A 123,413-nucleotide genomic window follows, 5' to 3' on the forward strand; every position below is an offset into this window, starting at 1 on the left:
AGGTGATATTACAGTGTTAATAGGTACAGGGTTACAGATGTTATTACAGTGTTAATAGGTACATGAACAGGGTTACAGGTAATATTACAGTGTTAATAGGTACATGAACAGGGTTACAGGTGATATTACAGTGTTAATAGTTACAGGGTTACAGGTGATATTACAGTGTTAATAGTCACATGAACAGGGTTACAGGTGTTATTACAGTGTTAATAGGTACATGAACAGGGTTACAGGTGATATTACAGTGTTAATAGTCAAATGTACAGGGTTACAGGTGATATTACAGTGTTCATAGGTACATGAACAGGGTTACAGGTGTTATTACAGTGTTAATAGGTACAGGGTTACAGGTGTTATTACATTGTTAATAGTTACAGGGTTACAGGTGTTATTACAGTGTTAATAGGTACAGGGTTACAGGTGATATTACAGTGTTAATAGTCACATGTACAGGGTTACAGGTGTTATTACAGTGTTAATAGGTACATGAACAGAGTTACAGGTGTTATTACAGTGTTAATAGGTACATGAACAGGGTTACAGGTGATATTACAGTGTTAATAGGTACATGAACAGGGTTACAGGTGATATTACAGTGTTCATAGGTACAGGGTTACAGGTATTATTACAGTGTTAATAGGTACAGGGTTACAGGTGTTATTACAGTGTTAATAGGTACATGAACAGGGTTACAGGTGTTATTACAGTGTTAATAGGTACATGAACAGGGTTACAGGTGTTATTACAGTGTTAATAGTTACAGGGTTACAGGTGTTATTACAGTGTTAATAGGTACATGAACAGGGTTACAGGTGATATTACAGTGTTAATAGGTACATGAACAGGGTTAGAGGTGATATTACAGTGTTAATAGGTACAGGGTTACAGGTGTTATTACAGTGTTAATAGGTACAGGGTTACAGGTGTTATTACAGTGTTAATAGGTACATGAACAGGGTTACAGGTAATATTACAGTGTTAATAGGTACATGAACAGGGTTACAGGTGATATTACAGTGTTAATAGTTACAGGGTTACAGGTGATATTACAGTGTTAATAGTCACATGTACAGGGTTACAGGTGATATTACAGTGTTCATAGGTACATGTACAGGGTTACAGGTGATATTACAGTGTTCATAGGTACAGGGTTACAGGTATTATTACAGTGTTAATAGGTACAGGGTTACAGGTGTTATTACAGTGTTAATAGGTACATGAACAGGGTTACAGGTGTTATTACAGTGTTAATAGGTACATGAACAGGGTTACAGGTGATATTACAGTGTTAATAGGTACATGAACAGGGTTAGAGGTGATATTACAGTGTTAATAGGTACAGGGTTACAGGTGTTATTACAGTGTTAATAGGTACAGGGTTACAGGTGTTATTACAGTGTTAATAGGTACAGGGTTACAGGTGTTATTACAGTGTTAATAGGTATAGGGTTACAGGTGTTATTACAGTGTTAATAGGTACATGAACAGGGTTACAGGTGTTATTACAGTGTTAATAGGTACATGAACAGGGTTACAGGTGTTATTACAGTGTTAATAGTTACAGGGTTACAGGTGTTATTACAGTGTTAATAGGTACATGAACAGGGTTACAGGTGATATTACAGTGTTAATAGGTACATGAACAGGGTTAGAGGTGATATTACAGTGTTAATAGGTACAGGGTTACAGGTGTTATTACAGTGTTAATAGGTACAGGGTTACAGGTGTTATTACAGTGTTAATAGGTACAGGGTTACAGGTGTTATTACAGTGTTAATAGGTACAGGGTTACAGGTGTTATTACAGTGTTAATAGGTACATGAACAGGGTTACAGGTAATATTACAGTGTTAATAGGTACATGAACAGGGTTACAGGTGATATTACAGTGTTAATAGTTACAGGGTTACAGGTGATATTACAGTGTTAATAGGTACAGGGTTACAGGTGATATTACAGTGTTAATAGTCACATGTACAGGGTTACAGGTGTTATTACAGTGTTAATAGGTACATGAACAGGGTTACAGGTGATATTACAGTGTTAATAGTTACAGGGTTACAGGTGATATTACAGTGTTAATAGGTACAGGGTTACAGGTGATATTACAGTGTTAATAGTCACATGAACAGGGTTACAGGTGTTATTACAGTGTTAATAGGTACAGGGTTACAGGTGTTATTACAGTGTTAATAGGTACATGAACAGGGTTACAGGTAATATTACAGTGTTAATAGGTACATGAACAGGGTTACAGGTGATATTACAGTGTTAATAGTTACAGGGTTACAGGTGATATTAGTGTTAATAGTCACATGTACAGGGTTACAGGTTATATTACAGTGTTCATAGGTACATGAACAGGGTTACAGGTGTTATTACAGTGTTAATAGGTACAGGGTTACAGGTTTTATTACAGTGTTAATAGGTACAGGGTTACAGGTGTTATTACAGTGTTAATAGGTACAGGGTTACAGGTGTTATTACAGTGTTAATAGGTACAGGGTTACAGGTGTTATTAAAGTGTTAATAGGTACATGAACAGGGTTACAGGTGATATTACAGTGTTAATAGGTACATGAACAGGGTTACAGGTGATATTACAGTGTTAATAGGTACAGGGTTACAGGTGTTATTACAGTGTTAATAGGTACAGGGTTACAGTGTTAATAGTCACATGAACAGGGTTACAGGTGTTATTACAGTGTTAATAGGTACATGAACAGGGTTACAGGTGACTTTACAGTGTTAATAGTTACAGGGTTACAGGTGTTATTACAGTGTTAATAGGTACAGGGTTACAGATGTTATTACAGTGTTAATAGGTACATGAACAGGGTTACAGGTAATATTACAGTGTTAATAGGTACATGAACAGGGTTACAGGTGATATTACAGTGTTAATAGTTACAGGGTTACAGGTGATATTACAGTGTTAATAGTCACATGAACAGGGTTACAGGTGTTATTACAGTGTTAATAGGTACAGGGTTACAGGTGTTATTACAGTGTTAATAGGTACAGGGTTACAGGTGTTATTAAAGTGTTAATAGGTACATGAACAGGGTTACAGGTGATATTACAGTGTTAATAGGTACATGAACAGGGTTACAGGTGATATTACAGTGTTAATAGGTACAGGGTTACAGGTGTTATTACAGTGTTAATAGGTACAGGGTTACAGTGTTAATAGTCACATGAACAGGGTTACAGGTGTTATTACAGTGTTAATAGGTACATGAACAGGGTTACAGGTGACTTTACAGTGTTAATAGTTACAGGGTTACAGGTGTTATTACAGTGTTAATAGGTACAGGGTTACAGATGTTATTACAGTGTTAATAGGTACATGAACAGGGTTACAGGTAATATTACAGTGTTAATAGGTACATGAACAGGGTTACAGGTGATATTACAGTGTTAATAGTTACAGGGTTACAGGTGATATTACAGTGTTAATAGTCACATGAACAGGGTTACAGGTGTTATTACAGTGTTAATAGGTACATGAACAGGGTTACAGGTGATATTACAGTGTTAATAGTCAAATGTACAGGGTTACAGGTGATATTACAGTGTTCATAGGTACATGAACAGGGTTACAGGTGTTATTACAGTGTTAATAGGTACAGGGTTACAGGTGTTATTACATTGTTAATAGTTACAGGGTTACAGGTGTTATTACAGTGTTAATAGGTACAGGGTTACAGGTGATATTACAGTGTTAATAGTCACATGTACAGGGTTACAGGTGTTATTACAGTGTTAATAGGTACATGAACAGGGTTACAGGTGATATTACAGTGTTAATAGGTACATGAACAGGGTTAGAGGTGATATTACAGTGTTAATAGGTACAGGGTTACAGGTGATATTACAGTGTTAATAGTCACATGTACAGGGTTACAGGTGATATTACAGTGTTCATAGGTACATGTACAGGGTTACAGGTGATATTACAGTGTTCATAGGTACAGGGTTACAGGTATTATTACAGTGTTAATAGGTACAGGGTTACAGGTGTTATTACAGTGTTAATAGGTACATGAACAGGGTTACAGGTGTTATTACAGTGTTAATAGGTACATGAACAGGGTTACAGGTGTTATTACAGTGTTAATAGTTACAGGGTTACAGGTGTTATTACAGTGTTAATAGGTACATGAACAGGGTTACAGGTGATATTACAGTGTTAATAGGTACATGAACAGGGTTAGAGGTGATATTACAGTGTTAATAGGTACAGGGTTACAGGTGTTATTACAGTGTTAATAGGTACAGGGTTACAGGTGTTATTACAGTGTTAATAGGTACAGGGTTACAGGTGTTATTACAGTGTTAATAGGTACAGGGTTACAGGTGTTATTACAGTGTTAATAGGTACATGAACAGGGTTACAGGTGTTATTACAGTGTTAATAGGTACATGAACAGGGTTACAGGTGTTATTACAGTGTTAATAGTTACAGGGTTACAGGTGTTATTACAGTGTTAATAGGTACATGAACAGGGTTACAGGTGATATTACAGTGTTAATAGGTACATGAACAGGGTTAGAGGTGATATTACAGTGTTAATAGGTACAGGGTTACAGGTGTTATTACAGTGTTAATAGGTACAGGGTTACAGGTGTTATTACAGTGTTAATAGGTACAGGGTTACAGGTGTTATTACAGTGTTAATAGGTACAGGGTTACAGGTGTTATTACAGTGTTAATAGGTACATGAACAGGGTTACAGGTAATATTACAGTGTTAATAGGTACATGAACATGGTTACAGGTGATATTACAGTGTTAATAGTTACAGGGTTACAGGTGATATTACAGTGTTAATAGGTACAGGGTTACAGGTGATATTACAGTGTTAATAGTCACATGTACAGGGTTACAGGTGTTATTACAGTGTTAATAGGTACATGAACAGGGTTACAGGTGATATTACAGTGTTAATAGTTACAGGGTTACAGGTGATATTACAGTGTTAATAGGTACAGGGTTACAGGTGATATTACAGTGTTAATAGTCACATGAACAGGGTTACAGGTGTTATTACAGTGTTAATAGGTACAGGGTTACAGGTGTTATTACAGTGTTAATAGGTACATGAACAGGGTTACAGGTAATATTACAGTGTTAATAGGTACATGAACAGGGTTACAGGTGATATTACAGTGTTAATAGTTACAGGGTTACAGGTGATATTAGTGTTAATAGTCACATGTACAGGGTTACAGGTTATATTACAGTGTTCATAGGTACATGAACAGGGTTACAGGTGTTATTACAGTGTTAATAGGTACAGGGTTACAGGTTTTATTACAGTGTTAATAGGTACAGGGTTACAGGTGTTATTACAGTGTTAATAGGTACAGGGTTACAGGTATATTACAGTGTTAATAGTCACATGTACAGGGTTACAGGTGTTATTACAGTGTTAATAGGTACATGAACAGGGTTACAGGTGATATTACAGTGTTAATAGTCACATGAACAGGGTTACAGGTGTTATTACAGTGTTAATAGGTACAGGGTTACAGGTGTTATTACAGTGTTAATAGGTACAGGGTTACAGGTGTTATTAAAGTGTTAATAGGTACATGAACAGGGTTACAGGTGATATTACAGTGTTAATAGGTACATGAACAGGGTTACAGGTGATATTACAGTGTTAATAGGTACAGGGTTACAGGTGTTATTACAGTGTTAATAGGTACAGGGTTACAGTGTTAATAGTCACATGAACAGGGTTACAGGTGTTATTACAGTGTTAATAGGTACATGAACAGGGTTACAGGTGACTTTACAGTGTTAATAGTTACAGGGTTACAGGTGTTATTACAGTGTTAATAGGTACAGGGTTACAGATGTTATTACAGTGTTAATAGGTACATGAACAGGGTTACAGGTAATATTACAGTGTTAATAGGTACATGAACAGGGTTACAGGTGATATTACAGTGTTAATAGTTACAGGGTTACAGGTGATATTACAGTGTTAATAGTCACATGAACAGGGTTACAGGTGTTATTACAGTGTTAATAGGTACATGAACAGGGTTACAGGTGATATTACAGTGTTAATAGTCAAATGTACAGGGTTACAGGTGATATTACAGTGTTCATAGGTACATGAACAGGGTTACAGGTGTTATTACAGTGTTAATAGGTACAGGGTTACAGGTGTTATTACATTGTTAATAGTTACAGGGTTACAGGTGTTATTACAGTGTTAATAGGTACAGGGTTACAGGTGATATTACAGTGTTAATAGTCACATGTACAGGGTTACAGGTGTTATTACAGTGTTAATAGGTACATGAACAGGGTTACAGGTGATATTACAGTGTTAATAGGTACATGAACAGGGTTAGAGGTGATATTACAGTGTTAATAGGTACAGGGTTACAGGTGATATTACAGTGTTAATAGTCACATGTACAGGGTTACAGGTGATATTACAGTGTTCATAGGTACATGTACAGGGTTACAGGTGATATTACAGTGTTCATAGGTACAGGGTTACAGGTATTATTACAGTGTTAATAGGTACAGGGTTACAGGTGTTATTACAGTGTTAATAGGTACATGAACAGGGTTACAGGTGTTATTACAGTGTTAATAGGTACATGAACAGGGTTACAGGTGTTATTACAGTGTTAATAGTTACAGGGTTACAGGTGTTATTACAGTGTTAATAGGTACATGAACAGGGTTACAGGTGATATTACAGTGTTAATAGGTACATGAACAGGGTTAGAGGTGATATTACAGTGTTAATAGGTACAGGGTTACAGGTGTTATTACAGTGTTAATAGGTACAGGGTTACAGGTGTTATTACAGTGTTAATAGGTACAGGGTTACAGGTGTTATTACAGTGTTAATAGGTACAGGGTTACAGGTGTTATTACAGTGTTAATAGGTACATGAACAGGGTTACAGGTGTTATTACAGTGTTAATAGGTACATGAACAGGGTTACAGGTGTTATTACAGTGTTAATAGTTACAGGGTTACAGGTGTTATTACAGTGTTAATAGGTACATGAACAGGGTTACAGGTGATATTACAGTGTTAATAGGTACATGAACAGGGTTAGAGGTGATATTACAGTGTTAATAGGTACAGGGTTACAGGTGTTATTACAGTGTTAATAGGTACAGGGTTACAGGTGTTATTACAGTGTTAATAGGTACAGGGTTACAGGTGTTATTACAGTGTTAATAGGTACAGGGTTACAGGTGTTATTACAGTGTTAATAGGTACATGAACAGGGTTACAGGTGATATTACAGTGTTAATAGTTACAGGGTTACAGGTGATATTACAGTGTTAATAGGTACAGGGTTACAGGTGATATTACAGTGTTAATAGTCACATGAACAGGGTTACAGGTGTTATTACAGTGTTAATAGGTACAGGGTTACAGGTGTTATTACAGTGTTAATAGGTACATGAACAGGGTTACAGGTAATATTACAGTGTTAATAGGTACATGAACAGGGTTACAGGTGATATTACAGTGTTAATAGTTACAGGGTTACAGGTGATATTAGTGTTAATAGTCACATGTACAGGGTTACAGGTTATATTACAGTGTTCATAGGTACATGAACAGGGTTACAGGTGTTATTACAGTGTTAATAGGTACAGGGTTACAGGTTTTATTACAGTGTTAATAGGTACAGGGTTACAGGTGTTATTACAGTGTTAATAGGTACAGGGTTACAGGTATATTACAGTGTTAATAGTCACATGTACAGGGTTACAGGTGTTATTACAGTGTTAATAGGTACATGAACAGGGTTACAGGTGATATTACAGTGTTAATAGTCACATGAACAGGGTTACAGGTGTTATTACAGTGTTAATAGGTACAGGGTTACAGGTGTTATTACAGTGTTAATAGGTACAGGGTTACAGGTGTTATTAAAGTGTTAATAGGTACATGAACAGGGTTACAGGTGATATTACAGTGTTAATAGGTACATGAACAGGGTTACAGGTGATATTACAGTGTTAATAGGTACAGGGTTACAGGTGTTATTACAGTGTTAATAGGTACAGGGTTACAGTGTTAATAGTCACATGAACAGGGTTACAGGTGTTATTACAGTGTTAATAGGTACATGAACAGGGTTACAGGTGACTTTACAGTGTTAATAGTTACAGGGTTACAGGTGTTATTACAGTGTTAATAGGTACAGGGTTACAGATGTTATTACAGTGTTAATAGGTACATGAACAGGGTTACAGGTAATATTACAGTGTTAATAGGTACATGAACAGGGTTACAGGTGATATTACAGTGTTAATAGTTACAGGGTTACAGGTGATATTACAGTGTTAATAGTCACATGAACAGGGTTACAGGTGTTATTACAGTGTTAATAGGTACATGAACAGGGTTACAGGTGATATTACAGTGTTAATAGTCAAATGTACAGGGTTACAGGTGATATTACAGTGTTCATAGGTACATGAACAGGGTTACAGGTGTTATTACAGTGTTAATAGGTACAGGGTTACAGGTGTTATTACATTGTTAATAGTTACAGGGTTACAGGTGTTATTACAGTGTTAATAGGTACAGGGTTACAGGTGATATTACAGTGTTAATAGTCACATGTACAGGGTTACAGGTGTTATTACAGTGTTAATAGGTACATGAACAGGGTTACAGGTGATATTACAGTGTTAATAGGTACATGAACAGGGTTAGAGGTGATATTACAGTGTTAATAGGTACAGGGTTACAGGTGATATTACAGTGTTAATAGTCACATGTACAGGGTTACAGGTGATATTACAGTGTTCATAGGTACATGTACAGGGTTACAGGTGATATTACAGTGTTCATAGGTACAGGGTTACAGGTATTATTACAGTGTTAATAGGTACAGGGTTACAGGTGTTATTACAGTGTTAATAGGTACATGAACAGGGTTACAGGTGTTATTACAGTGTTAATAGGTACATGAACAGGGTTACAGGTGTTATTACAGTGTTAATAGTTACAGGGTTACAGGTGTTATTACAGTGTTAATAGGTACATGAACAGGGTTACAGGTGATATTACAGTGTTAATAGGTACATGAACAGGGTTAGAGGTGATATTACAGTGTTAATAGGTACAGGGTTACAGGTGTTATTACAGTGTTAATAGGTACAGGGTTACAGGTGTTATTACAGTGTTAATAGGTACAGGGTTACAGGTGTTATTACAGTGTTAATAGGTACAGGGTTACAGGTGTTATTACAGTGTTAATAGGTACATGAACAGGGTTACAGGTGTTATTACAGTGTTAATAGGTACATGAACAGGGTTACAGGTGTTATTACAGTGTTAATAGTTACAGGGTTACAGGTGTTATTACAGTGTTAATAGGTACATGAACAGGGTTACAGGTGATATTACAGTGTTAATAGGTACATGAACAGGGTTAGAGGTGATATTACAGTGTTAATAGGTACAGGGTTACAGGTGTTATTACAGTGTTAATAGGTACAGGGTTACAGGTGTTATTACAGTGTTAATAGGTACAGGGTTACAGGTGTTATTACAGTGTTAATAGGTACAGGGTTACAGGTGTTATTACAGTGTTAATAGGTACATGAACAGGGTTACAGGTAATATTACAGTGTTAATAGGTACATGAACATGGTTACAGGTGATATTACAGTGTTAATAGTTACAGGGTTACAGGTGATATTACAGTGTTAATAGGTACAGGGTTACAGGTGATATTACAGTGTTAATAGTCACATGTACAGGGTTACAGGTGTTATTACAGTGTTAATAGGTACATGAACAGGGTTACAGGTGATATTACAGTGTTAATAGTTACAGGGTTACAGGTGATATTACAGTGTTAATAGGTACAGGGTTACAGGTGATATTACAGTGTTAATAGTCACATGAACAGGGTTACAGGTGTTATTACAGTGTTAATAGGTACAGGGTTACAGGTGTTATTACAGTGTTAATAGGTACATGAACAGGGTTACAGGTAATATTACAGTGTTAATAGGTACATGAACAGGGTTACAGGTGATATTACAGTGTTAATAGTTACAGGGTTACAGGTGATATTAGTGTTAATAGTCACATGTACAGGGTTACAGGTTATATTACAGTGTTCATAGGTACATGAACAGGGTTACAGGTGTTATTACAGTGTTAATAGGTACAGGGTTACAGGTTTTATTACAGTGTTAATAGGTACAGGGTTACAGGTGTTATTACAGTGTTAATAGGTACATGAACAGGGTTACAGGTAATATTACAGTGTTAATAGGTACATGAACAGGGTTACAGGTGATATTTAAGTCATTTAGCAGACGCTCTTATCCAGAGCGACTTACAAATTGTTGCATTCACCTTATAATATCCAGTGGAACAACCACTTTACAAAAGTGCATCTAAATCTTTTAAGGGGGGGGGGGTTAGAAGGATTACTTTATCCTATCCCAGATATTCCCCACCTCTTCAAGGAATACCTGGGATAGGATAAAGTAATCCTTCTAACCCCCCCCCCTTAAAAGATTTAGATGCACTTTTGTAAAGTGGTTGTTCCACTGGATATTATAAGGTGAATGCACCAATTTGTAAGTCGCTCTGGATAAGAGCGTCTGCTAAATGACTTAAATGTAAATGTAAATATTACAGTGTTAATAGTCACATGAACAGGGTTACAGGTGTTATTACAGTGTTAATAGGTACAGGGTTACAGGTGTTATTACAGTGTTAATAGGTACATGAACAGGGTTACAGGTGTTATTACAGTGTTAATAGGTACATGAACAGGGTTACAGGTGATATTACAGTGTTAATAGTTACAGGGTTACAGGTGTTATTACAGTGTTAATAGGTACATGAACAGGGTTACAGGTAATATTACAGTGTTAATAGGTACATGAACAGGGTTACAGGTGATATTACAGTGTTAATAGTTACAGGGTTACAGGTGATATTACAGTGTTAATAGGTACATGAACAGGGTTACAGGTGTTATTACAGTGTTAATAGGTACATGAACAGGGTTACAGGTGATATTACAGTGTTAATAGTCAAATGAACAGGGTTACAGGTGATATTACAGTGTTAATAGTCACATGTACAGGGTTACAGGTGATATATTACATTGTTCATAGGTACATGAACAGGGTTACAGGTGTTATTACAGTGTTAATAGGTACAGGGTTACAGGTGTTATTACAGTGTTAATAGGTACAGGGTTACAGGTGATATTACAGTGTTAATAGTCACATGTACAGGGTTACAGGTGATATTACAGTGTTAATAGTCACATGAACAGGGTTACAGGTGTTATTACAGTGTTAATAGGTACATGAACAGGGTTACAGGGGATATTACAGTGTTAATAGTCACATGAACAGGGTTACAGGTGTTATTACAGTGTTAATAGGTACAGGGTTACAGGTGTTATTACAGTGTTAATAGGTACAGGGTTACAGTGTTAATAGTCACATGAACAGGGTTACAGGTGTTATTACAGTGTTAATAGGTACAGGGTTACAGGTGTTATTACAGTGTTAATAGGTACAGGGTTACAGGTGTTATTACATTGTTAATAGTTACAGGGTTACAGGTGTTATTACAGTGTTAATAGGTACAGGGTTACAGGTGATATTACAGTGTTAATAGTCACATGTACAGGGTTACAGGTGATATTACAGTGTTAATAGTCACATGAACAGGGTTACAGGTGTTATTACAGTGTTAATAGGTACATGAACAGGGTTACAGGTGATATTAGTGTTAATAGTCACATGTACAGGGTTACAGGTGATATATTACAGTGTTCATAGGTACATGAACAGGGTTACAGGTGTTATTACAGTGTTAATAGGTACAGGGTTACAGGTGATATTACAGTGTTAATAGTCACATGTACAGGGTTACAGGTGTTATTACAGTGTTAATAGGTACATGAACAGAGTTACAGGTGTTATTACAGTGTTAATAGGTACATGAACAGGGTTACAGGTGATATTACAGTGTTAATAGGTACATGAACAGGGTTACAGGTGATATTACAGTGTTCATAGGTACAGGGTTACAGGTATTATTACAGTGTTAATAGGTACAGGGTTACAGGTGTTATTACAGTGTTAATAGGTACATGAACAGGGTTACAGGTGTTATTACAGTGTTAATAGGTACATGAACAGGGTTACAGGTGATATTACAGTGTTAATAGGTACATGAACAGGGTTACAGGTGTTATTACAGTGTTAATAGTTACAGGGTTACAGGTGTTATTACAGTGTTAATAGGTACATGAACAGGGTTACAGGTGATATTACAGTGTTAATAGGTACATGAACAGGGTTAGAGGTGATATTACAGTGTTAATAGGTACAGGGTTACAGGTGTTATTACAGTGTTAATAGGTACAGGGTTACAGGTGTTATTACAGTGTTAATAGGTACATGAACAGGGTTACAGGTGATATTACAGTGTTAATAGTTACAGGGTTACAGGTGATATTACAGTGTTAATAGTCACATGTACAGGGTTACAGGTGATATTACAGTGTTCATAGGTACATGTACAGGGTTACAGGTGATATTACAGTGTTCATAGGTACAGGGTTACAGGTATTATTACAGTGTTAATAGGTACAGGGTTACAGGTGTTATTACAGTGTTAATAGGTACATGAACAGGGTTACAGGTGTTATTACAGTGTTAATAGGTACATGAACAGGGTTACAGGTGTTATTACAGTGTTAATAGTTACAGGGTTACAGGTGTTATTACAGTGTTAATAGGTACATGAACAGGGTTACAGGTGATATTACAGTGTTAATAGGTACATGAACAGGGTTAGAGGTGATATTACAGTGTTAATAGGTACAGGGTTACAGGTGTTATTACAGTGTTAATAGGTACAGGGTTACAGGTCTTATTACAGTGTTAATAGGTACAGGGTTACAGGTGTTATTACAGTGTTAATAGGTACAGGGTTACAGGTGTTATTACAGTGTTAATAGGTACATGAACAGGGTTACAGGTGTTATTACAGTGTTAATAGGTACATGAACAGGGTTACAGGTGTTATTACAGTGTTAATAGTTACAGGGTTACAGGTGTTATTACAGTGTTAATAGGTACATGAACAGGGTTACAGGTGATATTACAGTGTTAATAGGTACATGAACAGGGTTAGAGGTGATATTACAGTGTTAATAGGTACAGGGTTACAGGTGTTATTACAGTGTTAATAGGTACAGGGTTACAGGTGTTATTACAGTGTTAATAGGTACAGGGTTACAGGTGTTATTACAGTGTTAATAGGTACAGGGTTACAGGTGTTATTACAGTGTTAATAGGTACATGAACAGGGTTACAGGTAATATTACAGTGTTAATAGGTACATGAACAGGGTTACAGGTGATATTACAGTGTTAATAGTTACAGGGTTACAGGTGATATTACAGTGTTAATAGGTACAGGGTTACAGGTGATATTACAGTGTTAATAGTCACATGTACAGGGTTACAGGTGTTATTACAGTGTTAATAGGTACATGAACAGGGTTACAGGTGATATTACAGTGTTAATAGTTACAGGGTTACAGGTGATATTACAGTGTTAATAGGTACAGGGTTACAGGTGATATTACAGTGTTAATAGTCACATGAACAGGGTTACAGGTGTTATTACAGTGTTAATAGGTACAGGGTTACAGGTGTTATTACAGTGTTAATAGGTACATGAACAGGGTTACAGGTAATATTACAGTGTTAATAGGTACATGAACAGGGTTACAGGTGATATTACAGTGTTAATAGTTACAGGGTTACAGGTGATATTAGTGTTAATAGTCACATGTACAGGGTTACAGGTTATATTACAGTGTTCATAGGTACATGAACAGGGTTACAGGTGTTATTACAGTGTTAATAGGTACAGGGTTACAGGTTTTATTACAGTGTTAATAGGTACAGGGTTACAGGTGTTATTACAGTGTTAATAGGTACATGAACAGGGTTACAGGTAATATTACAGTGTTAATAGGTACATGAACAGGGTTACAGGTGATATTTAAGTCATTTAGCAGACGCTCTTATCCAGAGCGACTTACAAATTGTTGCATTCACCTTATAATATCCAGTGGAACAACCACTTTACAAAAGTGCATCTAAATCTTTTAAGGGGGGGGGGGGGTTAGAAGGATTACTTTATCCTATCCCAGATATTCCCCACCTCTTCAAGGAATACCTGGGATAGGATAAAGTAATCCTTCTAACCCCCCCCCTTAAAAGATTTAGATGCACTTTTGTAAAGTGGTTGTTCCACTGGATATTATAATGTGAATGCACCAATTTGTAAGTCGCTCTGGATAAGAGCGTCTGCTAAATGACTTAAATGTAAATGTAAATATTACAGTGTTAATAGTCACATGAACAGGGTTACAGGTGTTATTACAGTGTTAATAGGTACAGGGTTACAGGTGTTATTACAGTGTTAATAGGTACAGGGTTACAGGTGATATTACAGTGTTAATAGTCACATGAACAGGGTTACAGGTGTTATTACAGTGTTAATAGGTACATGAACAGGGTTACAGGTGATATTACAGTGTTAATAGTTACAGGGTTACAGGTGTTATTACAGTGTTAATAGGTACATGAACAGGGTTACAGGTAATATTACAGTGTTAATAGGTACATGAACAGGGTTTCAGGTGATATTACAGTGTTAATAGTTACAGGGTTACAGGTGATATTACAGTGTTAATAGGTACATGAACAGGGTTACAGGTGTTATTACAGTGTTAATAGGTACATGAACAGGGTTACAGGTGATATTACAGTGTTAATAGTCAAATGAACAGGGTTACAGGTGATATTACAGTGTTAATAGTCACATGTACAGGGTTACAGGTGATATATTACATTGTTCATAGGTACATGAACAGGGTTACAGGTGTTATTACAGTGTTAATAGGTACAGGGTTACAGGTGTTATTACAGTGTTAATAGGTACAGGGTTACAGGTGATATTACAGTGTTAATAGTCACATGTACAGGGTTACAGGTGATATTACAGTGTTAATAGTCACATGAACAGGGTTACAGGTGTTATTACAGTGTTAATAGGTACATGAACAGGGTTACAGGTGATATTACAGTGTTAATAGTCACATGAACAGGGTTACAGGTGTTATTACAGTGTTAATAGGTACAGGGTTACAGGTGTTATTACAGTGTTAATAGGTACAGGGTTACAGTGTTAATAGTCACATGAACAGGGTTACAGGTGTTATTACAGTGTTAATAGGTACATGAACAGGGTTACAGGTGATATTACAGTGTTAATAGTTACAGGGTTACAGGTGATATTACAGTGTTAATAGGTACAGGGTTACAGGTGTTATTACAGTGTTAATAGGTACATGAACAGGGTTACAGGTAATATTACAGTGTTAATAGGTACATGAACAGGGTTACAGGTGATATTACAGTGTTAATATTTACAGGGTTACAGGTGGTATTACAGTTTTAATAGGTACAGGGTTACAGGTGATATTACAGTGTTAATAGTCACATGAACAGGGTTACAGGTGTTATTACAGTGTTAATAGGTACAGGGTTACAGGTGTTATTACAGTGTTAATAGGTACAGGGTTACAGGTGTTATTACATTGTTAATAGTTACAGGGTTACAGGTGTTATTACAGTGTTAATAGGTACAGGGTTACAGGTGATATTACAGTGTTAATAGTCACATGTACAGGGTTACAGGTGATATTACAGTGTTAATAGTCACATGAACAGGGTTACAGGTGTTATTACAGTGTTAATAGGTACATGAACAGGGTTACAGGTGATATTACAGTGTTAATAGTTACAGGGTTACAGGTGATATTACAGTGTTAATAGGTACATGAACAGGGTTACAGGTGTTATTACAGTGTTAATAGGTACATGAACAGGGTTACAGGTGATATTACAGTGTTAATAGTCAAATGAACAGGGTTACAGGTGATATTACAGTGTTAATAGTCACATGTACAGGGTTACAGGTGATATATTACATTGTTCATAGGTACATGAACAGGGTTACAGGTGTTATTACAGTGTTAATAGGTACAGGGTTACAGGTGTTATTACAGTGTTAATAGGTACAGGGTTACAGGTGATATTACAGTGTTAATAGTCACATGTACAGGGTTACAGGTGATATTACAGTGTTAATAGTCACATGAACAGGGTTACAGGTGTTATTACAGTGTTAATAGGTACATGAACAGGGTTACAGGTGATATTACAGTGTTAATAGTCACATGAACAGGGTTACAGGTGTTATTACAGTGTTAATAGGTACAGGGTTACAGGTGTTATTACAGTGTTAATAGGTACAGGGTTACAGTGTTAATAGTCACATGAACAGGGTTACAGGTGTTATTACAGTGTTAATAGGTACATGAACAGGGTTACAGGTGATATTACAGTGTTAATAGTTACAGGGTTACAGGTGATATTACAGTGTTAATAGGTACAGGGTTACAGGTGTTATTACAGTGTTAATAGGTACATGAACAGGGTTACAGGTAATATTACAGTGTTAATAGGTACATGAACAGGGTTACAGGTGATATTACAGTGTTAATATTTACAGGGTTACAGGTGGTATTACAGTTTTAATAGGTACAGGGTTACAGGTGATATTACAGTGTTAATAGTCACATGAACAGGGTTACAGGTGTTATTACAGTGTTAATAGGTACAGGGTTACAGGTGTTATTACAGTGTTAATAGGTACAGGGTTACAGGTGTTATTACATTGTTAATAGTTACAGGGTTACAGGTGTTATTACAGTGTTAATAGGTACAGGGTTACAGGTGATATTACAGTGTTAATAGGTACATGAACAGGGTTACAGGTGATATTACAGTGTTAATAGTCACATGTACAGGGTTACAGGTGATATTACAGTGTTAATAGTCACATGAACAGGGTTACAGGTGTTATTACAGTGTTAATAGGTACATGAACAGGGTTACAGGTGATATTAGTGTTAATAGTCACATGTACAGGGTTACAGGTGATATATTACAGTGTTCATAGGTACATGAACAGGGTTACAGGTGTTATTACAGTGTTAATAGGTACAGGGTTACAGGTGTTATTACAGTGTTAATAGGTACAGGGTTACAGGTGATATTACAGTGTTAATAGTCACATGTACAGGGTTACAGGTGTTATTACAGTGTTAATAGGTACATGAACAGGGTTACAGGTGATATTACAGTGTTAATAGTCACATGAACAGGGTTACAGGTGTTATTACAGTGTTAATAGGTACAGGGTTACAGGTGTTATTACAGTGTTAATAGGTACAGGGTTACAGGTGTTATTAAAGTGTTAATAGGTACATGAACAGGGTTACAGGTGATATTACAGTGTTAATAGGTACATGAACAGGGTTACAGGTGATATTACAGTGTTAATAGGTACATGAACAGGGTTACAGGTGACTTTACAGTGTTAATAGTTACAGGGTTACAGGTGTTATTACAGTGTTAATAGGTACAGGGTTACAGTGTTAATAGTCACATGAACAGGGTTACAGGTGTTATTACAGTGTTAATAGGTACAGGGTTACAGATGTTATTACAGTGTTAATAGGTACATGAACAGGGTTACAGGTCATATTACAGTGTTAATAGGTACATGAACAGGGTTACAGGTGATATTACAGTGTTAATAGTTACAGGCTTACAGGTGATATTACAGTGTTAATAGTCACATGAACAGGGTTACAGGTGTTATTACAGTGTTAATAGGTACATGAACAGGGTTACAGGTGATATTACAGTGTTAATAGTCAAATGTACAGGGTTACAGGTGATATTACAGTGTTAATAGGTACAGGGTTACAGGTGTTATTACAGTGTTAATAGGTACAGGGTTACAGGTGTTATTACATTGTTAATAGTTACAGGGTTACAGGTGTTATTACAGTGTTAATAGGTACAGGGTTACAGGTGATATTACAGTGTTAATAGTCACATGTACAGGGTTACAGGTGTTATTACAGTGTTAATAGGTACATGAACAGAGTTACAGGTGTTATTACAGTGTTAATAGGTACATGAACAGGGTTACAGGTGATATTACAGTGTTAATAGGTACATGAACAGGGTTACAGGTGATATTACAGTGTTCATAGGTACAGGGTTACAGGTATTATTACAGTGTTAATAGGTACAGGGTTACAGGTGTTATTACAGTGTTAATAGGTACATGAACAGGGTTACAGGTGTTATTACAGTGTTAATAGGTACATGAACAGGGTTACAGGTGTTATTACAGTGTTAATAGTTACAGGGTTACAGGTGTTATTACAGTGTTAATAGGTACATGAACAGGGTTACAGGTGATATTACAGTGTTAATAGGTACATGAACAGGGTTAGAGGTGATATTACAGTGTTAATAGGTACAGGGTTACAGGTGTTATTACAGTGTTAATAGGTACAGGGTTACAGGTGTTATTACAGTGTTAATAGGTACATGAACAGGGTTACAGGTAATATTACAGTGTTAATAGGTACATGAACAGGGTTACAGGTGATATTACAGTGTTAATAGTTACAGGGTTACAGGTGATATTACAGTGTTAATAGTCACATGTACAGGGTTACAGGTGATATTACAGTGTTCATAGGTACATGTACAGGGTTACAGGTGATATTACAGTGTTCATAGGTACAGGGTTACAGGTATTATTACAGTGTTAATAGGTACAGGGTTACAGGTGTTATTACAGTGTTAATAGGTACATGAACAGGGTTACAGGTGTTATTACAGTGTTAATAGGTACATGAACAGGGTTACAGGTGTTATTACAGTGTTAATAGTTACAGGGTTACAGGTGTTATTACAGTGTTAATAGGTACATGAACAGGGTTACAGGTGATATTACAGTGTTAATAGGTACATGAACAGGGTTAGAGGTGATATTACAGTGTTAATAGGTACAGGGTTACAGGTGTTATTACAGTGTTAATAGGTACAGGGTTACAGGTGTTATTACAGTGTTAATAGGTACAGGGTTACAGGTGTTATTACAGTGTTAATAGGTACAGGGTTACAGGTGTTATTACAGTGTTAATAGGTACATGAACAGGGTTACAGGTGTTATTACAGTGTTAATAGGTACATGAACAGGGTTACAGGTGTTATTACAGTGTTAATAGTTACAGGGTTACAGGTGTTATTACAGTGTTAATAGGTACATGAACAGGGTTACAGGTGATATTACAGTGTTAATAGGTACATGAACAGGGTTAGAGGTGATATTACAGTGTTAATAGGTACAGGGTTACAGGTGTTATTACAGTGTTAATAGGTACAGGGTTACAGGTGTTATTACAGTGTTAATAGGTACAGGGTTACAGGTGTTATTACAGTGTTAATAGGTACAGGGTTACAGGTGTTATTACAGTGTTAATAGGTACATGAACAGGGTTACAGGTAATATTACAGTGTTAATAGGTACATGAACAGGGTTACAGGTGATATTACAGTGTTAATAGTTACAGGGTTACAGGTGATATTACAGTGTTAATAGGTACAGGGTTACAGGTGATATTACAGTGTTAATAGTCACATGTACAGGGTTACAGGTGTTATTACAGTGTTAATAGGTACATGAACAGGGTTACAGGTGATATTACAGTGTTAATAGTTACAGGGTTACAGGTGATATTACAGTGTTAATAGGTACAGGGTTACAGGTGATATTACAGTGTTAATAGTCACATGAACAGGGTTACAGGTGTTATTACAGTGTTAATAGGTACAGGGTTACAGGTGTTATTACAGTGTTAATAGGTACAGGGTTACAGGTGTTATTACAGTGTTAATAGGTACATGAACAGGGTTACAGGTAATATTACAGTGTTAATAGGTACATGAACAGGGTTACAGGTGATATTACAGTGTTAATAGTTACAGGGTTACAGGTGATATTAGTGTTAATAGTCACATGTACAGGGTTACAGGTTATATTACAGTGTTCATAGGTACATGAACAGGGTTACAGGTGTTATTACAGTGTTAATAGGTACAGGGTTACAGGTTTTATTACAGTGTTAATAGGTACAGGGTTACAGGTGTTATTACAGTGTTAATAGGTACATGAACAGGGTTACAGGTAATATTACAGTGTTAATAGGTACATGAACAGGGTTACAGGTGATATTTAAGTCATTTAGCAGACGCTCTTATCCAGAGCGACTTACAAATTGTTGCATTCACCTTATAATATCCAGTGGAACAACCACTTTACAAAAGTGCATCTAAATCTTTTAAGGGGGGGGGGGTTAGAAGGATTACTTTATCCTATCCCAGATATTCCCCACCTCTTCAAGGAATACCTGGGATAGGATAAAGTAATCCTTCTAACCCCCCCCCCATTAAAAGATTTAGATGCACTTTTGTAAAGTGGTTGTTCCACTGGATATTATAAGGTGAATGCACCAATTTGTAAGTCGCTCTGGATAAGAGCGTCTGCTAAATGACTTAAATGTAAATGTAAATATTACAGTGTTAATAGTCACATGAACAGGGTTACAGGTGTTATTACAGTGTTAATAGGTACAGGGTTACAGGTGTTATTACAGTGTTAATAGGTACATGAACAGGGTTACAGGTGTTATTACAGTGTTAATAGGTACATGAACAGGGTTACAGGTGATATTACAGTGTTAATAGTTACAGGGTTACAGGTGTTATTACAGTGTTAATAGGTACATGAACAGGGTTACAGGTAATATTACAGTGTTAATAGGTACATGAACAGGGTTACAGGTGATATTACAGTGTTAATAGTTACAGGGTTACAGGTGATATTACAGTGTTAATAGGTACATGAACAGGGTTACAGGTGTTATTACAGTGTTAATAGGTACATGAACAGGGTTACAGGTGATATTACAGTGTTAATAGTCAAATGAACAGGGTTACAGGTGATATTACAGTGTTAATAGTCACATGTACAGGGTTACAGGTGATATATTACATTGTTCATAGGTACATGAACAGGGTTACAGGTGTTATTAGTGTTAATAGGTACAGGGTTACAGGTGTTATTACAGTGTTAATAGGTACAGGGTTACAGGTGATATTACAGTGTTAATAGTCACATGTACAGGGTTACAGGTGATATTACAGTGTTAATAGTCACATGAACAGGGTTACAGGTGTTATTACAGTGTTAATAGGTACATGAACAGGGTTACAGGTGATATTACAGTGTTAATAGTCACATGAACAGGGTTACAGGTGTTATTACAGTGTTAATAGGTACAGGGTTACAGGTGTTATTACAGTGTTAATAGGTACAGGGTTACAGTGTTAATAGTCACATGAACAGGGTTACAGGTGTTATTACAGTGTTAATAGGTACATGAACAGGGTTACAGGTGATATTACAGTGTTAATAGTTACAGGGTTACAGGTGATATTACAGTGTTAATAGGTACAGGGTTACAGGTGTTATTACAGTGTTAATAGGTACATGAACAGGGTTACAGGTAATATTACAGTGTTAATAGGTACATGAACAGGGTTACAGGTGATATTACAGTGTTAATATTTACAGGGTTACAGGTGGTATTACAGTTTTAATAGGTACAGGGTTACAGGTGATATTACAGTGTTAATAGTCACATGAACAGGGTTACAGGTGTTATTACAGTGTTAATAGGTACAGGGTTACAGGTGTTATTACATTGTTAATAGTTACAGGGTTACAGGTGTTATTACAGTGTTAATAGGTACAGGGTTACAGGTGATATTACAGTGTTAATAGTCACATGTACAGGGTTACAGGTGATATTAGTGTTAATAGTCACATGAACAGGGTTACAGGTGTTATTACAGTGTTAATAGGTACATGAACAGGGTTACAGGTGATATTAGTGTTAATAGTCACATGTACAGGGTTACAGGTGATATATTACAGTGTTCATAGGTACATGAACAGGGTTACAGGTGTTATTACAGTGTTAATAGGTACAGGGTTACAGGTGTTATTACAGTGTTAATAGGTACAGGGTTACAGGTGATATTACAGTGTTAATAGTCACATGTACAGGGTTACAGGTGTTATTACAGTGTTAATAGGTACATGAACAGGGTTACAGGTGATATTACAGTGTTAATAGTCACATGAACAGGGTTACAGGTGTTATTACAGTGTTAATAGGTACAGGGTTACAGGTGTTATTACAGTGTTAATAGGTACAGGGTTACAGGTGTTATTAAAGTGTTAATAGGTACATGAACAGGGTTACAGGTGATATTACAGTGTTAATAGGTACATGAACAGGGTTACAGGTGATATTACAGTGTTAATAGGTACAGGGTTACAGGTGTTATTACAGTGTTAATAGGTACAGGGTTACAGTGTTAATAGTCACATGAACAGGGTTACAGGTGTTATTACAGTGTTAATAGGTACATGAACAGGGTTACAGGTGACTTTACAGTGTTAATAGTTACAGGGTTACAGGTGTTATTACAGTGTTAATAGGTACAGGGTTACAGATGTTATTACAGTGTTAATAGGTACATGAACAGGGTTACAGGTAATATTACAGTGTTAATAGGTACATGAACAGGGTTACAGGTGATATTACAGTGTTAATAGTTACAGGGTTACAGGTGATATTACAGTTTTAATAGGTACAGGGTTACAGGTGATATTACAGTGTTAATAGTCACATGAACAGGGTTACAGGTGTTATTACAGTGTTAATAGGTACATGAACAGGGTTACAGGTGATATTACAGTGTTAATAGTCAAATGTACAGGGTTACAGGTGACTTTACAGTGTTAATAGTTACAGGGTTACAGGTGTTATTACAGTGTTAATAGGTACAGGGTTACAGGTGATATTACAGTGTTAATAGTCACATGTACAGGGTTACAGGTGTTATTACAGTGTTAATAGGTACATGAACAGGGTTACAGGTGTTATTACAGTGTTAATAGGTACATGAACAGGGTTACAGGTGATATTACAGTGTTAATAGGTACATGAACAGGGTTACAGGTGATATTACAGTGTTCATAGGTACAGGGTTACAGGTGATATTACAGTGTTAATAGTCACATGAACAGGGTTACAGGTGTTATTACAGTGTTAATAGGTACAGGGTTACAGGTGTTATTACATTGTTAATAGTTACAGGGTTACAGGTGTTATTACAGTGTTAATAGGTACAGGGTTACAGGTGATATTACAGTGTTAATAGTCACATGTACAGGGTTACAGGTGATATTAGTGTTAATAGTCACATGAACAGGGTTACAGGTGTTATTACAGTGTTAATAGGTACATGAACAGGGTTACAGGTGATATTAGTGTTAATAGTCACATGTACAGGGTTACAGGTGATATATTACAGTGTTCATAGGTACATGAACAGGGTTACAGGTGTTATTACAGTGTTAATAGGTACAGGGTTACAGGTGTTATTACAGTGTTAATAGGTACAGGGTTACAGGTGATATTACAGTGTTAATAGTCACATGTACAGGGTTACAGGTGTTATTACAGTGTTAATAGGTACATGAACAGGGTTACAGGTGATATTACAGTGTTAATAGTCACATGAACAGGGTTACAGGTGTTATTACAGTGTTAATAGGTACAGGGTTACAGGTGTTATTACAGTGTTAATAGGTACAGGGTTACAGGTGTTATTAAAGTGTTAATAGGTACATGAACAGGGTTACAGGTGATATTACAGTGTTAATAGGTACATGAACAGGGTTACAGGTGATATTACAGTGTTAATAGGTACAGGGTTACAGGTGTTATTACAGTGTTAATAGGTACAGGGTTACAGTGTTAATAGTCACATGAACAGGGTTACAGGTGTTATTACAGTGTTAATAGGTACATGAACAGGGTTACAGGTGACTTTACAGTGTTAATAGTTACAGGGTTACAGGTGTTATTACAGTGTTAATAGGTACAGGGTTACAGATGTTATTACAGTGTTAATAGGTACATGAACAGGGTTACAGGTAATATTACAGTGTTAATAGGTACATGAACAGGGTTACAGGTGATATTACAGTGTTAATAGTTACAGGGTTACAGGTGATATTACAGTTTTAATAGGTACAGGGTTACAGGTGATATTACAGTGTTAATAGTCACATGAACAGGGTTACAGGTGTTATTACAGTGTTAATAGGTACATGAACAGGGTTACAGGTGATATTACAGTGTTAATAGTCAAATGTACAGGGTTACAGGTGACTTTACAGTGTTAATAGTTACAGGGTTACAGGTGTTATTACAGTGTTAATAGGTACAGGGTTACAGGTGATATTACAGTGTTAATAGTCACATGTACAGGGTTACAGGTGTTATTACAGTGTTAATAGGTACATGAACAGGGTTACAGGTGTTATTACAGTGTTAATAGGTACATGAACAGGGTTACAGGTGATATTACAGTGTTAATAGGTACATGAACAGGGTTACAGGTGATATTACAGTGTTCATAGGTACATGGTTACAGGTATTATTACAGTGTTAATAGGTACAGGGTTACAGGTGTTATTACAGTGTTAATAGGTACATGAACAGGGTTACAGGTGTTATTACAGTGTTAATGGGTACATGAACAGGGTTACAGGTGTTATTACAGTGTTAATAGTTACAGGGTTACAGGTGTTATTACAGTGTTAATAGGTACATGAACAGGGTTACAGGTGATATTACAGTGTTAATAGGTACATGAACAGGGTTAGAGGTGATATTACAGTGTTAATAGGTACAGGGTTACAGGTGTTATTACAGTGTTAATAGGTACAGGGTTACAGGTGTTATTACAGTGTTAATAGGTACAGGGTTACAGGTGTTATTACAGTGTTAATAGGTACATGAACAGGGTTACAGGTAATATTACAGTGTTAATAGGTACATGAACAGGGTTACAGGTGATATTACAGTGTTAATAGTTACAGGGTTACAGGTGATATTACAGTGTTAATAGTCACATGTACAGGGTTACAGGTGATATTACAGTGTTCATAGGTACATGTACAGGGTTACAGGTGATATTACAGTGTTCATAGGTACAGGGTTACAGGTATTATTACAGTGTTAATAGGTACAGGGTTACAGGTGTTATTACAGTGTTAATAGGTACATGAACAGGGTTACAGGTGTTATTACAGTGTTAATAGGTACTTGAACAGGGTTACAGGTGTTATTACAGTGTTAATAGTTACAGGGTTACAGGTGATATTACAGTGTTAATAGTCACATGTAAAGGGTTACAGGTGATATTACAGTGTTCATAGGTACAGGGTTACAGGTATTATTACAGTGTTAATAGGTACAGGGTTACAGGTGTTATTACAGTGTTAATAGGTACATGAACAGGGTTACAGGTGTTATTACAGTGTTAATAGGTACATGAACAGGGTTACAGGTGTTATTACAGTGTTAATAGTTACAGGGTTACAGGTGTTATTACAGTGTTAATAGGTACATGAACAGGGTTACAGGTGATATTACAGTGTTAATAGGTACATGAACAGGGTTAGAGGTGATATTACAGTGTTAATAGGTACAGGGTTACAGGTGTTATTACAGTGTTAATAGGTACAGGGTTACAGGTGTTATTACAGTGTTAATAGGTACATGAACAGGGTTACAGGTAATATTACAGTGGTAATAGGTACATGAACAGGGTTACAGGTGATATTACAGTGTTAATAGTTACAGGGTTACAGGTGATATTACAGTGTTAATAGGTACAGGGTTACAGGTGATATTACAGTGTTAATAGTCACATGTACAGGGTTACAGGTGTTATTACAGTGTTAATAGGTACATGAACAGGGTTACAGGTGATATTACAGTGTTAATAGTTACAGGGTTACAGGTGATATTACAGTGTTAATAGGTACAGGGTTACAGGTGATATTACAGTGTTAATAGTCACATGAACAGGGTTACAGGTGTTATTACAGTGTTAATAGGTACATGAACAGGGTTACAGGTGATATTTCAGTGTTAATAGGTACATGAACAGGGTTACAGGTGTTATTACAGTGTTAATAGGTACATGAACAGGGTTACAGGTGATATTACAGTGTTAATAGGTATAGGGTTACAGGTGTTATTACAGTGTTAATAGGTACAGGGTTACAGTGTTAATAGTCACATGAACAGGGTTACAGGTGTTATTACAGTGTTAATAGGTACATGAACAGGGTTACAGGTGATATTACAGTGTTAATAGTTACAGGGTTACAGGTGATATTACAGTGTTAATAGGTACAGGGTTACAGGTGTTATTACAGTGTTAATAGGTACATGAACAGGGTTACAGGTAATATTACAGTGTTAATAGGTACATGAACAGGGTTACAGGTGATATTACAGTGTTAATAGTTACAGGGTTACAGGTGATATTACAGTTTTAATAGGTACAGGGTTACAGGTGATATTACAGTGTTAATAGTCACATGAACAGGGTTACAGGTGTTATTACAGTGTTAATAGGTACATGAACAGGGTTACAGGTGATATTACAGTGTTAATAGTCACATGTACAGGGTTACAGGTGATATTACAGTGTTCATAGGTACATGAACAGGGTTACAGGTGTTATTACAGTGTTAATAGGTACAGGGTTACAGGTGTTATTACAGTGTTAATAGGTACAGGGTTACAGGTGTTATTACATTGTTAATAGTTACAGGGTTACAGGTGTTATTACAGTGTTAATAGGTACAGGGTTACAGGTGATATTACAGTGTTAATAGTCACATGTACAGGGTTACAGGTGATATTACAGTTTTAATAGGTACAGGGTTACAGGTGATATTACAGTGTTAATAGTCACATGAACAGGGTTACAGGTGTTATTACAGTCTTAATAGGTACATGAACAGGGTTACAGGTGTTATTACAGTGTTAATAGGTACATGAACAGGGTTACAGGTGATATTACAGTGTTAATAGGTACATGAACAGGGTTACAGGTGATATTACAGTTTTCATAGGTACCAGGTTACAGGTATTATTACAGTGTTAATAGATACAGGGTTACAGGTGTTATTACAGTGTTAATAGGTACATGAACAGGGTTACAGGTGTTATTACAGTGTTAATAGGTACATGAACAGGGTTACAGGTGTTATTACAGTGTTAATAGTTACAGGGTTACAGGTGTTATTACAGTGTTAATAGGTACATGAACAGGGTTACAGGTGATATTACAGTGTTAATAGGTACATGAACAGGGTTAGAGGTGATATTACAGTGTTAATAGGTACAGGGTTACAGGTGTTATTACAGTGTTAATAGGTACAGGGTTACAGGTGTTATTACAGTGTTAATAGGTACAGGGTTACAGGTGTTATTACAGTGTTAATAGGTACATGAACAGGGTTACAGGTAATATTACAGTGTTAATAGGTACATGAAAAGGGTTACAGGTGATATTACAGTGTTAATAGTTACAGGGTTACAGGTGATATTACAGTGTTAATAGTCACATGTACAGGGTTACAGGTGATATTACAGTGTTCATAGGTACATGAACAGGGTTACAGGTGTTATTACAGTGTTAATAGGTACAGGGTTACAGGTGTTATTACAGGGTTAATAGGTACAGGGTTACAGGTGTTATTACAGTGTTAATAGGTACATGAACAGGGTTACAGGTAATATTACAGTGTTAATAGGTACATGAACAGGGTTACAGGTGATATTACAGTGTTAATAGTTACAGGGTTACAGGTGATATTACAGTGTTAATAGGTACAGGGTTACAGGTGATATTACAGTGTTAATAGTCACATGTACAGGGTTACAGGTGTTATTACAGTGTTAATAGGTACATGAACAGGGTTACAGGTGATATTACAGTGTTAATAGTTACAGGGTTACAGGTGATATTACAGTGTTAATAGGTACAGGGTTACAGGTGATATTACAGTGTTAATAGTCACATGAACAGGGTTACAGGTGTTATTACAGTGTTAATAGGTACATGAACAGGGTTACAGGTGATATTTCAGTGTTAATAGGTACATGAACAGGGTTACAGGTGTTATTACAGTGTTAATAGGTACATGAACAGGGTTACAGGTGATATTACAGTGTTAATAGGTACAGGGTTACAGGTGTTATTACAGTGTTAATAGGTACAGGGTTACAGTGTTAATAGTCACATGAACAGGGTTACAGGTGTTATTACAGTGTTAATAGGTACATGAACAGGGTTACAGGTGATATTACAGTGTTAATAGTTACAGGGTTACAGGTGATATTACAGTGTTAATAGGTACAGGGTTACAGGTGTTATTACAGTGTTAATAGGTACATGAACAGGGTTACAGGTAATATTACAGTGTTAATAGGTACATGAACAGGGTTACAGGTGATATTACAGTGTTAATAGTTACAGGGTTACAGGTGATATTACAGTTTTAATAGGTACAGGGTTACAGGTGATATTACAGTGTTAATAGTCACATGAACAGGGTTACAGGTGTTATTACAGTGTTAATAGGTACATGAACAGGGTTACAGGTGATATTACAGTGTTAATAGTCACATGTACAGGGTTACAGGTGATATTACAGTGTTCATAGGTACATGAACAGGGTTACAGGTGTTATTACAGTGTTAATAGGTACAGGGTTACAGGTGTTATTACAGTGTTAATAGTTACAGGGTTACAGGTGTTATTACAGTGTTAATAGGTACAGGGTTACAGGTGATATTACAGTGTTAATAGTCACATGAACAGGGTTACAGGTGTTATTACAGTCTTAATAGGTACATGAACAGGGTTACAGGTGTTATTACAGTGTTAATAGGTACATGAACAGGGTTACAGGTGATATTACAGTGTTAATAGGTACATGAACAGGGTTACAGGTGATATTACAGTTTTCATAGGTACAGGGTTACAGGTATTATTACAGTGTTAATAGGTACAGGGTTACAGGTGTTATTACAGTGTTAATAGGTACAGGGTTACAGGTGTTATTACAGTGTTAATAGGTACATGAACAGGGTTACAGGTAATATTACAGTGTTAATAGGTACATGAACAGGGTTACAGGTGATATTACAGTGTTAATAGTTACAGGGTTACAGGTGATATTACAGTGTTAATAGTTACAGGGTTACAGGTGTTATTACAGTGTTAATAGGTACATGAACAGGGTTACAGGTGATATTTCAGTGTTAATAGGTACATGAACAGGGTTACAGGTGTTATTACAGTGTTAATAGGTACAGGGTTACAGGTGTTATTACAGTGTTAATAGGTACAGGGTTACAGGTGTTATTACATTGTTAATAGTTACAGGGTTACAGGTGTTATTACAGTGTTAATAGGTACAGGGTTACAGGTGATATTACAGTGTTAATAGTCACATGAACAGGGTTACAGGTGTTATTACAGTGTTAATAGGTACATGAACAGGGTTACAGTTGATATTACAGTGTTAATAGTCACATGAACAGGGTTACAGGTGTTATTACAGTGTTAATAGGTACATGAACAGGGTTACAGGTGTTATTACAGTGTTAATAGGTACAGGGTTACAGGTGATATTACAGTGTTCATAGGTACAGGGTTACAGGTATTATTACAGTGTTAATAGGTACAGGGTTACAGGTGTTATTACAGTGTTAATAGGTACATGAACAGGGTTACAGGTGTTATTACAGTGTTAATAGGTACATGAACAGGGTTACAGGTGTTATTACAGTGTTAATAGTTACAGGGTTACAGGTGTTATTACAGTGTTAATAGTTACAGGGTTACAGGTGTTATTACAGTGTTAATAGGTACATGAACAGGGTTACAGGTGATATTACAGTGTTAATAGGTACATGAACAGGGTTAGAGGTGATATTACAGTGTTAATAGGTACAGGGTTACAGGTGTTATTACAGTGTTAATAGGTACAGGGTTACAGGTGTTATTACAGTGTTAATAGGTACAGGGTTACAGGTGTTATTACAGTGTTAATAGGTACATGAACAGGGTTACAGGTAATATTACAGTGTTAATAGGTACATGAACAGGGTTACAGGTGATATTACAGTGTTAATAGTTACAGGGTTACAGGTGATATTACAGTGTTAATAGTCACATGTACAGGGTTACAGGTGATATTACAGTGTTCATAGGTACATGAACAGGGTTACAGGTGTTATTACAGTGTTAATAGGTACAGGGTTACAGGTGTTAATAGGTACAGGGTTACAGGTGATATTACAGTGTTAATAGGTACAGGGTTACAGGAGATATTACAGTGTTAAGTCACATGTACAGGGTTACAGGTGTTATTACAGTGTTAATAGGTACATGAACAGGGTTACAGGTGTTATTACAGTGTTAATAGGTACAGGGTTACAGGTGTTATTACAGTGTTAATAGTCACATGTACAGGGTTACAGGTGATATTACAGTGTTAATAGGTACATGAACAGGGTTACAGGTGATATTACAGTGTTAATAGTTACAGGGTTACAGGTGATATTACAGTGTTAATAGTCACATGTACAGGGTTACAGGTGATATTACAGTGTTCATAGGTACATGTACAGGGTTACAGGTGATATTACAGTGTTCATAGGTACAGGGTTACAGGTATTATTACAGTGTTAATAGGTACAGGGTTACAGGTGTTATTACAGTGTTAATAGGTACATGAACAGGGTTACAGGTGTTATTACAGTGTTAATAGGTACTTGAACAGGGTTACAGGTGTTATTACAGTGTTAATAGTTACAGGGTTACAGGTGATATTACAGTGTTAATAGTCACATGTAAAGGGTTACAGGTGATATTACAGTGTTCATAGGTACAGGGTTACAGGTATTATTACAGTGTTAATAGGTACAGGGTTACAGGTGTTATTACAGTGTTAATAGGTACATGAACAGGGTTACAGGTGTTATTACAGTGTTAATAGGTACATGAACAGGGTTACAGGTGTTATTACAGTGTTAATAGTTACAGGGTTACAGGTGTTATTACAGTGTTAATAGGTACATGAACAGGGTTACAGGTGATATTACAGTGTTAATAGGTACATGAACAGGGTTAGAGGTGATATTACAGTGTTAATAGGTACAGGGTTACAGGTGTTATTACAGTGTTAATAGGTACAGGGTTACAGGTGTTATTACAGTGTTAATAGGTACATGAACAGGGTTACAGGTAATATTACAGTGGTAATAGGTACATGAACAGGGTTACAGGTGATATTACAGTGTTAATAGTTACAGGGTTACAGGTGATATTACAGTGTTAATAGGTACAGGGTTACAGGTGATATTACAGTGTTAATAGTCACATGTACAGGGTTACAGGTGTTATTACAGTGTTAATAGGTACATGAACAGGGTTACAGGTGATATTACAGTGTTAATAGTTACAGGGTTACAGGTGATATTACAGTGTTAATAGGTACAGGGTTACAGGTGATATTACAGTGTTAATAGTCACATGAACAGGGTTACAGGTGTTATTACAGTGTTAATAGGTACATGAACAGGGTTACAGGTGATATTTCAGTGTTAATAGGTACATGAACAGGGTTACAGGTGTTATTACAGTGTTAATAGGTACATGAACAGGGTTACAGGTGATATTACAGTGTTAATAGGTATAGGGTTACAGGTGTTATTACAGTGTTAATAGGTACAGGGTTACAGTGTTAATAGTCACATGAACAGGGTTACAGGTGTTATTACAGTGTTAATAGGTACATGAACAGGGTTACAGGTGATATTACAGTGTTAATAGTTACAGGGTTACAGGTGATATTACAGTGTTAATAGGTACAGGGTTACAGGTGTTATTACAGTGTTAATAGGTACATGAACAGGGTTACAGGTAATATTACAGTGTTAATAGGTACATGAACAGGGTTACAGGTGATATTACAGTGTTAATAGTTACAGGGTTACAGGTGATATTACAGTTTTAATAGGTACAGGGTTACAGGTGATATTACAGTGTTAATAGTCACATGAACAGGGTTACAGGTGTTATTACAGTGTTAATAGGTACATGAACAGGGTTACAGGTGATATTACAGTGTTAATAGTCACATGTACAGGGTTACAGGTGATATTACAGTGTTCATAGGTACATGAACAGGGTTACAGGTGTTATTACAGTGTTAATAGGTACAGGGTTACAGGTGTTATTACAGTGTTAATAGGTACAGGGTTACAGGTGTTATTACATTGTTAATAGTTACAGGGTTACAGGTGTTATTACAGTGTTAATAGGTACAGGGTTACAGGTGATATTACAGTGTTAATAGTCACATGTACAGGGTTACAGGTGATATTACAGTTTTAATAGGTACAGGGTTACAGGTGATATTACAGTGTTAATAGTCACATGAACAGGGTTACAGGTGTTATTACAGTCTTAATAGGTACATGAACAGGGTTACAGGTGTTATTACAGTGTTAATAGGTACATGAACAGGGTTACAGGTGATATTACAGTGTTAATAGGTACATGAACAGGGTTACAGGTGATATTACAGTTTTCATAGGTACCAGGTTACAGGTATTATTACAGTGTTAATAGATACAGGGTTACAGGTGTTATTACAGTGTTAATAGGTACATGAACAGGGTTACAGGTGTTATTACAGTGTTAATAGGTACATGAACAGGGTTACAGGTGTTATTACAGTGTTAATAGTTACAGGGTTACAGGTGTTATTACAGTGTTAATAGGTACATGAACAGGGTTACAGGTGATATTACAGTGTTAATAGGTACATGAACAGGGTTAGAGGTGATATTACAGTGTTAATAGGTACAGGGTTACAGGTGTTATTACAGTGTTAATAGGTACAGGGTTACAGGTGTTATTACAGTGTTAATAGGTACAGGGTTACAGGTGTTATTACAGTGTTAATAGGTACATGAACAGGGTTACAGGTAATATTACAGTGTTAATAGGTACATGAAAAGGGTTACAGGTGATATTACAGTGTTAATAGTTACAGGGTTACAGGTGATATTACAGTGTTAATAGTCACATGTACAGGGTTACAGGTGATATTACAGTGTTCATAGGTACATGAACAGGGTTACAGGTGTTATTACAGTGTTAATAGGTACAGGGTTACAGGTGTTATTACAGGGTTAATAGGTACAGGGTTACAGGTGTTATTACAGTGTTAATAGGTACATGAACAGGGTTACAGGTAATATTACAGTGTTAATAGGTACATGAACAGGGTTACAGGTGATATTACAGTGTTAATAGTTACAGGGTTACAGGTGATATTACAGTGTTAATAGGTACAGGGTTACAGGTGATATTACAGTGTTAATAGTCACATGTACAGGGTTACAGGTGTTATTACAGTGTTAATAGGTACATGAACAGGGTTACAGGTGATATTACAGTGTTAATAGTTACAGGGTTACAGGTGATATTACAGTGTTAATAGGTACAGGGTTACAGGTGATATTACAGTGTTAATAGTCACATGAACAGGGTTACAGGTGTTATTACAGTGTTAATAGGTACATGAACAGGGTTACAGGTGATATTTCAGTGTTAATAGGTACATGAACAGGGTTACAGGTGTTATTACAGTGTTAATAGGTACATGAACAGGGTTACAGGTGATATTACAGTGTTAATAGGTACAGGGTTACAGGTGTTATTACAGTGTTAATAGGTACAGGGTTACAGTGTTAATAGTCACATGAACAGGGTTACAGGTGTTATTACAGTGTTAATAGGTACATGAACAGGGTTACAGGTGATATTACAGTGTTAATAGTTACAGGGTTACAGGTGATATTACAGTGTTAATAGGTACAGGGTTACAGGTGTTATTACAGTGTTAATAGGTACATGAACAGGGTTACAGGTAATATTACAGTGTTAATAGGTACATGAACAGGGTTACAGGTGATATTACAGTGTTAATAGTTACAGGGTTACAGGTGATATTACAGTTTTAATAGGTACAGGGTTACAGGTGATATTACAGTGTTAATAGTCACATGAACAGGGTTACAGGTGTTATTACAGTGTTAATAGGTACATGAACAGGGTTACAGGTGATATTACAGTGTTAATAGTCACATGTACAGGGTTACAGGTGATATTACAGTGTTCATAGGTACATGAACAGGGTTACAGGTGTTATTACAGTGTTAATAGGTACAGGGTTACAGGTGTTATTACAGTGTTAATAGTTACAGGGTTACAGGTGTTATTACAGTGTTAATAGGTACAGGGTTACAGGTGATATTACAGTGTTAATAGTCACATGAACAGGGTTACAGGTGTTATTACAGTCTTAATAGGTACATGAACAGGGTTACAGGTGTTATTACAGTGTTAATAGGTACATGAACAGGGTTACAGGTGATATTACAGTGTTAATAGGTACATGAACAGGGTTACAGGTGATATTACAGTTTTCATAGGTACAGGGTTACAGGTATTATTACAGTGTTAATAGGTACAGGGTTACAGGTGTTATTACAGTGTTAATAGGTACATGAACAGGGTTACAGGTGTTATTACAGTGTTAATAGGTACATGAACAGGGTTACAGGTGTTATTACAGTGTTAATAGTTACAGGGTTACAGGTGTTATTACAGTGTTAATAGGTACATGAACAGGGTTACAGGTGATATTACAGTGTTAATAGGTACATGAACAGGGTTAGAGGTGATATTACAGTGTTAATAGGTACAGGGTTACAGGTGTTATTACAGTGTTAATAGGTACAGGGTTACAGGTGTTAATAGGTACAGGGTTACAGGTGTTATTACAGTGTTAATAGGTACATGAACAGGGTTACAGGTAATATTACAGTGTTAATAGGTACATGAACAGGGTTACAGGTGATATTACAGTGTTAATAGTTACAGGGTTACAGGTGATATTACAGTGTTAATAGTCACATGTACAGGGTTACAGGTGATATTACAGTGTTCATAGGTACATGAACAGGGTTACAGGTGTTATTACAGTGTTAATAGGTACAGGGTTACAGGTGTTATTACAGTGTTAATAGGTACAGGGTTACAGGTGTTATTACAGTGTTAATAGGTACATGAACAGGGTTACAGGTAATATTACAGTGTTAATAGGTACATGAACAGGGTTACAGGTGATATTACAGTGTTAATAGTTACAGGGTTACAGGTGATATTACAGTGTTAATAGGTACAGGGTTACAGGTGATATTACAGTGTTAATAGTCACATGAACAGGGTTACAGGTGTTATTACAGTGTTAATAGGTACATGAACAGGGTTACAGGTGATATTTCAGTGTTAATAGGTACATGAACAGGGTTACAGGTGTTATTACAGTGTTAATAGGTACAGGGTTACAGGTGTTATTACAGTGTTAATAGGTACAGGGTTACAGGTGTTATTACATTGTTAATAGTTACAGGGTTACAGGTGTTATTACAGTGTTAATAGGTACAGGGTTACAGGTGATATTACAGTGTTAATAGTCACATGAACAGGGTTACAGGTGTTATTACAGTGTTAATAGGTACATGAACAGGGTTACAGTTGATATTACAGTGTTAATAGTCACATGAACAGGGTTACAGGTGTTATTACAGTGTTAATAGGTACATGAACAGGGTTACAGGTGTTATTACAGTGTTAATAGGTACAGGGTTACAGGTGATATTACAGTGTTCATAGGTACAGGGTTACAGGTATTATTACAGTGTTAATAGGTACAGGGTTACAGGTGTTATTACAGTGTTAATAGGTACATGAACAGGGTTACAGGTGTTATTACAGTGTTAATAGGTACATGAACAGGGTTACAGGTGTTATTACAGTGTTAATAGTTACAGGGTTACAGGTGTTATTACAGTGTTAATAGTTACAGGGTTACAGGTGTTATTACAGTGTTAATAGGTACATGAACAGGGTTACAGGTGATATTACAGTGTTAATAGGTACATGAACAGGGTTAGAGGTGATATTACAGTGTTAATAGGTACAGGGTTACAGGTGTTATTACAGTGTTAATAGGTACAGGGTTACAGGTGTTATTACAGTGTTAATAGGTACAGGGTTACAGGTGTTATTACAGTGTTAATAGGTACATGAACAGGGTTACAGGTAATATTACAGTGTTAATAGGTACATGAACAGGGTTACAGGTGATATTACAGTGTTAATAGTTACAGGGTTACAGGTGATATTACAGTGTTAATAGTCACATGTACAGGGTTACAGGTGATATTACAGTGTTCATAGGTACATGAACAGGGTTACAGGTGTTATTACAGTGTTAATAGGTACAGGGTTACAGGTGTTAATAGGTACAGGGTTACAGGTGATATTACAGTGTTAATAGGTACAGGGTTACAGGAGATATTACAGTGTTAAGTCACATGTACAGGGTTACAGGTGTTATTACAGTGTTAATAGGTACATGAACAGGGTTACAGGTGTTATTACAGTGTTAATAGGTACAGCGGGTTACAGGTGTTATTACAGTGTTAATAGTCACATGTACAGGGTTACAGGTGATATTACAGTGTTAATAGTCACATGTACAGGGTTACAGGTGATATTACAGTGTTAATAGGTACATGAACAGGGTTACAGGTGATATTACAGTGTTAATAGGTACATGAACAGGGTTACAGGTGATATTACAGTGTTCATAGGTACATGAACAGGGTTACAGGTGATATTACAGTGTTCATAGGTACAGGGTTACAGGTGTTATTACAGTGTTAATAGGTACAGGGTTACAGGTGTTATTACAGTGTTAATAGGTACATGAACAGGGTTACAGGTGTTATTACAGTGTTAATAGGTACATGAACAGGGTTACAGGTGATATTACAGTGTTAATAGGTACATGAACAGGGTTACAGGTGATATTACAGTGTTAATAGGTACATGAACAGAGTTACAGGTGTTATTACAGTGTTAATAGGTACATGAACAGGGTTACAGGTGATATTACAGTGTTAATAGGTACATGAACAGGGTTACAGGTGATATTACAGTGTTCATAGGTACATGAACAGGGTTACAGGTGATATTACAGTGTTCATAGGTACAGGGTTACAGGTGTTATTACAGTGTTAATAGGTACAGGGTTACAGGTGTTATTACAGTGTTAATAGGTACATGAACAGGGTTACAGGTGTTATTACAGTGTTAATAGGTACAGGGTTACAGGTGTTATTACAGTGTTAATAGGTACAGGGTTACAGGTGTTATTACAGTGTTAATAGTCAAGTCAGTGACTCAACCCTCTCAATTCGAGTATAGCGATATTATCCTTGCCGTACCCCTCCCAGGGACGGCATGGAAGAGCACCAGCAAGCCAGTGACTCAGCCCCCGTAATGGGGTCAGAGGCAGAGAAAAAAGTGGAAAAAAGACACCTGTCCATAGAAGATGTCTCCCTTTAAGAGTGTGCTCCTAATCTCAGCTCGTTACCTGTATAAAAGACACCTGGGAGCCAGAAATCTTTCTGATTGAGAGAGGGTCAAATACTTATTTCCCTCATTAAAATGCAAATCAATTTATAACATTTTTGACATGCGTTTTTCTGGATTTTTTTATTGTTATTCTGTCTCTCACTGTTCAAATAAACCTACCATTAAAATTATAGACTGATCATTTCTTTGTCAGTGGGCAAACGTACAAAATCAGCAGGGGATCAAATACTTTTTTCCCTCACTGTAGGACTAACTGAAGAGATGAGTCTTCAGTAAAGACTTAAAGGATTAAAAAATGTGTGTCTCCATTGATCCTAGGTCCTGACAGTTCTGTGCAGACTCTGGACAACCAAGTTTTGGAGAAATACACAGATTAAAGAGGAGTAATTTGATCTTTTCGTCGAAGACGTTAATGAATTCATCGTTGCTGAAGTGAAGGCCGTCCTCTCTTTGCAAATGCTGCTTTTTAGTTTGCTTTGCGACAGTATCAAAAATAAATTATGGATTGTTTTTATTCTCCTCAATTCGTTTGGAAAAGTAGGCTGATCAAGCAGCAGTGAGGGCTCTTCGATATTGCACGGTCCTGTCTTTCCAAGCTAGTCAGAAGACTTCCAATTTAGTGGAGCGCTATTTACGTTCCAATTTTCCGTTTCTGATTTTCTGGAAGCTTGCTTCAGGAGTCGGGTATTTTCTGTATACCAGGGAACTAATTTCTTGTGACAAATTTTTTATGTTTTTAGAGATGCGACTGCATATCGGTTATTGCACAAGGTTACCTTTTAGATCCTTGGTTAGGTGGTTAACTGATTTCTGTACTCTGACGTCCTTGGGTAGGTGGAGGGATTCTGGAAGGGCATCTAGGAATCTTTGGGTTGTCTGAGAATTTATAGCACAGCTTTTGCTGATTCTTGGTTGGGGTCTGAGCTAATTATTTGTTGCGATTGCAAACGTAATAAAATGGTGGTCTAATAGTCCAGGATTACGAGAAAAAACATTTACATCCACAATATTTATTCCACGGGACAAAACTAGGATCCAGGGTATGACTGTGGCAGTGAGTAGGTCCGGAGACATGTTGGACTAAAACCCACTGAGTCGATGACGGCTCCGAAAGCCTTTTGGAGTGGGTCTGTGGACTTTTCCATGTGAAAATTAAAGTCACCAAAAATTAGAATATTATCTGCCATGACTACAAGGTCCGATAGGAATTCAGGGAACTCAGTGAGGAACACTGCATATGGCCCAGGAGGCCTGTAAACAGTAGCTATAAAAAGTGAGTGAGTAGCTGCATAGATTTCATGACTAGAAGCTCAAAAGGCGAAAACGTCCATTGTCGTTAATGTTTGTGTAAATTGAAATGTGCTGTCGTAAATGTTAGCAACACCTCCGCCTTTGCCGGATGCACGTGGGGGATATGGTCACTAGTGTAACCAGGAGGAGAGGCCTCATTTAACACAGTCAATTCATCAGGCTTGAGCCATGTTTCAGGTCAGGCCAATCACATCAAGATTATGATCAGTGATTAGTTCATTGACTATGACTGCCTTGGAAGTGAGGGATCTAACATTAAGTAACCCAATTTTGAGATGTGAGGTATCACGATCTCTTTCAATAATGGCAGGAATGGAGGAGGTCTTTATACCAGTGAGATTGCTAAGGCGAACACCGCCATGTTTAGTTTTGCCCAACCTAGGTCGAGGCACAGACACGGTCTCAATGGGGAAAGCTGAGCTGACTACACTGACTGTGCTAGTGGCAGACTCCACTAAGCTGGGAGGCTGGCTAACAGCCTGCTGCCTGGCCTGCACCCTACTTCATTGTGGAGCTAGAGGAGTTAGAGCTCTGTCTGTGTTCCTACATAAGATGCAACATGGCACCGACAGATCAAGCAGCTCTGCTTCTAAGCAACTTTTCTATTTTTTTCTGTTTTATTTCTTATATTATTAACCAAGGAAATGTTTTGTGTTTGTTATATACAGCCGGAAATAACTTTTGGATATCGTTCTCCTGTATATTTTGAGTACAGCGACTGCAATTAGAAGGCATCGTGTTAATGTTACTTAGCTTCGGCTGTTCCTGACGAACCATGTCCAAATAAAACGTCCGGAGTGAAAAAGTTGAATGAAAAAAAGGGAAAAACTAAAAATATAAACGGTAATTAAAAAGTAAAAACCGTAAGGTTGGCAACAAAACGCACAGCAGCACGTAAACAAGTCTACAAGTTGTGACCGGAAATGAAACGTTGAACTAAATGGCACCACTATGAATGGCATGTTGCCAGTAATTATCTCCAGTTTGGGTGAACGCCTCATAGGCGTTAGCATTGTAAAATGTTCAACAAGGATAGAAAGCTGCATCTGCCTTGCAGGAATATTCCAGCCACTCTCTGCCTTTGAACCACGTGCTACAAAATGCCCGTTTTCTCCCACAGTACAGGCGGGTTGGGTATTTCCCCAGACGAACCTGCGCCGGCTCCTCATCACCGAGGTCGGCAGGCACTAACGGAGGCTGGCGGTGCTGCTGCTAGGTTCGGTCTTGGCGGCTGCAGGACCACCTCAGGTTGGTTACTTCCTTTGTCACCAGGCTGCAAGACGGTTGCGCAGGTGCCTTGCCTGCTGGGATCAATGGCGTTGGCGATTAGCGTGGGCTCAGCAGCCTTGGCCTCTGTGGCAGGTTTCTCCCACCTCCCCGCCGCTTTGATCTGATGCTGCCGTTGGGCGAAGCCACTTTCTAATATCCATCACGCTATCAGCTACCTCGCTAACTGTTAACATTAGCTAAATTCCATCCAGCTGCGCAGTGAAACTTTTATTTTGTAGCACGTAACTTTGAAACCCTAACCCTTCTACCGTGAAGGCCAATCAAAATGTTTTTTGTTTTTTTCAACTGGTAAAATGCAAGGGAGTTGGATGAACGAAGTGTAACAGTTCAGCTTCCGTTCCTCGCCCCAACCTGGGCTTGAACCAGGGACCCTCTGCACACATCGACAACAGCCACCCTCGAAGCATCGTTACCCACAAAAGCCGTGGCCCTTGCAGAGCAAGGGGAACAACTACTTCAAGGTCTCAGAGCGAGTGACGTCACCGATTGAAACGCTATTAGCGCGCACCCCGCAAACTAGCTAGCCATTTCACATCGGTTACAGAAGCATACACAACAAATCGGTTGGGCATGACGGAGGGGGCAGAATAGGGATCCAAAACTGATGGGGCACAATATTCCAACTAAGGGGGCATTGCCCCCTCGTAGGCCCAGGCCTGAATCACCTCTGCTTGTCTAACCAACGTAAGCCAAATATGTGACTCGTTTCAGGAAACTAGGTGTACTACTTCACAGGAGCGCTATTTGAAAGTAAACTTTTTTTTTTTTTTTTACTCAAAATGCGTTTTTGGAACATGTGAACTTTCATGTGGCATAATAACAAACTTGTATGCCATCTGTAAATATGAATAAAATTGTTAAATTACGAGCTTTGTTGGTTAAGCCACTGAAAGACAGCAAACTTCCCGCTAGCCATGATTGGCTGAGATAACGAGTGGGCTGGGCATGCCGAGAAATGAGTTTGGATTGGTCTGCCATGTAGCACTCTTCTGTTTATATCACGTAGTAGAACTGCATGAATGTTGCTCTCCACTTTCTGGAGGACCGAGTTTTGAAATCAGTGGAATTAGAGTATGATAACTAAGGAGATATTTGATTGCAAATATGCAGACAGAGTCGAAAAGAGAACACGCAGAAGGCTGTTGTATATAACACCTGTCTCCGGATTACATCTTCAAACTAAGGGCAACCATGGCATACCTGACAGAGAGGGAGAAGCATCCATCCATGTATACGGGTAAGAGAGTCTAGCTAGCTACATTTTCAGATATTACACGTTTCTAATATTGTCAGAAAGTCGTTTTCATTTCAAGTTAAACTGTACTATTAGCTAGCTAGCTAACGTTAGCTGGCTGGCTGGCTAGCTAGCTAACGTTAGCTGGCTGGCTGGCTAGCTAGCTAGCTAGCTAACGTTGTGTATGAAACATTACGTGTACGTTACGTGTTGTTAGTCAACTTTCAAAGCAGAATTACTTTCCCATTGTTCCTCAACTGTAGTGTATGATATACCAGTCTCTACTTTAATCCAATGTATAAAACACAATTTCAAATTTTGCTACATTAGACCGAATCGAGCCAGTCGGTCACGTATGATGTGGCTGTCCAAGGTACTGATTTATGTGTAAGTAGAAAAAAACATGTTGACTCACCCTACTTGTAGAGAAATGCCAATGCCATCCTCCTCTCTTTCATGTTGGCGAAACGGTCTATGACTCTGTCATACAGTTACACGCTTTACATTTTTGTTGTCCTAAGCTACCTGGCTAAAATGCTTGCTCGCTAGCCTAACTTCCTTTCATGGGCAATGATTAGCCAGCTGGTTAACATTAGCCTTAAGTTACTACATTTAGCCACATGTTGAACTTACATCCTCTCAGGCCAGGGGCACAATGTACGAGTCACCATTAGAATCATTGGCCAGTACGGAGAATTAAGTAAAACCACAAGTCCAAATCCTTATCTCCATCCATGGCTAATTTTGGAAAGGGCTGATTTTAGCTAGCTAGCTAGCCTCCGGAGGACAACGACACAACATTTCAAGTTTTCTTTCAATGTCGTTTGGCTTCTATTGTGATGTGATTGGTGTGAAGCCAAATAAAAAAAACTGTCAGTCCACTTTTGGGACTGTTCACAGCTGAGCTCACTCAGTTTAGCTCAACACTGATTGGCTATTTTATTTTAAAACATATCAACAGAGGCCTTCCACAAAGTTGGAAGCACAGAGTCATCTATAATGTAATTATAAGCTGTAGCATTTAGATTTGCCTTAACTGGAACTAAGGGGCCCGAACCATGAAAAACAGCCCCAGACCATTATTCCTCCTCCACCAAACTTTACAGTTGGCACTATGCATTGGGGCAGGTAGTGTTCTCCTGGCATCCACCAAACCCAGATTCGTCCGTCAGACTGCCAGATAGTAAAGCCTGATTCATCACTCCAGAGAACACGTTTTCACTGCTCCAGAGTCCAATGGCAGCGAATTTTACACCACTTCAGCCGACCCTTGGCATTGCGCATGGTGATCTTAGGCTTGTGTGCGGCTGCTCAGCCATGGAAACCCATTTCATGTAGCTCCTGACGAACAGTTCTTGTGCTGACGTTGCTCCCAGATGCAGTTTGGAACTCGGTAGTGAGTGTTGCAACCAAGGACAGATGATTTTTACACGCTTCAGCGGTCCCATTCTGTGAGCTTGTGTGGCCTACCACTTCCTGGCTGAGCTGTTGTTGCTCCTAGACATTTCCACTTCACAATAACAGCACTACCAGTTCACAGAGGGCAGAAATTTGACGAACTGACTTGTTAGAAAGGTGGCATCCTATGACGACGCCACGTTGAAAGTCACTGAGCTCTTACCTTACAAAAAAGATTGCAGTTACTGCAGTCGACTGTGGTATTTTGGACGCAGTAATTGCAAAATAACTGCAGTGTACTGCAGTTATACAGCACTCAGTGAAGTTACACTGCAAGATTACTGCAGTAAAAAAATACTGTTATTTTGGACACAGTATTTGCAGCATACTGCAGTTATACTGCACTCTGACTGCAATCTTTTTTTCGTAAGGGTTCAGTGGGGCCATTCTACTGCCAATGTTTGTCTATGGAGATTGCATGGCTGGGTGCTTGATTTTACACACCTGTCAGCAACGGGTGTGGCTGAAATAGACGAATCAACAAATTCTTGCTAGCAATCTGGCCATCCAGAGCCATGACGACACGGTGACTTCTTCCGCATGGAAATGTGCACATTCTAACCATCTATGGGGCAGAGGTCTGTGATTTGTTGTGATTCTGGATGGACAGATGACGAGCAACAACGACAAGAAACTGCCATGTAGGGGGCTCGTTTCGTCTTGATAGCATGTCTTGTTTTGAGGTGTTTTGACTGATTTCATGTCAATGCCAATATGGGAAAAAATTTGCTTGCTAGCTAACCAAGAACTGTAAAAATGTATTTGAGAGACAAGTGCTCATTGTCCAAATGTATTTACGTTTTCAATAAACATTGGAGACGAAATATCGGTTACACATCGTCAACATTCTAAGCCAACCACGTCTATAAAACCTGCAGAGGATGTCTCTTTCTGTTACTACGCACAGAACATGGTAGTACTTGAGCTGGAGACTTATATTTCCCTCACTAACTGTAAACATCAGCTATCTGAGCAGCTAACCGATCGCTGCAGCTGTACATAGGCCATCTGTAAATAGCCCACCCAATCTACCTACCTCATCCCCATATTGTTTTTATTTACTTTCTGCTCTTTTGCACACCAGTATCTCTACTTACACACCATCCTCTGCTCATCTATCACTCCAGTGTTCATTTTCTAAATTGTAATTACTTCACTACCATGGCCTATTTATTGCCTTACCTCTTCACGGCATTTGCACACACTGTATATAGACTTTTTGTTCTACTGTATTATTGACTGTACGCTTGTTTATTCCATGTGTAACTCTGTGTTGTTGTTTGTGTCGCACTGCTTTGCTTTATCTTGGCCAGGTCGCAGTTGTAAATGAGAACTTGTTCTCAAATGGCCTACCTGGTTAAATAAAGGTAAAATAAAAAAGTACTTGGTTTACTTTTCAATTCTGTTGCTATAATTCTATATTATGGATTTGTGTTACAAAATACATGTTAACAAAACATACAGCACTTGGTCCTTTGCAGCTCAGTAGGTAGAGCATGTTGCTTTTATCAGCAGGGTAGTGAGTTCGATTCCCGGGACCACACATACGTAAAAATGCATGCGCTTATAACTAAATCGCTTTGAATAAAAGCGTCTGCTAAATTACACATTACTAGCTCTACAGTATTGATTGCCCCATCTTCTGTTCTCCTGTTTGAAGGAAGAATGTGCTGGGGTCTAGGACTGGATTCAAACCTTATGTTAGGTCGCGTCAATTCGAATCTGGTATCAGAACAAAATATTCAGCACATAGTAACTTATGATTTCTTTGTACTTTAATTAATGCAAACATTTGAATGGTAAATATGTGGTTCGTATATACGGGGTCGCTGTGTCACCACGCAGGGCAGACAGAGAACTGAGTTACACATCCTTTGCTTTTCATTAAATACTCTGACAGAGATAGTTCCCGCTCACTGCTGGCCTGTCAGAGGGAGGATGAGCGTGGTTTAAACTTCCTCATCCTATCGTTGGCGTGCAGGTTGGTCCCAACCTCAAGACGCCTCCTGTTGCCGGGCGTAGTTATTATCTTTGGCAGTCGATTTATCTTGTGACGGCACAATGCACAGTTCTCTAAAACCCCGACACCCCTCTGCATATACATTTCACCCATATCCTGCCCTTATCTTTTAACAAGCTCTTCCATATCCCTGATTTACAGCATCTGCATTCTTTCCATATGACTCAACATCCCATGAGCCCCTTCCTCTCACACAGCAGTATGCTCTTATCATATAGAGTATAAACTTAATATTATAGCATAGCTTCTTTGTTATATTATATAGGTTATGCAAACAAATAGTTGGTCAAACCCTAACACTTAGCACCGAAAATCAGTGTAGTGTGGTGGAAATTTAAAGGTAATTTCCATTGAGCCGACTTCTATACGGTTTACGTGTGTAGAACTTTCTCGCATGCTTGTTCGTGGGTGGAATTGTTTTATCGGGGCAGTGGACTCTTAATTGCGTTCCACCGAGACAGGAAGTCCACCTTGTGTAGTGTTTATCCACTATATTCCCAAACTGGGGTACCTGGTATCTGTTGAGGGTTTCACTTTCTCACATTTTCAAACAGTTATGTTTTCCAACGGGGCTATACATTAGGTTGAGGTTTCTCACCTTAGTAGCATCATTTCACTGCCATTTAGTGTTCAGTGAAATAACACAATGACAAATACAGGTAACCGAGTCAAATAATTAACATCCAATCACATTAACCGTTACTCTCTCGCGGGAATTCCACTAACGGTCCGTATGTAGCCAATCGGTAGCTGCTGCTCATGTTGGTATCTGTACTGATGGAGCTAAAGCCATGACAGGAGACATAGTGGAGTGGTAAGGCGCCTGCAAGCAGTTGCTCCCGACGCCACCTGGGTCCACTGCAGCATCCACCAAGAGGCTCTTACTGCCAAGGGAATGCCTGACAGCTTGAAATACGTTTTGGACACTACAGTGAAAATGGTTAACTTTGTTAAAGCAAAAGGCCCCTGAACTCTCGTGTATTTTCTGCAATATGCAACTATGCAATGATATGGGCAGCGACCATGTAACGCTTTTACAACATACAGAAGAGCGCTGGTTATCAAGGGGCAAAGTATTGGCACGTTTTTTAAATCGAGACACGAGCTTAAACTTTTCTTTACTGTCCATAATTTTCACTTGTCTGACCTCTTGCATGATGACGAGTTTCTCACACGACTGGACTACTGGGTGATGTTTTTCTCTCCTGAATGATCTGAATCTGGGATTACAGGAACTCTCCGCAACTATATTCAATGTGCGGGACAAAATTGAGGCTATGTTTAAGAAGTTGGAGCTCTTCTCTGTCTGCATTAACAAGGACAACACACAGGTCTTTCCATCATCACCTCTTCCGGTCTTTGTAGCTGGGTCAGAGGTTGATGGAGTTGCAGGGCAGAGAGCACGGGTGCGCCTGGACGGTTGGTTGGCTGTTGGAGAGAGGGGCCGGGGCGGTGGAGAGACGGGCCCGGGGCGGTGGAGAGAGGGGCCGGGGAGGTGGAGGGGCCGGGGCGGTGGAGAGAGGGGCCGGTGAGATGATGAACCAAGGGGCAATGAACCATCTATAGATGGGCCCTCAGTGCTCTGCTCTGTCCAAAACACACACCCCACCTCTACAAGCAGATGGCCAATACATAGCAAGCTTCTTAAAACATCTCCATGGTCTCTGTTGAGTTGAAACGTTTACCCAAAAGAACTGATTTCATAAACATCTGCTAATCATTATAACACCACAGTGTCATAATCATTATAACACCACAGTGTCTGTGTTCAGATGTTTGAACTAGCCCTGCTAATATGTATGATTTGACAACAGGCACTGAACATTTCACACTCAATTTCTCCTTTCCAGAAAAGTAACTAGGTCTGCTGAACATAAGACCACAAACACACCCCTCAGCCCCGCTCCTCCTCCAGCCCCGCTCCTCCGCAGCCCAACTCCTCCGCAGCCCAACTCCTCCGCAGCCCTTCACCCTTCACAGATCCACGTTTCTTTGATATTAGCGTTCAAATTTCCTGAGGTCTGTGACATATCCCTCCAGCGGTTGTGTTTTGGTGCTGCTTGTCAGAATATGACCTCATCGAAAGGGTTGGAAAGGTGTTCATGTCTCACCAGTTTGCACAGACGCTCCTCAAAACTGGACAAAGACGCAAATCTCAAAATAAAACCACAAAACAGGAAGATTCCGCTGCTGCTTCTTTTTCTGTGGGTTTAATGGCTACACCAAAAAAGTGTATTGCCGCCACCAACTGGACAGTTTGAAACCAAACATTTTTAAAAATCCATAGGTAACAGCAGTGGCGACCTGTCATTCGGGGCAGGTGGGGCACGCCACATTTTCAGCAAAAACAAAAAAGAAAACTCCCACTTCTTCCTTCTTTTAGTTCACCATATCTCCCGTTCCAGGACCCGACGGGGCGGCGCGGCTCCGGGACCCGACGGGGCGGCGCGGCTCCGGGACCGGGACCCGACGGGGCGGCGCGGCTCCGGAATTGGTTTGGAGACCGTAAAACAGCAGCCATCTCCTCCGGCACCATCTAATTATATATTCATGCTATGCAAATGTTTTGTCTAATATACAAGATTGAAAAGTGGTCACATTAATAGATGGTGACACCGCAGAGTGAGGAGAGATTTTTATTCACAAATAAAAGTTGCATGTTATCAAAATAGGACATGGAGAGGAGTCAACAACACTGGGTTAGAAGTTAGCAGAACTAATGACAGGGATGGAGAGGAGTCAACAACACTGGGTTAGAAGTTAGCAGAACTAATGACAGGGATGGAGAGGAGTCAACAACACTGGGTTAGAAGTTAGCAGAACTAATGACAGGGATGGTGAGGAGTCAACAACACTGGGTTAGAAGTTAGCAGAACTAATGACAGGGATGGAGAGGAGTCAACAACACTGGGTTAGAAGTTAGCAGAACTAATGACAGGGATGGAGAGGAGTCAACAACACTGGGTTAGAAGTTAGCAGAACTAATGACAGGGATGGAGAGGAGTCAACAACACTGGGTTAGAAGTTAGCAGAACTAATGACAGGGATGGAGAGGAGTCAACAACACTGGGTTAGAAGTTAGCAGAACTAATGACAGGGATGGTGAGGAGTCAACAACACTGGGTTAGAAGTTAGCAGAACTAATGACAGGGATGGAGAGGAGTCAACAACACTGGGTTAGAAGTTAGCAGTCATCTTGACGATGTCGTCGTTGCCCTCGACGACGTGGTTCTGTATGCGTTTATGGAAATGATCCAGAGCTGCCAGCAGACGATCAAACAGGTCCTGGTGGAAATATAGAGAAATATGAGAAGGTGATTGGCTCAGTGTCAAGGTTGATATTATACTACACACCTCACTATATATTATACTGTATAACTACACATCTCACACTATAGATATTATATATGTAAGGTGTGTAGATATACAGTACCTGAGCTTTCTCAGTCTCCTGGCTGCAGGTGTCCCCGGGGGCGCGGGGGGTCCGAGGGGGTCCTGGGGGGTCCGAGGGGGTCCGGGGGTGACCGGGGGTGCCGGGGGGCCGAGGGGTGTCCTGAGGGGGTCCGGGGGGTCCGGGGGGGGGGTCCGGGGGTGTCCGGGGGGTCCGGGGGGTCCGGGGGGTCCGGGGGTGCCGAGGGGGTCCTGGGGGGTCCGGGGGGCCTGAGCTCTCGCTCCGGCTGCGGGTCCCTCGGTGGTGACGACGCGGAGGGTGGCCCGCCCTCCGGACGGCGGCACGCCCCCCGGTGACTGGCCCGACTGGGAGACACACATATTTCATTTAAGCATACGCCTCCTCTCTCCCACTCCTCCCTCCCCCACTCCTCCCCTCCCCTACTCCTCCCCTCCTCTCCTCCCCTGCTCCTCCCCCTCTCCTCCCTACCCCTCTCCCACTCCTCCCCTGCTCCTCCCCCTCTCCTCTCCTACCCCTCTCCCCCCCCTCTCCCACTCCTCCCCTGCTCCTCCCCCTCTCCCCCCCCTCTCCCACTCCTCCCCCTCTCCCTCTCCTCCCTCCCCTACTCCTCCTCTCCTCCTCCCACTCCTACCCCAGTACATCCTCAATGTGTTGATCCTTAATCTCCTTCTTCTTCTGTCGTCGTATCTGTTGTTTGGACTCCTTGTCCATCTTCATCCCTAAAGATCTCTTCAGCTGGCCCTCCTCCACACCATGGTTCTTCAGTTCCTTCTGCTGTGCCTCATACACACACACCAGAGCCTGGGCCTACACACACACACACACACACACACACACACACACACCACACACACACACACACACACACACACACACACACACACACACACACACACACCTTAGCCTATTGCACCTCAGACGGCAAAAGCATTACATTTGAGGTCCAAGTTCAATAACCCAGTAGGACAGCACCCAGTAGGACAGCAACACAGTAGGACATCAACCCAGTAGGACAGCAACCCAGTAGGACAGCAACACAGTAGGACAGCAACACAGTAGGACAGCAACCCAGTAGGACAGCAACCCAGTAGGACAGCAACCCAGTAGGACAGCAACACAGTAGGACAGCAACACAGTAGGACAGCAACACAGTAGGACAGCACCCAGTAGGACAGCAACACAGTAGGACAGCAACCCAGTAGGACAGCAACACAGTAGGACAGCAACACAGTAGGACAGCAACACAGTAGGACAGCAACACAGTAGGACAGCAACACAGTAGGACAGCAACACAGTAGGACAGCAACACAGTAGGACAGCAACACAGTAGTACAGCAACACAGTAGGACAGCAACCCAGTAGGACAGCAACCCAGTAGGACAGCACCCAGTAGGACAGCAACCCAGTAGGACAGCAACCCAGTAGGACAGCAACCCAGTAGGACAGCAACACAGTAGGACAGCAACACAGTAGGACAGCAACCCAGTAGTACTAACGTCTACATGGTGCTGTTGGGTCTAACAACAACAGTACTAACCTCTACCTGGTGCTGTTGGGTCTAACAACAACAGTACTAACCTCTACCTGGTGCTGTTGGGTCTAACAACAACAACAGTACTAACCTCTTCCTGGTGCTGTTGGGTCTAACAACAACAGTACTAACCTCTACCTGGTGCTGTTGGGTCTAACAACAACAGTACTAACCTCTTCCTGGTGCTGTTGGGTCTAACAACAACAGTACTAACCTCTACCTGGTGCTGTTGGGTCTAACAACAACAGTACTAACCTCTACCTGGTGCTGTTGGGTCTAACAACAACAGTACTAACCTCTTCCTGGTGCTGTTGGGTCTAACAACAACAACAGTACTAACCTCTACCTGGTGCTGTTGGGTCTAACAACAACAGTACTGACCTCTACCTGGTGCTGTTGGGTCTCCAACAACAACAGTACTAATCTCTACCTGGTGCTGTTGGGTCTAACAACAACAGTACTAACCTCTTCCTGGTGCTGTTGGGTCTAACAACAACAGTACTAACCTCTTCCTGGTGCTGTTGGGTCTAACAACAACAGTACTAACCTCTTCCTGGTGCTGTTGGGTCTTGTTCATGGAGCTCTGGAGGTCCTGCAGTAGTTTAAATATCAGCTGAATGTCAGCCTCGCTTTGAGTCACACCCTGGACATCACTCTGCAGCCCAACCAGACGCTCGTCTGCCGTCTCGATGGCCAATTTGATGTTCTTCACGTTTTCCTTCATCTTCTCCATCTGAATCTTCATCTCTTCAGGAGACTCAACGATCTGAGACTTTAGCTTACCAATGTTCTCCTTTAGAGTGGCCACATCAACCTTCAACTGGGTCTGACAGACACACATTTTAGTCGTAGGATTATCATTTTAACATTTCAAAGCATTCTTCAGCTTGATCATAACGTACCAATTTTTGGGACTTCTCTGCCATCTCAGTTTTCCACTCTGCAATATTCTCATTGATAGCATTCTGAAACAAAACATACAAGTTTCTTCTTGAACAAGTCCACATAGTCCCTCCCCGTTTGTCTTTTGTTCCATATGGTACCTAATGAATATGACCTGGTGGAGTACTGTACAGTACCTACCACTTCCTGGTATTGGTGCATGGTGTTGGTCTGCAGGTCAGAGAGAGCAGAGTCCAATTCCCTCGCTTCAGCCTGCTGCTCTGGGGGGATGGTACTGAAGAGAGGAGGGGAGTGAGAGGTCAGGACTCTCTGTATAACAGATCGTTTCATCTTCCAGGGCTGCATCTCAATAGTCTAATGCCCTACAGATCGTTTTATCTTCCAGGGCTGCATCTCAATAGTCTAATGCCCTACAGATCGTTTCATCTTCCAGGGCTGCATCTCAATAGTCTAATGCCCTACAGATCGTTTCATCTTCCAGGGCTGCATCTCAATAGTCTAATGCCCTACAGATCGTTTCATCTTCCAGGGCTGCATCTCAATAGTCTAATGCCCTACAGATCGTTTCATCTTCCAGGGCTGCATCTCAATAGTCTAATGCCCTACAGATCGTTTCATCTTCCAGGGCTGCATCTCAATAGTCTAATGCCCTACAGATCGTTTCATCTTCCAGGGCTGCATCTCAATAGTCTAATGCCCTACAGATCGTTTCATCTTCCAGGGCTGCATCTCAATAGTCTAATGCCCTACAGATCGTTTTATCTTCCAGGGCTGCATCTCAATAGTCTAATGCCCTACAGATCGTTTCATCTTCCAGGGCTGCATCTCAATAGTCTAATGCCCTACAGATCGTTTCATCTTCCAGGGCTGCATCTCAATAGTCTAATGCCCTACAGATCGTTTTATCTTCCAGGGCTGCATCTCAATAGTCTAATGCCCTACAGATCGTTTCATCTTCCAGGGCTGCATCTCAATAGTCTAATGCCCTACAGATCGTTTTATCTTCCAGGGCTGCATCTCAATAGTCTAATGCCCTACAGATCGTTTTATCTTCCAGGGCTGCATCTCAATAGTCTTGTGGCATCTCCTTCACTCGTTCAACACTTACGTCAGCTTGTCCATTTTCTTCTGAGCTTCTTTAGTTCCTCGTGAGTAAGCCTGGAGCTTGTCCATGTCTTCTCTCTGAAACAACGAGAACAGACTACTGTTACCGTACTGTACACTACCGTACCCTTCACACTACCGTACCCTACACTACCGTACCCTACCCTTCACACTACCGTACCCTTCACACTACCCTACCCTACCCTTCACACTACCGTACCCTTCACACTACCGTACCCTACACTACCGTACCCTACCCTTCACACTACCGTACCCTTCACACTACCGTACCCTGCCCTTCACACTACCCTACCCTTCACACTACCCTACCCTGCCCTTCACACTACCCTACCCTTCACACTACCGTACCCTACCCTTCACACTACCCTACCCTTCACACTACCGTACCCTTCACACTACCGTACCCTGCCCTTCACACTACCCTACCCTTCACACTACCCTACCCTACCCTTCACACGACCCTACCCTTCACACGACCCTACCCTTCACACGACCCTACCCTTCACACTACCCTACCCTTCACACTACCGTACCCTACCCTTCACACTACCGTACCCTGCCCTACCCTTCACACTACCCTACCCTTCACACTACCGTACCCTTCTACACTACCCTACCCTTCACACTACCGTACCCTGCCCTTCACACTACCCTACCCTTCACACTACCGTATTCTACACTACCCTACTGTACCCTTCACATTACCCTACTGTACCCTTCACATTATTGTACCCTGCCCTTCACACTACCGTATCCTACCCTACCGTACCCTTCACATTACCCTACCGTACCCTGTCCTTCACACTACCCGTACCATAGCCTTCACACTACCCTATCCTACACTACCGTACCGTACACTTCACATACCCTACCGTACCCTTCACAGTACACTACCGTACCCTGCCCTTCACAGTACCCTACCATACCCTGCCCTTCACACTACCCTACCATACCCTGCCCTTCACACTACCCTACCATACCCTGCCCTTCACACTACCCTACCATACCCTGCCCTTCACACTACCCTACCATACCCTGCCCTTCACACTACCCTACCATACACTACCATACAGTACCCTACCGTACCCTTTACAGTACACTACCGTACCTTTCACAGTACACTACCGTACCCTTCACAGTACACTACCGTACCCTTAACAGTACCCTACCGTACCCTTAACAGTACACTACCGTACCCTGCCCTTCACACTCCCCGTACCATACCCTTCACACTACCGTACCCTTCACAGTACCCTACCGTACCCTTCACAGTACCCTACCGTACCCTTCACATTACCCTACCGTACCCTTCACATTACCCTACCGTACCCTTCCGTACCCTTCACAGTACCCTACCGTACCCTTCACCATACCCTACCGTACCCTTCACATTACCCTACCGTACCCTTCCGTACCCTTCACAGTACCCTACCGTACCCTTCACCATACCCTACCGTACCCTTCACAATACCCTACCGTACCCTTCACAGTACCCTACCGTACCCTTCACATTACCCTACCGTACCCTTCACATTACCCTACCGTACCCTTCCGTACCCTTCACAGAACCCTACCGTACCCTTCACCATACCCTACCGTACCCTTCACATTACCCTACCGTACCCTTCACCATACCCTACCGTACCCTTCACATTACCCTACCGTACCCTTCACATTACCCTACCGTACCCTTCCGTACCCTTCACAGTACCCTACCGTACCCTTCACCATACCCTACCGTACCCTTCACAATACCCTACCGTACCCTTCACAGTACCCTACCGTACCCTTCACATTACCCTACCGTACCCTTCACATTACCCTACCGTACCCTTCCGTACCCTTCACAGTACCCTACCGTACCCTTCACCATACCCTACCGTACCCTTCACATTACCCTACCGTACCCTTCCGTACCCTTCACAGTACCCTACCGTACCCTTCACCATACCCTACCGTACCCTTCACAATACCCTACCGTACCCTTCACAGTACCCTACCGTACCCTTCACAGTACCCTACCGTACCCTTCACATTACCCTACCGTACCCTTCACACTACGCTACCGTACCCTTCACACTACGCTACCGTACCCTTCACACTACGCTACCGTACCCTTCACAGTACCCTACCGTACCCTTCACATTACCCTACCGTACCCTTCACAATACCATACCGTACCCTTCACACTACCCTACCGTACCCTTCACACTACCCTACCGTACCCTTCACACTACCCTACCGTACCCTTCACACTACCTTACCCTTCACACAATCCTACCCTACCCTTCACACTATCCTACCATATACTACCCTACCATATACTACCGTACTAGAGGTCAGCCGAATGATTTAGGGCTGATTTCATAACAATTGGTAATCAGACTTTTTGGATGCCGATTATGGCCGATTACGTTGCAATCCACGAGGAAACTGCGTGGCAGGCTGAGCACCTGTTACGCGAGTGCAGCGTCAAAAGGACCTGGTGGCTGCAAGGAGCCAAGGTAAGTTGCTAGCTAGCATTAAACTTACCTTAGAAAAACCAATAAATCTTTACATAATCACTAGTTAACTATACATTGTTGATATTACTAGGTTAACTAACCTGTTCTGCGTTGCATATAATCAATGCGGTGCCTGTTAATTTATCATCGAATCACAGCCTACTTCAACTTCGCCAAACGAGTGATGATTTAACAAAAGCACATTCGCAAAAAAAGCACAATCATTGCACAAATGTACCTAACCATAAACATCAACGCCTTCCTTAAAATCAATACACGGAAGTATATATTTTTTAACCTGCATATGTAGTTAACCTCTCTGCGAGTAAGGCTAGTTTCCTGAATTTCTGCCTGTCTGACGTGCCCAAAGTAAACTGCCTGTTACTCAGGCCCAGAAGCTAGGATATGCATATAATTGGATAGAAAACACTCTGAAGTTTCTAAAACTGTTAAAATAATGTCTGTGAGTACAACAGAACTGATATGGCAGGTGAAAACCCGAGGACAATCGATCCAGAATTTCTTTGGGGGGAGCTCAGAATGACTTCCAATGCAATGCTATTGAAAGATCTAATTTCCGCCTCCCAGATTGCAGTTCCTATGGCTTCCAGTAGATGTCAACAGTCTTTATACAAGGTTTTAGGCTTGTTTCTTTTTTAAATGAAGAAGTATTTGTAGTCGTTCCAAGTCTTTTTGCGCGCGTAAACGTGGGCACGCTCTTTGTTCTTTTCCTTTGCTATTGAACATAGTAATCTCCGTCTGAAATACTGTAATTCATTTAGATATTAGACAACATGAGGATTAACCTGATATGGATAGGGGGCAGTATTTTCACGGCCGGATGAAAAAACGTACCCGATTTAAACTGGTTACTACTCTTTCCCAGAAACGAGAATATGCATATTAAATTTGTAAGTCGCTCTGGATAAGAGCGTCTGCTAAATGACGTAAATGTAAATTACTAGATTTGGATAGAAAACACTGAAGTTTTTAAAACTGTTTGAATGGTGTCTGTGAGTATAACAGAACTCATATGGCAGGCAAAAACCTGAGAAAAAGTTAACCAGGAAGTGTAGGATCTGAGAAATGTAGTTCTTTCTAGTCCCTTTCGAAACTACAGTATCTGTGCTGTTACGTTGCACTTTCTAAGGCTTCCATTGGCTGTCTAAAGCCTTCAGAAAGTGGATTGAGCCTTCTCCTGTCTCTGGGCAGAGTATAGGAGTTCAGTTACTGAGTGGTCTGCCTGAGGACAAAGCGATTGGATATGCGCGTTCCCGCGAGCACGCTGTTTTTTATTTTCCTCCTTGAATGAATACACTATTGTCCGGTTGGAATATTATCGCAATTTTACATTAGAAATATCATAAAAATTGATTTTAAACAGCGTTTGACATGCTTCTAAGTACGGTAATGGAACATTTTCACTTTTTGTGTCTCGAAATGCGCTCGCGCGTTACCCTTTGGATAGTGACCTGAACGCACGAATAAAACGGAGGTATTTGGACATAACTATGGATTATTTCGAACAAAAACAACATTTCTTGTGGAAGTAGCAGTCCTGGGAGTGCATTCTGACGAAGATCAGCAAAGGTAATACAATATTTCTTATACTAATTCTGAGTTTGTTGCCGTGATGGCGAGCTATGTACTCAGAATATTGAAAAATGTGCTTTCACCGAGAAGCTATTTTAAAATCGGACACCTCGATTGCACAAAGGAGTTCTGTATCTATAATTCTTAAAATAATTGTTATGTTTTTTGTGAACGTTTATCGTGAGTAATTTAGTAAATTCACCGGAGGTTTGCGGGGGGTATGCTAGTTCTGAACGTCACATGCTAATGTAAAAAGCTGGTTTTTGATATAAATATGAACTTGATTGAACAAAACATGCATGTATTGTATAACATAATGTCCTAGGTGTGTCATCTGATGAAGATCATCAAAGGTTAGTGCTGCATTTAGCTGTGGTTTGGGTTTTTGTGACATTATATGCTAGCTTGAAAAATGGGTGTCTGATTATTTCTGGCTGGGTACTCTGCTGACATAATCTAATGTTTTGCTAGCGCTGTAAAGCCTTTTTGAAATCGGACAGTGTGGTTAGATAAAGGAGAGTCTTGTCTTTAAAATGCTGTGAAATAGTCATATGTTTGAAAAATGGAAGTTTTTGTATTTTTGAGGAATTTGTAATTCGCGCCACGCCTATCATTGGATATTGGAGCAGGTGTTCCGCTAGCGGAACGTCTAGATGTAAGAGGTTAAAATAATTGTTATGTATTTTGTCAACGTTTATGATGAGTATTTTTGTAAAGTCACCGGAAGTTTTGGGTGGGAATACATTTTCTGAACATCACGCGCCAATGTAAAAAGCTGTTTTTGGATACAAATATGAACTTGATTGAACAAAACATACATGTATTGTATAACATAATGTACTAGGAGTGTCATCTGATGAAGATCATCAAAGGTTAGTGCTTCATTTAGCTGTGTTTTGGGTTTTATTGACATATATGCTTGCTTGGAAAATGGCTGTGTGGTTATTTTGGTCTATGTATTCTCCTGACATAATCTAATGTTTTGCTTTCGCTGTAAAGCCTTTTTGAAATCGGACAACGTGGTTGGATTCAGGAGAGGTTTATCTTTCAAATGGTGTAAAATAGTCGTATGTTTGAAAAATTGAAATTATTGGATTTTTGAGGTTTTGTATTTTGCGCCATGCGATCCCATTGGCTGTTGGCTAGGGGTTCCGCTAGCGGAACGCCTTGATGTAAGAGGTTAAAAAAAACATTGTTTGACTCGTTTGGACGAACTTTGCTGGTAACTTTTTGGAATCCTTTGTATGCATGTTGAAGGACTGGACTATTGAATTCAATGGCACCAACTAAACCGCGTTTTTGGGATATAAAGAAGGACTTTATCAAACAAAACAACCATTCATTGTGTAGCTGGGACCCCTGGGATTACAAACAGAGGAAGATCTTCAAAAGTAAGTGATTTATTTTAATCGCTATTTTGTGTCGCCTGTGCTGGTTTGAAAAGGATATTGTTGTGGGGCGCTGTCCTCAGACAATCGAATGCTATGCTTTCACCGTAAATCCTTTTTGAAATCTGACAACGCAGTTCGATTACCAAGATTCTAAGCTAAAGAATCATGTATGACACTTGTATTTTCATGAATGTGTAATATTACGATTTTGTATTTGGCGCGCTCCGATTTCACCGGATGTTGTCGAATTTGATCCCGCTAGCGGGTTCTCCGCTCTAAGAGGTTTTAAAAGAACTGCATGTTAACAGGCAATATTAACTAGGGAAATGGTGTCACTTCTCTTGCGTTCAGTGCTAGCAGAGTCAGGGTGTATGCAGCAGTTTGGGCCGCCCTTCTCTTGCGTTCAGTGCTAGCAGAGTCAGGGTGTATGCAGCAGTTTGGGCCGCCCTTCTCTTGCGTTCAGTGCTAGCAGAGTCAGGGTGTATGCAGCAGTTTGGGCCGCCCTTCTCTTGCGTTCAGTGCTAGCAGAGTCAGGGTGTATGCAGCAGTTTGGGCCGCCCTTCTCTTGCGTTCAGTGCTAGCAGAGTCAGGGTGTATGCAGCAGTTTGGGCCGCCCTTCTCTTGCGTTCAGTGCTAGCAGAGTCAGGGTGTATGCAGCAGTTTGGGCCGCCCTTCTCTTGCGTTCAGTGCTAGCAGAGTCAGGGTGTATGCAGCAGTTTGGGCCGCCCTTCTCTTGCGTTCAGTGCTAGCAGAGTCAGGGTGTATGCAGCAGTTTGGGCCGCCCTTCTCTTGCGTTCAGTGCTAGCAGAGTCAGGGTGTATGCAGCAGTTTGGGCCGCCCTTCTCTTGCGTTCAGTGCTAGCAGAGTCAGGGTGTATGCAGCAGTTTGGGCCGCCCTTCTCTTGCGTTCAGTGCTAGCAGAGTCAGGGTGTATGCAGCAGTTTGGGCCGCCCTTCTCTTGCGTTCAGTGCTAGCAGAGTCAGGGTGTATGCAGCAGTTTGGGCCGCCCTTCTCTTGCGTTCAGTGCTAGCAGAGTCAGGGTGTATGCAGCAGTTTGGGCCGCATGGCTCGCTGTGAACTGTTGAAAGGCCATCTATTCCTAACAAAGACCGTAATTCATTTGGCAGAATTCTACAGAATTATTACATAACGTTGAAGGTTGTACAATGTAACAGCAATATTTAGACTTAGGTTGCCACCCGTTCGATAAAGTGCGGAACGGTTCCTTATTTCACTGAAAGAATAAATGTTTTGTTTTCGAAATGATAGTTTCTGGATTTGACCATATTAATGACCAACGGCTCGTATTTCTGTGTGTTTATTATAATTAAGTCTATGATTTGATATTTGATAGAGCAGTCTGACTGAGCGGTGGTAGGCAGCAGCAGGCTTATAAGCATTCATTCAAACAGCACTCTACTGCGTTTGCCAGCAGCTCTTAGCAATGCTTGAAGCACAGCTCTGTTTATGACTTCAAGCCTATCAACTCCCGAGATTAGGCTGGCAATACTAAAGTGCCTATAAGAACATCCAATTGTCAAAGGTATATTAAATACAAATGGTATAGAGAGAAATAGTCGTTGCGTCATAATTGCTATAACTACAACCTAAAACTTCTTAACTGGGAATATTGAACCACCAGCTTTCACATATTCTGAGCAAGGAACTTAAATGTTAGCTGTTTTACATGGCACATATTGCACTTTTACTTTCTTCTCCAACACTATGTTTTTGCATTATTTAAACCAAATTGAACATGTTTAAATATTTATTTATGTATTAAGTTAAAATAAAAGTGTTCATTGTTAATTCAATATTGTTGTAATTGTCATTATCACACACACACAAATAAATAGGCCAATTAATCGGCATCGGAGTTTTTTGGTCCTCAAAAAATCGGTATCGGTGTTGAAAAATCATAATCGGTCGACCTCTATACTGTACCCTACCCTACACTACACTATCCTACCGTACCCCACCATACCCTACACTACCATACCCTACCGTACCCTACCCTACTGTACCCTTCACACTACTGTACCCTACCGTACCCTACCATACACTACCCTACCGTACCCTTCACACTACTCCACCCTACCCTACCGTACCCTTCACACTACTGTACCCTACACTACCGTAGACTACTCTACTACACCCTACCCTACCATACCCTACTGTACCCTACCGTAGCCTACCATACCATACCCTACCCTTCACACTACTTTACCATACCCTACCGTAGCCTACCCTACCGTACCCTTCACACTACTGTACCCTACCCTACCGTACCCTACCCTACTGTACCCTTCACACTACTGTACCCTACCCACTACTGTACCCTACCCTACTGTACCCTACTAATCACCTAGTACAGACTACTGTTACAGTACCATACTAATGAAGCACACAATGCAACACATAATAGTGTTTAGTCTTAGAACACAATGCAGCTAGTCTGGTACAATGCTTTTAAGAGCTACCAACCAACATTCTGTTGTTACACCATATAGCCCTACCCTCACAGCACACAAGGTCCCGTCTCTGACAACGTGCTCTGCAGGGGTAACTGAGCAGGAGGGGATAATGCGTCTCCGTGGTAACTGAGCAGTAGGGGATAATGCGTCTCCGTGGTAACTGAGCAGTAGGGGATAATGCGTCTCCGTGGTAACTGAGCAGTAGGGGATAATGCGTCTCCGTGGTAACTGAGCAGGAGGGGATAATGCGTCTCCGTGGTAACTGAGCAGGAGGGGATAATGCGTCTCCGTGGTAACTGAGCAGTAGGGGATAATGTGTCTCAGTGGTAACTGAGCAGTAGGGGATAATGTGTCTCCGTGGTAACTGAGCAACAGTGGATAATGTATCTCAGTCAGACTTACAAATCTCTCCTGGTGTCCCATAGTCATATCCAGCCTCTGCTTCCTGAAGTGAAGGTAGTTCATGATGCCACTCAGGATGGTCACCGTCCTCTTCACCTCTGTGAAGGACAGACGGGGAGACAGGAAGGTTACCTAAGGGTGATGGGCCTGGATAGGAATTTAACATATCAGCTAACAACATGATATGAATTAGCAATCTGGTGCCTGACTGCAGAGTCGATGACATGGCACACAAGATTGGCGCTAGGCATGTGCATCTTTCCCTTTCAAGCCGATTCGATACATGGGCTCTCTAATACGATAAGTTTTAGTTTGAAACTATTCGGTTTGATTAAAGGAATGAATTGATACAATGCAGAAACATTAATTTCCCCATTGTAAATGAAAATCTGCTGCTGATGGAGGTCGTGAGCTAGCGTGTGACCCTGATTTGTGCTCCGTCACCCTCGACCCCCCTATCTGAGATATCTACTGCAGCCCTCATCCTCCACATACAGCACCCGTTCTGCCAGTCACATTCTGTTGAAGGTCCCCAAAGCACACACATCCCTGGGTCGCTCCTCTTTTCAGTTCGCTGCAGCCAGCGACTGGAACGAGCTGCAACAAACACTCAAACTGGACAGTTTTATCTCCATCTCTTCATTCAAAGACTCAATCATGGACACTCTTACTGACAGTTGTGGCTGCTTTGTGTGATGTATTGTCGTCTCTACCTTCTTGACCTCTGTGCTGTTGACTGCCCAATAATGTTTGTACCATGTGTTGTGCTGCTACTATGTTGTGTTGCTACCATGCCGTGTTGACATGTGTTGCTGCCTTGCTAGGTTGTCGTCTTAGGTCTCTCTTGTTGTGATGTGTTTTGTCCTATATTTATATTGTATTTTTAACCCATGTCTACACAACTGGCAGCTTCATTAAATAGTACCCGCAAAACACCAGTCTCAACGTCAACAGTGAAGAGGCGACTCCGGGATGCTGGCCTTCTAGGCAGAGTTCCTCTGTCGAGTGTCTGTGTTCTTTTGCCCATCTTAATTTTAATTTCTATTGGCCAGTCTGAGATATGGCTTTTTCTTTACAACTCTGCCTAGAAGGCCAGCATCCCGGAGTCGCCTCTTCACTGTTGACGTTGAGACTGGTGTTTTGCGGGTACTATTTAACGAAGCTGCCAGGTGAAGACTAGTGAGGTGTCTGTTTCTCAGACTAGACACTCTAATGTACTTGTCCTCTTGCTTCAGTTGTGCACCGGGGCCTCCCACTCCTCTTTCTATTATGGTTAGAGACAGTTTGCAGTGTTCTGTGAAGGGAGTAGTACACAGCGTTGTACGAGATCTTCAGTTTCTTGGCAATTTCTCGCATGGACTAGCCTTCATTTCTCAGAACAAGAATAGACTGATGAATTTCAGAAGAAAGTTCTTTGTTTCTGGCAATTTTGAGCCTGTAATCGAACCCACAAATGCTGATGCTCAAGATACTTAACTAGTCTAAAGAAGGACAGTTTTATTGCTTCTTTAATCAGGACAACAGTTTTCAGCTGTGCTAACATAATTTCGTAACTGCAAAAGGGTTTTCTAATGATCAATTAGCCTTTTAAAATCATAAACTTGGATTAGCTAACACAACGTGCCATTGGAACACAGGAGTGATGGTTGCTGATAATGGGCCTCTATAATTAATGGAATATCTATGTAGGCGTACAATCTGCCATTTCCAGCTACAATAGTCATTTACAACATTAACAATGTCTACACTGTATTTCTGATCAATTTGATGTTATTTTAATGGACAAAAGAAATGTGCTTTTCTTTCAAAAACAAGGACATTTCTAATTAACCCCAAACTTTTGAACGGTAGTGCATATTGTATTGATTAAAAGTAATGTGTGTTTAAAGATATACATATACATTTTATTTTATTTTTTTAAATATCACATTTACATCAGTATTCAGACATTTTACTCAGTACTTTGTTGAAAGCACCTTTGGCAGCGATTACATCCTTGAGTCTTCTTGGGTATGACCCTACAAGCTTGGCACACCTGTATTTGGGGAGTTTCTCCCATTCTTCTCTGCAGATCCTCTCAAGTTCTGTCAGGTTGGATGTGGAGCGTTGCTGCACAGCTATTTTCAGGTCTCTCCAGAGATGTTAGATTGGGTTCAAGTCTGGGCTCTGGCTGGGCCACTCAAGGACATTCAGAGACTTGTCCCGAAGCCCATCCTGTGTTGTCGTGGCCGTGTGCTTCGGCTCGTTGTCCTGTTGGAAGGTGAACCTTCGCCCCAGTCTGAGGTCCTGAGCGCTCTGGAGCAGGTTTTCATCAAGGATCTCTCTGTACTTTGCTCCGTTCATCTTTCCCTCGATCCTGACTAGTCTCCAGTCCCTGCCGCTGAAAAACATCCCCACAGCATGATGCTGCCACCACCATGCTTCACCGTAGGGATGGTGGCAGGTTTCCTCCAGACGAGATGCTTGGCATTCAGGCAAAAATGTTCAATCTTGGTTTTATCAGACCAGAGAATCTTGTTTCTCATGGTCTGAGAGTCTTTAGGTGCCTTTTGGCAAACTCCAAGTGGGCAATCATGTGCTTTTTACTGAGGAGTGGCTTTTGTCTTGCCACTCTACCATAAAGGTCTGATTGGTGGAGAGCTGCAGAGATGGTTGTCTTTCTGGAAGGTTCTCCCATCTCCACAGAGGAACTCTGGAGCTCTGTCAGTGACCATCAGGTTCTTGTTCACCTCCCTGACCAAGGCCCTTCTCCCCTGATTGCTCAGTTTGGCCGCGCAGCCCGTTCCAGGAAGAGTCATCTTCCATTTAAGAAGTTCCTGTCTCGGAGCTCTATGGACAATTCCTTCGACCTCATGGCTTGCTTTTTGCTCTGACATGCACTGCCACTGTAGGAAGAGTCTTGGTGGTTCCGAACACCTTCCATTTAAGAATGATGGAGGCCACTGTGTTCTTGGGGACCTTCAATTCTGCAGACATTTTTTGGTACCCTTCCCCAGATCTGTGCCTCGACACAATCCTGTCTCGGAGCTCTACGGACAATTCCTTCGACCTCATGGCTTGGTTTTTGCTCTGACATGCACTGTCAACTGTGGGACCTTATATAGACAGGTGTGTGCCTTTCCAAATCAGGTCCAATCAATTGAATTTACCACAGGTGGACTCAAATCAAGTTGCAGAAACACCTCAAGGATGATCAATAGAAACAGGATGCACCTGAGCTCAATTTAACTAGGCAAGTCAGTTAAGAACAAACAATTATTTACAATGACGTCCTACCAAAAGGCAAAAGGCCTCCTGCGGGGACGGGGGCATGAGATTTAAAAAAAACTAAAACAATATAAATAAAGGACAAAACACACATCACAATGAGACAACACAACATAGAGACCTAAGACAACAACATAGCAAGGCAGCAACACATGACAACACAGCATGGTAGCATCACAACATAACAACAACATGGTAGCAGCACAAAAAAAGGTACAAACATTATTGTTCACAGACAACAGCACAAAGGGCAAGAAGGTAGAGACAACAATACATCACACAAAGCAGCCACAACTGTCAGTAAGAGTGTCCATGATTGAGTCTTTGAATGAAGAGGTGGAGATAAAACTGTCCAGTTTGAGTGTTTGTTGCAGCTCGTTCCAGTCGCTGGCTGCAGCGAACTGAAAAGACGAGCGACCCAGGGATGTGTGTGCTAAGGGGACCTTTAACAGAATGTGACTGGCAGAACGGGTGTTGTATGTGGAGGATGAGGGCTGCAGTAGATATGTCAGATAGGGGGGAGTGAACGGGTGCTGTATGTGGAGGATGAGGGCTGCAGTAGATATCTCAGATAGGGGGGAGTGAACGGGTGTTGTATGTGGAGGGATAGCTGCAGTAGATATCTCAGATAGGGGGGAGTGAACGGGTGCTGTATGTGGAGGATGAGGGCTGCAGTAGATATCTCAGATAGGGGGGGAGTGAACGGGTGTTGTATGTGGAGGGATAGCTGCAGTAGATATCTCAGATAGGGGGGAGTGAACGGATGTTGTATGTGGAGGGATAGCTGCAGTAGATATCTCAGATAGGGGGGAGTGAACGGGTGTTGTATGTGGAGGGATAGCTGCAGTAGATATCTCAGATAGGGGGGAGTGAACGGGTGTTGTATGTGGAGGATGAGGGCTGCAGTAGATATCTCAGATAGGGGGGAGTGAACGGGTGCTGTATGTGGAGGATGAGGGCTGCAGTAGATATCTCAGATAGGGGGGAGTGAACGGGTGTTGTATGTGGAGGATGAGGGCTGCAGTAGATATCTCAGATAGGGGGGGGAGTGAACGGGTGCTGTATGTGGAGGATGAGGGCTGCAGTAGATATCTCAGATAGGGGAGAGTGAGGCCTAAGAGGGTTTTATAAGCATCAACCAGTGGGTCTTGCGACGGGTATACAGAGATGACCAGTTTACAGAGGATTATAGAGTGCAGTGATGTGTCCTATAAGGAGCATTGGTGGCAAATCTGATGGTCGAATGGTAAAGAAAATCTAGCCGCTTGAGATCACCCTTCCCTGCCGATCTATAAATGATGTCTCTGTAATCTAGCATGGGTAGGATGGTCATCTGAATCAGGGTTAGTTTGGCAGCTGGGGTGAAAGAGGAGCGATTTCGATAGAGGAAACCAAGTCTAGATTTAACTTTAGCCTGCAGCTTTGATATGTGCTGAGAGAAGGACAGTGCACCGTCTAGCCATACTCCCAAGTACTTGTATGAGGTGACTACCTCCAGCTCTAAACCCTCAGAGGTAGTAATCACACCTGTGGGGAGAGGGGCATTCTTCTTACCAAACCACATAACCTTGTTCTGAACACCTCCAAAAACAAAGGTCAAGGGTAGAGAAAGCTTGTTGGACACTAAGAAATATTTGTTGTAGAGCATTTAGCACAAAATCCGGGGAGGGGTCAGCTGAGTAGAAGACTATCATCTGCATATAAATGGATGAGAGAGTTTCCTACTGCCTGAGCTGTTGTTGTTGATGTAAATTGAGAAGAGCGTGGGGCCTTGGGGTACTCCCTTGGTGACAGGCAGGGCTGAGACAGCAGATTTTATATATATATATATATATATATATATATATATATATATATATATATATGAATGTAGTTTACCTATAGCCAGATGAGTGTAGTTTACCTATAGCCAGATGAGTGTAGTTTACCTATAGCCAGATGAGTGTAGTTTACCTATAGCCAGATGAGTGTAGTTTACCTATAGCCAGATGAATGTAGTTTACCTATAGCCAGATGAATGTAGTTTACCTATAGCCAGATGAATGTAGTTTACCTATAGCCAGATGAATGTAGTTTACCTATAGCCAGATGAATGTAGTTTACCTATAGCCAGATGAATGTAGTTTACCTATAGCCAGATGAATGTAGTTTACCTATAGCCAGATGAATGTAGTTTACCTATAGCCAGATGAATGTAGTTTACCTATAGCCAGATGAGTGTAGTTTACCTATAGCCAGATGAATGTAGTTTACCTATAGCCAGATGAGTGTAGTTTACCTATAGCCAGATGAGTGTAGTTTACCTATAGCCAGATGAGTGTAGTTTACCTATAGCCAGATGAATGTAGTTTACCTATAGCCAGATGAATGTAGTTTACCTATAGCCAGATGAATGTAGTTTACCTATAGCCAGATGAGTGTAGTTTACCTATAGCCAGATGAGTGTAGTTTACCTATAGCCAGATGAGTGTAGTTTACCTATAGCCAGATGAGTGTAGTTTACCTATAGCCAGATGAGTGTAGTTTACCTATAGCCAGATGAGTGTAGTTTACCTATAGCCAGATGAATGTAGTTTACCTATAGCCAGATGAATGTAGTTTACCTATAGCCAGATGAATGTAGTTTACCTATAGCCAGATGAATGTAGTTTACCTATAGCCAGATGAATGTAGTTTACCTATAGCCAGATGAATGTAGTTTACCTATAGCCAGATGAATGTAGTTTACCTATAGCCAGATGAATGTAGTTTACCTATAGCCAGATGAATGTAGTTTACCTATAGCCAGATGAATGTAGTTTACCTATAGCCAGATGAATGTAGTTTACCTATAGCCAGATGAATGCAGTTTACCTATAGCCAGATGAATGCAGTTTACCTATAGCCAGATGAATGTAGTTTACCTATAGCCAGATGAATGTAGTTTACCTATAGCCAGATGAATGCAGTTTACCTATAGCCAGATGAATGCAGTTTACCTATAGCCAGATGAATGTAGTTTACCTATAGCCAGATGAATGTAGTGTACCTATAGCCAGATGAGTTGTGCTTAGGCTACTTTTAATCAGGTAAAACACCATTTTCAACAGCGCATTTGATACAGAAATAACCTGAGCAAATTACTTTGGTTGCCACTCAACTAATAAAGCCTAATCTTGCACAAGCCATTTCACCAACATTTGAATGTTGAAGGTGACCTGCAGATGTGCCAGATCAGGAAAAGGCCTACCTCTCATTGGTCAGCGGGCGAAGCTGCGCACAGTTTGACTAGACTACTGATATTGCCTGGTGTTGTTCGGCATGCAAAATGACTTGTAGATCAATGACTGTCAATATAATTACATGCTTAGTTCAACACTGAAGGAGAGGACGCAGAGGTATTTTCTGGAAGGTAGAAAGAAAGCATTTTAGTGAACCGGCGATCCGTAACCTTGCATGCTACATTTGGATCGTTTGGGGTTCCACGCTCATATCTGAAACATTTGAACCTGGGACCGATGCATATTAGTGAATCGTTACGTCCCTAATTGATGCAATTCAATGTAGTTGGGCAGGAACTTGACTAAGATGGACGTTCAGTTTCCGACAGCAGCCAGGTGACATCCTCAATGTGAGACAAATATCTGCTAGGTCATATGGTGAAAATAACCCTTCCACTGCAACATCTTGGCACCAGTCAGCTAAGGAAGACAGAAATAGTGTAGATGTCATCCTCTTTCAGACAGCTCATACTCACTGGGAGCCAGCAGGTCGTTCAGTGAGAAGTCATACACGTAGCACATCCGCAGGAACTGACGCCTGGAACAGAAGAGACACACAGCATGAAAAACACCGACTCCACACTGTTAAAACAGTATAGTTGATTCACACTGTGACAATAATCCCTCCTCCCGGTCTGCCCACATGCAATGTGTCTAAGAAACAAGGTTCATGAAATCAATTACTTGCTTGTAACAGATGACATTCATATTCTGACTATCTCTGAAACTCACTTAGATAACACCTTTGATGATTCAGTTGTAGCAATATAGAGTGGTGACTGACTTTCATCAAGCTGCCCACTAAAGAAAAACCTTCAAACTGTAACCAGTCAACCTACCAGGGTAGTTACAAACAGCACAGGAATTAAATCCACATGTACAGTGAGGGGAAAAAGTATTTGATCCCCTGCTGATTTTGTACGCTTGCCCACTGACAAAGAAATGATCAGTCTATAATTTTAATGGTAGGTTTATTTGAACAGTGAGAGACAGAATAACAAAAAAAACCAGAAAAACACATTTCTAAAATGTTATCAATTGATTTGCATTTTAATGAGGGAAATAAGTATTTGACCCCTCTGCAAAACATTATTTACCGTAATTTCCGGACTATAAGCCGCAACTTTTTCCCCAGGCTTTGAACCTCGCGGCTTAAACAATGACGCGGCTAATATATGGATTTTTCCCGCATTCAATTTTTATTTTTTATTTTTTTTTTAAAAACACATTCTGTGACGTGCTCAGTTTTTGGGCGGCATGAAGCTTTCATTAGACCAATGAAATTGCCGAACGGGTTAAGGTCAAACAACTTTTTGGTTTACTGTTTAGAATAAATCGAGCGCTCTCAAACTTCCCATCATTCTGATTACGGTAGTTATTTTGTCACCCTCATCATGGCAAAGACACGGAGAAATGCATATGATGCAGCTTTCAAGTTGAAGGCGATTGATCTGGCTGTTGGAAAAGGAAATAGAGCTGCTGCACGGGAGCTTGGTCTTAATGAGTCGATGACAAGCCGTGTTTCGTTAAAGCCTGTGTAAAGTTCAGTTGTTTCAATGTACCGGTAGACACCTGCGGCTTATAGACATGTGCGGCTTATTTATGTTCAAAAAAAAAAATTAAACATTAAATTCAGTGGGTGCGGCTTATATTCAGGTGTGCTCAATAGTCCGGGAATTACGGTAGTACTTGGTGGCAAAACCCTTGTTGGCAATCACAGAGGTCATATTAGTGGGTCGCCAAAACCGTTCGGATGCTACAGACGTTTGTGAGAAGACCGATTTTAGGGATGTCTCATGGTCTGACAAACACCAGTCTAGTTCTGCCACCTTTCACCGAAGACGCGGAAGGAAACACATCTCTAGCTTAAAATAGACAATTTAAAAATTCCCATCAAAATCTATGTTAAATCGATTTCTTCAGGGTGCGGATTTTTTAGTCTAAGGGTTAATGATATTTTCATTGGCAAGGTTAGCAGACTTTGGCATAACTTGCCAGCAACACATGCAAAACCTACACATCCAAGTATAACTGACGAAATTATGAAAGGCAAGCGTTGTAAATTTAGTGTGGAAGAGGGGGGTAAACAATTCTAGCAACAATGACAACTTGGATGGAAAATTACTGCAGACGATATTGCCACTCCTATTTGCTCTCTCTTTAATCTAAGCTTACAAAGAAAGTGTGTACCATGAGGCCTGGAGGGAAGCAAGTCATTCTTCCACTCAAGAATAGTTAAGCACCCTTTACTAGCTCAAATAGCAGACCAATCAGAATGTTACTAACCCTTAGTAAACTTTGTGTTTGACCAGATACAATGCTATTTTACAGTAAACAAATTGACAGACTTTCAGCACACTCATAGAGATGGGCATTCAACATGCATGGCACTTACACAAATGACTGATGATTGGCTGAGAGAAATTTATGATAAAACGATTGTGGGGGCTGTCTTGTTAGACTTCAGTGTGGCTTTTGACCGATGACAGTCTGCTGCTGGAAAAATGTACATGTTTTGGCTTTGCACCCCCTGCTATAATGGCTTTGCACCCCCTGCTATAATGTGGATAAAGAGTTCTGTCTTACAGAACACAGAGGGTGTTCTTTAATGGAAGCCTCTCCAACATAATCCAGGTAGAATCAGGAATTCCCCAGGGCAGCTGTCTAGGCCCCTTACTTTTTTCAATATTTACTAATGACATGCAACTGGCTTTGAGTAAAGCCAGAGTGTCTATGTATGCGGATGAATCAACACTATACAGGTCAGGAACTACAGCGAGTGAAATCACGCAACACTTAAAGAGATGCAGTCAGTTTCAGAATGGGTGGCAATAAATAAGTTAGTACTAAATATTTCAAACACTAAAAGCATTGTATTTGGGACAAATCATTCACTAAACCTCAACTAAATCTTGTAATGAACAATGTGGAAATTGAGGAGACTAAACTGCTTGGAGTAACCCTGGATTGTAAACTGTTACGGTAAAAACATATTGATGCAAGTATCTAAGATGTAGCTAAGATGGGGAGAAGTCTGTCCATAATAAAGTGCTGCTCTGCCTTCTTAACAACACTATCAACAAGGCAGGTCCTACAGGCCCTAGTTTTGTCACACCTGGACTACAATTCAGTCGTGTGGTCAGGTGCCACAAAGAGGGACTTGGGAAATTGCAGTTGTCTCAGAACAGGGCAGCACAGCTGGCCCTTAAATGTACACGTAGAGCTAACATTAATATGCATGTCAATCTCTCACTGCTCAAAGTGGAGGAGAGATTGACTTCATCACTACTTGTTTTTGTAAGACTATGAGAGGCGCGCAGTACTACTCCACATCAATTTTCTATTCTATTTAAGTAGACAAGTCAATTAAGATCAAATTCTTATTTACAATGACGGCCTTCCCCCGGCCAAACCCTAACGACGCTGCGCCAATTGTGCCCCGCCTTATAGGACTCCCAATCGTGGCCGATTGTGATACAGCCTGGAATCGAACCAGGGTCTGTAGTGACGCCTCTAGCACTGAGATGCAGTGCCTTAGACCGCTGAGCCACTCGGGAGCCCTAAAACTCATGCAAGAAGTAAAATATGGAGAAGAATAATACAAATACACCTTATGGAACAGCAAGGACTGTGAAGTCACACTCACAGGCACACAACAAACGCCCTACACACCTGGATAGTGTGTTGTAGTAGACTAGTGGCCTGAGGACTTAATTTACTGTGAAATCTGTTGGAAAATGTATTTTAATGTTTAAAAATGTTACTATAATGTATATTATACTGCCTTAATTTTTGCTGGACCCCAGGAAGAGTAGCTTCTGCCTTAGCAGCAGCTAGTGGGGATCCATAATAAATACAAATACAACTCCATGACCCCGAGCCATCCACCAGGGATCCATAATAAATACAACTCCATGACCCCGAGCCATCCACCAGGGATCCATAATAAATACAACTCCATGACCCCGAGCCATCCACCAGGGATCCATAATAAATACAACTCCATGACCCCGAGCCATCCACCAGGGATCCATAATAAATACAACTCCGTGACCCCGAGCCATCCACCAGGGATCCATAATAAATACAACTCCGTGACCCCGAGCCATCCACCAGGGATCCATAATAAATACAACTCCGTGACCCCGAGCCATCCACCAGGGATCCATAATAAATACAACTCCGTGACCCCGAGCCATCCACCAGGGATCCATAATAAATACAACTCCATGACCCCGAGCCATCCACCAGGGATCCATAATAAATACAACTTCATGACCCCGAGCCATCCACCAGGGATCCATAATAAATACAACTCCATGACCCCGAGCCATCCACCAGGGATCCATAATAAATACAACTCCATGACCCCGAGCCATCCACCAGGGATCCATAATAAATACAACTCCATGACCCCGAGCCGTCCACCAGGGATCCATAATAAATACAACTCCATGACCCCGAGCCATCCACCAGGGATCCATAATAAATACAACTCCGTGACCCCGAGCCATCCACCAGGGATCCATAATAAATACAACTCCGTGACCCCGAGCCATCCACCAGGGATCCATAATAAATACAACTCCGTGACCCCGAGCCATCCACCAGGGATCCATAATAAATACAACTCCATGACCCCGAGCCATCCACCAGGGATCCATAATAAATACAACTTCATGACCCCGAGCCATCCACCAGGGATCCATAATAAATACAACTCCATGACCCCGAGCCATCCACCAGGGATCCATAATAAATACAACTCCATGACCCCGAGCCATCCACCAGGGATCCATAATAAATACAACTCCATGACCCCGAGCCGTCCACCAGGGATCCATAATAAATACAACTCCATGACCCCGAGCCATCCACCAGGGATCCATAATAAATACAACTCCGTGACCCCGAGCCATCCACCAGGGATCCATAATAAATACAACTCCATGACCCCGAGCCATCCACCAGGGATCCATAATAAATACAACTTCATGACCCCGAGCCATCCACCAGGGATCCATAATAAATACAACTCCGTGACCCCGAGTCGTCCACCAGGGATCCATAATAAATACAAAATAACTGACTCCACACTGTTAGAACCTTATGACAGATTCACACTTAAAACAGTGTGGAATGAGTTTCACAGATCAGTAACGAGCAATCTCAGGTCACGAGCAATCTCAGGTCACGAGCAATCTCAGGTCACGAGCAATCTCAGGTAGACGACGCCAATTGGCATCCTCAGGTAGACAACAACTCACATCCTCAGGTAGACACTCATGACAGCAGTGGGCCACTCATGGAGCTGAGGGTGCTGGATGTTCTCAGAGAATGGGACCTGTAGGGAAACACATCAGATAGAAATAACAGGGTTCAGATTCATCAGATACATACAGTGCCTTTAGAAAGTATTCACAGGCCTTTTCCACATTTGTGATACAGCCTGAATTTAAAATTGATTATATTTAGATTGTGTCCCTGGCCTATACACAATACCCGAAAATATGAAAGTGGACCTACGTTTTTAGAAATTGTTACAAATCAATAAAAAATGAAAAGCTGAAATGTCTTCAAGTCACACAATAAGTTGCATGAACTCACTTTGTGCAAAAATGTTTTTTTTTTTGAATGACTACCTCATCTCTGTATCCCACACATAGAATTATCTGTAAGTTCCCTCAGTCAAGCACTGAATTTCAAACAGATTCAACCACAAAGCCCTGGGAGGATTTCCAATGCCTTTCAAATAATGGGTCACCATAAGACCAATGGGGACTTTAAAAGAGTTAAGAGTTGAATTGCTGTGATAGGAGAAAACAGAGGATGGATCAACAACATTGTAGTAACTCCACAATACTAACCTAAATGACAGAGTGAAAAGAAGGAAGCCTGTACAGAATAAAAATATTCAAAAACATGCATCCTGTTTCCAATAAGGCACTAAAGTAAACCTGCTAAAAATGTGCCAAAGAAATGTACTTTATGTCCTGATTACAAAGCAGTATATTTGGGGCAAATCCAACACATTACTGAGTACCACTTCATATTTTCAAGCATGGTGGTGGCTGCATCATGTTATGGGTATGCTTGTCATTGGCAAGGACTAGGGAGCTTTTGTTTTGTATAAAAAGAAACATAAATAGCTAAGCACAGGCAAAATCCTAGAGGAAAACCTGGTTTGGTCTGCTTTCCAACACTCACTGGGAGACAAATTCACCTTTCAGCAGGACAACAACCTAAAACACAAGGCCAAATATACACTGGAGTTGCTTTCCAAGATGACATTGAATGTTCCCGGGTGGCCGAGTTACAGTTTTTACTTAAAATCTGCTTGGAAATCTAATGGCAAGACATGAAAATGGCAGTCTAGCAATGATCAACAATCAACTTGACAGCGCTTGAAGAATTTTATAAAGAATAAAATGTGCAAATATTGTACATTGAAGAATTTTATAAAGAATAAAATGTGCAAATATTGTACAATCCAGGTGTGGAAAGCTCTTGGAGAGTTACCCAGAAAGACTCACAGCTGTAATCGCTGCCCATGGTGCTTCTACAAAGTATTGACTCATATCCTAACTGTAGGTAGTGAGTGTAAGGCTGGTCAACATGAGTCTGGGACTCAGGGGTGTGAATACTAATGTAAATGTGATGTATTTCGTTTTCAATACATTTGCAAAAATGTATAAAATGTTTCGCTTTGTCACGATGGGGTATTGTGTGTAGATGGGTTAGATAAAGAAAAAAATATTGAATCCAAACGGCGTTCCGTAGCAGAGACCCAAACGGCGTTCCGTAGAGACCCAAACGGCGTTCCGTAGAGACCCAAACGGCGTTCCGTAGCAGAGACCCAAACGGCGTTCCGTAGCAGAGACCCAAACGGCGTTCCGTAGCAGAGACCCAAACGGCGTTCCGTAGCAGAGACCCAAACGGCGTTCCGTAGCAGAGACCCAAACGGCGTTCCGTAGCAGAGACCCAAACGGCGTTCCGTAGCAGAGACCCAAACGGCGTTCCGTAGCAGAGACCCAAACGGCGTTCCGTAGCAGAGACCCAAACGGCGTTCCGTAGCAGAGACCCAAACGGCGTTCCGTAGCAGAGACCCAAACGGCGTTCCGTAGCAGAGACCCAAACGGCGTTCCGTAGCAGAGACCCAAACGGCGTTCAGTAGCAGAGACCCAAACGGCGTTCCATAGAGACCCAAACGGCGTTCCGTAGCAGAGACCCAAACGGCCCAAACGGCGTTCCATAGAGACCCAAACGGCTTTCCGTAGCAGAGACCCAAACGGCGTTCCGTAGCAAAGACCCAAACGGCGTTCCGTAGCAGAGATCCAAACGGCGTTCCGTAGCAGAGACCCAAACGGCGTTCCATAGCAGAGACCCAAACGGCGTTCCATAGCAGAGACCCAAACGGCCCAAACGGCGTTCCATAGCAGAGACCCAAACAACCCAAACGGCGTTCCGTAGCAGAGACCCAAACGGCGTTCCGTAGCAGAGACCCAAACAACCCAAACGGCGTTCCGTAGCAGAGACCCAAACGGCGTTCCGTAGCAGAGACCCAAACGGCGTTCCGTAGCAGAGACCCAAACGGCGTTCCGTAGCAGAGACCCAAACGGCGTTCCGTAGCAGAGACCCAAACGGCGTTCCATAGCAGAGACCCAAACAGCCCAAACGGCGTTCCGTAGCAGAGACCCAAACGGCGTTCCGTAGCAGAGACCCAAACGGCGTTCCGTAACAGAGACCCAAACGGCGTTCCGTAACAGAGACCCAAACGGCGTTCCGTAACAGAGACCCAAACGGCGTTCCGTAACAGAGACCCAAACGGCGTTCCGTAACAGAGACCCAAACGGCGTTCCGTAACAGAGACCCAAACGGCGTTCCGTAACAGAGACCCAAACGGCGTTCCGTAACAGAGACCCAAACGGCGTTCCGTAACAGAGGCCCAAACGGCGTTCCATAGCAGAGACCCAAACGGCGTTCCATAGCAGAGACCCAAACAGCCCAAACGGCGTTCCGTAGCAGAGACCCAAACGGCGTTCCGTAGCAGAGACCCAAACGGCGTTCCGTAGCAGAGACCCAAACGGCGTTCCGTAGCAGAGACCCAAACGGCGTTCCGTAGCAGAGACCCAAACGGCGTTCCGTAGCAGAGACCCAAACGGCGTTCCGTAGCAGAGACCCAAACGGCGTTCCGTAGCAGACCCAAACGGCGTTCCGTAGCAAAGACCCAAACGGCGTTCCGTAGCAGACCCAAACGGCGTTCCATAGAGACCCAAACGGCGTTCCATAGCAGAGACCCAAACGGCGTTCCGTAGCAGAGACCCAAACGGCGTTCCGTAGCAGAGACCCAAACGGCGTTCCGTAGCAGAGACCCAAACGGCGTTCCGTAGCAGAGACCCAAACGGCGTTCCATAGCAGAGGCCCAAACGGCGTTCCGTAGCAGAGACCCAAACGGCCCTAACGGCGTTCCGTAGCAGAGATCCAAACGGCGTTCCATAGCAGAGATCCAAACGGCCCAAACGGCGTTCCATAGCAGAGACCCAAACGGCGTTCCGTAGCAGAGACCCAAACGGCGTTCCATAGCAGAGACCCAAACGGCGTTCCATAGCAGAGACCCAAACGGCGTTCCATAGCAGAGACCCAAACGGCGTTCCGTAGCAGAGACCCAAACGGCGTTCCGTAGCAGAGGCCCAAACGGCGTTCCCATAGCAGAGACCCAAACGGCGTTCCGTAGCAGAGACCCAAACGGCGTTCCGTAGCAGAGACCCAAACGGCGTTCCGTAGCAGAGACCCAAACGGCCCAAACGGCGTTCCGTAGCAGAGACCCAAACGGCGTTCCGTAGCAGAGGCCCAAACGGCGTTCCGTAGCAGAGGCCCAAACGGCGTTCCGTAGCAGAGACCCAAACGGCGTTCCGTAGCAGAGACCCAAACGGCGTTCCGTAGCAGAGACCCAAACGGCGTTCCGTAGCAGAGACCCAAACGGCGTTCCGTAGCAGAGACCCAAACGGGGTTCCGTAGCAGAGACCCAAACGGCGTTCCGTAGCAGACACAAACGGCGTTCCGTAGCAGAGACCCAAACGGCGTTCCATAGCAAAGACCCAAACGGCGTTCCATAGAGACCCAAACGGCGTTCCGTAGCAGAGACCCAAACGGCATTAAAATGTGCAGTTTTCACACAACACAATGCCACAGATGTCTCAAGTTGAGGGAGAGTGCAATTGGCACTTTGACCGCAGGAATGTCCACCAGAGCTGTTGCCAGAGAATTTAACGTTAATTTCTCTGCCATAAGCCGCCTCCAAATTCCTTTTGGGTGGGCCTATGCTCTCCCAAGGCTGTGCCCCTGCCCAGTCATATGAAATACATAGATTAGGGATGAAGTTATTTCAATTGACTGATATGAACTGTAACGGCGTAAAATCTTTGCATGTTGAGTTTATATTTTAGTTCAGTAAATACAGTACCAGTCCAAAGTTATGACACACCTAATCATTCCAGGGTTGTTCTTTATTTTTTACTATTTTCTACATTGTAGAATAGTGAAGACATCAAAACTATGAACACACACACACACACACACACACACACACACACACACACACACACACACACACACACACACACACACACACACACACACACACACACACACACACACACACACACACACACACACACACACACACACATATATATTAGAACCTTTATTTAACTAGGCAAGTCAGTTAAGAACAAATTCTTATTTACAATGACTGCCTACCCCGGGCAAAACCCGGAAGACTCTGGGCCAATTGTGCGCCGCCCTATGGGACCCCCAATCACAGCCGGATGTGATACAACCCGGATTCGAACCAGGTACTATAGTGACGCCTCTTGCACTGAGATTCAGTGCCTTAGACCGCAGCGCCACTCGGGAGCCTGAGTGGGGGCATCGGGAAAAGCATTGTACGACATCTTCAGTTTCTTGGCAATTTCTCGCATGGAAAAGTCATAATTTCTCAGAACAAGAACAGACTGACGAGTTTCAAATGCTGATGCTCCAGATACCAGATACTCAACCAGTCTAACGAAGGACAGTGTTATTGTTTCTTTAATCAGAACAGTTTCCAGCTGTGCTAACATAATTACAAAAGGGTTTTCTAATGATCAATTTGCCTTTTAAAATGATCAACTTGGATTAGCAAACACAACGTGCCATTGGAACACAGGAGTGATGGTTGCTGATAATGGGCCTCTGTACACCTATGTAGATATTCCATTTAAAAAAAATCAGCCGTTTCCAGCTACAATAGTCATTTACAACATTAACAATGTCTGCACTGTATTTCTGACCAATTTTATGTTATTTTAATGGACAAAGAAATTTGCTTTTCATTCAAAAACAAGGACATTTCTAAGTGACCCCAAACTTTAATACAGTAGTGTACATTGTATTGATTAAAAGTAATGTGTGTTTAAAGATAGATAACCATATATGTACAAGCAAGTCGCTACATCCGCAATAAGCTAAACATGTGTATGTGACCAATAAAATGATATTTGTAGTGTAAGTGTACATACCATGTAATGACACTCAGGCTTGAAGCGGTACAGGAGTTGCAGTATTCTCATGTACAGTCTCTGTACTGCATCTGGCTACAATGAGGACAACAACATTGTATTACACTACCAACATTGGCAGCTACAAATAAATTATCACTTTTATATGAGTCATATACACAATACAGCCTCTGTGTGTGTGTGTGTGTGTTATGGGTCTGTGTGTGTGTTATGGGTCTGTGTGTGTGTTATGGGTCTGTGTGTGTGTTATGGGTCTGTGTGTGTGTGTGTGTGTGTGTTATGGGTCTGTGTGTGTGTGTGTGTGTGTGTGTGTGTGTTATCGGTCATGCTAATTTATAACGTGTATTACCTTCGGGCTCGGGGCCAGGTCGTTCTTAGTGAAATGTTTTGCCTCCTGCCCGGTAAGGACCTCCGTGCGGAAAAAGGTAACAATGGCGTCCACCTTATACACTGGGAAAGTGTTCTCCGTCATGGTTCCTAGGGGGAAACTGAATCAACAAGCAATTCAAATTCAGATCAATGTTTTCACTTGGGTATTTGGTTACGGTACACTTCCATTATTCATATCTGTACATTTGAACTTGTTATCTGCTTTAACGGTAATTAGCTAACGTTAACTATTCACTATTTAACGTTAGCCCAGACAGCTAACTTGGCTACCTCGCTTGCTTTGTCTGACACATAATCGTTGTAAATGTTTAAAGCTAGATTATTCAAACAGTGATTCTTAGTATAACGACTTTGCAGTGAATAGTTTGATTACCTGATATTGTGTTGTGTTGTTGACGACGGAGCGAACAAGTAGCTAACTACTTCACGTCAGGTATTTTGATTTTTGGCGCTTTCGCGGTAACTTCCGTGTTTTTCTTATTCGTCTGTTGATTATTGGTGAGCGACAGCGCCACCGCATGGTTTGGGGTCGTCACTGGTTTAAACAGCGACAAAGTCATAAACCATGCCCATTTCTACAGTTTCTCTTCTTAAAATCTCATTTTCAACCTAACCTTAACCACACTGCAAACACTTGGTGGCAGGTAGCCTAGTGGTTAGAGCATTGGGCCAGTAACCAAAAGGTTGCTGGATAAAATCCTGAGCTGACAAGATAAAAATCTATTGTTCTGCCCCTGAACAAGGCAGTTAACCCACTGTACCCTGGTAGGCTGTCATTGTAAATAAGAATTTGTTCTTAACTGACTTGCCTAGTTAAAATAAATTAGCCTAACCTTAAATGATGATCAAAAACCATTTCAGTTTTCATGAATTTTTAAGACTTTTTGTAAAGTTACCGATAAAACTCATTTAGAACACGCAGTCCCAATCTACATCTGGTTAGCTAGCTGCCGCAGAGAACTCCACATGTCAGGTGGAGTTACAAGCAGAAAGGTAAACAAAGTCTACTTATAAAGACGGAAAAGCTGGGTTACATGTAGCATAGTCAGTGTATGGAGAAGTCAGGGCTAGCCAGCCAGACACTTCAGAGGACATGGGCTCCTTGGCCTGGGCCACGTTGGGTATGTTTTTATATTCTGGAATGTTCAGTTGAACGGAAACGGTGCTGTACTGAATGACGAGTTGGAAAACGGGGAGGGGTTGTGAAACGCTGTCAGCATGGCCAATGTAGCCTAGTGGTTAGAGGGCCAGTAACCGAAAGGTTTCCATCTAGCAAAGAGGAATCGGCCCAGAAGTGTCCCTCTTCCGTGGGACCGGAACTGATTGAATCAGCCAGGAATCGGGTGTCGGACTCGGCCCGGAATCAAAATGAATGACTGCCCAGAATCGGCCCAAGTACATCGGCCGTTTCCGCCTACCGGAATTCAGCCGACTTTGGCGACATCTTAAAGAATCCCCCCAGAAGCGGCCCTATGAAAATGTAAATAAATGTATTAGAGGTCGACCGATTAATCGGAATGGCCAATTAATTAGGGCCGATTTCAAGTTTTCATAACAATCGGTAATCGGTATTTTTGGACACCGATATGCCGATTTTTATATAAATATATTTTTATATACCTTTATTTAACTAAGCAAGTCAGTTAAGAACACATTCTTATTTTCAATGACGGCCTAGGAACGGTGGGTTAACTGCCTTGTTCAGGGCAGAACGACAGATTTTTACCTTGTCAGTTCGGGGATTCGTTTTTGAAACCTTCCGGTTACTAGTCCAATGCTCTAACCACCTGCCTTACATTGCACTCCACAAGGAGCCTGCGTGGCAGGCTGACTACCTGTTACGCGAGGGCAGTAAGAAGCCAAATCAAATCAAATCAAATGTATTTATATAGCCCTTCGTACATCAGCTGATATTCTCAAAGTGCTGTACAGAAACCCAGCCTAAAACCCCAAACAGCAAGCAAAGCATGTGAAAGAAGCACGGTGGCTAGGAAAAACTCCCTAGGAAAAACTCCCTAGAAAGGCCAAAAACCTAGGAAGAAACCTAGAGAGGAACCAGTCCTCTTCTGGCTGTGCAGGGTGGATATTATAACAGAACATAGTCAAGATAAGTTGCCAAGATAAGTTGCTAGCTAGCATTAAACTTATCTTATAAAAAACAATCAATCTTAACATAATCACTAGTTTATCTAGCGTGTCCTGCGTTGCATATAATCGATGCGGTGCCTGTTAATTTATCATTGAATCACAGCCTACTTCGCCAAACGGGTGGTGATTTAACAAGCGCATTGCGAAAAAAGCACTGTCGTTGCACCAATGTACCTAACCATAAACACCAACGCCTTTCTTTAAAATCAATACACAAGTATATATTTTTAAACCTACATATTTAGTTAATATTGCCTGCTAACATGAATTTCTTATAACTAGGGAAATTGTGTCACTTCTCTTGCGTTCCGTGCAAGCATAGTCAGGGTATATGCAGCAGTTTGGGACACCAGGCTCGTTGCGAACTGTGTGAAGTCCATTTTTTCCTAACAAAGGCCGTATTTAATAATGACATAACATTGAAGGTTGTGCAATGTAACAGCAATATTTAGACTTAGGGATGCCATCCGTTAGATAAAATATGGAACGGTTCCGTATTTCACTGAAAGAATAAACGTTTTGTTTTCGAAATGATAGTTTCCTGATTCGACCATTTCGCTACACTCGCAATAACATCTGCTAACCATGTGTATGTGACCAATAACATCTGATAACCATGTGTATGTGACCAATAACATCTGCTAACCATGTGTATGTGACCAATAACATCTGCTAACCATGTGTATGTGACCAATAACATCTGCTAACCATGTGTATGTGACCAATAACATCTGCTAACCATGTGTATGTGACCAATATCATCTGCTAACCATGTGACCAATAACATCTGCTAACCATGTGACCAATAACATCTGCTAACCATGTGACCAATAACATCTGCTAACCATGTGACCAATAACATCTGCTAACCATGTGACCAATAACATCTGCTAACCATGTGACCAATAACATCTGCTAACCATGTGTATGGACCAATAACATCTGTTAACCATGTGTATGGACCAATAACATCTGCTAACCATGTGTATGGACCAATAACATCTGCTAACCATGTGTATGGACCAATAACATCTGCTGACCATGTGACCAATAACATCTGCTAACCATGTGACCAATAACATCTGCTAACCATGTGTATGGACCAATAACATCTGCTAACCATGTGTATGTGACCAATAACATCTGCTAACCATGTGTATGGACCAATAACATCTGCTAACCATGTGACCAATAACATCTGCTAACCATGTGACCAATAACATCTGCTAACCATGTGTATGGACCAATAACATCTGCTAACCATGTGTATGTGACCAATAACATCTGCTAACCATGTGTATGGACCAATAACATCTGCTAACCATGTGACCAATAACATCTGCTAACCATGTGACCAATAACATCTGCTAACCATGTGTATGGACCAATAACATCTGCTAACCATGTGTATGTGACCAATAACATCTGCTAACCATGTGTATGGACCAATAACATCTGCTAACCATGTGTATGGACCAATAACATCTGCTAACCATGTGACCAATAACATCTGCTAACCATGTGACCAATAACATCTGCTAACCATGTGACCAATAACATCTGCTAACCATGTGACCAATAACATCTGCTAACCATGTGTATGGACCAATAACATCTGCTAACCATGTGACCAATAACATCTGCTAACCATGTGACCAATAACATCTGCTAACCATGTGTATGGACCAATAACATCTGCTAACCATGTGACCAATAACATCTGCTAACCTTGTGTATGGACCAATAACATCTGCTAACCATGTGACCAATAACATCTGCTGACCATGTGTATGGACCAATAACATCTGCTAACCATGTGACCAATAACATCTGCTAGACATGTGTATGGACCAATAACATCTGCTAACCATGTGACCAATAACATCTGCTGACCATGTGTATGGACCAATAACATCTGCTAACCATGTGACCAATAACATCTGCTAACCATGTGTATGGACCAATAACATCTGCTAACCATGTGTATGTGACCAATAACATCTGCTAACCATGTGTATGTACCAATAACATCTGCTAACCATGTGTATGGACCAATAACATCTGCTAACCATGTGACCAATAACATCTGCTAACCATGTGTATGGACCAATAACATCTGCTAACCATGTGACCAATAACATCTGCTAACCATGTGTATGGACCAATAACATCTGCTGACCATGTGACCAATAACATCTGCTAACCATGTGACCAATAACATCTGCTAACCATGTGTATGGACCAATAACATCTGTTAACCATGTGACCAATAAAACTTGATTTGAAATGTTAGGCGTTCCTGAGAAAAGGACAGCCAAATAGGCCTACCAATAAACATGTATCCATTAGCTAAAGTTAAACTATGCCCTGGCACCATAGAAAGCCTATCAAAGGTTTGATACTTCGGCACTACAGACAGGGATCGGTAGTCTACTTTGTGAGTGGCTGTCTGGCTAACACATTTGATTAATAAATTGGGGGTGAACGCCGACCTTGCAGGAGAGAAACTGCGTTACACCAGTGTCCTGAAGACGACCTTGTCGGTGGTCTGGGTATGTGGCGGAAGGGATGACATGACATGGACGTTGTGCTCCTTCCTCGAGTTGAGGAGCTCCATGTTGAAGACGTGGCTGCTGTCAGTCAAAATCAAATCAAATTTTATTTGTCACATGCGCCGAATACAACCTTACAGAGAAAGCTTACTTACAAGCCCTTAACCAACAATGCAGTTTTAAGAAAAATAAGTTTTGAGTTAAAAATAATTAAAGAGCAACAGTAAAATAGCAGTAGCGAGGCTACATACAGGGGGTACCGGTACAAAGTCAATGTATGGGGGCACAGGTTAGTCGAGGTCATATGTTAATGTAGGAGTTAAAGTGACTATGCATAGATAATAAACAGAGAGTAGAGGCAGCGTAAAAGTGTGCGTGTGGGGGGCTCTTGAGCAAGGCACTTAACCCTAATTGTAGGGAGAAAGCTATTTTTACCAGAAGCCTGCCAGCTCCTGGAGGTACATGTCCTGACTCTGCTCTGTCAGAGCACCTCTCATTTTCTCCTCACTCCACTGATTGTGTTTCATCCATTTTCTTTTTTTACTGTACATGGCGTGACGGTTTAACAAGGCTCCTTCCAACAGATACATGCAGTATAAACAACAGAGGCCTAGTATGGGGAGCCGACTTAATGTAACTGTTTGAAAAGCAGAGCAGAGCCGTGTGCAGAAGCAGCGCCCATGTGGAGGGGAGAAGCACAAGGACCGTGTGCAAACCGCGTGTGGCGCAGAGGAGAGACCGAAAACAACCAGGCGCAGTCTGAGGTGAGTGGCTGTAATAAAGGACAACAATATAACCTGTGGAAGATATGTTTAAATACTTCACATGTGTCGTAAAGATTCGCACTCTGTCTAAAGTACGACCGAAATGTAAATAAATGCACGACGAGCTGTTGTGATTCCTTGGCTAGCTAGCTAACGTTAAATACATTTTGCAGAATTTAATTATTTATTTTTTCCAGATCCAGACTTTGTCTCGAGGAAAAAAAATCAGCAAATGTATTGAACTCACAATTGGAAATGATTTTTATAAAACGCATATCGTCTTTGTTTTGGTGTTGTTTACCAAGTTAGCCACCGTAGACAGATACGGTGGTATCGAAGACTACACGGTTTCTAAACCCCGCGAAACATCGCGAGACTTCCGGCCGAGCAGGCCGGGATTTGAGAAGTCTCAGGTTCACTTCTCAACATTTCCCCAAATATAAAGGCACAACCTGGATTGAACATGTTAATACTCCAACCGCGTGAAAGTGACAAACTGACACGTTTTCATTTTTAATTAAAAACAACTTTATATAAGAGTGCATTTCTGATTTGACGGTTTGCACATGCGTAGTTCGACGTGGGAATGAGCGTAGCGACGTCGCCTATTTATTAAATTATTTATTGCAACAATATTACCCATCAATACAGGGACATTTCTGTGAATACAATGACCTTTTTTAAAATAATATAACACAAGGCAAACCCCTCGCCCCACCAAAAAAAGATTAATTTAGGACATCATTAATATGTAACAAGGCAATGAGACATTAACGGACATTCAGAGACACGACTTATAATTTTTCAAACTTTTTAAGTTTCACAAGTTTCACAAGTTTGAGGGATTTAGAAAATTGTAACAGTTCAATAAAATAAAAAACTGCAAAATAAGGAATTTTTCCACTCCATTTACATTTGTGAATATAATATTTGGCCAAGAGAAGAATAATGTTAATTGTTATGATCATGATTACAAGGATAAGCAAAATGCCATTTAACATCATCAAAGATAAACATAGGTAATCCTGGAGATTTCATAAACAACCATTCATGAATTTCAATCCATAGTTTATACTAGAATGGCGGCATGAAAAAAACAACAACTAGATTCTGAATCAGAGGAACAAAAAACACAAGGCATTTTGTCAAAATTGAATCTTTTGTGCAAGAAATCATTAACAGGGTAGATGGTAGAAAACATTTAAAAATGTGTTTCTTTAACTTTTGGGATAACTGGACAAGTAAGGAAAAAGATAAGTCACTTTTGACCATCATGGGCTGGTCACTTCCATAGGATATACAGAATTATAATCACCAAAAATGACTTCATTAACTGCCAATCGTATCCACTTATTGTTGCTTTTTTTTATCCAAAAGATTCAAGTCATTACTTTGTAAACTAGGAAAAGTGGGAACAACCTCATAAAATAACAACGTGTTCTTAATAAGTCCATGTAAAGGAAGTGGAATTCCTTTGCAAACCTTCATATATTCTCTACAGTAATATTAACCTGACATTTACCAATGAACTCATCAAACGGCAAAAACTCCCCAGTGTTGTCTACCAAATCACATAGACAATGAATACCTTTGTCAAACCAAAGGCCTTTGAAAATGGATTCCCTATTAATTTTAATAACTATATTATTCCAAATCAATGTTTTGTGGGAGGGGAATTGGGCTTGAATATCATTTTCCAGAAAAATAACATTTTCTGGTGAAACTTACACAAATTCACAGGTAATTTTAGAGGGTCAAAATCAAATTTCATTAGGAATTCAAGTCCACCAAGTTTATTAAACAGACTGTTAGGGATATCATATCACATAGAGGTAGGATTAGACAGACATCATTTCAACCATTTAATTCTAAAAGCACCTACTAACGACTCAAAATCAATAGCCTGTAAACCTCCACGATCATAGTCTTTCACTAATTGTGATTTCCGAATATAATGCGTTTTATTCCTCCAAACAAATCTAAATAACAGAATTTACTTTTTTTATGTTATTAGAAGAAAGAAAACAGGGACTGACTTGGGTAAATTATTCTAGATAAACCATCTGTCTTGGACAAAAGAATACAACCCAAAATTGAGATATCAATGAAACTCTCATGGAATTAATCCTATTTTTTTTTATGTTTAAAGATTCTCTATCTGAAACGTTTTTAGTGATAACACTTCCTAAATATTTAACTTCCTTTTTAACAGGTATGGAGGTAATGTTGACGGAGTATGACATCGCCTAGTTACAGTGGTTGTCAACTGATTTTGCCTGGGGACCCAAATTTGACAATGACAATTAAGTCGCGACCCAATATTATGGACTATTGATTCCATTTTGTAATGTCATATTGCAGCTGTCTTCTTGGGCACGCTTCACTTCAAATCAAATGTTATTTGTCACATACACATAGTTAGCAGATGTTATTGTGAGTGTAGTGAAATGCTTGTGCTTCTAGTTCCGACAGTGCAGTAATAACGAACAAGTAATATCTAACAATTTCACAACAACAACAACCTAATACACACATCTAAAAGGGGTGAATGAGAATGTCCATATAAGTATATGGATGAGTGATGGCCGAGCGGCATAGGCAAGGTGCAATATATAAAATAACTATATACATGTGGTATGAGTAATGTGAGATATGTAAACATTATTAAAGTGTCATTACTTAGAGTTGCATTGTATAAAGTGACTAGTGATCCATTTATTAAAGTGCCCAGTGATTGGGTCTCAATGTAGGCAGCAGCCTCTCTGAGTTAGTGATGGCTGTTTAACAGTCTGATGGCCTTGAGATAGAAGCTGTTTTTCAGTCTCTCGGTCCCAGCTTTGATGCACCTGTACCGATCTCACCTTCTGGATGGTAGTGGGGTGAACAGGAAGTGGCTCTGGTGGTTGTTGTCCTTGATGATCTTTTTGGCCTTCCTGTGACATCGGGTGCTGTAGGTGTCCTGGAGGGCCGGTAGTTTGCCCCCGGTGATGCGTTGAGGTTAACAGGTTTTTTCAGTGTGTCGCCGTGCGCTTTGTTGATCAGATTCTGAATCTTGAAATCAGCATTGGGAAACATGTCAATCCTCCCGTTAGAAACATGATTTGCCCAAAGAGTAAGCTTCATCTTGAAGGAATCCACTTTGTCCATCTGTTCAAATCGATTGTGCCCCGGTCCCTTTCTTTGGCACATTGAGCTAATTCAGATGATCAAAAATAACCGCCGGGTAGGCAACCTTCGCGAGCCATTCCTCACAATCCAAATGTTCAGTCAGAGGTGACTTGTTTGCCACGTTTCTTTCAGAAATCTCAGCTTGAAGCTCAAAAAAGCGACGATTCATCAAGCTGCAGTGCGTAATGTCCATTTGCACTGATGCGCTCTGATGTCTGGCGCGTTGTCCTCTGACATGTCCTGGATTCTCCTCCTCATGGTGTCAAGGATAAGGGTATGATGGTTTTAAGTTTGTTGGTGGCTGACTCTCCCAACATTTCTGTGCACATATCAATCGCAGAAGGGAGTATGAGATCCTCTGAGCTGGTGTGGGCTTTTTTGCACTTAGCAATGCGCTGGGCAACAAGGCGTGATGCGCAAAGTGCCTTTTCTTGTACCGTTCAGTCGTTCTTCAATGCATCTTGTGAGGCCTCCAGATATTGACATTTTATTTTAAAGTCAGCTGTCTTTGTGGCTTGGTGTCCAGATGCCTTTTCCTTTTGGAGGGTTTCATGCTCTCATTGGCTAACAGCTCATTCCATAGGATGCACAGCGGTCTACACTCACCCTGCCTGTCTTCTATATATGTAAAACCATATTTGATGAAGTCGGGGTGGTATTTTCTCTTCTTGACAGGGACCGGGTTGTCTGCCTTGTTGACATTGGAAGCAGCAGTAGATAAAGAGGAAGCTGCACCTTTTAAAAAAAACTGGTCCATGATTTTAATCTGACAGCTAGCCTACATGTGCAATGTTGCAGAACGACATTTTTTACTGGATCAGTGTGTGTGTTTAGAAATCTGTCATTTCATTGGATCAGTGTTTGTGTGTGTGTGGGGCGAGAACGTTATTGTATTGGTCAGTGTGGATGTGCCAACCCTCTGAAACTAGCTAGCCATTTCGCTCTGCACGTGTAAAGTCAGCAACAATAAGCGGTGCGACGGTATCCTTTCAAAATAAAAGTTTAGGTGCAGCGGTTACCTTTCAAAATAATATGATTATTTTTTATATATTCCTGCGACCCCTTAAAATCCTCCCGCAACCCCCAAGTTGAGAATCACTGGCCTAGTATGATTGGGGATTTACAGTGCATTCGGAAAGTATTCAGACCTTGAATTCTTCCACATTTTGTTCCGTTACAGCCTTATTTAAAAAATGTCTAGTCTACACAATACTCCATAATGACAAAGCAAAAACATGTTTTTAGACATGTTTGCTAATTTCTTCAAAATAAAAACGGAAATATCACATTTACATAAGTATTCAGACCCTTTAGTCAGGACTTTGTTGAAACACCTTTGGCAGCGATTACAACCTCGAGTCTTCTTGGTTATGATGCTACAAGCTTGGCACACCTGTATTTGAGGAGTTCCTCCCATTCTTCTCTGCAGATCCTCTCAAGCTCTGTCAGGTTGGATGGGGAGCGTCGCTGCTCAGCTATTTTCAGGTCTCTCCAGAGTAGAGGTTGACCGATTATGATTTTTCAACACCAATTCCGGTTATTGGAGGACCAAAAAAAAGCCAATACCGATTAATCGGCTGATTTTTACATATATAATTTGTAATAATGACAATTACAACAATACTGAATGAACACTTATTTTAACTTAATATAATACATAAATAAAATCAATTTAGTCTCAAATAAATAATGAAACATGTTCAATTTGTTTTAAATAATGCAAAAACAGTGTTGGAGAAGAAAGTAAAAGTGCAATATGTGCCATGTAAAAAAGCAAACGTTTAAGTTCCTTGCTCAGAACATGAGAACATATGAAAGCTGGTGGTTCCTTTTAACATGAGTCTTCAATATTCCCAGAAAATAAGTTTTAGGTTGTAGTTATTTTAGGAATTATGATGCGTCGACTATTTCTCTATACCATTTGTATTTCATATACCTTTGACTATTGGATGTTCTTAACTGTGTCCTTGGGACCTTCAATGCTGCAGAAATGTTTTGGTACCCTTCCCCAGATCTGTGCCTCGACACAATCCTGTCTCGAAGCTCTATGGGAAAATCCTTCGACCTCATGGCTTGGTTTTTGCTCTGTCATGCACAGTCAACTGTGGGACCTTGTATAGACAGGTGTGTGTGCCTTTCAAAATCATGTCCAATCAATTGAATTTACCACAGGTGGACTCCAATAAAGTTGTAGAAACATCTCAAGGATGATCAATGGAAACAGGATGCACCTGAGCTCAATTTACAGTCTCATAGCAAATGGTCTGAATACTTATGGAAATAAAGTATTTCTGTTTTCTTTCACTTTGTCATTATGGGGCATTGTGTGTAGATTGAGGAAAAACATTTTATTTAATACATTCTATAGTAAGGCTGTAACGTAACAATGTGGAAAAGGGGAAGGGGTGTGTGTGTGTGTGTGTGTGTGTGTGTGTGTGTGTGTGTGTGTGTGTGTGTGTGTGTGTGTGTGTGTGTGTGTGTGTGTGTGTGTGTGTGTGTGTGTGTGTGTGTGTGTGTGTGTGTGTGTGTGTGTACAGTACCAGTCAAAAGTTTGGACACACCTACTCATTCAAAAGTTTCTTTATTTTTACTATTTTCTACATTGTAGAATAATAGTGAAGACTTCAAAACTATGAAATAACACATATGGAATCATGTAGTAACCAAAAAAGTGTTAAACAAATCAAAATATATTTGATGTTTGAGATTCTTCAAAGTAGCCACCCTTTGCCTTGATGACAGCTTTGCACACTCTTGGCATTCTCTCAACCAGATTCTCAAATCATATACATTTATTTTAATGCATTCAATATTATTTTTCCAGTCTTCCACAAATGTGGACTGTCCCGAGCTCACTGGCGTGGGAAACTCTGAGGGCCCAGAATATTTTATACAATGTTGCAAGTTTGTGGCTACACATGGCCTGTCTGGAAATGTGATTTATAGGATATTTAGTTTTACCAGGATGTTTTCTACCTGCAGGCTGCAATGTTATTTTTTGGAGGGCTTTATGTAGGCTATTTTTACGTAGTTGGCAACGGCAATAGAAGTTACCTTTTTAGGTTTGTTTGTTTTCATTTAGATTTTGATAGAATTTTGAAGAAATAAAGACGTTATAATAAATTAAACAGTTTCATGAAAATTTGCATATGAAAACCATAACTGGCACGCAGATCGGTAGAAATGGTAAGATAAAGTGGCATTCTACGTGAGAAAGGTTGACGACTCCTAGAGTAATGGCAGAATCAGCGAAAGCCAGCAGGAGCGGGAGGAGAATGGTTGGGTCAGGTTAAAGGTTTTCTCTTCTCCTTATCTAGATCTCTGGCTCCCTCTTGAGGCATCAAACCTTAAGCTTAAAGCATCAAACCAGCTCAATGCACATAGGGTGTGTCTATATATGAAAAAATTACTCATTGAAATATTTAGAGAAATCAATTGGTCGAAGAACAAATGACTTTTGGTCTACCAAGATTTTGTTTAATCGAGGACAGCCCTAGACTGTCTGGCTGTATTAGGGCTGACTGTATGTGTTTAATCGGGGACAGCCCTAGACTGTCTGGCTGTATTAGGGCTGACTGTATGTGTTTAATCGGGGACAGCCCTAGACTGTCTGGCTGTATTAGGGCTGACTGTATGTGTTTAATCGGGGACAGCCCTAGACTGTCTGGCTGTATTAGGGATGACTGTATGTGTTTAATCGGGGACAGCCCTAGACTGTCTGGCTATATTAGGGATGACTGTATGTGTTTAATCGGGGACAGCCCTAGACTGTCTGGCTATATTAGGGCTGACTGTATGTGTTTAATCGGGGACAGCCCTAGACTGTCTGGCTATATTAGGGATGACTGTATGTGTTTAATCGGGGACAGCCCTAGACTGTCTGGCTATATTAGGGCTGACTGTATGTGTTTAATCGGGGACAGCCCTAGACTGTCTGGCTATATTAGGGCTGACTGTATGTGTTTAATCGGGGACAGCCTTAGACTGTCTGGCTATATTAGGGCTGACTGTATGTGTCTGTCTCTCTTCTCAGGTTGTAGGAACTAGTGGAGATGAGTAGTAATGAGTGTTTTGGATGCGGACGTACCGGCCATTGGATCAAGAACTGTCCGAATGCCGGGCGGGGACGAGGCAAGGGCCGCGGGAGGGGGAAAGGTAAGGTACTGACTACATTACAGGGTTGTGATCAATAGATGGGGAAAGGTACTGACTACATTACAGGGTTGTGATCAATAGACGGTGAAAGGTACTGACTACATTACAGGGTAGTGATCAATAGACGGGGTAAGGTACTGACTACATTACAGGGTAGTGATCAATAGATGGGGAAAGGTACTGACTACATTACAGGGTAGTGATCAATAGATGGGGAAAGGTACTGACTACATTACAGGGTAGTGATCAATAGATGGGGAAAGGTAAGGTACTGACTACATTACAGGGTAGTGATCAATAGATGGGGTAAGGTACTGACTACATTACAGGGTAGTGATCAATAGACGGGGAAAGGTAAGGTACTGACTACATTACAGGGTAGTGATCAATAGATGGGGTAAGGTACTGACTACATTACAGGGTAGTGATCAATAGACGGGGTAAGGTACTGACTACATTACAGGGTAGTGATCAATAGATGGGGAAAGGTACTGACTACATTACAGGGTAGTGATCAATAGACGGGGTAAGGTACTGACTACATTACAGGGTAGTGATCAATAGACGGTGAAAGGTACTGACTACATTACAGGGTAGTGATCAATAGACGGGGTAAGGTACTGACTACATTACAGGGTAGTGATCAATAGACGGGGAAAGGTAAGGTACTGACTACATTACAGGGTAGTGATCAATAGATGGGGTAAGGTACTGACTACATTACAGGGTAGTGATCAATAGATGGGGAAAGGTAAGGTACTGACTACATTACAGGGTAGTGATCAATAGATGGTGAAAGGTACTGACTACATTACAGGGTAGTGATCAATAGATGGGGAAAGGTACTGACTACATTACAGGGTAGTGATCAATAGATGGGGAAGGTAAGGTACTGACTACATTACAGGGTAGTGATCAATAGATGGGGTAAGGTACTGACTACATTACAGGGTAGTGATCAATAGATGGGGAAAGGTACTGACTACATTACAGGGTAGTGATCAATAGATGGGGTAAGGTAAGGTACTGACTACATTACAGGGTAGTGATCAATAGATGGGGAAAGGTAAGGTACTGACTACATTACAGGGTAGTGATCAATAGATGGGGTAAGGTACTGACTACATTACAGGGTAGTGATCAATAGATAGGGAAAGGTACTGACTACATTACAGGGTAGTGATCAATAGACGGTGAAAGGTACTGACTACATTACAGGGTAGTGATCAATAGACGGGGAAAGGTACTGACTACATTACAGGGTAGTGATCAATAGATGGGGAAAGGTAAGGTACTGACTACATTACAGGGTAGTGATCAATAGATGGGGTAAGGTACTGACTACATTACAGGGTAGTGATCAATAGACGGGGTAAGGTAAGGTACTGACTACATTACAGGGTAGTGATCAATAGATGGGGAAAGGTACTGACTACATTACAGGGTAGTGATCAATAGACGGGGAAAGGTAAGGTACTGACTACATTACAGGGTAGTGATCAATAGATGGGGTAAGGTACTGACTACATTACAGGGTAGTGATCAATAGACGGGGTAAGGTAAGGTACTGACTACATTACAGGGTAGTGATCAATAGACGGGGTAAGGTACTGACTACATTACAGGGTAGTGATCAATAGACGGGGTAAGGTACTGACTACATTACAGGGTAGTGATCAATAGATGGGGAAAGGTACTGACTACATTACAGGGTAGTGATCAATAGACGGGGTAAGGTAAGGTACTGACTACATTACAGGGTAGTGATCAATAGATGGGGTAAGGTACTGACTACATTACAGGGTAGTGATCAATAGACGGGGTAAGGTACTGACTACATTACAGGGTAGTGATCAATAGACGGGGAAAGGTAAGGTACTGACTACATTACAGGGTAGTGATCAATAGACGGGGTAAGGTACTGACTACATTACAGGGTAGTGATCAATAGACGGGGAAAGGTACTGACTACATTACAGGGTAGTGATCAATAGACGGGGTAAGGTACTGACTACATTACAGGGTAGTGATCAATAGATGGGGAAAGGTAAGGTACTGACTACATTACAGGGTAGTGATCAATAGACGGGGTAAGGTACTGACTACATTACAGGGTAGTGACCAATAGATGGTGAAAGGTACTGACTACATTACAGGGTAGTGATCAATAGACGGTGAAAGGAAGGTACTGACTACATTACAGGGTAGTGATCAATAGATGGGGATAAGGTACTGACTACATTACAGGGTAGTGATCAATAGACGGGGGTAAGGTACTGACTACATTACAGGGTAGTGATCAATAGATGGGGAAAGGTAAGGTACTGACTACATTACAGGGTAGTGATCAATAGACGGGGAAAGGTAAGGTACTGACTACATTACAGGGTAGTGATCAATAGATGGGGAAAGGTAAGGTACTGACTACATTACAGGGTAGTGATCAATAGACGGGGAAAGGTAAGGTACTGACTACATTACAGGGTAGTGATCAATAGATGGGGAAAGGTACTGACTACATTACAGGGTAGTGATCAATAGATGGGGAAAGGTACTGACTACATTACAGGGTAGTGATCAATAGACGGGGATAAGGTATTGACTACATTACAGGGTAGTGATCAATAGACGGGGTAAGGTATTGACTACATTACAGGGTATTGATCAATAGATGGGGAAAGGTACTGACTACATTACAGGGTAGTGATCAATAGATGGGGTAAGGTACTGACTACATTACAGGGTAGTGATCAATAGACGGGGTAAGGTAAGGTACTGACTACATTACAGGGTAGTGATCAATAGATGGTGAAAGGTACTGACTACATTACAGGGTAGTGATCAATAGATGGGGAAAGGTAAGGTACTGACTACATTACAGGGTAGTGATCAATAGATGGGGTAAGGTACTGACTACATTACAGGGTAGTGATCAATAGACGGGGAAAGGTAAGGTACTGACTACATTACAGGGTAGTGATCAATAGATGGGGAAAGGTACTGACTACATTACAGGGTAGTGATCAATAGATGGGGTAAGGTACTGACTACATTACAGGGTAGTGATCAATAGACGGGGAAAGGTAAGGTACTGACTACATTACAGGGTAGTGATCAATAGATGGGGAAAGGTAAGGTACTGACTACATTACAGGGTAGTGATCAATAGATGGGGAAAGGTACTGACTACATTACAGGGTAGTGATCAATAGATGGGGAAAGGTACTGACTACATTACAGGGTAGTGATCAATAGATGGGGTAAGGTACTGACTACATTACAGGGTAGTGATCAATAGACGGGGAAAGGTACTGACTACATTACAGGGTAGTGATCAATAGATGGGGTAAGGTACTGACTACATTACAGGGTAGTGATCAATAGACGGGGAAAGGTAAGGTACTGACTACATTACAGGGTAGTGATCAATAGATGGGGTAAGGTACTGACTACATTACAGGGTAGTGATCAATAGATGGGGAAAGGTAAGGTACTGACTACATTACAGGGTAGTGATCAATAGATGGGGTAAGGTACTGACTACATTACAGGGTAGTGATCAATAGATGGGGAAAGGTACTGACTACATTACAGGGTTGTGATCAATAGATGGGGAAAGGTACTGACTACATTACAGGGTAGTGATCAATAGATGGGGTAAGGTACTGACTACATTACAGGGTAGTGATCAATAGATGGGGAAAGGTAAGGTACTGACTACATTACAGGGTAGTGATCAATAGATGGGGTAAGGTAAGGTACTGACTACATTACAGGGTAGTGATCAATAGATGGGGAAAGGTAAGGTACTGACTACATTACAGGATAAATGAAAGGTCAAAGTTTAGTAAAAACGCTTTGAAACTGTAAATTAATGTTCAGGTAGTATTCAACCTTCCCATGCAACTCCGTTTCAAAACATTTTCTCCAAAACATGGCCCTGGGCAGCACTGAGCCTGTGTGTTAACTTGGCCCTGGGCAGCACTGAGCCTGTGTGTTAACTTGGCCCTGGGCAGCACTGAGCCTGTGTGTTAACTTGGCCCTGGGCAGCACTGAGCCTGTGTGTTAACTTGGCCCTGGGCAGCACTGAGCCTGTGTGTTAACTTGGCCCTGGGCAGCACTGAGCCTGTGTGTTAACTTGGCCCTGGGCAGCACTGAGCCTGTGTGTTAACTTGGCCCTGGGCAGCACTGAGCCTGTGTGTTAACTTGGCCCTGGGCAGCACTGAGCCTGTGTGTTAACTTGGCCCTGGGCAGCACTGAGCCTGTGTGTTAACTTGGCCCTGGGCAGCACTGAGCCTGTGTGTTAACTTGGCCCTGGGCAGCACTGAGCCTGTGTGTTAACTTGGCCCTGGGAAGCACTGAGCCTGTGTGTTAACTTGGCCCAGGGCAGCACTGAGCCTGTGTGTTAACTTGGCCCTGGGCAGCACTGAGCCTGTGTGTTAACTTGGCCCTGGGCAGCACTGAGCCTGTGTGTTAACTTGGCCCTGGGCAGCACTGAGCCTGTGTGTTAACTTGGCTTTGGGCAGCACTGAGCCTGTGTGTTAACTTGGCCCTGGGCAGCACTGAGCCTGTGTGTTAACTTGGCCCTGGGCAGCACTGAGCCTGTGTGTTAACTTGGCCCTGGGCAGCACTGAGCCTGTGTGTTAACTTGGCCCTGGGCAGCACTGAGCCTGTGTGTTAACATGGCCCTGGGCAGCACTGAGCCTGTTTGTTAACTTGGCCCTGGGAAGTACCTAGCCTGTGTGTTAACTTGGCCCTGGGCAGCACTGAGCCTGTGTGTTAACTTGGCCCTGGGCAGCACTGAGCCTGTGTGTTAACTTGGCTCTGGGCAGCACTGAGCCTGTGTGTTAACTTGGCCCTGGGCAGCACTGAGCCTGTGTGTTAACTTGGCCCTGGGCAGCACTGAGCCTGTGTGTTAACATGGCCCTGGGCAGCACTGAGCCTGTTTGTTAACTTGGCCCTGGGAAGTACCTAGCCTGTGTGTTAACTTGGCCCTGGGCAGCACTGAGCCTGTGTGTTAACTTGGCTCTGGGCAGCACTGAGCCTGTGTGTTAACTTGGCCCTGGGCAGCACTGAGCCTGTGTGTTAACTTGGCCCTGGGCAGCACTGAGCCTGTGTGTTAACTTGGCCCTGGGCAGCACTGAGCCTGTGTGTTAACTTGGCCCTGGGCAGCACTGAGCCTGTGTGTTAACATGGCCCTGGGCAGCACTGAGCCTGTGTGTTAACTTGGCCCTGGGCAGCACTGAGCCTGTGTGTTAACTTGGCCCTGGGCAGCACTGAGCCTGTGTGCTAACTTCTAAGTCATTCCTATTGCCACATGTCTAGCAAAGCAATGATGTGATTTTCCAATAATAATGTTCTTCCTGTTCCTCAGATCTGTTCTGCTATCGCTGTGGAGAGCCTGGTCACGTCGCCAGGGACTGTGAGAGGACTGAGGATGGTGAGGACGTCTCCATCTTAGAACAATGTTGACCACACTTGTGTGGACATCACACCAATTTAGAAGTTTGACTGGTAGTGTGATGTTGGATTAGTGAGATGTTCCTGTATGTGTTAGTTCTCTCCCAGCGTGCTATAACTGTTCTGTTTCTGCAGCGTGTTATAACTGTTCTGTGTTTCTGTTATAACTGTTCTGTGTTTCTGCAGCGTGTTATAACTGTCCTGTGTTTCTGGTATAACTGTTCTGTGTTTCTGTTATAACTGTTCTGTGTTTCTGCAGCGTGTTATAACTGTTCTGTGTTTCTGTTATAACTGTTCTGTGTTTCTGCAGCGTGTTATAACTGTCCTGTGTTTCTGATATAACTGTTCTGTTTCTGCAGCGTGTTATAACTGTTCTGTGTTTCTGTTATAACTGTTCTGTGTTTCTGCAGCGTGTTATAACTGTTCTGTGTTTCTGTTATAACTGTTCTGTGTTTCTGCAGCGTGTTATAACTGTCCTGTGTTTCTGGTATAACTGTTCTGTGTTTCTGTTATAACTGTTCTGTGTTTCTGCAGCGTGTTATAACTGTTCTGTGTTTCTGTTATAACTGTTCTGTGTTTCTGCAGCGTGTTATAACTGTCCTGTGTTTCTGATATAACTGTTCTGTTTCTGCAGCGTGTTATAACTGTTCTGTGTTTCTGTTATAACTGTTCTGTGTTTCTGCAGCGTGTTATAACTGTCCTGTGTTTCTGATATAACTGTCCTGTGTTTCTGCAGCGTGTTATAACTGTTCTGTGTTTCTGCAGCGTGTTATAACTGTTCTGTGTTTCTGTTATAACTGTTCTGTGTTTCTGTTATAACTGTTCTGTGTTTCTGCAGCGTGTTATAACTGTTCTGTGTTTCTGTTATAACTGTTCTGTGTTTCTGCAGCGTGTTATAACTGTTCTGTGTTTCTGCAGCGTGTTATAACTGTTCTGTGTTTCTGCAGCGTGTTATAACTGTTCTGTGTTTCTGCAGCGTGTTATAACTGTCCTGTGTTTCTGATATAACTGTTCTGTGTTTCTGCAGCGTGTTATAACTGTTCTGTGTTTCTGCAGTGTGTTATAACTGTTCTGTGTTTCTGTTATAACTGTCCTGTGTTTCTGCAGCGTGTTATAACTGTTCTGTGTTTCTGATATAACTGTCCTGTGTTTCTGCAGCGTGTTATAACTGTTCTGTGTTTCTGCAGCGTGTTATAACTGTTCTGTGTTTCTGCAGCGTGTTATAACTGTCCTGTGTTTCTGCAGCGTGTTATAACTGTTCTGTGTTTCTGATATAACTGTCCTGTGTTTCTGCAGCGTGTTATAACTGTTCTGTGTTTCTGCAGCGTGTTATAACTGTTCTGTGTTTCTGCAGCGTGTTATAACTGTCCTGTGTTTCTGATATAACTGTTCTGTGTTTCTGCAGCGTGTTATAACTGTTCTGTGTTTCTGCAGCGTGTTATAACTGTCCTGTGTTTCTGCAGTGTGTTATAACTGTTCTGTGTTTCTGCTATAACTGTTCTGTGTTTCTGCAGCGTGTTATAACTGTTCTGTGTTTCTGCAGCGTGTTATAACTGTTCTGTGTTTCTGCTATAACTGTCCTGTGTTTCTGCAGCGTGTTATAACTGTTCTGTGTTTCTGCTATAACTGTCCTGTGTTTCTGCAGCGTGTTATAACTGTTCTGTGTTTCTGCAGCGTGTTATAACTGTTCTGTGTTTCTGCAGCGTGTTATAACTGTTCTGTGTTTCTGCTATAACTGTCCTGTGTTTCTGCAGCGTGTTATAACTGTTCTGTGTTTCTGCAGCGTGTTATAACTGTCCTGTGTTTCTGCAGTGTGTTATAACTGTTCTGTGTTTCTGCAGCGTGTTATAACTGTTCTGTGTTTCTGTTATAACTGTTCTGTGTTTCTGTTATAACTGTTCTGTGTTTCTGTTATAAATGTTCTGTGTTTCTGCAGCGTGTTATAACTGTCCTGTGTTTCTGCAGCGTGTTATAACTGTTCTGTGTTTCTGCAGCGTGTTATAACTGTTCTGTGTTTCTGTTATAACTGTCCTGTGTTTCTGCAGCGTGTTATAACTGTTCTGTGTTTCTGTTATAACTGTTCTGTGTTTCTGCAGCGTGTTATAACTGTCCTGTGTTTCTGCAGCGTGTTATAACTGTTCTGTGTTTCTGCAGCGTGTTATAACTGTCCTGTGTTTCTGCAGCGTGTTATAACTGTTCTGTGTTTCTACAGCGTGTTATAACTGTTCTGTGTTTCTGCAGCGTGTTATAACTGTTCTGTGTTTCTGTTATAACTGTTCTGTGTTTCTGCAGCGTGTTATAACTGTTCTGTGTTTCTGCAGCGTGTTATAACTGTTCTGTGTTTCTGTTATAACTGTTCTGTGTTTCTGCAGCGTGTTATAACTGTTCTGTGTTTCTGCAGCGTGTTACAACTGTGGTCGTGGAGGACACATCTCCAGAGACTGTAAGGAGCCCAAGAAGGAGAGGGAACAGGTGTGTTATAACTGTGAAGGCTTGGGTGTTGTAATATTATTATATTACTATCAGGCCGGTGTGCTGATGTTGTTATTATTAGCTCCCTATAAAATCACTTATTTTTTTTGCCCGATTCTGTTTTTTGTTGTTGTGGGGGGGGGGGTGTAGTTTCCTTTAATACAAGTGTTCACCAGCCAGAGACTGTTGTTTGGTTAGCAGTGTTTCTGTAGCACAGCCACCTAGCACTGTTGTTTGGTTAGCAGTGTTTCTGTAGCACAGCCACCTAGCACTGTTGTTTGGTTAGCAGTGTTTCTGTAGTACAGCCACCTAGCACTGTTGTTTGGTTAGCAGTGTTTCTGTAGCACAGCCACCTAGCACTGTTGTTTGGTTAGCAGTGTTTCTGTAGCACAGACACCTAGCACTGTTGTTTGGTTAGCAGTGTTTCTGTAGCACAGCCACCTAGCACTGTTGTTTGGTTAGCAGTGTTTCTGTAGTACAGCCACCTAGCACTGTTGTTTGGTTAGCAGTGTTTCTGTAGTACAGCCACCTAGCACTGTTGTTTGGTTAGCAGTGTTTCTGTAGCACAGCCACCTAGCACTGTTGTTTGGTTAGCAGTGTTTCTGTAGTACAGCCACCTAGCACTGTAGACCAGACATACAGAGCAGCACTACACAGAGTGTAGACCAGATATACAGAGCAGCACAACACACAGTGTGTAGACCAGACATACAGATCAGCACTACACACACAGTGTAGTCCAGACATACAGAGCAGCACTACACACAGAGTGTAGACCAGACATACAGAGCAGCACTACACACAGAGCAGCACTACACACAGAGTGTAGACCAGACATACAGAGCAGCACTACACAGAGTGTAGACCAGACATACAGCGCAGCACTACACAGAGTGTAGTCCAGACATACAGAGCAGCACTACACACAGAGCAGCACTACACACAGAGTGTAGACCAGACATACAGAGCAGCACTACACAGAGTGTAGACCAGACATACAGAGCAGCACTACACACAGAGAGTGTAGACCAGACATACAGAGCAGCACTACACACAGAGTGTAGACCAGACATACAGAGCAGCACTACACACAGAGTGTAGACCAGACATACAGAGCAGCACTACACACAGAGAGTGTAGACCAGACATACAGAGCAGCACTACACACAGAGTATAGACCAGACATACAGAGCAGCACTACACACAGACAGACAGGGGCCCTGTGCTCTTTCAGGAAGTTGCACTGATCCAATCACTGATGCATTTTGTTCGTATCTTATGATTAACTTGGGCAAATTAATCCATTTCATAATTTTCACTATGAAAATGTTTGCACTCACTACTGTAAGTCGCTATGGATAAGAGTGTCTGCTAAATGACAATAATACAGTACGCTTTCTTGAATTTGTTCTGTATTTGGGGACTGTGAAAAGACCCCTGGTGGCATGTCTGGTGGGGTAAGTGTGTGTGTCGGATCTGTGTGTAGTTGACAATGTAAAAAATGTGGGATCTAACACAATCTATATATTTTTTATTTAACTAGGCAAGTCAATTAAAAACTAATTCTTATTTACAATGACGGCCTGGGATAAAAAAATGTAAATGTTTTTAAATATATAAATATAGGACAAAAGACACTTCTTATAAGAAGAAGTGATGCAGTCAGTCTTTCCTCAACTCTTAGCCAAGAGAGACTGGCATCCATAGTATTAATATCAGCCCTCTGATTACAATGACGAGCAAGACGTCCCGCTCTGTTCTGGACCAGCTGCAGCTTAACTAGGTCTTTCCTTGCAGCACTGGACCACACGACTGGACAATAATCAAGATTAGACAAAACTAGAGCCTGCAGGACCTGCTTTTTACAGTGTGGTGTCAAAAAAGCAAAGCATCTCTTTATTACGGCCAGACCTCTCCCCATCTTTACAACCATTGAATCTGTATGTTTTGACCATTAGAGTTTACAATCTAAGGTAACGCCAAGTAATTTAGTCTCCTCAACTTGTTCAACAGCCACACCATTCATTACCAGATTCAGCTGAGGTCTAGAACTCTAGGAAGGATTTGTACCAAATACAACGCTCTTAGTTTTAGAGATGTTCAGGACCAGTTTATTACTGGCCACCCATTCCAAAACAGACCTCAACTCTTTAAGGTTTTCAGTGACTTCATTAGCTGTGGTTGCTGATGCGTCTGTGGTTGAATCATCAGCATACATGGACACACAGGCTTTGTTTAATGTAGAGGTCGACCGATTATGATTTCTCAACGCCGATACTGATTTATTGGAGGACCAAAAAAAGCCAATACCGACTAATCGGACGAATTAAAAAATAAATAATAATAATTATGTATTTTTTTTTATATATATATATATATGTGTAATAATTACAACACTACTGAATGAACAATGAACACTTTTTTATTTTAACTTAATATAATACATAACTAAAATCAATTTAGTCTCAAATAAATAATGAGGCATTTTCAATTTGGTTTAAATAATGCAAAAACACAGTGTTGGAGAAGAAAGTAAAAGTGCAATATGTGCCATGTAAAAAAGCTAACGTTTAAGTTCCTCGCTCAGAACATGAGAACATATGAAAGCTGGTGGTTCCTTTTAACATGAGTCTTCAATATTCCCAGTTCAGAAGTTTTAGGTTGTAGTTATTAGAGTAATCATAGGTCTATTTCTCTCTATACCATTTGTATTCCATATACCTTTGACTATTGGAATGTTCTTACAGGCACTTTAGTATTGCCAGCCTAATTCTGGGAGTTGATAGGCTTGAAGTCATAAACAGGGCTGTGCATCCCAGCATTGCTAAGAGCTGCTGTTTAAATGAATGCTTACGAGCCTGCTGCAGACTGCTCTATCAAATATCAAATCATAGACTTAATTATAATAAACACAGAAATATGAGCCTTAAGTCATTAATATGGTCAAATCCAGAAACTATCATTTATTTATTCTTTTTATTCTTTCAGTGAAATAAGGAACCGTTATGCATTTTATCTAACGGGTGGCATCCCTAAGTCTAAATATTACTGTTACATTGTACAACCTTCAATGTTATGTAATAATTCTGTAGAATTCTGCCAAATGAATTACGGTCTTTGTTAGGAATAGATGGCCTTTCAACAGTTCACAGCGAGCCATGCGGCCCAAACTGCTGCATACACCCTGACTCTGCTAGCACTGAACGCAAGAGAAGGGCGGCCCAAACTGCTGCATACACCCTGACTCTGCTAGCACTGAACGCAAGAGAAGGGCGGCCCAAACTGCTGCATACACCCTGACTCTGCTAGCACTGAACGCAAGAGAAGGGCGGCCCAAACTGCTGCATACACCCTGACTCTGCTAGCACTGAACGCAAGAGAAGTGACACCATTTCCCTAGTTAATATTGCCTGTTAACATGCAGTTCTTTTAACTACATATGCAGGTTTAAAAAAATATACTTCTGTGTATTGATTTTAAGGAAGGCATTGATGTTTATGGTTGGGTACATTTGTGCAACAATTGTGCTTTTTTTTCGCGAATGTGCTTTTGTTAAATCATTGCCCGTTTGGCAAAGTTGAAGTAGGCTGTGATTCGATGATAAATTAACAGGTACCGCATTGATTATATGCAACGCAGGACAAGCTAGTTAACCTAGTAATATCATCAACCATGTATAGTTAACTAGTGATTATGTAAAGATGTATTGTTTTTTCTAAGGTAAGTTTAATGCTAGCTAGCAACTTACCTTGGCTCCTTGCAGCCACCAGGTCCTTTTGACGCTGCACTCGAGTAACAGGTGGTCAGCCTGCCACGCAGTTTCCTCGCGGATTGCAACGTAATCGGCCATAATCGGCATCCAAATAGTCCGATTACCGATTTGTTATGAAAACTTGAATTCGGCCCAAATTAATCGGCCATGCAAATTAATCGGTTGATCTCTAGTTTAATGCCAGTGCCAGGTCATTGGTAAAAATACACCTGTTTGTTGTTGGCATTTCCTGCAAAAGTTTGTAATTAATGAAATAATTGCCATCTGATTTGATGAAAGATGGAATTGAATTTCTGCCCATAATATAATTTATAGTTTTAAGTTTTTTCCCATTTTTCTTTATCATTGTCATATCTTGGCTTCATAATACAGTTTCTTATTTTTGTTGAGTTTAGTCACATAATTTGCATTTAGTCAGCCAGTCAGATGTACAGCCAGACTTATTAGCCACTCTTTTTGCCCCATCTTTCAACTACACAGACATATGAGTCACAGCTAAATCTTTTGTATGATCTCTCATACACTATGTTAGGCCCAGCTGTTGGAACTTTGTCTTTCCTGGATATAGCCACTATAATTGTGATCACTGCATCCAATGGGTACGGATACAACTTTAGAACAAAATTCTACAGTATTAGTAAAAATGTGATCAATACATGTGGATGATCTTGTTCCTGTAGTGTTTGTAAACACCCTGGTAGGTTGGTTAATAACCTGAACCAGATTACAGGCACTGGTTACAGTGAGAGGCTTCCTCTTGAGCGGACAGCTTGATGAAAACCAGTCAATACTCAGGTCCCCAAGAAAGTAGACCTCTCTGTTTACATCACATACACTATCAAGCATTTCACACATATTATTTAGATACTGACTGTTAGCACTTGGTTGCCTATAGCAACACCCTTAAAGAAAAGGCTTTGCCAATAAGATCTCCTCTGAGCATTACAGGGATGTGGCTCTGAATATTCAGTTGAAGTCAGAAGTTTACATACTCCTTAGCCAAATACATTTAAACTCAGTTTTTCACAATTCCTGACATTTAATCCCAGTAAAAATTCCCTGTCTTAGGTCAGTTAGGATCACCACTTTATTTTAAGAATGTGAAACGTCAGAATAATAGTAGAGAGAATGATTTATTTCAGCTTTTATTTCTTTCATCACATTCCCAGGGGGTCAGAAGTTTACATACACTCAATTAGTATTCGGTAGCATTGCCTTTAAAATTGTTTAACTTGGGTCAAACGTTTCGGGTAGCCTTCCACAAGCTTCCCACAATAAGTTGGGTGAATTTTGGCCCAATCCTCCTGACAGAGCTGGTGTAACTGAGTCAGGTTTGTAGGCCTCCTTGCTCGCACACGCTTTTTCAGTTCTGCCCACAAATGTTCTATTGGGTTGAGGTCAAGGCTTTGTGATGGCCACTCCAATACCTTGACTTTGCTGTCCTTAAGCCATTTTGCCACAACTTTGGAAGTATGCTTGGGGTCATTGTCCATTTGGAAGACCCATTTGCGACCAAGCTTTAACTTCCTGACTGATGTCTTGAAATGTTGCTTCAATATATCCATATCATTTTCCTCCCTCATGATCCCATCTATTTTGTGAAGTGCACCAGTCCTGTGTGCTGCGGGGTTGAAGCTATGAACCCATAGGCTTGGCGCTCTCATCCCTTCCAGGAGGGAGGGTGTTCTATGAGCCTGTCATAGCAGATGTAAGCAATGTCCCCACGCGCTCTGTCAGCTTTCATGGCTGGGATCAGTTCTTTCCTCTTCTGGGGCACAGCTTCAAGATAGTCCTCGTTGAGGAAGATGAAACGTCCTCTCAAGTTATTGGCTCTTTCAAGAGCCTTGGTCTGTCACCTGGACCGGTGGCCGGGGGCGGTGGTGGGTTTTCCAGTCCTGTGGGCCGCGATCCACCGCGATCCACCTCAATCTTCTTGTGGTGCATCTTCAATTTCTCAGAGATCATTTCCCTCACATTGTCCTCAGACTCCGTCCAAGTCTCATTTGGAGATTCTGCAATTCCGTCCACAGCCATGTTGTTCCGTCTTGATTGTCCCTTGAGATGATCTGATTTCTCCATCATTGTTGTCATGGATTCACACACAGAACTGTTCCTCAGGTCCTGAACCTCTCCGGTCAGGTCGTCCATTTTTTTATTAGTTGAATCCACCAGTATTTGGACAAAACACTTGAAAATATTTTCTTGTTGTAACAGCTGCTTTTAGAACTCTCTTTGTTCGTGTTTAAAAGATCCTTCACCTGTGGTTTAGAGACGCCACTGTCCTTAACGGTAGTCCCGCCAGCTTTGGTCTTTGTCATGGCAGCAATGTAGGTTACGCTGTTACTCCTCTCAGTTCCAGACAGGGCAGGTCTCAGGGAAGATTGAAAATAACAACAACAAATAGCAGGGCTCTAGACAGCAACAGGCCCAGGAGAGTCCGCTGTCCCAGCCATAATGGATAACAGCGTTGCAGGCTGCATTCAGGCCCTCAACACTGCTAGCTTGATAGCCTACTGATGCTGACTGCGTCTGTGTTCCGTCCACATTTTCCACAATGCAGATTTTATAGGCCCCTAATATAATACAGGTTTTATAGGCCCCTAATATAATGCAGGTTTTATAGGCCCCTAATATAATGCAGATTTTATAGGCCCCTAATATAATGCAGGTTTTATAGGCCCCTAATATAATGCAGATTTTATAGGCCCCTAATATAATGCAGGTTTTATAGGCCCCTAATATAATGCAGGTTTTATAGGCCCCTAATATAATGCAGATTTTATAGGCCCCTAATATAATACAGATTTTATAGGCCCCTAATATAATGCAGGTTTTATAGGCCCCTAATATAATGCAGATTTTATAGGCCCCTAATATAATACAGATTTTATAGGCCCCTAATATAATGCAGGTTTTATAGGCCCCTAATATAATGCAGGTTTTATAGGCCCCTAATATAATGCAGGTTTTATAGGCCCCTAATATAATGCAGGTGTGTTATCGCTGTGGCAAGGCCGGTGATTATATTCTTAATTGTTACTGTTATAATGCTTTCCAGGTCTGTTATAACTGTGGCAAGGCCGGGGTGTTATGTCATTGTGTTACTGTTATCATGTTATAATGCTATACAGGTCTGTTATAACTGTGGCAAGGCCGGCCATGTGGCCCGGGACTGTGACCATGCCAACGAGCAGAAGTGCTACTCCTGTGGAGGCTTCGGACACATCCAGAAGGGCTGTGACAAGGTCAAATGTTACAGGTGAGTTAACACACACCCAGAAGGGCTGTGACAAGGTCAAATGTTACAGGTGAGTTAACACATCCAGAAGGGCTGTGACCAGGTCAAATGTTACAGGTGAGTTAACACATCCAGAAGGGCTGTGACCAGGTCAAATGTTACAGGTGAGTTATCACACATCCAGAAGGGCTGTGACAAGGTCAAATGTTACAGGTGAGTTATCACACATCCAGAAGGGCTGTGACAAGGTCAAATGTTACAGGTGAGTTAACACATCCAGAAGGGCTGTGACCAGGTCAAATGTTACAGGTGAGTTAACACACATCCAGAAGGGCTGTGAGAACATATTGTTTTGTTACAAGGTGTACTGGCCAGTGTATCGTTAAGCTGCTTCCCTGTGATATGTTTGAGTTGTGGCAGCCCTGAACAGCTTTATAAATGGACATCAAGAATCAGGGTGTGTGTGTGTGTGTGTGTGTGTGTGTGTGTGTGTGTGTGTGTGTGTGTGTGTGTGTGTGTGTGTGTGTGTTGATCAGCAGGCAGGACTTCTGTGTCCGGTACAAATTAGTTGGTATCAGGCCTAAACATCACCTTTCCAAAAGATGAGACGTTATAGCAGAATAACAAATGAATGAAAACACTCTCTCTTGTCTTAGCTAAACCTCATCTCTCTCTCCTCTCTGTCTCCCACCAGGTGTGGTGAGATCGGCCATGTTGCCGTCCAGTGCAGCAAGGCCAGCGAAGTCAACTGCTACAACTGTGGAAAGTCTGGTCACCTGGCTAAAGAATGCACCATCGAGGCCACGGCCTAGCGCTCTGCTGCCTTCCTACGCCCCTCCCTTTTCACATGGATGGTTGTATTATTTTGTCTGAATCGTCCCCTCTGGCCCACAGCAGGCTACGGAGGATAGTCCCACACCAGTCCGCTGGAAAAGCAGGACAGGGGGGTAAACATCCACTTTCTGCATTTAATCAAACATGTTTGTTTAGTTTGGTAGAGGTTAATGTATAATGCTTGTTAAAGAACCCCCTTTCCATGCCACTGGTGACCAGGGATGAATGATGAGTGGATGCCCTCCCTACCAGGTCTGGGAAACCAGCACTTAGTGAGAGTGAGTGGGTAGGAAGTCTGAGCTTCCCATAAAGATTGACTTTGTTTTAGTTTTCTTGAACAAAACGGAGTCTACCTGCAAGAGAGTGACTGACAGCAGCCCCGGCCAGCGGTCATTATGTTTACGGCTCAGTCCAACGGCAGCAGGCAGACAGACAGATAGACGGCAGCAGGCAGACAGACAGATAGACGGCAGCAGGCAGGCAGACAGTCCAATGGCAGCAGGCAGGCAGGCAGACAGACAGACGGCAGCATGCAGACAGACAGTCCAATGGCAGCAGGCAGGCAGGCAGACAGACAGACAGACGGCAGCATGCAGACAGACAGTCCAATGGCAGCAGGCAGGCAGACAGATAGACAGACGGCAGCAGGCAGACAGACAGTCCAATGGCAGCAGGCAGGCAGGCAGACAGACAGACAGACGGCAGCATGCAGACAGACAGTCCAATGGCAGCAGGCAGACAGACAGACAGACGGCAGCATGCAGACAGACAGTCCAATGGCAGCAGACAGACAGACAGACGGCAGCATGCAGACAGACAGTCCAATGGCAGCAGGCAGACAGACAGATAGACGGCAGCATGCAGACAGGGAGACAACCCCCCCAACACTGTATGAAAACTGTGAGAGAAATTACAAGATTGTTATAATACTTTTATTGCATCAAATGGCTGTTTTATGCAACAGCATAGAGGGTTCTTATAACTCTATTGTGTCTGTGTGAACTGAAAGTGGGCCTCTGGGAGATTTAACACTAACAGGAGATTTCCGATGTCTTTTGGGTGATAAAACCTAAAGAGACCGCATTCCATAGCATGAGTTAATGTTTCTGTTCTATATGGTACCAGGGGGAGATGACCTCAGGGCCAGACCCTGGTCTTTACACAATGAGTACTGTTTTTACAGCAGATACTGTCTGCTGTGAATAACAAGTATCTTTCATACTAATCTTAACCTTGTGACCCATTCCATACATCTGTTGTTCGTCATGTAGACTGAAAGGGGTGTATCTTGGCTGTAAAAGACCTTTGTACTTTTGTCTCGGGGGCTCTAAATGAATCATCTGAGGGTGATTCACCTCTAAACGAATCGTCTGAGGGTGATTCACCTCTAAACGAATCGTCTGAGGGTGATTCACCTCTAAATGAATTGTCTGAGGGTGATTCACCTCTAAATGAATCATCTGAGGGTGATTCACCTCTAAACGAATCGTCTGAGGGTGATTCACCTCTAAACGAATCGTCTGAGGGTGATTCACCTCTAAACGAATCGTCTGAGGGTGATTCACCTCTAAACGAATCGTCTGAGGGTGATTCACCTCTAAACGAATCGTCTGAGGGTGATTCACCTCTAAATGAATCGTCTGAGGGTGATTCGTCGACCAGCCATCATTATCGTCGAGCACTCAATCGATTCACTTTATATGTGTGTGTTGTATTGACCTGCTCCCTTATTAATAAGTGAATAAAGATTTAGTTTAAGTACAACTCTGACTTGTGATAAGTTTCTCTCATTTTATTGTAAAGAAATTAACCAACACAATAGACAGTCAAAGCAAATAAAATAAAATGATTATCAATTCATAAAGGTGCATTTCTTTGAACAGTGTCAGTTGTTGAAGGTCCAACACACTGCAGAAAGAGTTTTGATCTCATGATTGGAGCATGAATGATGTATTATAACCATGGAGAAAGATGAAACTTCAACAAGGAACGAGTAGATAAGAAAATCTAAACTTTCTTTTTTGTACAATATATCACTTCGACTACTGTAAAAAAAAATATAATTTGCTTGTACTCCATTTTTAAGTGGAAAGGTAATGCAACTGAAGTCCTAGGATATTAAAATGTGTAATGTAATTGTAACCTGAATAAAGAGCCAATTTGTAAGTCGCTCTGGATAAGAGCGTCTGCTAAATGACTAAAATGTAAAATGTAAGAGCAGGAAGGTGAGTTTGAACATTCTGAGTTCATATCTTCAAACGGTTAATGTTTTCTGTTTATTCACATTGACGTATAATGACAACACATGAGGTTGGTGGCATCCCTCAGCAGCCTCCACTGATTGACAAGCATGTTTACAAACTACGTGTACATACAGTATTTTTCTCACTGTCTCATGGAGTACTGATGACACATTCTACATGTGTGAAGAACTTTGAGTTGGTTAAGTGAGTTTTGATCTATTATAGCTAAACGAGGTTTAGGGCTCGCAAACATCGCGATCTAGCGTTCGTCTGCCGATCGTTCGGTAAATTGTTTCGCGCGATTCTCCAAGCCGACTCGGTGCGTGCACTATTCGCAAATTACGTTCCCCAAGTACTCAGCCAGCGAATTATATCGGCATGTCTGAGCCCTTTTAAAGTTGCTGAGCTAGATCTAGTTAAAGGAGGGTTAGACCTTTTGAGTTGACCTAAGAGTGTAGAGTTTTTATTTTACCTTTATTTAACTAGGCGTCAGCTAAGAACTAATTCTTCTTTTCAATGACGGCCTAGGAACAGGCAGAACGACAGATTTTAACCTTGTCAGCTCAGGGATTCAATCTTGCAACCTTTAGGTTACTAGTCCAACGCTCTAACCACTAGGCTACCTGCCCCGCCCTGAAGCAAGGGGTCGCCGGCCCTTTGGTGCAGAATGAAAAGACTGTTCTAATTCTTGTCATCTGGAGCTATGGATCCATTTCAGCACCACAGAGAGTACCTTCAGGTGATGTTAGCAGTGTAAATATAGCCAGTTAGAAAACAGACTTTACACACAGAGAAATCACATTCCACATCTCCCACCTTTCTCTTATCAGACTTAAATACTAGGTGTACAGTATGTAAATCAAGTCTATGTACAGTTATAATAATCAAGTAGTAAATACGTAATTCCAATGAAGAGAAAAGACCATGTAACCAGGGAAATTATGCACCCGCACAGTCTGAGTTGACACAAAGTACAGGGGTTGGAGAATTCTCCAGTCTGAGTTGGCACAAAGTACAGGGGTTGGAGAATTCTCCAGTCTGAGTTGGCACAAAGTACAGGGGTTGGAGAATTCTCCAGTCTGAGTTGGCACAAAGTACGGGGGTTGGAGAATTCTCCAGTCTGAGTTGGCACAAAGTACGGGGGTTGGAGAATTCTCCAGTCTGAGTTGGCACAAAGTACAGGGGTTGGAAACACCTGAAACAGCTTTTTCCTGCAATCTAGAGCCATAATCATTATGCTTATGTCAAAAATATGTATATTTTTCTGCATATCTAAGCATACCTCTTGAGCTGTCTGCTGGTTCTTTTTTTATAAGAAACTAAATGTGCATTTCTGCATCTCTGCTAAAATCTGGGTAAAAGATAATAAGACTCACATTCCTTTCTAAGTACATTTAATTATTACTAACTTTTCTAAAGTCCAGCAGACATGCCAGCTAAGATAGTTAAACAAGCTAGCTACTCCAACTTGATTGATAGCCTGAAATGGCTTCTTGGTAGCTAGTTATGAGATTGGGAACTGATCTGGGCTAGCTAAAGGGACCCCGCTGGTATTGATATGGCGACTCAACTGTTTTATCAAGATCATGGAAAGGCTCAGACATCTGAAAAAATACATTTTAATTTAGCTTTGGGTAAGAATATCTGTTACTGTGTCACCAATCTGCAGTCTAGAAGGGTATAGGGGTATCTCTATAGTAGGAGGGGATCTGTCTATATTGTTGTCTAGAAGGGTATAGGGGTATCTCTATAGTAGGAGGGGATCTGTCTATATTGTTGTCTAGAAGGGTATAGGGGTATCTCTATAGTAGGAGGGGGATCTGTCTATATTGTTGTCTAGAAGGGTATAGGGGTATCTCTATAGTAGGAGGGGATCTGTCTATATTGTTGTCTAGAAGGGTATAGGGGTATCTCTATAGTAGGAGGGGGATCTGTCTATATTGTTGTCTAGAAGGGTATAGGGGTATCTCTATAGTAGGAGGGGATCTGTCTATATTGTTGTCTAGAAGGGTATAGGGGTATCTCTATAGTAGGAGGGGGATCTGTCTATATTGTTGTCTAGAAGGGTATAGGGGTATCTCTATAGTAGGAGGGGATCTGTCTATATTGTTGTCTAGAAGGGTATAGGGGTATCTCTATAGTAGGAGGGGATCTGTCTATATTGTTGTCTAGAAGGGTATAGGGGTATCTCTATAGTAGGAGGGGGATCTGTCTATATTGTTGTCTAGAAGGGTATAGGGGTATCTCTATAGTAGGAGGGGGATCTGTCTATATTGTTGTCTAGAAGGGTATAGGGGTATCTCTATAGTAGGAGGGGGATCTGTCTATATTGTTGTCTAGAAGGGTATAGGGGTATCTCTATAGTAGGAGGGGATCTGTCTATATTGTTGTCTAGAAGGGTATAGGGGTATCTCTATAGTAGGAGGGGGATCTGTCTATATTGTTGTCTAGAAGGGTATAGGGGTATCTCTATAGTAGGAGGGGATCTGTCTATATTGTTGTCTAGAAGGGTATAGGGGTATCTCTATAGTAGGAGGGGGATCTGTCTATATTGTTGTCTAGAAGGGTATAGGGGTATCTCTATAGTAGGAGGGGGATCTGTCTATATTGTTGTCTAGAAGGGTATAGGGGTATCTCTATAGTAGGAGGGGGATCTGTCTATATTGTTGTCTAGAAGGGTATAGGGGTATCTCTATAGTAGGAGGGGATCTGTCTATATTGTTGTCTAGAAGGGTATAGGGGTATCTCTATAGTAGGAGGGGATCTGTCTATATTGTTGTCTAGAAGGGTATAGGGGTATCTCTATAGTAGGAGGGGGATCTGTCTATATTGTTGTCTAGAAGGGTATAGGGGTATCTCTATAGTAGGAGGGGATCTGTCTATATTGTTGTCTAGAAGGGTATAGGGGTATCTCTATAGTAGGAGGGGGATCTGTCTATATTGTTGTCTAGAAGGGTATAGGGGTATCTCTATAGTAGGAGGGGGATCTGTCTATATTGTTGTCTAGAAGGGTATAGGGGTATCTCTATAGTAGGAGGGGGATCTGTCTATATTGTTGTCTAGAAGGGTATAGGGGTATCTCTATAGTAGGAGGGGATCTGTCTATATTGTTGTCTAGAAGGGTATAGGGGTATCTCTATAGTAGGAGGGGATCTGTCTATATTGTTGTCTAGAAGGGTATAGGGGTATCTCTATAGTAGGAGGGGATCTGTCTATATTGTTGTCTAGAAGGGTATAGGGGTATCTCTATAGTAGGAGGGGATCTGTCTATATTGTTGTCTAGAAGGGTATAGGGGTATCTCTATAGTAGGAGGGGGATCTGTCTATATTGTTGTCTAGAAGGGTATAGGGGTATCTCTATAGTAGGAGGGGGATCTGTCTATATTGTTGTCTAGAAGGGTATAGGGGTATCTCTATAGTAGGAGGGGGATCTGTCTATATTGTTGTCTAGAAGGGTATAGGGGTATCTCTATAGTAGGAGGGGGATCTGTCTATATTGTTGTCTAGAAGGGTATAGGGGTATCTCTATAGTAGGAGGGGGATCTGTCTATATTGTTGTCTAGAAGGGTATAGGGGTATCTCTATAGTAGGAGGGGATCTGTCTATATTGTTGTCTAGAAGGGTATAGGGGTATCTCTATAGTAGGAGGGGGATCTGTCTATATTGTTGTCTAGAAGGGTATAGGGGTATCTCTATAGTAGGAGGGGATCTGTCTATATTGTTGTCTAGAAGGGTATAGGGGTATCTCTATAGTAGGAGGGGGATCTGTCTATATTGTTGTCTAGAAGGGTATAGGGGTATCTCTATAGTAGGAGGGGATCTGTCTATATTGTTGTCTAGAAGGGTATAGGGGTATCTCTATAGTAGGAGGGGGATCTGTCTATATTGTTGTCTAGAAGGGTATAGGGGTATCTCTATAGTAGGAGGGGGATCTGTCTATATTGTTGTCTAGAAGGGTATAGGGGTATCTCTATAGTAGGAGGGGATCTGTCTATATTGTTGTCTAGAAGGGTATAGGGGTATCTCTATAGTAGGAGGGGGATCTGTCTATATTGTTGTCTAGAAGGGTATAGGGGTATCTCTATAGTAGGAGGGGGATCTGTCTATATTGTTGTCTAGAAGGGTATAGGGGTATCTCTATAGTAGGAGGGGGATCTGTCTATATTGTTGTCTAGAAGGGTATAGGGGTATCTCTATAGTAGGAGGGGATCTGTCTATATTGTTGTCTAGAAGGGTATAGGGGTATCTCTATAGTAGGAGGGGATCTGTCTATATTGTTGTCTAGAAGGGTATAGGGGTATCTCTATAGTAGGAGGGGATCTGTCTATATTGTTGTCTAGAAGGGTATAGGGGTATCTCTATAGTAGGAGGGGGATCTGTCTATATTGTTGTCTAGAAGGGTATAGGGGTATCTCTATAGTAGGAGGGGATCTGTCTATATTGTTGTCTAGAAGGGTATAGGGGTATCTCTATAGTAGGAGGGGGATCTGTCTATATTGTTGTCTAGAAGGGTATAGGGGTATCTCTATAGTAGGAGGGGGATCTGTCTATATTGTTGTCTAGAAGGGTATAGGGGTATCTCTATAGTAGGAGGGGGATCTGTCTATATTGTTGTCTAGAAGGGTATAGGGGTATCTCTATAGTAGGAGGGGGATCTGTCTATATTGTTGTCTAGAAGGGTATAGGGGTATCTCTATAGTAGGAGGGGGATCTGTCTATATTGTTGTCTAGAAGGGTATAGGGGTATCTCTATAGTAGGAGGGGATCTGTCTATATTGTTGTCTAGAAGGGTATAGGGGTATCTCTATAGTAGGAGGGGGATCTGTCTATATTGTTGTCTAGAAGGGTATAGGGGTATCTCTATAGTAGGAGGGGGATCTGTCTATATTGTTGTCTAGAAGGGTATAGGGGTATCTCTATAGTAGGAGGGGGATCTGTCTATATTGTTGTCTAGAAGGGTATAGGGGTATCTCTATAGTAGGAGGGGATCTGTCTATATTGTTGTCTAGAAGGGTATAGGGGTATCTCTATAGTAGGAGGGGATCTGTCTATATTGTTGTCTAGAAGGGTATAGGGGTATCTCTATAGTAGGAGGGGGATCTGTCTATATTGTTGTCTAGAAGGGTATAGGGGTATCTCTATAGTAGGAGGGGATCTGTCTATATTGTTGTCTAGAAGGGTATAGGGGTATCTCTATAGTAGGAGGGGATCTGTCTATATTGTTGTCTAGAAGGGTATAGGGGTATCTCTATAGTAGGAGGGGATCTGTCTATATTGTTGTCTAGAAGGGTATAGGGGTATCTCTATAGTAGGAGGGGATCTGTCTATATTGTTGTCTAGAAGGGTATAGGGGTATCTCTATAGTAGGAGGGGATCTGTCTATATTGTTGTCTAGAAGGGTATAGGGGTATCTCTATAGTAGGAGGGGATCTGTCTATATTGTTGTCTAGAAGGGTATAGGGGTATCTCTATAGTAGGAGGGGGATCTGTCTATATTGTTGTCTAGAAGGGTATAGGGGTATCTCTATAGTAGGAGGGGATCTGTCTATATTGTTGTCTAGAAGGGTATAGGGGTATCTCTATAGTAGGAGGGGATCTGTCTTTATTGTTGTCTAGAAGGGTATAGGGGTATCTCTATAGTAGGAGGGGGATCTGTCTATATTGTTGTCTAGAAGGGTATAGGGGTATCTCTATAGTAGGAGGGGATCTGTCTATATTGTTGTCTAGAAGGGTATAGGGGTATCTCTATAGTAGGAGGGGGATCTGTCTATATTGTTGTCTAGAAGGGTATAGGGGTATCTCTATAGTAGGAGGGGATCTGTCTATATTGTTGTCTAGAAGGGTATAGGGGTATCTCTATAGTAGGAGGGGATCTGTCTATATTGTTGTCTAGAAGGGTATAGGGGTATCTCTATAGTAGGAGGGGATCTGTCTATATTGTTGTCTAGAAGGGTATAGGGGTATCTCTATAGTAGGAGGGGATCTGTCTATATTGTTGTCTAGAAGGGTATAGGGGTATCTCTATAGTAGGAGGGGATCTGTCTATATTGTTGTCTAGAAGGGTATAGGGGTATCTCTATAGTAGGAGGGGGATCTGTCTATATTGTTGTCTAGAAGGGTATAGGGGTATCTCTATAGTAGGAGGGGATCTGTCTATATTGTTGTCTAGAAGGGTATAGGGGTATCTCTATAGTAGGAGGGGATCTGTCTATATTGTTGTCTAGAAGGGTATAGGGGTATCTCTATAGTAGGAGGGGGATCTGTCTATATTGTTGTCTAGAAGGGTATAGGGGTATCTCTATAGTAGGAGGGGGATCTGTCTATATTGTTGTCTAGAAGGGTATAGGGGTATCTCTATAGTAGGAGGGGATCTGTCTATATTGTTGTCTAGAAGGGTATAGGGGTATCTCTATAGTAGGAGGGGGATCTGTCTATATTGTTGTCTAGAAGGGTATAGGGGTATCTCTATAGTAGGAGGGGATCTGTCTATATTGTTGTCTAGAAGGGTATAGGGGTATCTCTATAGTAGGAGGGGATCTGTCTATATTGTTGTCTAGAAGGGTATAGGGGTATCTCTATAGTAGGAGGGGAATCTGTCTATATTGTTGTCTAGAAGGGTATAGGGGTATCTCTATAGTAGGAGGGGGATCTGTCTATATTGTTGTCTAGAAGGGTATAGGGGTATCTCTATAGTAGGAGGGGATCTGTCTATATTGTTGTCTAGAAGGGTATAGGGGTATCTCTATAGTAGGAGGGGATCTGTCTATATTGTTGTCTAGAAGGGTATAGGGGTATCTCTATAGTAGGAGGGGGATCTGTCTATATTGTTGTCTAGAAGGGTATAGGGGTATCTCTATAGTAGGAGGGGGATCTGTCTATATTGTTGTCTAGAAGGGTATAGGGGTATCTCTATAGTAGGAGGGGGATCTGTCTATATTGTTGTCTAGAAGGGTATAGGGGTATCTCTATAGTAGGAGGGGGATCTGTCTATATTGTTGTCTAGAAGGGTATAGGGGTATCTCTATAGTAGGAGGGGGATCTGTCTATATTGTTGTCTAGAAGGGTATAGGGGTATCTCTATAGTAGGAGGGGGATCTGTCTATATTGTTGTCTAGAAGGGTATAGGGGTATCTCTATAGTAGGAGGGGATCTGTCTATATTGTTGTCTAGAAGGGTATAGGGGTATCTCTATAGTAGGAGGGGGATCTGTCTATATTGTTGTCTAGAAGGGTATAGGGGTATCTCTATAGTAGGAGGGGATCTGTCTATATTGTTGTCTAGAAGGGTATAGGGGTATCTCTATAGTAGGAGGGGGATCTGTCTATATTGTTGTCTAGAAGGGTATAGGGGTATCTCTATAGTAGGAGGGGGATCTGTCTTTATTGTTGTCTAGAAGGGTATAGGGGTATCTCTATAGTAGGAGGGGATCTGTCTATATTGTTGTCTAGAAGGGTATAGGGGTATCTCTATAGTAGGAGGGGGATCTGTCTATATTGTTGTCTAGAAGGGTATAGGGGTATCTCTATAGTAGGAGGGGGATCTGTCTATATTGTTGTCTAGAAGGGTATAGGGGTATCTCTATAGTAGGAGGGGATCTGTCTATATTGTTGTCTAGAAGGGTATAGGGGTATCTCTATAGTAGGAGGGGGATCTGTCTATATTGTTGTCTAGAAGGGTATAGGGGTATCTCTATAGTAGGAGGGGGATCTGTCTATATTGTTGTCTAGAAGGGTATAGGGGTATCTCTATAGTAGGAGGGGATCTGTCTATATTGTTGTCTAGAAGGGTATAGGGGTATCTCTATAGTAGGAGGGGGATCTGTCTATATTGTTGTCTAGAAGGGTATAGGGGTATCTCTATAGTAGGAGGGGGATCTGTCTATATTGTGTATACTATCCTGACCAGACCAATACAGGATCCTACCCTGAACAGAGGTCCTACTGCCACTATCTCTCTCTCCTGACAGCCTGAGTAACCTGGCACTCCACACCTCATCACTGGAGTTCCCGAAGCGGGGGAGGAAGAAAAAGGATTAGGGTTAGGATGGGGGATAAACAGTTAGGATGGGGGATTAGGGTTAGGATGGGGGATAGAGGGTTAGGATGGGGGATAAACAGTTAGGATTGGGGATAAACAGTTAGGATTGGGGATTAGGGTTAGGATTGGGGATAAACAGTTAGGATTGGGGATAAACAGTTAGGATTGGGGATAAACAGTTAGGATTGGGGATAAACAGTTAGGATTGGGGGATAGAGGGTTAGGATGGGGGATAAACATTTAGGATTTGGGATAAACAGTTAGGATTGGGGGATAGAGGGTTAGGATGGGGGATAAACAGTTAGGATTGGGGATAAACAGTTAGGATTGGGGATTAGGGTTAGGATTGGGGGATAGAGGGTTAGGATTGGGGGATAGAGGGTTAGGATTGGGGATAAACAGTTAGGATGGGGGATAAACAGTTAGGATTGGGGGATAGAGGGTTAGGATTGGGGGATAGAGGGTTAGGATTGGGGATTAGGGTTAGGATGGGGGATTAGGGTTAGGATTGGGGTTAAACAGTTAGGATTGGGGATAAACAGTTAGGATTGGGGATAAACAGTTAGGATTGGGGGATAGAGGGTTAGGATTGGGGGATAAACAGTTAGGATGGGGGATAAACAGTTAGGATGGGGGATAAACAGTTAGGATTGGGGGATAGAGGGTTAGGATTGGGGGATAGAGGGTTAGGATTGGGGGATAGAGGGTTAGGATTGGGGGATAGAGGGTTAGGATTGGGGGATAGAGGGTTAGGATGGGGGATAAACAGTTAGGATTGGGGATAAACAGTTAGGATTGGGGGATAGAGGGTTAGGATTGGGGGATAGAGGGTTAGGATTGGGGGATAGAGGGTTAGGATTGGGGGATAGAGGGTTAGGATGGGGGATAAACAGTTAGGATTGGGGATAAACAGTTAGGATTGGGGGATAGAGGGTTAGGATGGGGGATAAACAGTTAGGATTGGGGGATAAACAGTTAGGATTGGGGGATAGAGGGTTAGGATTGGGGGATAGAGGGTTAGGCTTGGGGGATAAACAGTTAGGATTGGGGGATAGAGGGTTAGGATTGGGGGATAGAGGGTTAGGATGGGGGATAAACAGTTAGGATTGGGGTTAAACAGTTAGGATTGGGGATAAACAGTTAGGATTGGGGATAAACAGTTAGGATTGGGGATAAACAGTTAGGATTGGGGGATAGAGGGTTAGGATTGGGGGATAGAGGGTTAGGCTTGGGGGATAAACAGTTAGGATTGGGGGATAGAGGGTTAGGATTGGGGGATAGAGGGTTAGGATGGGGGATAAACAGTTAGGATTGGGGTTAAACAGTTAGGATTGGGGATAAACAGTTAGGATTGGGGATAAACAGTTAGGATTGGGGATAAACAGTTAGGATTGGGGGATAGAGGGTTAGGATTGGGGGATAGAGGGTTAGGCTTGGGGGATAGAGGGTTAGGCTTGTGTGTTTCTTCCCAGCTCGGCCCAGTGTATGGTGGGAAGGATGCAGAGCTTACAGCAACAGCACATTGACAGCCAAAGGGAGATAGTGGACCTACAGGAAGGGCTGAGACGGGTCAGAACAGCTGAGATGGACCGGGTCAGAGCACAGATAAAACTGCTGGAGGCCCAGATGCAGGTGTAGAGAGAAAAACAGAGACATGGCCTGATCTTATGTACTTTTGCATTTCATTTATAAAACATGAGACTAATAAAGCATATGGGTAGAACATGCTGTCATTGGTACGTAATCTGTCTCTCTCTTCATTCAAATGTTAGGATGTTGGAGCCCCGTCTCTCTCTTCATTCAAATGTTAGGATGTTGGAGCCCCGTCTCTCTCTTCATTCAAATGTTAGGATGTTGGAGCCCTGTCTCTCTCTTCTCACAGAATCCAAGATGGCGTAGCAGTCAGACGACTTTGTCTTGTCTCGTCCCATGTATATATCTTTTTCTTCGCATTCTTTTTAATATATTTCCTAAACCTCAACTTCTAAATCCTCTCCTGCAACCCGCCTCATCCAATGTGGTGTGGATCTGTTTTTTCTTCTAAAGTATTTATATTTACCTCCGAACTGGAATACCTCAACTGAAGCTAGCTAGCTAACTAGCTACCAGCTATCAGTCAGCTAACCTTTAGCTCGGAAAGCTCTCGCTAGTTCGTACAACGCGTTTCAAACAAGAGCATACCAGACCTATTTTTCTCTCCATTCCCCGGATTCCTACCGCAAACTCTGAACCCTTTCATCTGGATCATGGCAGCTAGCTAACCACAACCCGGGTTGACTACTCCTGGCTAACGTTTCTGTGCTGGAGCAAGCACCAACTAGCCTGGGGCTAGCCCATGCTAGACCCATCTCCCGGCTAGGGCTCCTGGGCTACTCCTGAAGCTCGGCTACAATATCCGGACCCCTTCTACTGCCGGTACGGGGCACGGAACCCCGCCGATCCTTTACGACTGGAATACCAACATAATCTGCCTGAGGATCCCAACAGGCCCCTCAGACGCGACGTCCCCTGAAGGCCCATTCTGCTAACCGCAGCCTGCTAGCTATCGAGAGCATATTGGACTGTTAGCCGATCCACCGGCCAGTTTCTTGGACCACTATACCCATTTGGACTTGAACCCCTCTGCTACTTGGAACCCTACTAATTCCACGACTGGTCTATCAACGTCACCGCACGAGGAGGCAAAAACAGACTTTTCCCCCATCGCGACGTCCCTATAAGGCCCTTATGCTAGCTTGCTAGCCCCGGCCTGCTAACTGCTAGCTTGCTGCCCCGGCCTGCTAACTGTCTGAATCGCCGTGTCCCCAGCCAACCCAACCATTCACTGGACCCATACGATCACTTGGCTACGCATGCCTCTCCCTAATATCAATATGCCTTGCCTATTACTGTCCTGGTTAGTGATTACTGTCTTATTTCACTGTAGAGCCTATAGCCCTGCTCAATATGCCTTAACCAACGGTGTTGTTGCACCTCCCACATATGCGATGACATCACCTTGTTTAAACATCTCTAGAGACTATATCTCTCTCTTCATTACTCAATGCTTAGGTTTACCTCCAACGTACTCACATCCTACCATACCTTTGTCTGTACATTATGCCTTGAATCTATGCTATCGTGCCCAGAATCCTGCTCCCTTTACTCTCTGTTCCGAACGTGCTAGACGGCCAGTTCTTTTAGCCTTTAGCCGTACCCTTATCCTACTCCTCCTCTGTTCCTCTGGTGATGTAGAGGTTAATCCAGGCCCAGCAGTGCCTAGCTCCACTTCTACTCCCCAGGTGCTCTCATTTGTTGACTTCTGTAACCGTAAAAGCCTTGGTTTCATGCATGTTAACATTAGAAGCCTACTCTCTAAGTTTGCTTTATTCACTGCTTTAGCACATTCTGCCAACCCGGATGTCTTAGCCGTGTCTGAATCCTGGCTTAGGAAAACCACCAAAACCCCTGAAATTTCCATCCCTAACTATAACATTTTCCGCCAAGAAATAACTGCCAAAGGGGACGGTGTTGCAATCTACTGCAGAGATAGCCTGCAGAGTTCTGTACCAAAACAATTCGAGCTTCTACTTCTAAAAATTCACCTTTCCAGAAACAAGTCTCTCACCGTTGCCGCTTGCTATAGACCACCCTTTGCCCCCAGCTGTGCCCTGGACACCATATGTGAATTGATTGCCCCCCATCTATCTTCAGAGCTCGTGCTGCTAGGTGACCTAAACTGGGACATGCTTAACACCCCGGCCATCCTACAATCTAAGCTTGATGCCCTCAATCTCACACAAATTATCAATGAACCTACCAGGTACAACCCCAAATCCGTAAACACGGGCACCCTCATAGATATCATCCAAACTAACTCGCCCTCCAAATACACCTCTGCTGTTTTCAACCAAGATCTCAGCGATCACTGCCTCATTGCCTGCATCCGTAAAGGGTCTGCGACCAAACGACCACCCCTCATCACTGTCAAACGCTCCCTAAAACACTTCAGCGAGCAGGCCTTTCTAATTGACCTGGCCCGGGTATCCTGGAAGGATATTGACCTCATCCCGTCAGTAGAGGATGCCTGGTTGTTCTCTAAAAGTGCCTTATTCACCATCTTAAATAAGCATGCTCCATTAAAAAAAAATTGAACCAGGAACAGATATAGCCCTTGGTTCACTCCAGACTTGACTGTCCTTGACCAGCAGAAAAACATCCTGTGGCGTTCTGCAGTAGCATCGGATAGCCCCCGTGATATGCAACTTTTTAGGGAAGTTAGGAACCAATATACACAGGCAGTTAGGAAAGATAAGGCTGGCTTTTTCAAACAGAAATTTGCATCCTGTAGTACAAACTCAAAAAAGTTCTGGGACACTGTAAAGTCCATGGAGAATTAGAGCACCTCCTCCCAGCTGCCCACTGCACTGAGGCTAGGAAACACTGTCACTAACGATAAATCCACAATAATTGAGAATTTCAATAAGCATTTTTCTACGGCTGGCCATGCTTTCCACCTGGCTACCCCTACCCCGGTCAACAGCCCTGCGCTCCCCACAGCAACTCGCCCAAACCTCCCCCATTTCTCCTTCACCCAAATCCAGATAGCTGATGTTCTGAAAGAGCTGCAAAATCTGGACCCCTACAAATCAGCCGGGCTAGACAATCTGGACCCTCTCTTTCTAAAATTATCCGCAGAAAATTATTGCAACCCCTATTACTAGCCTGTTCAACCTTTCTTTCGTATCGTCTGAGATTCCCATAGATTGGAAAGCTGCCACAGTCATTCCCCTCTTCAAAGGGGGGGACACTCTAGACCCAAACTGCTACAGACCTATATCTATTCTACCCTGCCTTTCTAAGGTCTTTGAAAGCCAAGTTAACAAACAGATTACTGACCATACTGGCCGTATTTATCAACCTGGCCAAGGCTTTCGACTCTGTCAATCACCACATTCTTATTGGCAGACTCAACAGCCTTGGTTTCTCAAATGATTGCCTCACTTGGTTCACCAACTACTTCTCCGATAGAGCTCAGTGTGTCAAATCGGAGGGCCTGTTGTCCGGACCTCTGGCAGTCTCTATGGGGGTGCCACAGGGTTCAATTCTCAGGCCGACTCTTTTCTCTGTATACATCAATGATGTCGCTCTTGCTGCTGGTGATTCTTTGATCCACCTCTACGCAGACAACACCATTCTGTAAACCTCTGGCCCTTCTTTGGACACTGTGTTAACTAACCTCCAGATGAGCTTCAATGCCATTCATCTCTCCTTCCGTGGCCTCCAACTGCTCTTAAATGCAAGTAAAACTAAATGCATGCTATTCAACCGATCGCTGCCCGCACCTGCCCCCCGTCCAGCATCACTACTCTGGACGGTTCTGACTTAGAATATGTGGACAACTACAAATCCCTAGGTGTCTGGTTAGACTGTAAACTCTCCTTCCAGACTCACATTAAACATCTCCAATCCAAAATTAAATCTAGAATCGGCTTTCTATTTCGCAACAAAGCATTCTTCACTCATGCTGCCAAACATACCCTCGTAAAACTGACCATCCTACCGATCCTCGACTTCGGTGATGTCATCTACAAAATAGCCTCTAACACTCTACTCAACAAATTGGATGCAGTCTATCACAGTGCCATCCATTTTGTCACCAAAGCCCCATATACTACCCACTACTGCGACCTGTATGATCTCGTTGGCTGGCCCTCGCTTCATACTCGTCGCCAAACCCACTGGCTCCAGGTCATCTACAAGTCTCTGCTAGGTAATGCCCCGCCTTATCTCAGCTCACTGGTCACCATAGCAGCACCCACCCGTAGCACGCGCTCCAGCAGGTATATCTCACTGGTCACCCCCAAAGCCAATTCCTCCTTCGGCCGCCTCTCCTTCCAGTTCTCTGCTGCCAATGACTGGAACGAACTGCAAAAATCTCTGAAGCTGGAGACTCTTACCTCCCTCACTAACTTTAAGCACCAGCTGTCAGAGCAGCTCACAGATCACTGCACCTGTACATAGCTCATCTGTAAATAGCCCATCCAACTACCTCATCCCCATACTTTATTTATTTATCTTGCTCCTTTGCACCCCAGTATCTCTACTTGCACATTAATCTTCTGCACATCCTACCATTCCAGTGTTTAATTGCTATATTGTAATTATTTTGCCACCATGACCTATTTATTGCCTTACCTCTCTTATCCTACCTCATTTGCACATGCTGTATATAGATTTCCCTACTATATTATTGACTGTATGTTTGTTTATTCCATGTGTAACTCTGTGTTGTTGTATGTGTCGAACTGCTTTGCTTTATCTTAGCCAGGTCACAGTTGTAAATGAGAACTTACCTACCTGGTTACTGACCTACTGGCTACTGACCTACCTGGTTAAATAAAGGTTAAATAAATAAAAAATCATTCAAATGTTAGGATGTTGGAGCCCTGTCTCTCTGTTCATTCAAATGTTATAACCATATCCTGTATAAAACAAATGGCTGTTATCATACACTGTATAAAACAAATGGCTGTTATCATACACTGTATAAAACAAATGGCTGTTGTTACCATAGTGCTTACAGTTAGTTTTACAAACGAAGTCAATTAATTATCTAACAACTATGTTACTAAATACTGTTGGTCTGGAGGGTAGTAGGTATTTATTTTACAGTATAGTGGGGTTAGGACAACCCCTTTATATTAAAGACCCCTCACGTAGTGGGGATAGGACATCCCCTAAATATATTAAAGACCCCTCACATAGTGGGGATAGGACATCCCCTAAATATATTAAAGACCCCTCACATAGTGGGGATAGGACATCCCCTAAATATATTAAAGACCCCTCACATAGTGGGGATAGGACATCCCCTTTATATTAAAGACCCCTCACGTAGTGGGGATAGGACATCCCCTTTA

The 123,413-nt window shown here is 41.6% G+C and overlaps 2 protein-coding genes across 2 annotated transcripts; one reads left to right on the forward strand and one right to left on the reverse strand.

Annotated features, from left to right (window-relative positions):
• Positions 1-47,478: 47,478 nt before the first annotated feature.
• On the reverse strand, positions 47,479-78,327 carry nuf2 (UF2 component of NDC80 kinetochore complex). The gene is made up of 13 exons (XM_082959585.1): positions 78,042-78,327; positions 77,628-77,766; positions 77,279-77,353; positions 71,987-72,063; positions 67,196-67,257; positions 60,193-60,290; positions 51,813-51,886; positions 50,885-50,978; positions 50,704-50,766; positions 50,349-50,627; positions 48,900-49,077; positions 48,292-48,614; positions 47,479-48,143 (listed from the first exon to the last, which is right to left on the reverse strand). Exons 2-13 carry the CDS (start codon positions 77,748-77,750, stop codon positions 48,036-48,038), a joined length of 1,554 nt encoding a protein of 517 aa, XP_082815711.1. The 5' UTR covers positions 77,751-77,766; positions 78,042-78,327; the 3' UTR covers positions 47,479-48,035.
• Positions 78,328-82,826: 4,499 nt separating this feature from the next.
• Positions 82,827-107,995, forward strand: LOC106566283 (CCHC-type zinc finger nucleic acid binding protein). The gene is made up of 6 exons (XM_082959538.1): positions 82,827-83,132; positions 90,334-90,455; positions 95,830-95,895; positions 98,317-98,387; positions 105,291-105,418; positions 106,092-107,995. Exons 2-6 carry the CDS (start codon positions 90,353-90,355, stop codon positions 106,207-106,209), a joined length of 486 nt encoding a protein of 161 aa, XP_082815664.1. The 5' UTR covers positions 82,827-83,132; positions 90,334-90,352; the 3' UTR covers positions 106,210-107,995.
• Positions 107,996-123,413: the final 15,418 nt, after the last annotated feature.

This window comes from Salmo salar, chromosome 12 (genome assembly GCF_965601325.2).
Source record: "Salmo salar chromosome 12, fSalSal1, whole genome shotgun sequence".
NCBI classification, from domain to species: domain Eukaryota; kingdom Metazoa; phylum Chordata; class Actinopteri; order Salmoniformes; family Salmonidae; genus Salmo; species Salmo salar.

What these genes read in the sequence shown, in the direction of transcription:
- nuf2 (XM_082959585.1), bottom strand. Translation starts at nt 77,750, where the DNA reads ATGACGGAGAACACTTTCCCAGTGTATAAGGTGGACGCCATTGTTACC. An exon ending in GAACGACCTGCTGGCTCCCA is followed by an intron (nt 60,291 to 67,195) that starts GTGAGTATGAGC and finishes TGTCCTTCACAG; the next exon opens with AGGTGAAGAGGACGGTGACC. An exon ending in AAGAAAATGGACAAGCTGAC is followed by an intron (nt 50,979 to 51,812) that starts GTAAGTGTTGAA and finishes TCCTCTCTTCAG; the next exon opens with TACCATCCCCCCAGAGCAGC.
- LOC106566283 (XM_082959538.1), top strand. Translation starts at nt 90,353, where the DNA reads ATGAGTAGTAATGAGTGTTTTGGATGCGGACGTACCGGCCATTGGATC. An exon ending in GGGCCGCGGGAGGGGGAAAG is followed by an intron (nt 90,456 to 95,829) that starts GTAAGGTACTGA and finishes CCTGTTCCTCAG; the next exon opens with ATCTGTTCTGCTATCGCTGT. An exon ending in CTGTGAGAGGACTGAGGATG is followed by an intron (nt 95,896 to 98,316) that starts GTGAGGACGTCT and finishes GTGTTTCTGCAG; the next exon opens with CGTGTTACAACTGTGGTCGT.